Raw genomic sequence first — 131,099 nt, forward strand, 5'->3', positions numbered from 1 at the left:
TAAAAACTGGTATTGTATTTGCCTTCCTCAGCAATAACTGAACCTGCAGATTTATCTTTAGAGAATCCTGCTTGAGGAATCTGACATCCCTTTGCACCTCAGACTTCTGAATTTTCTTCCTATTTAGATAATAATCTGTGCTTTTATTCCTTTTACCAAAGTACAAAAAAAGAAATAGCAAATTATATTCATGGTGCTCAGAAATCTGATGGCGGAGGGAAAGAAGCTGTTTCTGAATCATTGAGTCAAGTCGGCAAGTCACTTTTATTGTCGTTTCGACCATAACTGCTATGTAAAAACCAGACCACTTTATTCAGGACCATGGTGTTACATGACACAGTACAAAAAGTAGACTGAACTACGTAAAAAACAACACAGAAAGAAAAAAAAAACTACACTAGACTACAGACCTACCCAGGACCACATAAAGTGCACAAAACAGTGCAGGCATTACAATAAATAATAAACAGGACAATAGGGCAGTAAGGTGTCAGTCCAGGCTCTGTGTATTGAGGAGTCTGATGGCTTGGGGGAAGAAACTGTTACGTAGTCTGGTTGTGAGAGCCCGAATGCTTTGGTGCCTTTTCCCAGATGGCAGGAGGGAGAAAAGTTTGTATGAAGGGTGTGTGGGGTCCTTCATAATGCTGTTTGCTTTGCGGATGCAGTGTGTAGTGTAAATGCCTGTAATGGCGGGAAGAGAGACCCTGATGATCTTCTCAGCTGACCTCACTATCCGTTGCAGGGTCTTGCGATCCGAGATGGTGCAATTTCCGAACCAGGCAGTGATGCAGCTGGTCAGGATGCTCTCAATACAACCCCTGTAGAATGTGATGAGGATGGGGGGTGGGAGATGGACTTTCCTCAGCCTTCGCAGAAAGTAGAGATGCTGCTGGGCTTTCTTTACTATGGAGCTGGTGTTGAGGGACCAGGTGAGATTCTCCGCCAGGTGAACACCAAGAAATTTGGTGCTCTTAACGACCTTTACTGAGGAGCCATTGATGTTCAGCGGGGTGTGGTCGCTCCGTGCCCTCCTGAAGTCAACAACCATCTCGTTTGTTTTGTTCACATTCAGAGACAGGTTGTTGGCTCTGCATCAGTCCGTTAGCCGCTGCACCTCCTCTCTGTATGGGTCTTTAGGATCCTGTACTTCTTCCCTGATGGTAGTAATGAGAAGAGACATGCCCTGGAAAGTGATGGTCCTTCATGATGTATGCCGGCTCCTTGTAGCTCTGCATCATGAAGATGTCCTCAATGATAATCATGAACATTCCTTTCTTAAAGTTAACGGAAAGTAATTCTGCATTTCCAGATGTGAAATTACATTTTCAACCATACTTGACCGAAGTGATTGTGATTTTGAGCCAGTTGAAAAAATTAGTTTTGGAGAAATCTTCAATGTAATCTTTTGTGGGACCATCTCTGACTAGTGAAACCAGGTCCATTTAACCATTTTAGTCTCACTCAGTTTTCTGAACATCAAAAACATTGCTGATGTACAAAACACAATAATTATGTTCATGGTTTTATGTCTAAGGCAAGATTAGTATGTCTGTTGCATGCAGTCTCAAAAGATCATTAGGATATTATCTCTTTTTTACCATTCCTGCAAAAATGAGCCTTAAAATAAGGAACATAGTTCACCCTGACTTGGATCAAATCTCAATTCCCTCAACTCTATTTTCAGTAAATACAGGTCCAATTTTAATTATTTAATTAAAACCCCCAAATTAAGTTAAAAGAAAGACATTCAGTCTAGTCATGGAGCATATGTTCGCAGTCTTCTGTTGCTATAGCCCATTCACCTCAAGGTTTGATGTGCTGTGTGTTCAGAGATGCTGTTCTGCACATTGCTTTTGTAACTGAAGCATAGCTATTTCAGTTACTGTTGCCTTTCTATGATTTGAACCAATCTGGCCATTCTCTTCTGACCTTCCTCATTAACAAGGCCTATTTGCCCATAGGACTGCTGCTCGTTACAATTCTCTGTAAACCCTACACTGTTGTGTATGAAAATCACAGGTAATCAGCACTTTCTGAGATAGTCAAACCACCCCATCTGGCACCAAAAATCATTCCATGGTCAAATTTATTTACATCACATTTCCTCCCCATTCTGATGTTTGGTCTGAACAACAATCGGACCTTTTGAGCATGTCTGCATGCCTTTAGGCACTGTGTGTGCTACATATCCTTGTACCAATATTCTTGCAGGCAGGTTTGCTAGAGTTATTGGGGAGGATTAAAATCATTTCATAGGGGGATGGGAACCAGAATGATAAAGCTGAGGACAGGGCAGTTGGTGTACAATCAGTTGCAGTGCATGGTGAATCTGTGAGGCAGGAAGGAAAATGATAGAGCAAAATTGCAGTCAGTGGGATGAGTTGCAGTGTAACATGGGGACAAAATCAAAAACAGTGACGAATACAGGACTGAAGGTGTTATATTTGAATGCATGCATTATATGGAATAAGGTAGATGATGTAGCACAGTTAGAGATGGCAGCTATGATGTTGTGGGTATCACTGAGTCATAGCTGAAATAAGATTATAGTTGGGAGCTTAACATTCAAAGATATACATCGTATTGAAAGGACAGGCAGGTTGACAGAGGGTATGGCATGGCTCTGTTGGTAAAAAAATGAAATAATATCTTAGAAAGGGAGGACATAGGATCAGAAAATGTAGAATTTTTATGGGTAGAGTTAGGAAACTGTAAGGGTAAAAAGACCCTGATGGGAGTTATATACAGGTCTCCGAACAGTAGCCAGGATGTGGGCTACAAATTACAATGAGAGATAGAAAGGGCATGTGAAAAGGACAATGTTATGACAGCCATGGGGGATTTCAATGTGCAAGTAGATTGGAAATATTGGGATGCTGATGGATCCTAAGAGAGAGGAGTTGTAGAATGCCTATGAGATGGCTTTTTAGAGCAGCATGTGGTTGAGCCCACTAGGACAAAGGCTATTCTGGATTGGGTGTTGTGTAATGAACTGGATTTGATTAGAGAGCTTAAGGTAAAAGAACTTCTAGGAGACAGTGATCATAATAAGTTAGAATTCACCCTGCAATTTGAGAGATCAAGTTAGATGTATTAGTATTACAGTGGAGTAAAGGGACTTATAGAGGCATGTGAAATGAATGGGCCAAAGTTGACTGGAAGGGGGCACTAGCATAGATGACTGCAGAACAGCATTGGCTGGATATTCTGGCAGCAATGCAGAAGGCACAGGATAGATACATCCTAAAGATGAAGAAGTACTCTAAAGGCAGGATAATGCAACCATGACTGACAAGAGAAGTCAAGGACAACATAAAAGCAAAAGAGAGGGCAGATAATAGAACAAAAATTAGTGGGAAGTTAGAGGATTGGGAAGTTTTAAAAAACACAACAAAATGCAACTGAAAAGCCATAAGGAGGGCAAAGGTTAAATATGAGGTTAAGCCAACCAATAATATCAAAGAGGATACTGTACCAAAATATATAAATGTATAAAGATTTATATATATATATATATAAAGATTAAAAGAGAGGTGAGGATAGGACCATTGGAAAATGATGCAAGAGAGGTAGTAATGGGGAACAAGGATGAACATCAGTCTTCACTTGGAATACATTAACAATAAACTGGAAGTTCAAGAATGCTAGGGGGCAGAATTGAGTGCAGTTGCACTAGGGAGAAGATGTTGGGAAGCTGAAAGGTCTGAAGATAGATTGGTCACCTGGACCAGATGAACTTTCCCCCAGGGTTCTGGAACAAGAGTCTGAAGAAATTGTGGCATCATTAGCAATGATTTTTCAAGAATATCTAGATTACAGCATGATACCGGAGGACTGGAAAATTGCAAATGTCACTGCACACTTCAAGAAGGGAGGGAGTCAGAAGAAAGGAAGCCATAGGCTAGTTAGCCGGACCTAAGTGGCTGGGAAAATGTTGGAGTTGATTGTTAAGGATAACATCTCAGAACACTTGGAGGCACATGATAAAACAGGCCAAAGTCAGCATGGTTTCTTTAAGGGAAAACCTTGCTTGACAAACCTGTTGGAATTCATTGAGGAAATAACAAGCAGTTATGTTGGGTCGATGTTGGGTACTTGGATTTTCAGAACTCCTTTGACAAAGTGCCACACATGAGTCTGTTTAACAAGATAAGAGCCAATGGTATTACAGGAAAGATACTAGCATGGACAGAGGATTGGCTGAATAGCAGGAGGCAGAGAGGGAATAAAAGGAGCATTTTTCTGGTTGGTTACAGGTGACTCGTGGTGTTCAGACTAATAGTTGCTTCAGGCGGCTGTGCAGGCGTTGTCATTGGGTGTTTTTAAGGTCCATGTTGGTTGGTGGGTTTTTGATTAATCGGGCTGTGAAAGGTTACGGAGGCAGAGGAAAGGAAGGAAACTGGGAACAGAGGGAAATTGATGAAATAGCGGAGCTGACTGAATGGGCCGAATGGCCTAATTCAGCGCCTTGTGGTCTTGGTCTTACATGATAGGCTAATTAGATATTTGCATAAATGAGGAGGTGTACCGGTGTACCTGTGCTGTAGGTGCATGATTCTATCCTGTTTATTCGCTGCGAATCCGCTAGTTTAAGTTTAGGTTCGTGCTGGCGCTTTCCGATGCGGCAGGAAAACAACTGACTGAATAGAAGCCGGGTCCACTTCTTGCGAGCGAAATCGAAGCCGCTCGCTGTCTGAAACCCAACCAGCCTATGCCTGGAGTGTAGTTCCTTTGCGTCCGTCATGAATGCGCGTGTGAGTGTGATGGTGTTGATTGATCTTCTGTCTCCTCCCCCACAATTTTCATTCATGAATGCTCTGATAATTTTTGCGTCACCAGCCAGGATGCAGTCGTGATGCATGAAGAGCTGATGAAGATATAAAAGAGGAAGAGCCAGACTATACCCCAAGTAACTTCTTATCACCCTGCAATCTCATCTGGAGGTCATTAGTATCTGGACTGCAGAGTAGTTCGGGTCTGCTCGATCCTGTTAGGTATTTTATTACTTATCCATTCACTTCGTTCCGTTCTTATATGTTGCTACTGGTCTTTGAAGGTATTTTAAAATAGTTCGCGATTGTGAATCTTACACTGTTTTAATATTATAATTCAATTACCGTGCATATCAGATCAGAGAACAACTCTTGAAGTGCTTTTTATCTGAAGCACTATTCAGATAACTTGATTGATGCCTTCTCTTAATTCTCTCATGTTCAGGGCAGCTTGTATTTTGATTCGGATTTCGAATATCCGGGGTATTTTGATTTAATTCTATGTCTTGCGACGTTTGTTTCACCAAGACTGGAGCACGCTGAACTGCAGATAGTCGTGTATTTGGAGATACATAGATTGTGTTTTGAGAGGCTTTAACTGCTTAAACTAATTTGTGAAAAGCACCGGGCTTTAGATATAAATCCAAACATGCTAAAATGCCTATTTCATTTTATTTTCTCTCGGACTTGCCAGTTCACTTGATGCACCGAAGTGTTTTCGCTTTATGGAGAGTTAATGGAGGCAGATGTTGGTAAGACCTGAGACAAAGTTGGGAATCAAAAGGTTGAGCATGGTGCGACTACTGTCCCGAGCTGCCTGTATTTCAATGCACGAGGTATCCTAGGAAAGGCAGATGATAGTGCTGAAGATGAAGTAACTGGTTTGCAAACAGAGGCAATGTGTTATGAGGAGAGGCTGCTGGTAGGGCAAAATTGTAATCAACAGCATGAGTTGCAACGTAAAAGGCGGACAAGATTGAAAAGGGTGGATACAGGACTGAAGGTGTTGTATCTGAATGCGCGCAGTATATAGAATAGGTAGGTGAGCTTGCAGCACAGTTGCCGATTGGCAGGTATGATGTGTAGGCATCATTGAATCGTTCTTAAAGAAGATTACAGTGATGAGCTTAATGTCCAAGAATACACAATGTACCGCCAGGCAGGAGGCAGAGTGGGTGGCGTGGCTCTGTTGGTAAAGAATGAAATTAAATCACTAGAAAGATCACATAGGGTCAGAAGGTGTTGAAGCATTATGGATAGAGGTAAGGAACTGCAAGGGTAAAAAAAGATGCTGATGGGAGTTATATACAGACCTCCAAACAGCAGTAAGGATGTGGTCTACAAATTACAACGGGAGATAAAAATGCATGCCAAAAGGGTAATGTTACAAGTCATGGGGTCTTCAATATGCAGGTAGATTGGGGAAATCATGCTGATGCTGGATTCCAGGAGGGAAAATTTCTATAGTGCCCACGAGATGGCTTTTTAGAGCATCTCGTGGTTGAGCCCACTGGGGGATCAACTATTCTGGAATGGGTGTTGTAAATGAAGCAGAATTGATTAGAGAGCTTAAGGTAAAAGAATCCTTCAGGGAAGTAATCATAATATGATCAAAATCACCATGAAATCTGTGAAGGGGAAGCTAAAGTCAGATGTATCAATATTACAGTGGTTGGCCAGAATTTATTGGAAAATAACATTGACAGGAATGACAATAGAGCAGCAATGGCTGGAATTTCTGGAAGCAATTCAGAAGGCACAGGATAATATACATCCTAAAGAGGAAGAAGTATTATAAAGGAAAAATGACACAACCATGGCCAACAAGAGAAGTCAAAGCCAACATATAAGAGGGGATATAATAGAGCAAAAGTTAGTGGGAAGTTTGAGGACTGCAAAGCTTTTAGAAACCAACACAGGGCAACTAAAAAGTCATAGAGAATGTAAAGACAGAATACGGAAGTAAGCTATACAATAATATTAAAGAGGATACCGAACATTTCTTCAGATACATAAAGTGTAAATGAGAGGCAAGTGTGGATATTGGACCTCTAGAAAATTATGTTGGAAAGGTAGAAAAGGAGGAACATCAAAATAGCTGGTGAACTGATTAATTATTTCGTGTCATTCTTCACTGTGGAAGATGCTAGCGGTATGGTGGAAATTCTAGGTGTCGGGGCATGAAATGTGTGAGGATATCATAAATAGAGAGAAGGTTCTTGGGAAACTGAAAAGTCTGAATGTAGATAAGTCACCTGGACCAGATGGTGTAACATCAGTTTTCTGAAAAAGGTGGCTGAAGAGATATTTTAGGCATTAGTAATGTTCTTTCCAGAATCATTAGATTCTGGAATGGTTCCAGAAGACTGGAAAATTGCAAATGAAACAGTATGCTTCAAGAAGGGAGAGAGGCAGAAGAAAGGAAATTATAGATCCGTTACTCTGACCTCTGTGGTTGGGAAGATGTTGGAGTCAATTATTTAGGATGCAATCTCAGGGTACCTGGAGGAACATGATAAAATACACTGCAGTCAGCATGATTTCCTCAAGGGAAAATATTGTCTGACAAATCTGTTGGAATTCTTTGAAGAAATAACAAGCAGGATAGAGAAAGGAGAATTGGTTGATGTTGTGTACTTGGATTTTCAGAAGGCCTTTGACAAGGTGCCACATGGGAGGCTGCTTGACAAGCTGCAATCTCATTGTATTACAGGAAAGATTCTAGCATGGATAGAGCAGTGGCTGATTGGCAGGAGGCAAAGGGTGGGAATAAAGGCTGCCTTTTCCGACTAGCAGCCAGTGACTAGTGGTTTTCCACAGGAGTCTGTGTTGGGACCAATTATTTGTACATTATATACCAATGATTTGGATGATGGAATTGATGGCATTGTTGAAAAGTTTGCAGATGATATTAAGATAGGTGGAGGGACTTGGGAGTCCTTGTGCAGGATTCTCTAAAGGTTCAGTTGCAGATTGAGGCTGTGGTGAGGAAGGCCAATGCAATGTCAGCATTCATTTCCAGAGGACTAGAATATAAAAGCAATAATGTAATATTAGTTTCTAAAGCACTGGTGAGCCCTCACTTGGAGTAGCATGAGCAGATTTGAGCCCTTATTTTTGATTTAAAGGAGATTCACTGAAATGATCCCAGGATCAAATGGCTTGTCATAGGAAGAGTGTTTGATGGCTCTGGGCCTGTATTCACTAGAATTCAGAAGAATGAGGGGTGACCCCATTGAAACCTATCGAATGGTAAAAGGCCTTGAGGATGTTTCCTACGGTGGGAGAGTCTAAGATCAGAGCACAGCCTCAGAATTGAAGGACGTCCTTTTGGAACAGAGATGAGGAGGAATTTCTTTTTTCCAGAGTGGTGAATCTGTGGAATTCCTTGCCACTGGCAGCTGTGGAGGCCAAGTTTTTATGGATATTTAAAGCAGAGGTTGATAGATTCTTGATCGGTTAGGGCAGGAAGAGTTGTAGGGAGAAGGCAGGAGATTGGGGTTGAGAGTCATGATCAAATGGTGGAGCAGACTTGATGGGTCAAATGGCCTAATACTGCTCCTATATATTATGGTCTGATTTATTATAACTTTAAACAACTAAAATAACTACTCAATCATTCCTCCAATCACTTCCACAAGTCATAGATATCAAGAAGTAAGATGCAATTTTCATATGATTTTATCTCTTGAATCCCAGCTCTGTGCCATGAAGATCTCCGTGTTGCTTTGCACTGCCGTCCTCCTGGTGGGGTTCGTACCCGGAGATGACTGTCGCGCCTTACAGAACTCTGTATCAACTAAACACGGCCCTGGTCAACAATCTGAACTCCAACGTTTAATTCCGCGAGGCTGGGTTCATTTAGATGAGGAATACATTAGGCCACAGGCCTATAATAATCCTTCAACTCTTGATCGAAATTTGGTTGAAATGTTTCCTGTCGACGCAGCTTCCAAAACGGCCCTGGCGCATGTCCAGCGCACCCTGCATGGAGCAGTTGGAGGCCTGAATGACGCCGACGGCAGACAAGAAGATTTAGTGGATGAGATGCTCGAACGGGCTAAAAGACGCGGCACGCCTTCCCTTTCCTCCCTCGATGTTCCTTTGCATGTTCTCAGCAAAATGATCGCGATAGCTAGAGTGGAGCAACTGGTCAGGCAAGCAGAAGAAAACAGGAAAATAATGGACGCAGTGGGGAAGTAGAATCGCACTGGTCAAGAGTCCGCTATCTGTCACACAAATATGGCGCTGTTCCTATCGTTCGCGTTTAGATTTCGGGCGTTAAAGTAAAAACGTTGCACACTTCCACTGAATTAACGTGCTTTTGACTGTCATTGTAGAATTGTAGATAATAAAACGCATATATACCCAATTATTTATCCTGTGCGAGAGAATGCCTAATTTTTATATTTCTAATAAAGCTGTACCGTGATGGCCTACTTGCTTTATTCCGGAGACAGTATTTATTTAATAAAAATCCAGTTTATATTCCGAGGTATCTGAGGGGATTGTCTATGAAAGCACAATGCACGTAAAGAACTGATTAAAGTTCGTGTTGCAGCGCGAACCGCTCCATTGATACGGTGTATTCTCCCGACGAGGGGGAACGCGATATGCGAATGAACTGAGAACGCGAAAGCCCAGCAACCCGCCTGCTGGCCCGATTGTAATCAGGAGGAAGCCCCGCGGAATTTGAAATATCAGAGCATACAGAACACTTATAATTGAAAATACAAGGCAGAACTCACTTCTGTTCAGCCTGAACAGAAACCTTCTCCCTCCACCCACTTCTCCCCATCACCTCACCAATCGCAGGTCCAAGAGAAGAGTTACCTGCTCCGGCCACAGTATTGGGTTCTTCAGTTACTGGAGAGGGAGGGGCCGGGTTGGGCGAGGAAGCCCCTCAATTATTATAGTAGTGACCCACCCGAGCGGGCTGCATTTGTGTCAACAGTCCTATTGGTTTTAAGGAATGCAAATGAACAGTACGGAAAGAATTGGGTATTTATTTAATAAGATTTAGCATGGAATTGGCCCTTCGAGCCACGCCGCGCAGCAATCCCCGATTTAATCCTAGCTTAATCACGGGACAATTTACAAAGATCAATTAACCTACCAACCGGTACGTCTTTGGATAGTGGGAGTAAACAGGGGTACCCGCGGTCACGGGAGAACGTACAGACAGCGGTGGGAAATGAACCGGAATCACTGGTACTGTAAAGCGTTGTGCTAAGCGCTACACTATCGTGCAAGAATGAGATTTCACGGTTTTTTCTTGAAGGTGAATTTCATTATGAATAAAGTTTATTTTGATATAAATAAAACAGTCCCGCGTCACACAGTACCTTCGAAATGATCGGCAACGTTACTCTCATCAGTCGGTCAAACTGTTTCGTGTCTTCGAGACCCAGCCATCCCTAACTCAATGGTCGACAGTGAAATTAGCTCAGCGTGGTTCATAAACAGGTGACCGTAAACAACAAGCATAAACCCAAATGAACTCCCTTAAATATTGAATGAATATTAATCTAATTTTACAATGACTGCTATTGCTCTGGATTTGATTTTTTTTCTTTTGCAATTTAGCCAGCGTGATTAACATGGAGGAGAAGACAAGGCGGATGAAGTGTCACCCTTTGCTTCGACTCCGCCGCCGTCTTCGCTTCCAGCTGAAGCCGAGTTTTCAGAACCGTTCAGAAAGAAGAGGGATAGACAGGCACTCAGTTTCATTCAGACTAACTAACGGCTTTCCTGGAGCATTGACCTGTTAGGAACTGCCGGCAAATCCACACAGGTGCAGGTTCATTTGGCACAGTTTGTACTCGCGATTTCGCATGGCACGAAAAAAAAGACACATCATGTACAGGGTGCTTTTGCATTTTTGACTCATACCTGCAAGTATCTGCCCGTCAGTGAAGAAAGACCTTGATTACTCTTTCTAAGTCAAAGTTGCCAACGTAACTTTGTAGCTAAAGCAGACACTTCCGAAGGTTCCTTTCAGCTACATCAAACCTTACCTGGCAGACTTCCTGCCCTTCTTCGTTACAAAAAGCCGTAAATGTTCCTTATCACGATTTTCACCCAGCTGAGCCCAAGTTAGTATTTATAAAGCTTCGGCTTAACTTCCTGACAGTTTTACTCTTATACTCCTGCTTCTAAAATCCACGATCCATTGCTTGCTTTGGTAATCTGCTCTGCCATTTTGAAAAATAATCTGCGCGAACACGCCAGTGTTTCACCTTGCAACATTTGTACAATTTAGCGTCATTATAATGTGACCATCTCACACCCCTTTTGTAGAATTTCAGGTGCTAAATCCAACAGGCAGTTTTGAAGTGCATAACTGCCGCAGTTAAAGTTTTTGTTACCTAAAGCTCTTTATGGCTGGACAACTCAAGGAAAAGTTATGTTAGCATATAGAGAAGAACAGGTGCTCTGGTACTGAATCTTGGAAATCTACACTCTCGTCCTTCCAAACAAAAAACACTCCCACTGTAATTGTTCCTACTAGTTGCGTTTACTCACAATGTTGGCTGCTATACTTTTCATCCCCTAGTTTTCAATAATCAACCTAACGTGTGATTCATCATCTAAATAGCTATATGAAACGCATTGTCTTCATCTAACGTCTCCGTTTCTTCATTGGAAAACTCCTGCAAGTTTATCAGTAATATTTAACTTTTTTGTCCATTGTGTATTCGTCATTCGCCCAACCCCATTCAAGCATTTTATCATTGTATCCTGGATTATTACTTCCAAGAGCATCTTCTTCACTGGCATTAAACTGCGTAAATACTTCGACGATTGTGGATTGGAATTAGCAGGATAAGAGTTTATATTCTGATGGTGATTTAAATGGAGAAAATACACCTCCCTTAAATTATAATTTTAGTTTAACTGAACATTGTTCCAGGTGTTTATTACACTCTTTAATAAATTCACTGGACCAATATTTACACATTATCTAAATTTATTCGACACGCTAAACTTTCCCAAGCAAACTACAATTATTTATTCTAGTAATATATTTCCATTCATTGCAGCATAGACAACATGCTGGAGGAACTCAGCTGGCCAGGCAGCAACTAAGATAATGAATAAACAGTCGATGTTTCGGGTCAAGAACTGGAAAGGGAAGGGGAAGACGCCAGTGTATGGGGGGGGGGGGGGGAAGAGGAGAAGGATAGCTGGAAAGTGATAGATGAAGCCAGTTGGATGGGAAAGGTAAAGGGCTGGAGAAGAAGGAATCAGATAGGAGAGGAAAGCGGAAGGGGAAGGGGAGGAGACCCGAGGGAAGGAAGGAGAGGGGAAGGGAAGGGAAGGGAAGGAGATATCGATATTCACGCCGTCAGGTTGGAGGCTACCTAGACGGAATATAAGCTGTTACTCTTTCATCCCGAGGGTGGCCTCATCATGGCACAGGAGGAGGCCATGGACCGACATGTCATAACGGAAATGGGAATCGGAATTAAAATGTTTGACCACCGACAAGTCCCGCTTTTGGCGATTGAAGCGGTGGTACTCGAGGAAGCCGTCCCCCAGTTTACAGTGGATCTCACCAATATACAGGAGCCCGCATCGGGACCACTGGACGCACTAAACGACCCCAGCATTTTCGCAGGCGAAGTGTTGCCTCACCTGGAAGGACTATTTGGGGCCCTGAATGGAGCTGAAGGAGGAAATGAATGGGCAGGTGTGGCATTTAGGCCGCTTGTAGGGAGATTAGTGGGGAGGGACGAAAGGACAAGGGACTCGCGGAGGGAGCGATCCCTGCAGAAAGTGGGGGGAGGGGGGAGGGAAGTAGAGGTATGTTCAGAAGTAGGATCTGTTTGGAGGTGGCGGGAGGATGCAATTAGGATGCGGAGGATCATGGTGTGGTAGGTAAGGCATTGATGTGTTAACAGTGTTATCACCGTTAAGGCGGCAGGAAGAGGGGGTGAGTGCGGATGTTCGGGAAATCGAGATGCGGATGAGGAAGGAAAACCGGTTCTCTGAAGAAGGAGGACATCTCCAAAAGAAAGCCGTATCCTGGGGACGGATGCGGCGCTGGCCAAGGAACTGAGAACTTGGAATAGCATTTTTACAGGAGACAGGTTGTGAAGAGGTATCGTCATGATAACCGTGGGAATCGGTAGTTTATAAACGATGCCGGTTGACAGTTTGTCTCCAGAGGTGGAGAAAAGGGAGGGAGGTGTCAGAAATGGACCAAGTGAATTTAAGGGCAGGGTGGAAGTTAGAGACAAATTTGATGAAATTGACGAGCTCAGCATTGGTGCCTGAAACGGCACTAATTCAGTCGTCGATGTAGCGCAGGAAGAGTAGGGGAGTATTACCGGGTAAGGCTTCCAACATGGACGATTCTACGTAGCCAGCTAAGCAGCAGGCGTAGCTGGGACCCATACGGATGCCCATGGTTACCCCTCGAGTCTGGAGAAAGTGGGAGGGGCCGAAGGAATATTTGCTGAGGGTGAGGACCGGTTCTGGCGGACGGAGAAGGGTGGTGGCGGAGGGGAATTGGTTGGTTCACAAACATGAGAAAATCAGCAGATGCTGGAAATCCAAAGCAACAGACGCAAAATGCTGGAGGAACTCAGCAGGTCAGGCAGCATCTATGGAAAAAAGTACACCTTTGAGTTTCGGGGCCGAAACCTATCTTCAGAACTGTGAAGAAAGTGAGAAACCTTCTCCTCTTCACTCTTCTCCTTTTCTCATCTTCCTCTCCAGTCCTGAAGAAGGGTCTCGCCCGAAGCGTTGACTGTTTACTCTTTTCCATTGATGCTGCCTGGCCTACTGAGTTCCTCCAGCATTTTGTATGTGTTGAATTGGTTGGTTTTTCTGTCAAGAAAGAAACGGAGAGCTTTGTGGCCTTCTTGATGGGGAATAGAAGTGAAAATGGACTGAACATCTATGGCGAAAATGAGGTGGCCGGGGCCAGGGAATTGATAGTTACTGAGGAAATCGAGAGTATGAGAAGTGTTGCGGATGTAGGTGGGAAGGGTCTGTACCAATGGGGATAAAATAGATTCGAGGTATGAGAACACAAGTTCAGTGGGGCAGGAGCAGGTGGAGACAATGGGCCTACCTGGACAGGCAGGCTTCTGGGTCTTGGGTAGGAGGTAGAAGCAAGCAGTTCGGGGTAAGGGTGCTATGAGTTCTCCCGAGTTGACGATGTTAGTGATGCTGTTGGAAATAATTTTCTGATAGTCCAGAGTGGGGATCCCTTCACGGGGTAGATATGAGGAGGTGTCTGAGATTTGTCGCCTGGCCTCGGCAAGGTAGAGGTCAGCTCACCACACTACAACAACACCTCCTTTGTCTGCGTGTTTGATGGTAAGGTTGGGATGATGCGGAGAGAGTGGATGGCAGTGCGTTCAGAACTGAGGTTCGAGGCGGAAGGAGGAGTGCTGAAGTCGAGACCGTTGCTGTCTCGTCGGCAATTCGAAATGAAATGATCCAGAGCTGGCAGAGGACCAGACCGGGCTGTCCAAAAAGGAGGAGGGGTGAAGGCGGGAAAAGATGTCATCAGTGCAGGGTGTGGAACTTTTGCCGGAGACAGAGGCGATGAGCGAAGAGCTCGACATCGTGGCGAGAGCGGAACTCACTGAGGTGCAGCCGAAGGGGTCCAGAACCTTCTGCCTCAGAGGGGGAGAGGTCGGAGGGAACGGCGAATGCCCGGCAAGGGTTAGAGATGGGATCAGTCGAGGGAAGAGAGCTGGTGGTTTTAGAGAGAAGAGGATGGTTGGGGTGTTCAGGGAATGTGGGTTGGGGAGATGGAGGCTCCGAGGACCCAAGAGGTGACGGTGGAGCCTGTGAGATACAAGGTTGGAGAGTGGTGGTGGGGGAAGGGAGCCTGGGGGCCCAGCGGCAGCGAGTAAATTCTTGGTCTGACGATCAAGTTCCAGGTTGAGCCGGAGTTAAAGGCTCCGTTCATTGTTTCCAGACTTCATCAGCAAAGATTTATTTTCTACCTGTGACTCAGATTTTTTTTTTCCGCAAGTCGCGTTCAGGCCTGGGATTGTGCTGTCTATTCTGCTTTCAAGCAATGGAGGCAATGTATTATTGAACCACTGGCCGCCGAGGTCTTGGAGAGAAAGATAAAACCATTTTTAAATATTCCTTGACCCCGTCCGTCTCTTTTTCACTATGTATGTCCAGTCCCATTCACCTCCATCCCCCATCCGGAGTATCTTAAAGCTCTCCGCTTCTTTCTGGACAACAGACCCAACAAGTTCTCCTGTACCTCCACTTTCTTCCGTCCGGCGGAACTGGTTCTCCTCACGCTCAATAATTTCACCCTCGGCTCCTCCCACTTCCTTCAAACCAAAGGAGTAGCCATGGGCACTCGCATGGGTCCGGGCTATGCCTGCCTTTTTGTCGGCTACGTGGAACAGTCCATGTGTCAAGCCTACACCGGGATCGCTCCTAACTCTTCCTGAGTTACATTGACAACTGAATTGGTGCTGCTTCTTGTACCTATGCTGAGCTCGTCACCTTCATCAACTTTGCCTCCAACTTCCACCTTGCCCTCAAATTTACCTGCTCCATTTCCGAGACCTCCCTCCCCTTTCTCGATTTCTTTGTCTCCATCTCTGGAGACAATTTACCTAGAAGATATCTTTTATAAACCTACTGACTCTCACAAACACCTGGACTGTACCTCTTCTCACCCCGCCATCTCTCTCTCTCTCTGCCGCATCTGCTCTCGGGATGAGGCAGTTAATTCCAGAACCACTGAGGTGACTTCCTTCTTCAAAGAAAAGGGCTTGTCTTCATCCATTATCAACGCAGCCCGAACCCGCATCTCTTCCATTTCGCGCAAATCTGCCTTCACCCTGTCTACCCGCGTAGCTTTGCGGTTATGCTTGGGGTCATTGTCTTGCTGGAAAACAAATCTCCCAAGTTACAATTCTCTTGCAGGCTACATCAGGTTTTCCTCCATATTTTGCTGCATTCATTTTACCCTCAAGCCTTCCAGGGTCTGCTGCAGTGAAACATCCCCACAGCATGATGCACACCACATGCTTCACGGTAGGGGTGGTGTGTTTTGATGAGGTGTGGTACTTGGCTTACGCCAAACATACTGTTTAGTCTGATGACTATAAAGCTCAATTTTGGTTTCATCAAAGAACCTTCTTTCAGCTGACTTCAGAGTCACCCACGTGCCTTCTGCCAAAGTTAGCCGAGATTCCATGTGAGATTTTCAACAGTGGCTTTCTCTTTTCCACTTTCCCACAAAGCTGCGACTGGTGAAGCACCCGGGCAACAGTTGTATGTGCTGTCTTTCCCATCTCAGCCGCTGAAGCTTGTAACCTTCAAAGTTGTCACAGTTCTCTTGGTGGCTTCTCTCACTAGTCTCCTCCTTGCACGGTCACTCAGTTTTAGAGGACGGTCTGGTCTAGGAATATTTACAGCTGTGCCATATTCTTTCCATTTCTTAATGATTGAATTAACCGTACTCCAAGGGATATTCAGTGACTTGGAACTGTTCTTGTATCTATCTCCTGACTTGTGCTTTTCAATAGCCTTTTCGCAGAGTTGCTTGGAGTGTTCTTGTGTCTTGATGGTGTAGTTTTTGCCGGGATACTGACTCACCAGCAGTTCGATATTCCACATACAGGTGTATTTTTACTGCAATCAATTGAAACACCTTGACTGCTCACGTTGATCTCCGTTATGAGAATTCTAAAACCAACTGGCGGCACCAGTGATGCTTTGGTGTGTCATATTAAAGGGTGTGAATACATATGCAATGAATTATTTTGCGTTTTATATTTGTAATTAAGTTAGATTACTTTGTAGAGTTCTGTTTTCACTTTGACAGTGTCAAAAAAGCTAAACAAAATGCATTGCGATTCAATGGTGTAAAACATGAACACTTCCAATGGAGGTGGGGGTGAATACTTTTTATAAGCACTGTAGATGTATATAATGTATATAGGCATATAATGCATATAGAAAGGAAACAACGTTTCTCCGAACCAGGGTGTAAAGCATAGTAGTACACATAACACGCGATAATGTATGAAGCTAAGAATAAAATCTACAGATGAATCGCGCTTAAATAACAAACCAAAGTGCATGAATATTAAATATTGTAAGGTATGGAACGGATTAACCAGTGACACTTTGAATACGTTGCGGCCGGGAGTTCAGAAGCCTTAATGGCCCGGGGGAAAGAAACTGTTTCTCATCCTGACCGTTCCTGTTTTTATGCATCATAGTCTCCTACCTGATGGTAGAAAGTCAAACAGGATGCTGGATGAACGGTGGGATCCTTAATAATACTAAGGGCCCTGCATACACAGCGCTCCTGATAAATGTCCCCGATGGATGGTAGCGAGACCCGTTTGATCATCTCAGCTGTTCTCACAGTCCTTTGTAAGGACTTCTGGGTCCGCTGACTGCTCCCATACCAGATGGAGACGCAACTTGCCAGGACGCTCTCAACGCTGCTCCGGATATTAGGGGACCAGGTGAGGTCATCCATGATGAGAACTCCCAGGAACTTGGTGCACTTAAATTTCTCTACGGAGGAACCATGTATTCGCAGAAGAGGATGGTTTGTCTGAAGTCCACAATGATTTCCTTGGTTTTCTCCCCGTTCAGGCGTAGGTTGTTCTTCTCACACCAATCCGCCAGTTGTTTCACTTCCTCTCGATACTCTGTTTGGTCATCGTTCTTGATCCGCAAACTTGATGACACGGTTTGAGCTGGATCCTTGGACGCAGTGCGTAGACTATGCGGCTGCTTTACAGAACACTTGTGAGCGGTTCACATCGACATCTTGAGCTTTCAGTTGTAGAAGAAAGTTGAAAGGGTTTCTACTACCCTTGCCATTACCCCGTCCAGCTGCCCGTCCTCAGCCTTACCCTCTGCCAGTGTATCGCCTTATGCACATTGTAACAAACAGTAGCTTGGTATTTGAAATATCACGGAGCCCTTGAAATTGAACATACTGTATAGCTCCCGCAGACTTGAATAGTCTACAGTCCAAAGGTGTGATTACTGAACGCCATGGTAAAATGTCCCTACTCCACCAGTGCCTTTAACCATAGAATCTTGTAGTTTTGTTTATCTTTTCCACCTTTGTCTCTTCATCGTTCCCCTTCTGTTTCCATTTTCCCATCACCCACATACTTGTCTGCCTGGATTTCTTCTCTCTTGTCTTTCTTTCCACCTCCATGCCTACTGGGCTCCATCTGCTCATTGTCCTTCTTTCATCGGTTCCACCTATCACCACCCTATCTCTGTCCCTCTCCCCATCTGCTTCCATGTGCCAATCACGGCCGAGATCTCACTGCTTCCAACCTCTAACTCATCCTCCGTCTTATTTCTAAATGCCGTATACATTGGCTATCTCCCCTCTTGCACTCTACATAAAACTCACACATAACACATAAAGTAATATTACCACAAATAAATTAACAAACAATAATGTGTATATAAGATACAAATTAAAAGGAAGCTGTATAACGCTAATGGCGCTTCATAGGTGATGACACTTGGGAGGCGGCAGGGAGTTCAGTAGCCTTATGGCAGTACCTCCTTCCTGATGGTAGGAGGTCAAAGAAATTGTTGGACGGATGAGAGGGTTCATTGACAACGCTAAGGACCCTGCGTACGCAGCATTCTTGATAAATAACACTAGTGGGTGGAAGAGAGCCCCCAATGCATTCCTCACAATCAATTGTAAGGACTTGAGGTCATTTGCCTTGCAATTTCCGTACCAGACGGTAATGCAGCTACTCAGGGCAATTTTGATGGTGCTCCTGTGAAAAAATGTTTTAAAATGGAGGTGGGAAGAAGAGGAGTCTCGCTCGCCTCAATCTCCTCAGAAAGTGGAGACGCTGCAGTGCTTTCTTGATCAAAAGGATGGTGTTGAGGGTTCAGGTGGGATCGTCCGTTCTGTGCTGTCCCAGGCGGAGCTGTATATACGCAGTGAGGAGTGGTCAGTCTGCACCTTCCAAAGATCCAGAATCGTCGCTTTGGTGGTCTTGTCCACGCTGAGATTCAAACAGTTGTCCTTCCACCATTCTACCAGCCGCTGAATCTCCTCTCGGTACTTCGATTCGTCATCGTTGTTGATGAGGCCTTGCACTGTTGTGTCATTAGCGAACTTGACTCGGTTTGAACTGCATCTTGCAGCGATCTGAGCACACCCCTGTGAAGCGCTGCGTTTAACCTATTACAGTAGAAAGGTAAACGGCTGAATTGATACGCCAGGGATTTGCAGGGATGGCAGGGATACTCCGGCGGGAAGATTCCTGTTGTGGACTACAAATATTTTCAAAGAATAAAAATACTGAAATGTTATTTTGTTATCGGATAAAGAGTAATGTCACGCTGGAACTTAACTCCTTTGAGTCTGTGGACTGGGCAATATTAGGGATTCATCTTCGAATCTGAATGAGTACGCCTCAGTTGTCACCAACTTCATCAAGGCCTGTGTAGATGAGTGTGTGCCTTCGAGAACATACCGGACGTACCCAAATCAAAATCCATGGAGATTCGTACTTTGCTGAGGATTAGATCAATGACTTTCGAGACGGGCGATCTAGAACTATCCTAGAAGTCCAGGTACGACCTACGGAGAGCTATTTTAAGAGAGAAAAAACAATTCCGAATGATGTTAGACAAGGAATCGGATGTTCGTCAGCTCTGGCCGGTTTCACAGACCATTACCTCCTGCAAGGCAAAACCTAACTTTATGAATGGCTGTGAAGCTTCACCCGCAGATGAGCTTAACGCCTTTACGCATGCTTTGAAAGGGAGAATAAAACTACACCTGTGCGAATCCCTGCTGTATCTGGTGACCCTGCGACCTCTGTCCCGGAGGCCGACTACAGAATATTATTCAAGAACATGAACCCTCGCAAGGCGTCAAGCCCTGATGGTATACCTGGTAGGGCTCTAAAAACCTGTGCCAACCAACTGGCGAGAGTGCTCAAGGACATCGTCAATCCCACTTGCTTCAAAAGGGCGACAATCATACCAGTACTCAACAAGAGAAGGCTATCGCTCAGGGTCTCTCACATCTAGAGTGATGAAGTGCTTTGAGAAGTTGGTCGCGGCTAGACTCAACTTCTGCCTAGGCAAGGAGCTGGATCCGCTGCAATTTGCCTATCGCTACAATAATGGATGCGATCCCATTGGCTCTTCACTCGGCCTTGGATCAGTTGGGTAGTAGTAGTATCTATTTCGGTCTGATGTTTATTGATTACAGCTCAGCGTTCAACACAATCATACGCTCAAGTCTAATTAACAATCTCCAGAACCTGGGCTTTTGTTTCCTCTGCAACGGGAGACAAAAGACTTCGCGGATCGGTAATAACAACCGCTTGCTGACAATCAGCACTGGCGCACCTCGAGGATACGTGCTTAGCCCACTGCTCTACTCTCTCTGCACCCACGACTGTGCGGCGCCGGCACAGCTCAAACGCCATCTAAAAAATTTGTGACTGCACAACTATTGTTAGCATAATCTCAGATGGTGACGACGAGGCGTGCAGGAGTGAGATAGATCAACTGGTTGAGTGGTGTCGCAACAGCCTTGAACTTGATGTCACTAAGATCAAGGAATTGACTGTGGACTTTAGGAAAGGGAAGTCGAGCGAACTCACACCAATCCTTATGAAGTGATCAGCAGTGGAAAAGGAGAGCAGTTTCAAGTTCTTGGGTGTCAACATCTCTGAAGATCTATTCTGGGTCCAATATATTCATGCTATTACAAAGAAGACACGACGGCTGCGATATTTTATTTGGAGTTTGAGGAGAATTGGAACGTCATCAAAGACACTCGTAAATTTCGTCAGATGTACTGTAGCCAGCATCTTATTTGGTTGCATGACCGTCTGGGAGGAGTGGGGGAGGTGGGGGAGCACTGCACATGATCTGAAAAAGCTGCAGAAAGTTGTAAACGCAGCCAGCTCCATCATGGTGTGCACTGGCCTCCCCAGCATTAAGGTCCCCTTCAAAAGGAGATGCCTCAAAAAGGTGGCATCCATTATTAAAGACAGCCATCATCTAGGACGCACGCACACACACACACAGTAAAATGTAAAAGCCTCAGACTTAGGTATATATATATATATATATATATATATATATATATATATATATATATATATATATACACACACTAGGATGCCTAGGAATTTTGCACAGTCGTGGGGCGATGAGCGAGCTTGTAAATTTGGCGGAAGCAAAGTATTTAGGGAATGGCGAGGGTGGAGCACCGCGGGAGGAATGTGTGGGACAGGTGCTCCAGGGGCGAGATGTAGCGGTGCTGCAGATACACCCAACTTTGTGACAACAGACAAGATCATTTTGTTCCGAACAATTGGTTCATTAATCATTATAGAATGTCTCTCTAGTGATTACTGCTCCATCCTTTCTCCCTTCCACTTTTCTCAACCAGGAAATTATTTTTGTTTGCGGCGGCGTTACAGTACACTACATAAAATTACTACAGTATTGTGCAAAGGTCGTAGTCACCCTAGCTACTTCTCTCTCTCCACACACCGAGGTTTTTTTGCTCAGTACTATATATAAATATATATGAAGTATATATATATATACACCTCTTATTGTAATTTATAGTGTTCTTTTATTATTATGCATTGCGACGTACTTCTGTCGCAAAGCAACTAAGTTCACGACGTATGTCTGTCACGGTCCCGACTGGAGGCGTCAGGCTCCAATTCTCTGGTGTATCGTGCGCTGCCGTTGCCCCTTTAAGACTCAGACTGCCAAGTATTGCCCGCCGCATTTCTTTTTGGAAAGTCTGTACTTACAGGTACTCGGTGCTCAGTAGCAGGAGTTCCATTTCTCGTACCACTGCTTGTGATTACGTATTTAGATTTCATTCGTGTCGTCTTGTTTATTTCGAGTCTGAGTTTGAGTTAATTCTAGACCTTGCTGTGCAGTTGGATTCACCGCCATCCACAGCTCTCTCGTTACAATGCTAGTGATATTAAACCTGATTCTGATTCTGAGCTCGCTGTTCTGAAATATGGTGATCCTGGGTGCTTTTCATGATACTGAATCCTCCTGGGCAAAGCTTTCTAATTCACCGCTTATTGCGTTCACTCCAGCATATCCTCAAGACTATGCCTTATTATCGACATAAGTATGGGCCTCGCTGTTTGTGTGTGTGTGTTTTGGTGTTGGGGAAGGAAAAGCGGGCTTTGGCCTCCTTCCCCTTACTTTACAGAACACATTTGAAGCACATTTCTTATGAAGTACTGTAATATTAATTGATTGACACCTTACGCTAATTCTCTTTTAGCGTGTTTGATGCGGTTTCATTTTTATTTTTAGATTTTAATTTAATTCCATGCCTCATGCGTCTGTCTTACCAAGATGGAACCTCATTGAACATATACGAGCGATATGGTCGTGTATCTGCAAGCGTGGTGAAATACTGCATAGATTGTGTATTTCCAGGTGTAACTGATAGGTTGTGAAAATGCTACGCTTCAGATGTATGCTCTAACAATTCCCAGTCTATCTGTGTGTATTTGTGTGCGTGCTTGCGTGCGTGTGTCTGTCTGTCTATGTGCGTCCTTTCATGTCTTCTTGGTTTGGTCCCCGGCATATAACTTAAGGCCATCGCCCCTACTGGGACTGGGCCAGTCTTTCATGTTGTCCCCAGGTGCAGTCCATCTTCAAAGATCCTTCCTCTCCCAAGGATGAGGTCTCTGTTGACAGTTCTGTAGCTCTGGGTTTTTACGGGATGAGGTTGTTAGCCCCATGCCCAACCCTCCTCCTTTAGCAGATGGGTTTGGGGCCGACCATGGCAGAGTTCAGCATATAACACGACGATACAAAGTTGTCACTGAAGCGTTAGACTTAAACTGATTTGATTATCAAATGTTAAACAGCCCAAGAACAACTGACGATGAATGTTTTTTTCCCGCTGGGTATCGAAAATTGAAGTGCCGGATTTCATTAATATGCTTCTGATTTACAAACAGTGCCTGCGGGGAGGATGTTCTGCTCGTGTACCTTTTAATTTATGATGTTTTAAAATAACTAAAACACCATTCAATCAGATGTTTTAATTGATTTTTATTTATAATTTGGCACTGCCATCCTCCTGTTGTGATTCGTACCCGGGGGTTACAGAACTCCGTATCACCTTAACGCGGCCCTGGTCAACAATCGGAACTTCAGCTCCAGCACCAATGTGGAAACGTGGTTAATAATTCGCTTAACCATGGAGCAAAGTGTACAATTATCCTTCTCCACTCGCTGAAAATTTTCTCGACGTGTTTCCCATCGACGGCGCTTGCAAAATGCCTCTAACCTAATTGAAGCGCATCCCGACCATTACTCACACAATGTTGGAAAAACATCCATCTGCATTTCGAGCGGAGACCTTTTATCAGAGCTGGCAAGGAAGCGGGCAGAAGCCAGAATAAAAAGCTAGTGGAAGTAGGATCATAAGATGGCGGGGAACAGGTGACGGTGAATGTAGGTGTGTGGGTGGGAGGGGGATGAGTAAGGGAATAACTTGAGAAGCTAGGAGCTAATAGATGGAATAAGAAAAGGGCTGAAAACGAAGGAATCGGACAGGAGACGACAACAGAGGAAGGAGATGGGGATGCGAGGTGAGGGGCAGATCCTTTGGGAGATTTGGATGACGTTTACGGCAGACATCGAAACATCATTAGGCACACATCCACAGCTAGTCCTGAAGAAGATTTACTCTTTTCCATAGATGCTGCCTGACTTGCTGAGTTCCTCCAGCATTTTGTGTGTGTTGCATCTGCAGACATTATCGTGTTTATATAAAACTGGGGTGTCTAAGACCTTTGCACTGTACTGTTTATTAGCGTGGAGCCGAGAGCCAGTTTGTAAATTTGGCGGGAGCAAAGGATGTTGGGAATGGCGAAGGCAGAGTGCAGCTGGAGGGGTGTGGGGCAGTTGGCAGGGAAGGCGTGCCAACCAGACAAGGTCATTTGATCCCAAATAGTTGATTCACTGATCTTAACAGAATGTTTCTCTGCTTCCCGCTCCCTCCTCTCACCCTTTTCCCTTTTCCCAGCTATGATTCTCCTCGCCCTTCTCCCTTCCCGTTCTCAGTCCACAACAGGGAACCATATCAGAATCGGGTTTATCATCGCTAACATATGTCAGGCAATCTGTTTTTTCTTGCGGCAGCAGTACAGTGCAATGCATAAAATTACTACTGTACAAAACTCATTAGCACCCTAACTGTTTCTCTCGCTCTGTGTGTGTGTGTGTGTGTGTGTGCGCGCGCGCGCGCGCCTAAGGTTGCACGGTACTGTATGTCGTGAAATTTGTTGTTTTGCGGCAGCAGTATATGGCAATACATCCTAAAATCTATAAATTACAAAAATATGTATTTTTAGAATTAAATGGAATTGCAAAAAGAAAGCAAGAAGTACACGGGTACAAGGGTTCACTGTCCATTTAGAAACCTAATAAGACTCCCAAGGCAGCGGTTTCCAAATCCACGGCCTCTATCAAGGACAGCAAAAGTGCAGGAACACCACCACATGACTTGGGAACATGTCGCCGTTCGTTTGCCCTTTCAGTATCTAAATCCTGGAACTCCACCCCCCCGCCCAGCAGCGTTGTGGCTATACTCGCACCTCAAGGACAGCAGCGGCTCAAGAAAGCAACTTTTTCAAACTCAACCAGACATGCTGGCTCCGTCTGGAAAGCCCATACACTTGAATGAATTAACAAAAAGCTGCCATTATACCTTGCAGGACATAGTTACCAAAATTTTCCATCTGTCCGACAAACTTTAGTGTTTTCCCGGTTCTGTCATCCGAACAAATCCATCAGTAGTGAATGCTGAATGAAAGTTAGTTGCTTTCACCATGACTGCTATTGCTCAGGGAAGCGTCTCGGGCCTTATCATGTATGACTGATGTTCCCTTTTATTCAACTTGTTGAACCGGGAGAACAAGAAGACGTGCGGGGGAGGGGGAAGGGGAGAGGGGAAAGGCTCGTGAGCCTTTGCTTCCCCTCCGCCGTGCTCTTCTATTGGGATTGGGGCCGAGTTTACGGAACCAGAGTGAAGGGAAATAGACAAATCCTCCTGCTTAAGCACAGATTGAATGCTTTCCATAACACCATAAGATGTAGGAGCAGAATTAGGCCATTTGGCCCATCGAGTCCGCTCCGCCATTTCCTCTCAGCCCCAATCTTCTGCCTTCTCCGGGAATTTCCTGGAACATTAGGATCGCTCACAATCCTCCTGTACCTAGTAACGTGGCCACCGAGTGCATGTTGCTGGTTTCTGCTGCTGTAGCTCTTCCAATTCAAGGTGCGTTCGGAGATGCTCTTCTGCACACCTCATACCGTTAGCAGAGATACCGTATCCCTCCTGTCAGCTTGAACCTCACTCACTAACAGGACATTTCTCTCACAGAACTGTCGCTCGCTGTTTTTTTTTGTTTGTACACCATTCTCTGTAAACCCCGTTGTGCGTGAAAATCCCAGGAGGACAGCAGCTTCGGAGATACTCAAACAAATCCTTCTGACACCAACAATCATTCCGCGGTCAAAGTTACTTAGATCACATTTCATCCCCAATCTGATGTTTGGTCCGAACAACCATGTTTGCACTCTTTCAGACTGTCGCATGATTGGCTGATTAGAGATTTGCATCAACGAGCAATAAAGTATCCAATAAAGTGGCCACTGAGGAGGAGGGCGGGGTCGGGAGAGACCCCGATGATGTTTTCAGCATTCCTCACTATCCGTTGTAGGGTTGTTCAGTTTCGACAAGCCCAACAAATGCGGATTCACTCGGCATGAAGCGCAGGTTTTGTATCACAGGGTTTGGATGCTCCTTCTACAGCAGGGCATATAGGGTGGCCCTGCATTTTTACCTCACACCTGCATGTGCCCCGCCCGTCAGTGAAGAAAGACCTCGATGATATGAGAAGTACTGTAAAGCGATATACATACCCAACTGTATCAAAAGCAGAGCTTTGCAAACATCCAACCATTTACATCAAACCGTGCCTGGCAGACTTACCCTTCTTCGTTACAATAAGCCCAAATAATTCCTTGCCACGGCATTCAACATGTACCCCAAGGGAACCCTAACTAATGTTTATATCATTTTAACATTTACTATCTGAATTTTTTACTCTCATGCTCTTGCTTCTAAAATCCATGATCGCACATTTGCTTTAGTGTTGCTGTATTAATCTGCCCTGGCCCTCGAAGATTACGAGGCGAAGGTTTCTCCTTTGTCACAGCCTTAGAAGAATTGTAATATTTAGCACAGAGTAGCACTCCTCATTCATTCTTCCTATTAAAATGATATAGCAATAAGAGCTATAGAGCTATATATCTAAGAGAATTACACGCAAAAAGCTGAAAAACTCAACGGGCCAGGCAGCATCTATGGGGAGTCAACAGTCGAGATGGAGTGTATACAAATCTGTAAAAAAGAATATTTTGCAAATGTATTAAAAGTGGAGGGACATGTGGGACTAATGTGCACATTTCTGCGACATCAGAAGAAAGGCACAAGGCTTCTGTTTTACATTGGATATAGTAATAGCGACCAGGTTCCTGGCTGGATCTTCTGCCATATTAGCTATTTTCATCTCTATCCCGGACATCAGAATCAGGTTAAATTTTACTGGCATATGTCGTGAAATATGTCGTGGCATATGTCTGCAGCAGCAGTATATTGCAATCCATAATTTAAAGGAAACTAATTTAAAAAAGCATAATTAAAAGCAAGCTACAATTAGAAATATATGAAAAATTAAATTAGCGCAAAAAGAGAGCAAAAGAGAAAAAATGCATTGAGGCGGTGTATTTGGTCTCATTGTCCATTCAGAAATCTAATCATTCTAATGAAGAAACTGTTCCTAAAACGTTGAGTGTGCGTCTTCAGGCTTCTGCTCCTCTTCCTTGATGGTAGCAATGAGAAGAGGGCATGTCCTTGGTGAGGGTGAGGGGGGTTCTTAAGGATGGATGCCGCGTTTTTGAGGCATCTCCTTTTGAAGATGCTCTCGATGCTGGGGAGGCTAGTGCTCACTTCAATGCACGCAAAAAATCCATTTTTTTTTGCTGCTTAGACCATCCAGTGCACGGGTTTGAGGAAATATAAAGATAACAGTCTAAATTGTTTTTCTTTTCTTGCAGTGAATGCACTAAAGTGGGAAGATTCCTTTTGCGGAGTACAGTAATAATATTTTCAAAGAATGGAACTACGAAATGTTCTAAACATATCGGAAAGGGGAGAATTTGCAGTTGGAGTTTAACTTATTTGCTCGCATTTCTGAAATCAAGTGATTATAGGTGCTTTTCATGTTACAGAAATGTCCTAAACTACTCTTTCCAATTCACACATAGGAGCAGAATTAGATCATTGAGCCCATTGACACTGCTCAGCCTTCCATCATGGCTGACTTATTATCCCTCTCAAACGATTCTCCTGCCTTTTTATCGTACCCTTTGATGCACTTAGTTATCAAGAACCCATGAATTTTAAATATACCCAATAACTTGGCCCCCACAGCAGTCTGTGGCAACCAATTGCAAAAATTCACCCCCCCTTACCCCTCCCCCCGGCTGAAGCTATTCTCTCTCATCTCTGTTGTAATTGGACGCACCTCTATTCTGGAGGCTGTGTAGGCAGGACTGGCCGAAGGGTCTCAACCTGAAACGTCGACTGTACTCTTTTCCATAGATGCTGCCTGGCCTGTTGAGTTCCTCCAGCATTTTGTGTGTGTTGCCTGGATTTCCAGCATCTGCAGATTTTCTCTTGTTTTTCATACATAAACCTTTTAATTTCCGGAATCAGTCACGCGATCCTCCTCTGGACACTCTCCAAAGTCAGAACATCTTAGCTAAGGGGCCCAAAACTGCTCACAGTACCCTTAATGCATTCTGACCAATGCTTTATAAAGCCCCAGCATTACAACCTTGCTTTCGTGTTCTAGTCTCCTCGAAATGAATCATAACAGTGCATTTGCCTTCCTTACCACTGACTCAACCTGCAAACTGACTTTTGCGCAAGCAGGACCAAATCCTTTTGCACCTCTGATTATTGAATTTTCTCCCCATTTAGAAAATAGGCTACACTTTTATTCCTTCTACGAAAGTGTATTACCATACACCATATTCCATCTGCCACTTCTTGCCCATTCTCCCAATTTGTCTAAGCCAAGTCCTCTACAGTCTTCTTTCTTCCTCAACACTCCCTGCCTCTCCACCACTCTTTGTATTGTCTGCAAACTTGACCACAAAGCAATCAATTCCATCATCCAAATCTTTGACATATAATGTCAATAGAAGCAGTCCCAATACTGACAGCTGTGGAACACCATTGGCCACTGATAGCCAATCAGAAAGGCTCCCTTTATTCCCACTCTTTGACCACTACCAGTAAGCCAATCTTCTATCCATGCTAGTACCTTGTAATACCATGGGATCTTACCTTGTTAAGCAACCACATGTGTGGTATCTTCCCAGAGGCCTTCTGAAAATCTGAGTAAGCAGCATCCACTGACTCTTCTTTTTCCATCCTTCCTGTTATTTCCTCAAAGAATTCAAATGGATTTGTCAGGCAGGATTTCTCCCTAAAGAAACCATGCTGACTTTGACCTACTTTATCAAGTGATTCCGAGTACCCCAGAACCCCATCCTTAATAATAGACTCCAACATCTTCCCAACTACAGAACTGAGGCTAACTGGCCTGCAATTTCCTTTCTTCCACCTTCCTCGCTCCATAAAGAGTGATAATAATTTTACAGTCCATGGGAACCACTCCAGAATCTGGTGATCATTACTAATGCCTACAGCCAGATCTTCAGCTACTTCTATCAGAACCTTGGGTGTGGTCCATCTGGTCCAGGTGACCTACTGTATCTACCTTCAGACTTTTCAGCTTCCCAAGCACTCTCTCCATAGTAATAGCAACTACATTCACTTCTGCTCCGTGTTACTCTTGAATTTCAGGCATACTGCTAGAATCTTCCGCGGTGAAAACTGACATAACATACTTATTAAGTTCATCTGCCATTTCATTTTTCCCCATTACAACCTCGCCATTGTCTTTTCCCAGCTGTCCAATATCCACTCTCGCCTCTCTTTTAATTCTTCATCTTTGGGATGCATCTATCCTGCCCCTTATGACTTGCTCCCAGAAACTTTGTCGATTACTATTCTGCCGTCATCCCTGTACGTGTTCCCTGTCCAACAACTCTGGCCAGCTCCTCCCTCACGCCTCTGCAATTCCCTTTAATTTAGTCTGGCTTTAGCTTCTTCTTCTCAAATTGCAGGGTGAATTCTATCATTTTATGATCTCTTCTTCTAAGGGTTCCTGTACCTTAAGGTCCCTAATCACATCTGGTTCATTACACAACACCTAATCCAGAATTGTCTTTCCCCTAGCGGGCTCAACCACAGACTGCTCTAAAAGGCCATTTGAGGGCATTCTTGGGATTTAGGATTAACCTGATCTTTCCAATCTACCTGCTTATCGAAATCCCCATGACTATGGTAATATTCATATTTTTACATGCCTTTTCTATTTCCTGTGATAATTCGCATCCTACATCCTAGCTATTGTTCAAAGACCAGTATAAAACTCCCATCAGGGTATTTTTACTTTTGTAGTTCCTTAATTCTACCCACAAGGATTCTACATCTTCCGATCTACAGTAATGTTACTACTTTCTAAGGGGTTGATTTCATTATTTTTTTACCGTTCTGGTTCCGTTCAGGTACATGCACATTTTACCCATTTCCCCCCTCCTCCCATATTGTCCTGGTTCTATCTGTTCTTCACCTCTCCCTCATTGGTTTCCACTGTTACCTTCCTTACCCGTCCAACACCGTTAGCTTTACGCTCCCCACGGATTGGTCCGGCGGCTGTAACAACCTTCACCCTCCCCACTCCCTTCCCGGCTCCATCTTTCTCCTTTTCTGTCCGCTTTCATGCATCATGTCTCCCAACTCCACACCTCCCCTACATGGTCCTATCTGCTCGTCATCCTTCCACTGCCCCCGCCGCATTTCCTCAGTCCGCCCATCACCTCAGTCCTCTGTCTCACCATTTGCCTCACCTCTTTATATTGGCTATCCTACTCTCGGTTTTGAAGTAGGGTTTCGACCTGGAACATTCCTCCCACCTCTCACCCGCCCCCACAGACGCTGCTCGGCCCACAGGGTTTCTCCCGCAGACTGACAGCTTAATTGTCGCTCCGGATTCCGGCACAGGAGACGATAAATACACTGTTAGAGAACTGCAATGGAATTTGAATTAACGTTAACATCTAATTTTGTGACAAGACATGCTAAACCTCATAAGCCCACCGTAATGAATCATTCCTGTCAATAGGATATACGACTGGTTTTTAATTGACCGGATAAATATTTTTGACAGTCTCTGCAAATACTTTCGGGATTTGGCAGTTTGATTACGTTTCTATGAATCTCTCGGGTATTTTGATGCATTTGGAAATGTAAGATTGAAAAATTAAAACAACGACATGAATATGCTAAGCTAGAGAATTTACAAAGAACGTCAATGTTGATCGACACTTATGACAAAAACAGTTGTCTTCTGAAATAAGAGCAAAATTGCCCTTCCGAGATTTATACCTGAAGTTCTTCATTTCATTACGCTGTTAACATTGTACTGTACGAGAGAAAAGACGATGGACTCTTAACAACAAAAAACCCAATTCCGCAACAATCGTATTATCCCATTACATCCGTTTTCATTAAACTCTGATGGCATTTTTGTTCATTAATTGAAAACCCTAAATCCCATTAGATAAGAGACATTCGGACCAGCACAACCTAAGTTGTTTTAATGCTGTTCGCTAGCCATGAATCAGCCAGTTTATCTTCAAGTTAGTGCTATCATTTTCCATGTATAATTGACAGGGAAACACCACATTCAACAGAGCTAGGTCCAAATCTTGCGAAGGGACTGGGTCAGCGTATTCCTTGAAGAGTAATGTGTGTGTGTGTGTGTGTGTGTGTGTGTGTGTGTGTGTGTGTGTGTGTGTGTGTGTGTGTGTGTGTGTGTGTGTGTGTGTGTGTGTGTGTGTGTGTGTGTGTGTGTGTGTGTGTGTGTGTGTGTGTGTGTTGGCCTCCTTCCCCTCACTTTTCATAATCTTTGCGTCACCACCCAGGATGCAGTCGTGACACACGGGTCGCAGATGGAGATATAAAACTGCAATAGCCAGACTTTACCCCCCAATTAACTCCTCTCCGTCTTGCAATCGCATCTGGACAGAACAAGACCATTGGGTAAATCACGTCCGTCCGATCTTCTGAAGGTAAATTCATTTTGTTATTACGCACGGGTAGTGGTAGTTAAAGATATTTTGAAATTGCTCGCGACTGTGAATCTCAACCTCTTTTTATGTTATAATTCAATTACCGTAGGGAACGACACCGAAGTACATTCATTACTGAGATAACTTTATTGACGTCTTATGTTAATTCTTTTTTTAGAGAGTTGGGGTTAGTTTCTATTTTATTTCAGTTTTTCCAATCTGCAGAGGATTTTGATTTAATTCTATGTTCGAGGCGATTGTTTCACCTAAATTGAATCCCTTTGATTACTAATGACTTTTTAAATAATTTTAAAATGAAAGAACGATTCCATAGGACATATTTTATTATTTCTCATTTACAATTCCACACATCGTAGATATGAAGAAGTAACGAATGCTTCTGTCTGCTTAAACCCTAGCTCTCTTCCATGAAGATCCCCGTGTGGCTTTGCCCTGCTATCCTCCTGGTGGGGTTCGTACCCGATGATGAGTGTCGAGCCTTACAGAACTCCGTATCAGCTAAACTCGGTCCCGGTCAGCATTCAGACTTCCAGCACTTAGTCCCACTAGGGGGATTTCGCTTCGACGAGGAATACCTTAAACCACGGGTCAAAGCGTACGATAATCCATCACATCCTGGTCGAAAGCTAATTGAAATCTTTCCTTTCGACGGAGCTTCCAAAATGCCACTGGCACAGTTCCAGCGCATCCCACCTGGTACAGTTGGAGGCTCGGATGACGTGTACGGCAGACACCAAGATTCAGTGGATGAGGCGATAGAGCGAGGAAAAAGACGGGGCATTCCTCTTCTTTCCTCTAGTGTACCTTTGCATGTTCTGAATAAACTGCTCGCGATAGCTAGGGTGCAGCAAATGGCCAAGCAAGCAGAGGAAAACAAGAAAGTAATGGATTCAGTCGGGAAATAGACTGGCGTCCGCTGTCTGCCACACCAGTATAGCGCTGCTAACGTTTGTTTGCTCGTTAATATGCTGCACATTTCCGTCACATAAGCGTGCATTTGAAGTTTATTGTCGAATTCTAGTTACCTGCAATAAACGTATATACTTTATCATTTATCCTGCGCGAGAGAATCTTCTTGCGTTATGCTTTCTCGTGGAGGTGCGTAGGTTACAAAAAAAAAACATTTCATTTTCCAGGATATCTGAAGGAATTGTCTATGAAAGCACAGAACACGCAAGAAACGAATAAAGTTCATGTTGCTGCGCGAACCCTTCCTTGTGTATTCTACCAAGGCAACGGGAACAGGTTGTGCGAATGAACTGAGATCGCGACAAGCCCGCAAACCTCCCAGTGTGAAGGAGTTAAAATGTAAAGGCACACAGAACAGGTTTAATTGGAAAAACAAGACAGCACTTGTACATTACGCCCGAACAGAACTCCAACTACCCCCCCCCCCACCTGCTCCTACATTTCCCCGTCACCTCGCCAATGGCGGGTCCGAGATAAGGGTTAATATGAAACCAGTTTACAGATTAGCCCACCGCTGTTGCCGTGAAATGATCGGCAATGTTACCAGAGAATCCTTTCAGTCCATCAAACTGTTTAGTGTCTTTGCGGCCCCGCCACCCCTAATTCAGTGGTCAACAGTGAAATTAACCCAGGGGATTTGGTAAAGTATCCCATCCTCAAATTCACAAGCATAAATCGAAATCAACAGGCTCAAATGCTGAGTGAACGTTAGGTTATTTTTTATAATGACTACTAGGTTTTATCACGTATGCTTGATTTTTCTATTTAGCTGGTGAGTTTAGCCAGGAGAACGAGAAGACGTGGCGGGGTGTCTCGTCGCCCTTTGCTTCGCCTCCGCCGTGCTCTTCACTTTGGACTGGAGCCGAATTTTCAGAACCAGTCTGAAAGAAGAGGAGTAAACAGAAGCTTAGTTTGTTTTATGTACAGACTGTTTCATGTAAAGGCTTTCTTGGAACATTAGGTACTTACAGGTCCAAAAATTAATTTCAAATATAGACCTTATTCTTGTATATCAATACTTGTGTAGAGACAGACACACACACACACACACACACACACACACACACACACACACACACACACACACACACACACACACACACACACACACACACACACACACACACACACACACACACACACACACAAATGCAAAACCTGGTCTCAGCCCTCCATTTTCGGAAGGAATGACACGATACAGGAGGCTATATGGTAGCGTGGTAATCAAAGTAACTTTTTACAACGCCATCGAACACCGACAGGAGTTCAATTTACATCGCTGTCTACAAGGAGTTTGTACGTTCTTGTGTGACCACGTGGGTTTCCTCCACCAGTCCAAGGGCTAGTAAATTATGGACATGCTATGTTGGCGCCAGAAGTATGAGGGCATTTGCCGGCTGACCCCAGCACATTCTTAAACTGGGCCGGTGATTGATGCAAAAGGCACATTGCTCTATGTTTCCATGTACCTGTGACAAATAAAACTATTCTCTAAATCTTTAAAATCTTCCCCACAGAGCCTTTTCAGTGGCTGCACCAAGTTTCAGTGCTTCTCTCAGCAGGTACTCCTGCAGTCTGGAATGTGCCAATCGGCATCAAATCTGTTGGAATTCTTTGAAGAAATAACAAGCCCGATAGACAAAAGAGCATCGGTTGATGTATAATTTGTACTTTCAGAAGGCTTTTGACAAAGTGCTACAGATACGGCTGTTAACACATTAAGAGCCTATGGTATTAAAGGAAAGATTTCAGCATGGATAAAGCAGTAATTGATAAGCAGGAGGCAAAGAGTGGGAATAAAGGGAGCCTTTTCTGGTTGGCTGCTGGTGACGAGTGGTGTTCCAAAGGGGCTGTGTTGGGATCACTTATTTTTACTTTATATGTCAATGACTTAGGTGATGGAATTGATGGCTTTGTTGCAAAATTTGCAGATGATATGAAGATAGGTAGAGGGGCAGGTAGTTTTGAGGAAGTAGAGAGGCTACAGAAGGACTTCGACAGATTAGGAGAATGGGCAAGGAAGTCGCAGATGGGATACAGTGTCGGGAATTGTATGGTCATGCACTTTGGTAGAAGAAAATAAAAGGTTGCCTACTTTCTAAATGGAGAGAAAATTCAAAATCTGAGGTGCAAAGGGACCTGGGAGTCCTTGTGCAGGATGCCCTAAAGGTTAATTTGCATGTTGAGTCAGTGGTGAAGAGGGAAAATGCAACATTACTGTTCATTTCAAGGGGACTAGAATATAAAAGCAAGGATGTAAAATAGAGGCTTTATAAAGAACTGATGAAGCCTCACATGTAGTATTGTGAGCAGTTTTGGGGCCTTTATGTTAGAGAGGATGTGCTGACACTGGACAGAGTTCAAAAGAAGCTCACGAAAATGATTTCAGGATTGAACAGCTTGTCATATGAAGACCGTTTGATGGCTCTGTGCCTGTATTCACTAGAATTCAGAAGAATGAGTGGTGACCTAATTGAAACCTATTGAATGTTGAAATGCTTCAGTAGAATGGATGTAGAGAGAATGTTTCCTATGGTGAGAGAGTCTAGGAACAGAGTACACAGCCTCAGAATAGAGGGGCGTCCTTTTAGAAAGAAAATGAGGAATTTCTTTAGCTAGGGAGTGAGGAATCTGTCAAATTCATTGCCACAGGCAGCAGTGGTGGGCAAGTCTTTACGTATATTTAAGGCAGAGTTTGATTGATCAGGGCATGAAGGGATAGGGCAGGAGATTGAGGCTGAGAGGAAAAATGGATCAGCCATGATGAAATGGTGGAGTAGACTTGATGGGCCAAATGGCCTAGTTCTCCACTTATATCCTGTGATCTTATGGTCTTTACATTCCATGTGCTGGAAGACCAACAAGTTCTGGGCAGACCACAGGGCATCTACATGGAGTTGCTACAGGACTTAATATTGGGGTCTGCATGTGATCCTGGGGCAGACCTTAGATCAGAGTTAAAGAGCTCTGGAAATGAACAAAATCATCCTTGCATCCTTCTCCACCACCTCTGAGAAAATTCACTGTCTTCTAAGAGGTGGACGATTGTCCCGTTCCTAACATGTCTACTCTGAGAGTAGATTGCAACTGGGATGAAATCTTATCTGCACAGAAAAGGATTGTGATGGCTCCCTCTCACCACCAGCCAGGAGACACCTTGGTGCTCCTTGGTGAGTTTTGATAATGAGGCATTCTGCCAAATGAAATTTGTGGATGATACTAAGCTTGGGGCTGAAGTGGACAGGCTATCTAAGCTTGCAGAGGGATCTGAGCCAGCTGGAAAAAAATGGGCTGAAAATGGCAGATGGAATTCAATGCAAACAAGTGTGAGCAGTTGCACTTTGGGAGGGCAGACCAGGGTAGGGCTTACACAGTGAACAGTAGGGTGCTGCAGAGTGTGGGAGAACTGAGGGACCTAGATGTACAGTCCATAATTCCTTGAAAGTGGTGTCATAAATAGATAGTGTTGTAAAAAGAATTTTTGACACATTGGCTTTCATAAATCATAGTACTGAATACAGGATTTAGGATGTTATGTTGACATTTTGTAAGATGTTGGTGAGGCCTGATTTGGAGTACCGTGCACAGTTCTGGTCACCTAGCTACAGGAAAGATGTAAATAGGATTGAAAGAGTGCAGAGAAAATTTATGAGGATGTTGCTGGGACTTGAAGACCTGAGTTATAGGGAAAGGCTGAGTAGGTTAGGACTTTATTCTCTGGACATAGGAGAATGAGGGGAGATTTGATAGTGGTATACAAAATCATGAAGGGTGTAAATAGGGTAAATGCAAGTTGGCTTTTCCTAATGAGATTGTGTGAGATTGGAACTGGAGGTCATGGGTTAAGGATGAAGGGTGAAATGTTTAAGAGGAACATGAGGAGGATTTTCTTCAGTCAGAAGGCGGTGCAAGTGGAGAATGAGCTGCCAGTGGAAGTGGTGGATACAGGTTCAATTCCAGCTTTTATAAGAAACTTGGATAAGTACATTGATGGGAGGGTGTGAAGGGCCATGGTCCAGGTGCAGGTCAGTGGGACCTAGGCAGAATAACAGTTCAACATGGACTAGATGGGTCAAATGGCCTGTGCCTGTGCTGTATTGCTCTATGATTCGGATGGTGTGCTTAAGGTACTACCTCACCGTATCCATAAAGTCCCTCTCCCACAGTCTAGGCAGGATGCTCTATGCTGACCGCTATCTGATTGACCTGTGGTCAAAGGTGTTTTCTTGGAAGAAAAAGTGATGTCCAGCTGAGAGGAACATTGCACAGAAATGGGGACAAACCTATCCCCGGAACACCCAAGGACTGGTAGAACCTCAGCACATAGCGAAAACTGGTGGTTCATTAAGGATGTCATGGCCAGGAGAGGTATAGGGGATAAGCTCCCACTACCTATTAAGTGCTCCAATGGTACACATCTCAAGTAGCCTCTGACAACCAAGTTCAGCTCCTGGCCTTCACGTGTGGCCCGGAACTACTAAATCTAGCAGAACAGTTTCTACTGACAGGAGAGGAGGCAAGGGCAGGTCCAGTCACTTCAGGCAGATGGAGTTCATCAGGAGAAATTCCTGAGGAAAAGTGCGGAGCTGGAGACCCTAGAGCAGTTCAATGTTAAGTTCAATGCTGACTGGCAACTCCTGCAAAGCCACTGATGCCAAACTGGATCAGTGTCTGCTGTTCCTTTGAATTTATCAGCTGCTTGGCAAGGTGGAACCTGCTGCATGGGCAACAGCTTGTTCTCCATGTCATAAGACCATGAGACCATAACACATAGGAGCAGAATTAGGCCATTCAGCCCATCGAGTCAGCTCCAGCATTCCATCATGGCTGATCCTTGATCCCACTCAACCCCATACACCTGTCTTCCTGCTATATCCTTTGATGCCCCGACCAATCAGGAAACTAGCAACTTCCACTTTAAATATACGCAAGGACTTGGGCTCCATCACAATCTGTGGCAGAGTATTCCATAGATTCACTACTCTCTGGCTAAAAAAATTCTTCCTTAGCTCTGTTCTAAAAGGTTGCCCCTCAACTTTGAGGCCATGGTGTCTAGTTCTGAATACCCCCACCATAGGAAACATCCTCTCCACATCCACTCTCTCTAGACCTTTCAACATTCGATAGGTTTCAATGAGATCCCTCTGTATTCTTCTAAATTCCAGTAAGTACAGGCCCAAAGTTGCCAAGTGCTCCTCATATGTGAACCCCAGTCATTCCCAGTATCATCCTCATGAACTTCCCCTGGACTCCCTCCAATTTTTTCCAATTTGTCTAAGCCCTGCTGCAATTGCGTTGCTTCCTCAGAACTTCCTACCCCTCCACCAATCTTTAAATCATCCACAAACTTTGCCACAAAGCCATCAATTCCATTATCTAAATGGAATTGGACAAACAACATGAAAAGCAGTGGTCCTAATACTGACCCCTGAGGAACACCAATGGTCACCGGAAGCCAAAGAGAAAAGGCCCCTTTCATTCCCACTTTCTGCCTGTCACCCATTCCACTATCCATGTCAGTATCTTTCCTGTAATGACATGGGATTTTATCATTTTAAGCAGCCTCATGTGGAGCACCTTATCAAACACCTTCTGAAAATCCAAGTAAATTACATCCACTGCCTCTCCTTTGTCCACCCTGCTCGTTACTTCCTCAAAGGTCTCTAACAGATTTGTCAGGCAAGATTTCCCTTTACAAAAACCATGCGGACTTTCACTTATTTTATCATTAGTCTCCAAGTACAGCTTTGGCTTATGTATTGGCTTGCATATTACATAGACAGCTAGGGTGCAATATCCATGGTCAATCCCAACCAACAGAGGGGTGCCTTGGTGCTTTGGATCCATGCTCAGCCTGATACAACCACGTACAAAGGTGGTCATCAGGATGTGCTGTACCTGGCAGGAAAATCTCTGATAGCCTTGTGCTGCCATTGCCAAGATTAGGACAAAGGGGTGGATACCTGCCTGGTCATCTTGGATGAGGAGAAGGCCTTTGACAGGACATTACTCATGTACATGATGGCCAAGCTCTCTAAAATGGACTTTGGGGAGGGATTGATAGCCATAGTTCATTCCAAATCAATGGGTGGGAGACCATCCTATCACGTCTGGAGCCAGTCAGTGTTGTCCACTCTCTTGTCTTTTTTGTGTACTGCATAGAACCCTTTGCCAAATAGATTAGGAAGGTTGAGAGCATAAGAGTGGTGACATTGTCAGGCAATGGAGTCACTAACTTCAAAACCTTACTGTACACAGATGATGACACCACCGTCTTCTCAGATCCATGGCCGGTTTGCAGATTGATCAGCAGCTGTGATCATTCTGAGTTGGCATTGGGAACCAGAGTCAATCGAAGGAAGAGCGAGGCCATGCTTTCTCAGACACTGGCCCAACAATTCCAGTATCCCCTACTCTGCCATGTCTGGCTACCTTACTGTGCTGGGAATCTGGTTCAGAGGAGCTGAGGCATGTAACAAGAATTTGCTGGGGCAGATTGAGAAGGTCACACCAAAATTGACTGTGTGAAAACAACAGTCTCTGTCATTAACTGGGAAGAACTTGGTCATCAGTGTGATGTGCTCTCAGGGCTGCTGTACTTGGAGCTCGTGTGGCCTATTCCCCACTCTTTCTGGTCTGATAAACCCCAAAATGCAAACTTAGTCAACACAAAACATAGTGCATATAGTAGGATTTCACTCTCACAAAACCCTGCTGACTATCCTTACACAGTCTATCTTCCAAGTGTACATTGATCTTGTCTCAATAATTATCTTCAATAATTTCCCTATCACAGATGAGAGCTCACTAGCAGGTAGTTACCTGATTATCACTTTTCTTAAATAAAAGAATGTTATGTATCATTCAGTGTTCTAGTACCTTACTTGTGATTAATGAATTGACATAAACCTTGGTCAGGGCTTCAGCAATTTCCTGTTTTGTTGAACATACCATTCTGACACGTTTTACTCCCCTGCTGCTTGGGAAATCAGGCGCAGGGTTTTAAGATAATATTCAGATAAAAACAAAATTTTATCTGAATTATTTTCTCCCCTAGCAGGGACTTCTCAGTTTTGGGTACCTTCATAGAAAGAGAGACTGAAACGTTTTCAAGATATTATGTAAGAAGTAAATTGCAAGTGGAAATTCATTTTGATATTTGCTCACAATTCTGAAATCAGATGATCATGGTTTTTCATAATAATACAGACCTTTCCTAGACAAAACTTCCTAACCCATCTTTTGCTTTGTCTCTAGTATATCCTGGCACTATATCTTAGTAATGGACACATATATGCAAAATAATTAATTTATCCAGCAGTCTGATTATTTGTGAGCAGAACCTACATAGTTACAAATGCAACAAATGTTTGGCAGAAATAAAAAGAAGCAATGGAAGGATAAATAATTGGATTAGACCATTAAAGTGGACACAAACGCACAAAGAGAAATTTAAGCTCCTTATGATGAAGGTAGTTTTTTTTTTACAATAATGTGCATTGACCTGGATGTAATACCATTAAATGGGATGAAAAGTCATATATCATGGAATTACATATTCATGCTAAAGACAGTTAGTGAGCTGTCACTCAATTTGGATTAATGTTGCATTCTATTTTTGTGACTATGCATGCTGTTATCAAATCACACATTCCTGCTGTAATTAACATCATCCCTGTCAAAGTATATCTCAGAACAAAGGTTATTATTTCCTTGATAATTATTTTTGACAGTCTTTGAAAAATGTTATAGATTTATCAACTTGAAAATGTTGCTGTGAATTTCTCATTATTTTGATACATTTGGAAATGCCAAAATGAAATTTTCATCTTCATCCTGGTTATATTCCCTATGATAGGGAATTTACAAAGAATGTCAATATACTTTTGTATATTGATATTCAATATACAAAAGAATGTTAATATACTTTGACAAAAACATTGTTATATGAAATAGGGATAAAATGCACCTTCCAATAATTTTGCCAAAGTTTTTCTTTCACGATGTTGTTATAATTGCATGACAGAAAACAAAGCACAACAACTCATGAAGCAATCAGTCAGAAACATTACTATCATAGCTGTATATCCAAAAATTCCAAAGTCCTAAAGGCTTTACGGATAAGGAAAATGGTTTTCTTTATTGGTATGTTCTCTATTAAAATTAGCGACTAAATCTAAAAATTTAACTAATAGTGTAGGTCACGTATTTGTGACATCCTGCATGTGACTTATAAAGAAGTGTCAGTCTGAAGGTAGATTCAACAGGAAGTGAAGAATTATTGTTGGGTACATTGATATAAGGTACTCAAAACTGATGTAAAACAATTTTATTTTGCAAGGGCACTAGGCTTATGCTCATTAAGAGTTAGAAGTCATGTGAAGATGACAGTAGATCAGTGGGGGAATAAAACTGGCTTTCACTCTGCAGTTTGAGATAAAGTCAGATGCACTGTATCAGCATTCCGGTGGAGTGAAGGGAATTACTGAGGCATGAGAGAGGAGCTGAGCAAAGTTGATTGGAAGGGGACACAATCAGGGATGATGGCAGAAGAGCAATGGCTGGAGTGTCTGAGGGCAAATTGGAAGAATTGCAGATGAGGAAGTATTCCAAAAGGGAGAATGAGGCAACCATGGCTGACAAAGAAAGTCAAAGACAGAATAAAAACCAAAGAGAGGGCATACAATATTGCAAAAATTAGTGGGAATTTTATAGATAAATAGATAGATAGATAAATTTGGGAAACTTTTGAAAACCAATAGAAGGTAACAAAAAAACATGAGAAAAAATGAAATATGAAATATCAGTAATATCAAAGAGGATACCAAAAGTTTTTCAGATAGATAATAAAAGGAGCAGAAGAGAGCCAAGAGTGGAAATCAGACTGCAAAAAAAAATGACACTGGAGAGATAGTAAGGGCGACAAAGGATTGGTGGATGAATTTAATAAGTATTTTGTGTCAGTGTTTACTATGGAAGATGTGAGCAGTTTGCTGGAAATTTGAGTGTCAGGGGGTAGAAGTGAGTGTAGTTGCTATTATTAAGGAGAAGGTGCCTAGGAAGCTGAAAAGACTGAAGGTTGATAAGTCACCTGGACCAGATATACCCCAGGGTTCATAAATGGGAGCTGAAGAGATTGTGGAGGCGTTAGTATTGATCTTTCAGGAATAACTAGATTTTGACATGGTTCCAGAGGACTGGAAAATTGCAAATGTCACTCCACTTTTTAAGAAAGGAGGGAGGCAGAAGAAAGGAAATTATAGGCTAGTTAGCCTGACTTCAGTGGTTAGGAAGATATTGGAGTCCATTATTATGGAAAAGGATTTGGGGTACCTGGAGGTGCATAATAAAATAGACCAAAGTCAGCATGGTTCCCTTAAGGGGATATTTTGCCTCGCAAATCTGTTGTAATTATTTCAGAAAATAACATACAGGGTAAACAAAGTAAGTGGATGTTGTTTACTTGGTGTTTCAGAAGGCCTTTTACAAGGTGTTGTATATGAGGCTGCTTAACATGGTAAGACCCATGATACTACAGGAGAGATACTTATAGATGGACAGAAGATTGGCTGACTGGCAGGAAGAAGAAAGTGGGAATAAAGGGGGCATTTTCTGGTAGGCTGCCACCGTACTGCAGGGGTTGGTATTGGGACTGTTTCTTTTCACATTATATGTCAATGTTTTGGATTGATGGCTTTGTGGGCGAGCTTACGGATGATACAAAGATAGGTAGAGTGGCAGGTAGGGTAGAGAAAGAAGGAAGTCTGCAGAAGGACTTGCCTTAGACAGATTAGGAGAATAGGTAAAGAAGCGGCAGTTGGAATATAGCATAGGGAAGTGTATGGTAATGCGCTTCCTTAGAAGGAATAAGGATGTAGACCATTTTCTAAATGAGGTGAACATTCAAAAATTGGAGTTGCAAGGGGACTTGGGAGTCCTTGTGCAGGATATTTCCTAAAGGTTAACTTGCAGGTTGAGATGGTGGTAAGGAAGGCAAATGCAATTTGAGAGAACTAGAATATAAGAGCAAGAGCGTGATGCTGAGGCTTTAAATGGCACAGGTCAGACCACATTAGAGTATTTATAAGAAAAGACATGTTAACATTGGAGAGAGTTCAGAGGAGTTTCTTGAGAATTATTTTGGAAATAAAATGGTTAACATATGAGGAGTGTTTGATGGCTCTGGGCCTGTACTCGCTAGAGTCTGGAGTTTAGAAGAATTGGGGGAATCAGACTGAAACCTATCGAATATTGAAAGGCGTAGATAAAGTGGATCTGGAGAGGATGTTTCTTATAGTGGGCATGTCTAAGGTCAGAGGACACGGAGTCCATTTAGAACAGAGATGAGGAGGAATTTCTTTAGTCAGAGGGTGGTGAATCTGTGGAATTCATTGCTGCAGATGGCTGTGGAGGCCAAGTTATTGAGTGTATTTAAAGTGGAGGCTAATATATTCTTGGTTAGTCTAGTCAGGGCTTTGAAATGTACAGAGAGAAGGCAGGAGAATGAGGTTGAGAGGGATAATAAATCAGACATAAAGGAATGGCAGAGCAGTCTCAATGGGCCAAATGGCTTAATTCTGTTCATTTGTCTTTACCTTAAGCTTATATCTAATTCCAAACCATATTAGCATATCTATGATGTGCATTTCACCAATTTACCCTGCCTTTACCTATAATAATGTGAGGGATTGATCTGGATTGTAAACAGAAATTGGTGCTGGGTTTACAGTGTCGATTAACCTAATTCTGTTCTAGTTGGGCAGGAACTCATTCCGAATGCGCACTAATTTGATTCTTTAACATAACATCATAGCATCGAGTGTCAGGAGTGGCTCTCACCATTTCGGGTTAGCCAGCTTATACATCTTGAACTGGTGATCTCTGCACCATAAGAAAAATGGAGGGAAAGGTTCAATTGATAGTAGAGTATGCTAAAAGGTTAGCACATCATTGTGGGCTGAAGGGCCTGTATTGTACTGAACTGTTCTATGTTCTACTGCATCAATCACTCATCTACATCTGTCACTCAGGACATGAAGCTCATATTCTATGCTGCATCATACCCTCATGTATTTACTACTATTCCAAGTACAAATTGTCTAGCCAACTCATTCCAGATGTCTTTGTAGTCTGCTGAAACTAACTGCTGTCTGTCAGTGAGAGCAGGCATCCTCACATCCTGCAACAGCACTGCAAGCCATTGTGAGTGGGGAGAGAGGGTTGTTGACTGTAGGGGACAATACCAATGTAACTTAGGGAGGAGAGAATAGTCAAGAACCCGAGGCATAGAGGCAGAACTGCAGGATGTTCATTAATCCAATGTATTATTGCTGCTGTCACACAGCTCCAGTAACCCATTTGCAATCCTGACCTCCAATCCTGTCTGTGTGGAGTGCTCAGTCCCTTCATGATTCTGCGGGTTTCTCCCAAGTGCTTTGGTCTCCTCCCATGTCTGAAAGTTGTGCTGGTAGGCTAACTGGCAAATGTAGACGATCTTGGTTTCAGTGAATCAGAAGTTGTGAGTGAGATGAAGTTATGGGGAATAAGAGAGGGAATGAGATTAATGGGATTGCTCTGCTGGGAATCTGCATGGATCCAATGTGATAGCCTGCTGTGTCATCCAAGTAAATGATAAAGTTCAGTGTATGGCCCTCCTTTATCAACTGTCCCAATAGCCTCATACATTGCTCAATATATACTATCCCCATCACTCACCTATATGTGTCCATCAGTTGCTAATATTCTATGCTTCACTGTACCATCATATATTCCAAGTGTATCTCTGCTATCCAGTTTAGAGCTTTATTCCCGTTATCCCATCACAATGAACCATGTCATGCTTATCTATATTAAAATTAATTTGTAATTAACCCTCCATTCTACATTTATTGATAATCTCTTGTAATTTGAAGCATTTATTTCCCAGTGTTAACTATTATTTCAATTTGTTATCTGTAAACTTTTAAATTTCAATTTAAAATTCGGAGTTTAAATTAATAATGTAGATGTGAGCAACAGCAGTTCCTGTATCAATTTTCATTAAGCATCACATCTTTGTTTGCCAGTATGAATGGTTATCATTCATACTATTTCCAGCTTTTTGTTTTGTATTATTGCTGTCTACTCTTTTAAGTGACATAAGCTGTTCTAACCTTAGATATAAGTCAGCTATGTGATGCTCTATCAAAGGCTATTAGAAAATTCAACTACTATACATCTGCTCTTTCAATAAATCACTTAAACTTGGTCAAACATGTATGTTCTTCCTTATAGAAATCTGAGTTTGCATTATATGTCTACATGGTTTCAATTATATTACATTATGTATGGATTTAATTATATTTTGTATCACTGACATTACAGTGCCTAAGTATGTTCTACCTCTCTGTCTAAACTAACTGGTTGTCAGTCCTCTCCTTTTATTTATTTTTCCAATGTATAGAGTGGTGAATCTGTGGAGTTCTCTGCCACAGGAAACAGTTGAGGCCGGTTCATTGGCTATATTTAAGAGGAAGTTAGATATGGCCCTTGTGGCTAAAGGGATCAGGGGGAATGGAGAGAAAGCAGGTACAGGGTTCTGAGTTGGATGATCAGCCATGATCATACTGAATGGCAGTGCAGGCTCAAAGGGCCAAATGGCCTACTCCTGCACCTATTTTCTATGTTTCTATAATAGTGTCTCTGTTACTCCAGCCTACTTCTAAAGTTATTTAAAATAAAAATGGGTCACACTTGTAAAAGAACTTGGAACATCTTAAGCAAATAAAATGGGATACTTATTTCCTTACTCACTTTGACTCTAGTGAAAACATAGGCAGTAGTGATTAAAGACGGGAATAAAATAAGGGAAGGGATATTCTAAAATAGTTGTAAAGTGGTTACCTATAGAAAGATTTCAAAGTGTAAGGAGCAAGAATGTAGAACCACAGTTAACCTTCACCCTTCAGTGCCCAGTGTGTTTTCCTGATGACCAGCTTATAATTAAGCATGTAACTTTTAAAAAATTGACATTTATCAACATTAATAGACAAATTAATGACTCATTCTCATGTGAGAAAATTCCAAAGTCAAGTGAAGTTCACAAGACACACTCATTATAAAAGGATTCATTCCTGAAAAAGAAAACATTTTTCATCCAGGAAAGATCTTTAGGGCATCAATCCACCACTCACTCAATAATTTCTGGGATTGCTTTATATGCCACATAAAAGTAGTTTCTCACTCTCTCAAATGGATATGATCATCATCGTGGTATAAGGATGGCAGCAAAATCTGGCTAATTCGCGAGGAAACTAAATTGTCTAAATGTTATCAATTATTCATCAGGATGCACTTTTAAAAGTTTCAAAATGTGTCATAGATTGGCAAATATGGAAATACAACTGTTTAGCATGAAATTAAAATGCAACAGTTGTTGGCTAATGGTAACATAATCATCATGTTTTTGAAATTACTGTTGCTATTCATCAGTTTTGAAGTGTAAGTGATGGAGAATTGGGTTTGTAATCCGAACAGGTGTAAATTATCTCTCATCTCATAATTTCAAGAATGAGAAGGAAGAACTGGTCGGAGCCTATGACACAAATATACTATCAGTCTATGGTCAGCCAACGTTGAACAATGTTAACATGAACATAACAAAATAGTAGCCAGGATAACCTAATTTCAAAGTTGGAACAAGTGTGCCTCAGGCTGGGTGGTGGATGAAACTATTTCACTCTAAATATTTATATTAAAAAGCAATTGACATACTTTTCCTTAAGCAGGAAGAGAGTGTGAGTAACTACTTTGTGTTTTAAAGACACCATATTTAAAAATATTCTTCCTACCCAGAAAAGAAAAAATCATGTACTGAATCTGATTCCAAAGGTGGCGAAGTGCGATCATCAGAACCAAAACTGAAATGAAGAACGCTAGACCCTATGGGAAATAAGATACACTAGGTCTGCACTTTTGTTGACAACTAGTTCTTTAAAAACTTTAGTAAATGCAAAACTCTGCAGAATGGTGAGAAGGCATTCACTAAACAATGCAGTCACTGTTATTCGTGGAGAAGCATTTTGTTCGGGTACATTAGATTCCATGTAGTAGAGTGCAGTTGTTCTCCTGAAGGGAACAGAATTTCTCCTTACTGATCTATTTTGTTGATCTCTTTTTGGGTCTCATTAAGGGAGGATTAGCAAGGGGATTTCACTTCCTGTCTGTGTCCCATCAATTCTTTTCCCTCTTAGCAGCGATTCTTGTTGCTAAGAGGACATGTGAAGCCCTCCAGTTCCCAAGTGTATTTTTCCCCTTTGGGAGTTTAGAGAAAATCATCTGGATCTAGTCTTATTTCCTAGCCAGCATTACTTTAATATCGATGATAATGCACTTATCAACGCTTGAGACAAAAAAGGGCAGGGCTTCATTTTCAAAAGCTTATTTATCCACGAGGACTGTCAAATCCCAGTCTGGCCTCGGCCTCGGCCCCGGCTGGGCACGTTTTAGCCCGAGTCAGCAGCTGGCTTCCAGGACCCGCAGCAGCAGCTGGCCTCTCGACTTCCCAGTACTGCAACCTGAATGACATGAGCTAATTCAGTGCAAAGCAGAAGGTCAACCAGAGGACTTCCTTTTTTGGATTGCTCAGCGCCACACTGTGTTGAGGTTATCCTTTGAGCTTTTGGGAAACACTAATGTATTCCCTCTTGTTAAAAAGACACAACTGCAGTCTACTTCTCGATGCACGAATCTTACTTAGATACATGAATGAGTATGACAGTAGGGTACATTATGTTAAAACTGCCCCACAACATGTGCAGAACTTGTTGTGCAAACAATTAACCCCTCACTAACCTGTGATTGAGCAGCAGCTGAACTAGCTTCATTAGTTTCCACTTCCCGTGCAGATGAACTGCTATCTACTTCCAGCTTCTTTACATCATTCTCAACTGGAATTCTTGACCCAATTTGAATGTTATTATCCCCTGAGCTCTTGTTCACTGGATTCAAGTTAGGGCTGGTCTTGTCCAAAGAACGAGCTTTATGCCATGCAGGGTAAAACAAAGGTTCTGCTGCTGCTGAAGCTGTTGGCAACTGAGTTCCAGACTCCAATGCAGTCATCTCAGTGACGGCCTTCATTAAACAGGATAAAATAAGTAGACACTAACTATTCTTTTATCTCTGTACACTAATAAGACAAGCATTTAAACAATACTGTGTTGTTTTAAGGATATATCAGTGTAAAGTTCTTGCTCCTTGGCGAGATCTGTTTTAACAAGAAAAACTAATACCCGGTATTTCCCACGGGTAAAGTGGATAGCGAGCTGGTCTTCCCAAATTCTGATAGTGAATTAGGATGAGGACTCTCCAAAGTTAACAGAAACAAAATAACAAAAAGAAATGGCTTGATAACATTACCAATCATCATTATTAAATAGAGTCCCATCAGTCTTTTAAGTAGCAGGTCAGAACAGTGCAGCTATTCTAACCATAACTTTCCAAAACTCTTTTGATTTGAGTACTGAAGGGAACTTATTTTCATTTGAATCCAGGGTATGTGCTAATGACAGCCTGGTATCTTTGAATGTAATGATGGCAAAATGGGTCCCTTTCCTCTCCATTCCATCACCAGCACAGACTTTAGTAACAATTCCGCTCTCACACATTGCTGATCTCGAGCTCAATAAGACCAACACCCTTCTTTCTAATGCTGATGGTGAAAACATCAAGCGTGTTTCGATTGGCTAAAAAGAGGCGTTTGGAGTTGTGTCACAGCTGAGTTGCCCGTGTCATTTTCTGTAGAGTTTATTGTGCAGTAATAGTCCTTACCACTTAAAATCTGAAGCTATATAAAAAGAAATATATATTTGACATGTGCTAATCAAATAAAAAAGTTCCATGAAGGTTGAACAGATTTATCATCATCCATCCAATTTTGAATTGGTGGAGTAAAAAGGCACAGGTAATTTATATGGAAATATACGAACTCACCTCTGAATGCTAACTCAACTATTATGTGTCGCCCTCAAAGTTCAAAGTACATTTATTATTGATGTATGTATATGTTATACAACCTTTAGGTTCATCTTCTTGCAGGCAGCCACAAGACAAAGAGGTAGCACATAGACGTGGTTACATAATTAAGCCATTCGGCCCATTGATCTGCTGATTTATTATCCCTCTCAACCCTGTTCTCCTTCCTTCTCCTACTAACCTTTGACACCTTTACTAATCAAGAACCTACCAACCTCCACTTTAAATATACCCAATGACTTTATTCCACACAGCCATCTGAGACAATGAATTCGACAGATTCATCACTCTCTGACCTGAAATCTTCTTGCCTGGTACTCCAATATTCTTCTCAAGTTAGTGAAAAGTTAGAGGTTGTGGTCACAATCCATGATTTATTTTTCCCTGAAGCCATGGGCTATGTCTTTTTTAGAGAGCATACGCTATGCTGCCAGTGATTGCATTCAATAGTAGTTGTTAGGGTGATGGATTGGGTTAACAGGTAAAAGAAACAAGTATTATCTATTAAATGAGGCTTTTGATCAGTTCAATTCATAGATGTGTACAATGTCCTGTGTATGTTACTCAAAATGGGTTTTTTTTGGTTTGTTAAGAGTAGGAATGCTTCTTTGTCTGATAAGTGTTTCTCTCGCAGTTGTTTTGCTTTATACTTGCTGATATGGTAATTGTATTCATTTGTTAACCAATGGGGAATGTTATTTTGTCTTGTGAGGCTGGGCACGTGGGGAAGGGGTTTTCGTGGGCTTTTGGTGGGGAGTCGGGAGGAAGACGCCGAGGAAGGTGGACGTGTGCTGCACTGCTCGGAAGACCACTGGGGGGTCCTAGGTGCGAAGACGTGGAGGTCGGAGGCAAGCGACGAGGGGTCGGATGGTTCAATGGTTGAGCTCCAACGATGTGCACTAAACTGACTGAACTTTGATAAGTTGGCGCCTTTTGTTTTTTTTCCTTGCATATATATTGTATTGCCTAATACTCTTTTAATTTTAGTAAACCCTTTAAAGTGTATTTCATAACGGTATTTGTTGTGGGTTTGATACTGTGGGCGGCGGGTGCGAGGCATAAACTCGATTCTCACAGCACCTGCATGTACGGGAGGCGGGGTTGGTGTGTGGCTGGATCTCCTTTTCCCCTAGACATATACCAGCCTGTTGGCTAAGCGTTACAGATGTTTGTGAGAGGACTGCAATACAACCCACATATTAATACCAAGCTGACAGACTGTTCAGGATAATTTCCATTTACCATGGCCTGTTGAAGTAGTCAGGCTCCTTTCTGTCTATATTGGCCAAGGTATAAGCAATGTTCTAGTTAGTCCCACACTAGGTTCTAAGTCAGATGGTTGTGGGTTCAAGCATAGAGACTTTTCAAAGATCTATGCTGACACTCCAATGCTGAATTGGTTTCACATAGTCAAGGTGTTGCCTTTTAGATGAGGATAATTTTAGGACTTTGCTGCTGTCTTAAGTAGATCCCAAGGCAGTATATTCTGGAAGAGCAATGGAAGTATCCTTGGTGTCACAGTCACTATATACCTCAGTCAGCTAGGTCACTATCACGTTGCTTTATATGGGAGTTTGCACTCTGCAAAGTGGCTGCATTTCTCACATTATAAAAGTAACCACACTTCAAAGCTATTTAACACTTTGAAACATCCAGAGACTAGTAAAATCTGTTTATTAATTTTAAATCTATTTTTCTTTCCCTGCATAGTATGGTGGTTTGATACTTATATTCCCAGAACTATTGAAATTGGGGCATGGGACTTGGGTGGAGCTCTGGATGTTTAATAGAATATAGGTCTCTATAGCACAGTACAGGTCCTTCAGCCTAATGCTGAAGTTCCTCAGTTAATGGTAGTTGTCCATGACATAAAAAAAGTTGGGAACCCCTGACCTATAGTGCTATGCTGACCTTTTAACCTACTCTAAGATCAATCTAACCCTTCACGCTTCATAGTCCTCCGTTTTTCTGTAATCCATGTGCCTATCTATGAGTTTCTTAAATTTCCCTAATTTATTTACCTCCTCCACTAACTCTGGCAGTGTGTTCCATGCACCCACCACTCTCTGGGTTAGCCACTTCTACCTGGGAAAATGTCTCTGGCTATCCACTCAATCTATGCCTCTGATCATCTTGTACACCTCTATCAAGTTGCATCTCATCATCCTTTGCTCTAGAGAGAACAGTCCAAGCTTGCTCAACCTGTCTTCCCTCATAAGACATGATCACCAATCAAGGCAGCATCCTCTGCACCCTCTCTAAAGCCTTCCCCCCTCCACCTCACCATTCAGCATTACTTGGGTCTAATACACATCTAGAGTCAATTGTGAAAAGCTGAGGGCTCAGTGCCTTATCATAAGCCTCTGATGCATCATGCCAAAGTTTCCTTCACACTAGAAACATTTCTAGTTTTAAGCAGCTGCTGACATTGAAAAGCTGAAGCAACTTCTTTTCCATTTCTGTAATGTTGGGCTCCTAAACAGAGCTGATAGAACTAATGGCAACACCGAGACACAATACTTAAATGGTACCAGCAAAGTATTGCGATTGCGGTAGGTAAAAATTCATATCCATCATATTTTCAGCAGTAATTTCATCAGAGAGGCAAATCCAGATTTGATAAGTGTAATCTGAAACAGGTGGAATAATAGCTTTGGCCATGTCTCAACCAAACCTTAGGCATGCACTCTTTCCAGGCAAGACCTATAATTTAGAGCGTTAATTTAGTACCCTGATCCCAGGGATACTGAGGCCATGTGTGTTCGCTAACATATGGCTCTGTTGATCTGAGTTGGGTTAGCATGGATATGGGATTAGAGAGGCTGGAATTTGAAGCAACAAAATAATCTGCTGGAGGAACGCAGTGGGTCAGGCAGCGTCTGTGAGGATAAAAGAACTGGTGGTATTCCAGATTGACGTCCTGCATCAGGGCTGAAAGTGGAGAGGGAAGATAACAATAATAATGAGGAGAAGGAGTGTTAGACAGGGGCCAGGAGGTGATAGGTGGAGTGAGGAGGGGTAAAGAGCCAGGTGAGGTGAGGGGAAGGTAGACGTGAACACAGGGACTGGTGGGTGATAAGTTGGGACACATGGGCTGCAGGTGTTGGAATTTGCCCCATCCTCCACTTGCTCACCATCCCTCAACATTTCTCAATCCACCTATCACCTACTAGTCCATGTATTACCTCCGCACTCCCCCACTACTCCTTTTCCTAGCTATCTTCCCTTTCCCTTCCAAATGGGCTCTGCTTGGCTTGTATAAACTTCGAACAGTTTATGCACTGAAACCCAAGGAATGGACAGACTTTTTGCTCTTGATGGAATACAAAAGTAGGCAAAGCAATGCATAGAAGCTGAGGGTCACTGGCCTGAAATTCACGGTTTCTGTTTGAAAATTTAAAACTAAAAACTGTTTCATTTATATTAAAATTTGAAACGATTGTTAATGAACCAATTAAAAACACAGACCCATAATTGAAATACAATATATAGATCCACCTGGGCAATTCCTTTCCCAGCCCTGGACAAATGATACAAGCGGGGAAGGAACTCAGAGCAGAAGCCTGATATTATATGTGATTTCATTTTTCAATCATGAATGAGCTTTGAGGTGATGCAGAACATTAGCCTTTTCAGACTGGCTCTTGAGAGAATAAAACCAGGACTTTACATTCCTGATAGCAATTCTGTGACTTTTATCATAATTCTTTTCTCATCCATCTCTAAAATAAAATCCTTCCTAGCAAAATGAGGCTGCACTTTCTGGGAGTTTTGAAATGCTGCCACTAATTGTTAGCGTCAATGCTTGAACGTCTGGGTTACCTGCTGAACAGCATCTGCTGGCAATGAATCATTTTCCACTTCTGCCGCCAATGCAGCTGTGCTTGTGGGTACCGGCTCTGCTGGAGACGAGGGCAATGGCATAGCTTCAGCAGGTTCTTCTTGTCGTTGGGACCGCTCCACTTCAGTGCGAATCTCTCCGGTTCCTTCTGCTGCTGCTTCTTCCCCCTCTCCTTCCAGTTCCTCAGTCTCCTCTTCAGCTGTGGGTTTAAAGTGTGTTAGTTCACATGTGTGAGTGCTCCTTTGGCGCTGTCAGCTTCTGATATAGGAATGTCCGGTAAATGGCAGTAGTATCATCACCAAGCTGTTGTACGCTTAGGTGATGGGTGTGAGCTGGGAGGAGGGTACGAGCTCAGTGTGATCATTGATTGGCATTGGCCAGTGCAGGGACACTAATATCACCAGCAACATCAGCACTTTAGAAATAAGTAAAAAAATCAACAAAAAAAGACAAAGATGCTGGAAACTGGAACAAAACCAGAGCACTGGAAGAGCTCAGCAGGCGAAGGAGCATCAGTGATTGCAAAGAAAGCTTACCAACACCTCCACTTCCTCAGGAAGCTAAAGGAATCCGTCATGTCCCCATCCGCCCCCATCAATTTTTATCAATGCGCCATAGAGCACATCCTATCTGGATGACCGACAACTCAGTGGGGCGACTGCTTTGCCCATGACCTCAAGAAACCGTAGATACTGTTGCTGTAGACACAGCTCAGCACGTCATGGAAAATAGCCTCCCCTCCTGAGACCACGTCCACTCTTTTCACTGCCTCAGTGAAGCAGCCAGCATACTCAAAGACCCCACCCACCCCAGAAATTGTCTTTTCTCCCTCTTCCATTAGGCAGAAGATAAAAAAAACCCTGAAAGCACATACCTCCAAGCTTAAGGACAGCTTGTACCCTACTGTTATAAGATTATTAAATGGTTCCACAGTACAATAAGGTGGATTCATGACATCACAATCCACCTTACCATGACACAACACTTCATTGTCTACCTGCACTGCACTTACTCTGCAGTCGTTACACTTTGTTCCGCATTACCTTGGCAACCTCACTGCACTGTGTAATGATTAGATCTGTACGAGCAGCATGCTGACAAGTTTTTCACTGTGCCTCAGTACATGGGACAATAATAAACCAATTCCAATCCCAGAAGGTACAGATTGGCAAAGGGTCTCTGATGCTATGTGCCTGTGATATTGCTGCACTGTAAATTTTAAAGTGTCAGCTGAGATTCATACATTTGAAGCAGTTCGGTTTTTAACTTGTTGGATTTCTACTTCTTAGTGTTATTTTATTTCTGACAAGTTTCTGTTGATGATTTCTCTCACTGTATTTATTATTAAAAGAATACGGGGAACTTCTCACTGGCCACGGGAGTAGTACTAGAAGAAGAAGAATGTTATTTTTTTTGTTCAATAAAGGTAGTGAGGATAACCCTGCAAATTGTAGAGCAGTAAATATGACATCAGCAGTGAGCAAAACATTGGAGAGGATTCTTAGAGACAGGATTTACAAGCATTTGGAGACTCACAGGCTGATTAGGCATAGCATGACTTTGTGAGGGGCAGGTTGTCATGCCTCACGAGCCTGATGAAATTCTTCAAGGAAGTGACAAAGTAAAATAGTGAAGGTAGAGCAGTAGATGTGGTGTGGATAGTGTGGAGGGTTGTTGTAGGTTGCAACGGGACATTGACAGGATGTAGGACTGAGCTGCAAAATGGCAGATAGAATTCAACCTAGACAAGTGTGAAGTGATACTGTTTGGAAGGTCAAAGGTGAAGGTAGAGTACAGGGTTAATGGCAGGGTTCTTAGCGGAGAGGAGGATCAGGGTGATCTTGGGGTCCCTGTTCATAGATCCATCATAACTTCCATGCAAGGTGATAAGGTGGTGAAGAAGGCACATTGCGTGTTGGCCTTTATTAGTCGGGGGATTGAGTTCAAGAGTCACAAGGTAATGTTGTAGCTCCATAACTCTCTGGTTAGACCATAAATGGAATATTGTGTTCAGTTTTGGCTGTCTCATTATAGGAAGAATGTGGAAGCTTTAGAGAGAGTACAGAAGATATTTACCAGGATGCTGCCTGGATTGGAGAGCATGTCTTATGAGGACTGCTTGAGCAAGCTGGGGCTATTCTCTTTGGAGTGAAGGTGGATAAGTTGTGACTTGATCAAGGTGTATAATATGACAAAAGGCACAGACAGAGTGGACAACTAAAACTCTTCCCTGGGATTGGCATGGCTTATACAAGAGGGCATAGTTTTAAGGTGACTGGAGGAAAGAGTAGGAGGAGATGTTAGAGGAATGTTTTTTTACAGTGAGTGGTAAGTGCTAGTGGTGGTGGTAACGGCAGATACAATAGGAAGATTTAAGGCAGTCTCAGTTAGGCACCTTGATGAAAGAAAAATGGAGGTCTATGTGGAGAGAAGGGTTAGATTGATCTTGGAGTAGGGTAAAATGCCGATATAACATCGCGGCTGAAGGGCCTGTACTGAGCTATACTGTTCCATATACTCTGTGAAACATAATGGAGACACAAGAGGCTGCAGATGCTGGGATCTGGTGCAATGAACTATTTTCTGCAGGAACTGAGTGAGCTGTGCAGTGTCTGTGGAAGGAAAGTGGTAGTTGATGCTTAAGGCTGAGACCCTGATGCAGGACCCTTTGCCTCCATAGATGCTGCCTGACTCACTGAGTCCCTCCAGCATCTCGTTGCTTGCATAAGCAACATAACTTCCTCATTAAAGTTGAGACAATATCATCATTAATTCGCCCCACCCATAAAAAAATATAAAAGGATCGGCATGAGAAATTGAAAATGTGGTTACATTTTAGCTGGCTGTATTGGATTTGAAAAACAATTTTAAAATTCACTGTGCCTAAAAAGAGCCCTCTCTCAAAAGCCATGCCATAAAATTAAAAGAAAATGTGTAATTGTAACTTTAAGAGTTCAGCTGATCTCAACACATTGCTGTATGTGAAGAAGCAGAAGGTGGGGAATTGAGATCTTTTTGTCTTTGTGATTGGCTCATCATGTTTGATATCTTCGGCAATTATTTTGAATGAATGAATAAATCAGCATCTGAAAGATGGGTGAAAATTATAGTATTTGCCTGATATTACTCCAATAACTTCATTAAAGAAGGCATCTATTTTGCCAGACTACTGACATGTGGTGATATAAATATCATGGGTGCTGCTAAATATTTTGTGACCTAATCAGCCAAGCGTTTTCTAATTTTATTTCACAGGTGAAATTTTCTAATTTTAATTTTCCTCCTTGTTATTCATAAGTTTCTTGATTATTTCAGGTAGCCACATTGTAATGAGCACAACATTCACTTTGGAATTGCTTTCTAACCTTTAGCTTGCTGCTTATTACAAAACGTAAATGCTAAAACATATTAGTGGAAAATCTGCTTACATTTCTGAAAGTCAATCTCCCTGAGCACCATTTCTTCCTTTGTAAATTCAGCTGAAAAATGATCCATGTTCTCAAAGCCACGTTCTATCTTTTCCAGGTGTGATATCTTTGATGCTTCTGAAATCCTAAGAAGTTTTACAATATTTATAAATGGATTGTATGGTGCCACATCATATCCTATGAAATACCAACAAAATAAATCTATTCTGCTTGGTACTCACTTTTTAATGAGAGGTTTTGTATTCTGTAAGAGAAATAAACATCTTTATTAAACATTCAAAACAATCATTGCAAAAAATGCTGTATTTGACAGATTATTTAAAAGAATGCTACTTAAATTATGTGATTGGTAATTGAATAACATCTGTCTGAAACCCCACCTCTGCTCTTACATTGATAACATTAACCACCGCCAAAATAATGAACTTAATGGATCCATGCACATCTGTTAGAATGCCTAAAGTTCAAGTTCAATACAAATTACCATTTGTATGTTTTTAAAGAATAATTTATTGGGTGGATCAGATATGTTTGGTTCAAATCGTGATATATCATTTGGAGGCCAGTTGAAAGAGAAAAATGTGGATCTTCTCCTTGAATCCATTACTTTCTTTCTCTCCCCCAATGTTGCGCAACAGAAGTTAGTCCACAACCTATGACTAACTTTCAAGGATTCTCAAACTCATGTTCTCAGGGTTATTTATTATTATTATTTTATTTGCACAGTTTGCCTTCTTTTGCACATTGGTTTCTTTTCAGACTTTGTAGTTTTTCATTGTCTGTTATATTTTCTAGGTGCTACTAGCAATGCCTGCAAGAAAATGAATCTCAAGATAGTATATGGTGACACATATGTAATTTGATAATAATTTTCTTAGAGCTTGCAGTGTTTTCTCCCACCCATCATGGTAGAGAGCAGGAAACATTGTCTTTCTCTCTCTACTATTGTTCATCAGGGCTCTCTAATTACTCATTCATTCTCTATTTCATTTGATGGGGTTTCTGTTTCTCACATTTAAAAAAAAATCTCTGTATTCCTGGTTCAAGGTTAGACACTCATGAACAATGTTTAGCACAACCAGTACTGATCTGGGATAGCAAGATAAAGCGTAAATATCAGTCTATCCTATTCAAGATCAAGCTTTAGGAGAGTATTCTTTCTTGTGCCATGCGCTTTCCACATGAACTACCTTTGGCATCTTTATATCAAATTCCCAATTCACGTTAAGTTAGAAACAGTGATATAATTTCAAGAGTACTGGTAATTGAGCATAGACTTCCCAAGATCAAGTATTACTTACAAGACGTTGTATACCACACCCACCAGAGACTTTAATAATTCAGTAAACTGAATCTCAGAGATGGAAAGCCAGTCTTTCAGTTAGATCGCCTTGTGTGCTCTATCTTACATGCTTCTGTAACAGGTTTCGATTACTTCCTTAATGCTACTGCATATAAAAACTTGGATCATGTCACTATTCCAGTGATCGTAAGAAGAGTGTTGGAGAGGCTGATGTTCCATAGACGTAGGTCAGGGATATTAAATTCTCCACGCCAACTTGTTCAATGGACTCCATAGAGAGAATCCCACAGGAATGGAGCATTTTGATAAGGGTCCCCATAGCAGGCTCATAGAGGAAGTCTGGTGGCATAGGATCTAGGGAAACTTGGCTGTATGGATACAAAATTGGCTTGCCCATAGAAGGCAGAGGATGGTAGCGGATGGCCTGGAGGTCAGTGACCAGTGATGTTCCATAGGGATCTGTTCTGGGACCCCTGCTCTTTGTAATTTTTATACACCTTTGTACATGACTTGGATGTGAAGAGTGGGTTAATAAGTTTGCAGATGACACAGAAGTTGGCAGAGTTGTGGATAGTGCGGAGGGCTGCTGCAGTTTGCAATGGGACATTGACAGGATGCTGAGCTGGGCTGAGAAGTGGTAAGTGGAGTTCAACCTGGAGAACTGCGAATTGATTCATTTTGGAAAGTCAACATTGAAGGCAGAATACAGGGTTAATGGCAACATTCTTGGAAATGTGGAGGGACAGAGGGATTTTGGGGTCCATGTCCTTCGAGCATCAAAGATGCTGTGCAAGTTGATAGGATGGCTAAAAGGCATATGATGTTTTGGTCTTCATTAGTTGGGGAATTATGATCAAGAGGTGTGAGGTAATGTTACAGCTCTGTAAAACCCTCATTAGACCATATTGTGAATATTGAAATATAGAGTTACCCTATTCTCCAACCTAATAGTTAAAACCTGACGAAGTTCCACAGAAAGCAAGTTCTAGAATCACATTAAACAACACACAAGGTTGCAAGTACACCATCACTTTTGCCTGATTGTGCTTCATAAATTGTTTCCTACACTTTCATATCAGAATCCACTTTTATACTGATACGATTGTCCAAAATATCTATCAAAAGCATGCACAGACATCTTAAGATTGCAATATTTTTGTCAGTAAATAACAACCACAAATCTCACAAACAATAGTAATAAAAAACACTGAATATGTTTCAGTAAACAGATGAACAGTATTGAATAATTGGACCAAAATCTTGTATTGTAATACATTATGGTACTCTTAAGATATACACATTTCCAGAAAACTTTAGCCACAAAAGACCAGGTGAGTACCTGTAGAAAGACCGCTATTTCAGGCTCCTCCATGCACTGTAATCCAGTCTCGATAACCTTGGAAACTGTCTCCAGATGTTCTCCATATTTTCTCATCAATGAGCGAACATGCTGTGTTTTTTCTTCCTGTTCCACAGTAATGATTTGCAACATGTCTTTTTTCCTTTCCTCGAGCATGGCATACAGGCCATCAAATTTTTCACACATCAGTTCCTTCTGACAGGAACCATTACTCTGTAAAAATTAGGAAATGGTTATTTTCATATAAACTAAATCTCAAATGTTTGAATGTCAACATTGGTGACTTTAGGGATGAGATTATTTTTTACTATATTAATATACTATATCTGCCACAAAGGGAATAAAATCATGTATAGAAATTAATTTTGTGTGACATGTTAAATATCTGTTGGTAACTGGATCACTTATACGCCTGCCTGTGGTAGGTGCCAACTTGTTTGCTTGAACACACAAACTCCTTGACCTCTTTTGGTCAAATTCTAGGGACTTAGCAAGTTCAGAACAACATAATCAGGGACCTGGTAGCAGTCGTCAGAGCGAGGCCAAGGCATGTTTGAGACGGAGTTGGAGCGAGCAGAGCGGAGGAGTTTCGGAGTCTGTCCACCTACACCGAGAGGGAGGTTTGATCAATCTAAGCACCGGGCCAATTTGGCAAATTCAGGTATGGACCTGAACGTGGAGGAGGGGTCCAGGCCCAGAGCGTATTAATGTGACAGGGCCCGGTCTTAGACCCGATGTTTGGACGATTTAAACGCCAGGCCAGAGGGATTGAAAAGGCAGTGTCTCGGGACCGAAGGTCAGTTCTGATCGCTGCTCCGAGACCTTTGCTCCACTCTCTGCTGTGTGGACTCAGAGGCTGAGGGCCTGCTCTGGCTGCTTCAGGCTTCCTGTCTTTGGATTCACTTTCATTCTGAATGCTCTCGCTTGCTTTTATTGTTTGCATAATTTGTTTTCTCTCTCTCTGCGCATTGGGTGTTTGCTGGATTTTTAAAATTGGCTTTCTGTTTAGGTTTCTTATCTGTGACTGCCTGTAAGGAGGTGAATTTCAAGATTGTATAATGTATACGTACTTTGATAATAAATGTACTTTGAACTTTGAACAGTCTTTGGGAATGCCTCATTTTAGTCAAGGATACTGGGGCAAAAGTAAAATATAAAATTAAACGAATGCAAATTGAAAATACACCTTTGTGAAAATACTTCTGTAGCAGAGTGAAGGGGGGACACTGGCATCAAGAATGCAAATTACCTCAATATTTCTGCATGTCTCTTCCATCTGAGTGACTACAGACTGAATTCGGTCATTGCTCGCTACCAGCATTGAAATCCCATCACTGAGTTCAGACTGCATACAAAAGCAAACAAAACATTCTGAATAATCCAAGCAATAATTAGATGGAATTCTGTTTCATATTATAAAGATTGGAATGAAATTCTTAAGTTCAATACGATCATTCCTCACAGGTTGGCGGGTAAGCTATCCTTGTTGGGGCTCACCACCTCCCTCTGTAACCGGATCTCGGACTTCTTCATGGACCTCAAACAGTCCATGAGGGCAGCAGCATCTCTAGCTCCATCACGATGAGCACCGGTGCCCCCAGGGTTATGTGCTCAGCCCACTGCTGCTCACATTGATGATGCACCACTGTACTGCTAGATCCATCTCTAACCACAACGTTAAGTTCACTGACAACATGACTGTGGTTGGCCTCATCAGCAACACAGGTGAGTCAGAGAGGAGGCAGAGCGGTTTGTGGACTCTAATGAATGCAGCAACTTCATTCTCAACCTGGGCAAGACTAAAGAGTTGATTGCGGAATTCAGGAAGGCTCATGCTGACCACTCCCTACTGCACATCAGTGGCTCCTCCATGGAGAGTCAGGAGCTTCAAGTTTCCTGGGGTGTGCATCATGAATGATCTCATTGATGCACCATCAATAACTCTCTGAGACGTGAGGCCAGATATCGGTTTTTATTGACTGGAAGAAAGAACAAGCAGTAGTTGACCACCATACGACATCCTGGAGAATGAGGGCCGGGCTCAGGCCTCAATTGCCTTTATACCGGGGTCTGTGGGAGGAGCCACGGTCAGTGGGAGGGGCCACAGGAGCAGCCAGCAGGGGGCGTGTCCAGACAGGTATATGTAGTTCACCACATTCACCCCCCCCCCTTTGTTTTAAAAGAGAGTCCCCATGGGGCGAAGTTTCTTATAAGTATATGGCAAAGGGGAACCGCGAGTACTCGTCGATAATGTTGAGAAAGTAGACATTGCGGTCGATGGAGGGAAGGGGGCCCTTAAAGTCAACACTCAGTCGCTCAAAGGGGCGGGTGTCCTTGATAAGTTGCACCTTTTCTGGACGGTAGAAGTGCGGTTTGCACTCAGCGCAGACTTGGCAGTCCCTGGTCATCATCCTGATTTCCTCAAAGGAGTACGGCAGGTTCCGGGCTTTCACGAAATGGTAAAATCGGGTGACCCCCGGGTGGCAAAGATCTGCATGGAGGGCGTATAGCTGGTCGAGCTGTGTGCTGGCACACGCTCCCCGGGATAGGGCATCAGGGGGCTCATTGAGCCTTTCAGGCCAGTACAAGATATCATAGTTGTAGGTGGAGAGTTCTATTCTCCACCGCAAAATTTTATCATTTTTGATTTTGCCCCGCTGTTGGTTGCTGATCATGAACGCAACTGAGCGCTGGTCGGTCAGCAAGGTGAACCTTTTGCCGGCGAGATAGTACCTCCAGTGCCTAATAGCTTCCACTATGGCCTGGGCTTCTTTCTCCACCGCGGAGTGCCGAATTTCAGGGCCTTGAAGGGTACGAAAGAAGAATGCTACTGGCCTGCCTGCCTGATTGAGGGTAGCAGCCAGCGCGAAATCGGAGGCGTCACTCTCTACTTGGAAGGGAATGGTCTCGTCCACCGCATGCATCGTTGCTTTGGCAATGTCCCCTTTAATGCAGCCGAAGGCCGCGCAGGCCTTGGCTGAAGGGGAAAGGTGGTAGACTTGACCGGGGGCGGGCCTTGTCTGCGTAATGGGGGACCCATTGGGCGTAATAGGAAAAGAAGCCCAGGCACCGTCTGAGGGCTTTGAGGGTGGTGGGAAGAGGGAGTTCTAACAGGGAGTACATACGGTTGGGATCAGGGCCAATGACCCCGTTTTCCACGACATATCCAAGGATAGCGAGTCGGGTGGTTCTGAACACACACTTGTCCCTGTTATAAGTAAGGATCAAGGCTTTGGCCACTTGGAAAAATCGTTGGAGGTTGGCGTTGTGATCCGGCCAGTCGTAACCACAGATGGTGATGTTATCCAGATAGGGAAATGTGGCCTTCAGTTGGCACTGGTCCACCATCCGGTCCCTTTCCCTCTGGAAGACCGAGGCACCATTCGTGACACCGAATGGGATGCGCAGGAAGTGATAGAGCCTGCCGCCCGCCTCGAAGGCAGTGTAGGGGCGGTCCTCTGGGCGGATGGGGAGCTGGTGATAAGCGGATTTCAGATCTATTGTCGAGGACACCTTGTACTGAGCTATCTGGTTGACCATATCCGCGATGCGGGGTAGGGGGTACGCGTCAAGCTGCGTGAACCTATTGATGGTTTGACTATAGTCCACGACCATCCTATTTTTCTGCCCGGTCCGAACAACAACCACCTGGGCCCTCCAAGGGCTTGTGCTTGGCTCAATGATCCCCTTCCTGAGCAGCCGCTACACCTCTGACTGAATGAAGGCCCTGTCCCCTGCGCTGTACCTCCTGCTTTTAGTTGCCACAGGTTTACAGTCGGGGGTCAGGTTGGTGAACAGCGGTGGGGGAGGGATCTTGAGGGTGGAGAGGATGCAAGTGGTGTCGGTAGTGCAGCTGTCGGCATGGTGCTGGGTGGGATGTGCGGGTCGGTGTGTGTATGTGGTCAGTAGCGGGGTATATGGCGAAGTCCCACAAAGCTGAGGATTCCTGACAGTGAGCGGTGGGAGGGGCCCATCATATGCCATAGTCACACTTTCGAGGTGGCTCTGGAAGTCCAGCCCCAATAGCACAGGCGCGCACAGTTGAGGCATGACCAGTAGCGCAAAGTCCCGATATTCTGTGCCCTGCACCACCAATGTCGCTACACAACCCACCCGGATGTCTGTGGAATGCGACCCAGAAGCCATGGTGACCCTCTGGCTTACCGGCCGTGTCACGAGTCCGCAGCATTGCACTGTGTCCGGGTCAATAAAACTCTCAGTGCTGCCCGTGTCAAACAGGCAGCTAGTCCTGTGCCCCTCCACCAGGATGGTCCATCATTGACCTTGCAAGCTGGTGTGGGGCGCTTTGGTTGAGGGTTACGGAGGCCAGAGTTGAACTGCCGTCTTGGTGCCCGGTAAGCACCGGTGGGTAGGGGGCGGGGCATGTTGGCGCCGACAAAGATGGCCGCCCCCATCCGGGCATGCAAGATGGCGGCCCCCATGGCTCGCACGAGGCGGGCAGGCAAGATGGCGGCAACCAAGATGGCAGCCCCCATGCCTCACACGCAGCGCTGCCCGACCCCGCTCGTGGTTTAGACTTACAGACCTTGGCGAAATGGCCCTTCTTCCCGCGGCTGGAACAGGTCGTTTCTCGGGCCGGGCAGCGTTTTCGGGGGTGCTTTTCGAGTCCGCAGAAGTAATACTGCATGGGCTTGCGACTGGCAGCAGCTGTGGTCGGGTTCGGGGAGTTTGTGGAATTGCGACTGGCAGTGGCGTTGGCGAATTCGCTCGCGGGAACCGGCGGCGGCGGGGTCTGAGGTGTCCACAGAACCGGCGGGGGATCGCACGGCTGGACAGCATCAGCATTGTGCAGAGCAGCCTCCAGCGTGTCGGCCGTCTCGATCGCCGAGCGTAAGGTAAGATCAGCATTTTCCAGCAGCCACTGGCGCACGTACACTTACCTGATCCCTGTAACAAAGGCGTCTCGTACGAGGAGCTCCGCATGCTGTTCCGCCGTGAGAGTTTTGCAGTCACAAGTTCGCACGAGTGTCTGTAGGACTCGGAGAAACTCGGCGCTCGACTCTCCAGGCCGCTGTCGTCGCGTAGCTAAGTGATGTCTTGCGTAGACGGTGTTCACCGGCCGCAGGTACTGTCTTTTGAGGGCGTCCAGTGCCCCTTGGTAGGTCGGCAGGTCCCTGATAAGTGAGTAAACTTTCGGGGTGACCCTCGAGAGGAGAATTCTGTGCATAACAGCGGGTTCAGTTGCACTAACCTCCTCCAAGTATGATTGGAAGCATGCAAGCCAGAGTTCAAAGGCAAGAGCTGCTTCAGGGGCTTGGGGGTCCAAATCCAATTTTTCCGGACGTAAAATACTTTCCATGTTTTAAAACTTCCAGTCAATAAAATTGATGCACCATCAATAACTCTCTGAGACGTGAGGCGAGATATTGGCTTTTATTGACTGGAAGAAAGAACAAGCAGTAGTTGACCACCATACTACATCCTGGAGACTGAGGGCCGGGCTCAGGCCCCAATCGCCTTTATACCGGGGTCTGTGGGAGGGGCCACAGGAGCAGTCAGCAGAGGGCGTGTCCAGACAGGTATATGTGGTTCACCACACTCACCTGACCCCTCAACATGTTAGTCCAGAAAGCACAGCAACACCACCACTTCCTGAGGAGATTAGGGTGAGGGGGCTCTCCACCCCCATTCTAAACACATTCTACAGGAGCACCATCGAGAGTGGCCTGATCAGGTGCATCACCCACTGTTTTGGGAATTGAGAGGCATCTGACCGCAAGACCCTGCAAAGTATTTTGAAGACTGCTGAGAGAGTCAGTGGGGTCTCTCTGACAAACCCCCCCCCCCCGCACCCATCCAGAACATATACCAGAACCGCAGCATTCGCAGGGCCCTCAGCATTGTCAAGGACCACTGCCATCCATCCCACAATCACGCTGATCTCCTACCATCAGGCAGACAATACCACAGTGTAAAAACAAGAACTGGTAGGCTGGGAAACAGCTTCTTTCCTCAGGCACTGAGACTTCGGAATACTCCAGGAGCAGCATATTGTTGCATATTAAACAATGTGCTTTACATGCATCTTAGGGCAACTTGTACATCTACAGAACATATATTTCATCCATTAATATTATTATGTTAATATTATTTTATGTACTGAGATATCAGAGATGTCATCCTTCTTCTAAGAATGGGGTTTCCCTTCCTCTCTCACCCGCATCTCCTCCATTTCCCTGACATCCACCCTTGTCCCATCTCCCCACCACTTTAACAGGGATGGAGTTCCTCTTGTCCTCTGTTACATACCAGCAGCAATGGATCACAAATGAGTCAGGTTTTAATGTTAAAACCACTCTATTTATTAGTATCTACTCAAAAAGATAGAAAATTAAATGAAATAACCATAAGTTAACAGTGTTATGTGTGTTGGCTCCCAAACTGTCAAGCTTAGGAACAGTTCTTAAAGTCTTAAGATGGCAAACTAGAAAGGTCCAGTAATCCATGGAATAAGTGAGGGGAGGGGACTGGTAAATCCACGTTAAAATGTAGAGGGGGCGATCACAAAGAATTCCACAGGTTCCACGCTGGGAAAACAAAGTAACAGTCGCCAAAGATCTTATCCGTCAAGTTGTCCTGAAATCCACGTAGAAATATCACAAGGTGACATTCAGAAAATATACCCTAGCACAAGTGGTTACCACATAACATACCCGGAACCAGGTAAGGGTTAACGAAAGTGGTGGCCACAGGATACTCCAACAAAATCCACATATGGATCATAAAAAATGACAGTCGCACATCCAATGTGCACGGTGTGCCATTAATCAACCCAATCCTTTGGGCATGGGAAAGTGTCAGACTTTACCCATTGTTGCAGCAGGCTCCTGCCCGCAGCTTGCAGTCCAAAACTATAACTATAACTCTCTCTCTCTCTCTCTCTCTCCCCCCCCTGAAATTCCCAACGGTTTGTCGCAGCTTGTTATACTGACGTCATAGTCCTGCCTCATCCAGGCGTTTTAAAGAAACACCCACAGTAAACAAAACCATGGTCACGTAACTTATTTACCACCCAAATGTGCTTTTGCATCCAGCACATCATCCTCCACAGCGTCCGCCATCTTCAATGGGATCCACCACCAAACTCGTCTTTACCTTCCTGCCACTCTGCTTTCTGTGGGGATTTCTCCCTCTGTGATTCCCTTGTCCATTTGTCCCTTTCCACTGATCTCACCTCCATTCAGTGCCTTACACAGTCCTTCCAGGTGAGGAAACACTTCACCTGTGAATCTGTTGGGGATGTCTACTGTATACGGTGCTCCCTATTCAGCCTCCTCTACATTGCTGAGACTGAACGTAGACTGCTTTGGCAAGCACCTTCACTCTATCTGCAAAATGCAGAACTTCCCGGCAGGCAACCATGTTAATTCCAATCCCCATTCCAATTCTGACATGTTGTTTGATAGCTCGCAGGTTAGAGGAGCAACACCTCATATTCCATCTAGGTAGCCTCCAACTTGATGGCATGACCATTGATTTCTCTAAATTCTGGTAACTTTTCCTCCTCCCCCTTCCCTCTTTTTCCATTCTCTACTCTGGATCCCTTCTTATCTCTTCTCACCTCACCTGACCATCTCTTTCCCCGGTGCCCCTCCTCCTCTCCTTATTCCCTTGAGTCACTCTCCTGTCCTATCAGATTCCTTCCTGTTACCTTTTCCACCTATCACCTCCCAGCTTCTTACTTCAACCCCTCCCCCACCTACCTGACTTCAGCTATCACCTTATAGCTTGTACCCCCTCCTCCATCTTCTTCACCCTCCATTTTCAGTCCTGAAGAAGGGTCACAGCCCAAATCATTGACTGTTTATTAATTTTCATAGATGCTGCCTGACCTGCTTTATTCCTCCAGCATTATGTTTGCTTTATCCTTGATTACCAGCATCTGCAGAATCTCGTGTATTAATATTTTATGTGCTGTATGTGTTATAAGGACTGTGATTTGCTCCTTGTCCCTGAGGAATGTTGTTTCATTTAGCTTTATACACGTGTACAGTTGGACGACAGTAAACCTGAACTTGAACTTGAAAATTGGATGGTGCTTTGGCTAAAATTACCAAACCGAGATGATCTTAGCTCAGGATTGACAATATGGTTTGTTTCACACTGCTACGGGACATTTGGAACATTAAAGAATAAACTTGTCTTATTTTATTATTTCTACAAATACTGACAATTAAGTTGTCATATAAATAATTGTAGGCTGATACCAGAAAATATATTTTAAGGATATAACCAGTATACATTGTTACGCCTGTGCCCCAACTCTGAGGGGCCGAAGGGTCCAAAGTAGCCCCCTCCTTTTTGAGAATTGCAAGATCGCTATTAATTCAGGTCAGGAGACCCAGGAAATGAGAGAGAGACGTTTGGAATGTACTGGCCCTCAGCGATACAAAGCCACGGGAAACGGCCATTGTCTCTTGGAGACGGAATTGTGTATTGAGTACTGTACTCCATGGAAGCCCTCAGGGAATGATCAGAGGGGGTTGGTTCAGGGATTGCATCATCCCGACCTGATTGACATCTGAGACCCCGTGAGTAAGGATAAAAGAGGGTCTGGGGAACAACCCCTTTAGACGCACCAGAAGAAACGCTAGAAATCCCGTAATAGCGTAATAGCGACAGCCGGTGGAAAGCCCACGTGCGTCCTTTTCCATTTGCCTCGGAATTGGTGGGCCTTGCCACGGAAGAACGGCTTTAGCTAAAACAAAGGAGAAATCAGCTCCAACGACTCTCGAAGGATTGACATCATAAAAGGAATGGGCAAGTTTTAAACTCTCTCTCTCTTGACTCCAACCAAAGGCTGCAGCCTGCATGAACTTGAGTGACTTTTATATTTCCATCGGACAATACATTATCCCCTAGACAACGATAGAGCTATTTCTTAGTGATTATTATTATACCCACGCTTTTAGACTTAGTAGTGACGACGTATATTATCTATATGTTTGCATTGATATTATTTTTGTGTATTTTTATCAATAAATACTGTTAAAAATAGTACCATCAGACTTCAACGGACCTCTCTATCTTTGCTGGTAAGTGACCCAGTTACGGGGTAAGTAACAACATATATAGATATATAAAATATTTAATAGAGATACTAAGGTTAGGAGTTAATGACGAAGAAAAATGTTATTAAGCAAGAGTCTTAATAATGATTATTGTTTAAATTTATCCATTCTGTGCATGAATGTAACTTATGCATCAAAGTGATGGAAAGGTTTTGGAGTTCCACCTGTCAGATAGGTAGCACATACGTAAGTCTGCACATCGTGCCCACTGGAAGCTGTTCTGCTGGCATAAACACTGAACAAGCTGAATACTTCAGCAGTTTCACAATTCATCAATCCAGTGATTCATTCATGCAAGCACAAGAAAAAATACTGCAGTGTTTGTAACTTCTGACCAACTGCTTCTAATTTGTCACTACACACAATAAACAAGCGAGTGGATGCTTTGATCCTTTTATTAGTTTAATCTGTTCTGCCCTTTTAATAAAAGCTTACACTATAAAAGAAATAGCTCATCATAGCCATTCTCAACTGTGGAGGAACACAACTTGAGAAATAGGACTGCTGAACGAGGAGTGCATGCCTTAATTTTATAATTAATGTGGCAGATTTATTATAAAAAGGTAACAAAGTGCATCTTAATCTTTGTTAGTTACAATAAATTTTGCAAATGCAAGTCTCTTCCAGATTATGTAGAGTTTGATTCTGTTAACTTTTGAAGTTTTTTTTCTGATGCTTTGGAACTTTTTTATCTATTATTGTCAGATCATATAGTGTAGAGGACCTAATCACTGTTAAAAACCATTGCTGTTAAAATTAGATATACACATTTGTATCTAATCAATAACTTTAAGCAGAACAGAGCAAAACAGAGCAGGTTGACTCTGTGGTTAAAAAGGCATATGGTGCATTGGCCTTCATCAATCATGGGATTGAGTTTAAAAGCCGAGAGGTAATGTTGCAGCTATAGAGGACCCTGGTCAGACCCCACTTGGAGTACTGTGTTCAGTTCTGGTCGCCTCACTATAGAAGGATGTGAAAACCATAGAAAGGGTGCAGATGAGATTTACAAGGATGTTGCCTGGATTGAGGAGCATGCCTTATGAGAATAGGTTGAATGAACTCGACCTTTTCTCCTTGGAGTGATGGAGAATGAGAGATGACTTGTTAGAGGTGTACAAGATAATGAGAGGCATTGATTGTGTGGATAGTCAGAGACTTCTCCCCAGGGCTGAATTGGCGAGCACGAAAAAGCATAGTTTTAAGGTGCTTGGAAGTAGGAACAGAGGAGATGTCAGGTGTAAGTTTTTTACACAGAGAGTGGTGAGTGCGTGGAATGGGCTGCCAGAGGCAGCGGTGGAGGTGGAAACGATAGGGTCTTTTAAGAGACTCCTGGATGGCTACATGGAGCTTAAAAAAATAGAGGGCTATGGGTAAAGCCTAGGTAGTTCTAAGGTAGGGACATGTTCGGCACAGCTTTGTCGGCTGAAGGGCCTGTATTGTGCTGTAGGTTTTCTATGCTTCTATGTTTCTAAAACAGTTGTTGTTGGTCAAGCAAACAATAACTTGACTGAGGCATTAGTACAGATACACTTCAGTGGCCTATTCTCAAGTTTTGTATATTTGTTTGTCTCTTGAGTTTCAGGTAAAGCTACTAAATAGGTGAGTAACTACAACTGATAGTACAGTGGGAATAGAAAATGAGAATCTCAATCCTTAATGAAAAGCCTAATATTTGAGGGTGAGTGGGTTATGCCCTTAATATATTAAATGAAAACAGTACTTCAAACATTCATCTCATATTGATTATTTCCTTTAAAAAGAACCCAGAAAGTACCAGAGATATCAAGTTCAATTTCAAGTTTATTGTCATTCAACTGTACACATGTATACAGCAAAATGAAACAGTTCTTCAGGGACCAAGGTGCAAATTGCAATACAGCACATAAAATAATATTAACACAGTTATATTGATAGATAATAAATGAGAAGTATTCTGTAGATGGACAAGTTGACATAAAGTGCAGACACGACATATAGTTAAATATGCAACAGAATAATGCTACTGGCTTATTCATAAATAATTTGTATGGGGCGGTAGCCAGGTATCACAGCCTTTGTGAAGAAGTTGTTAACCAGCCTAACAATCCTTGTTCTTATACAGTGGTACCTTCTGCCTGATAGTAGGAGGCAAAAGCGACTGTGGGATGGAAGGGAAGGTTCCTTGACAATCCTGAGGGCTCTGCAAATGATTTGTTATAGACCAAAAGTACAAAGCATGGTCTTGCGACTATCCTTTGAAGTACAAGCATTTGAAAAGTACAAGTACGTACAAGGAATGTCAGATTGCCTTCATACTAATACAAGTATATTAAAAGAGTCCTGGAATAAATCAGTTTTTGCCTTTTGAAATGAAGTGGTTTTGTGCTGTTCAGAGAGGAGAAAGGGCAAGCCTTATAATAATTTAGGTGAAAAATAAGACCCACCTTTTGTCTTTTGTAAATATTACTGAGTGGAGCCACCTCGCAGTCTTTATGAGCACCAAATACTTTACACATAGAGCATGTTGGTACTTCACACGTCATGCAATAAATGTTGATTCGCTCATCATCGTGTTCTTCACACATGGGTTGTTCAGTCTTCTTCTCAGGTCTGCGAACAAAACTGAATGAATGCAAATTCATGATACATCATGATATCCAGTCAATACAAAGGAATTCCAAGATGACATGAACTGACATTTCATTCCACTGTCTGGGGTTTCTAACCTTGTTCTCACTTTTTTAGGAAACTGCCCCACTTTTCCAATCACAGAAACATAGAGCGAACATAGCACAGAAACAGAGGAGAAAATAGAATATATCAAAAAAAAGTATCTAACCACTATTTATTAATAGGTAACTTTACAACCGTATCTGCGCTTCGTACTTCGACCTCAGAAGTCATATGCGTGCCCACAGACGTTGACTGCGCAACACATTTGTCTTCCTCGGACTTTGAGAGACTACTACTAACTTTACAAATCCACACTGTTTGCAGGAAATCTCCGGGTGCACATTGAAGTCAAAAGGTAAAAGATCCCAAGTGATTTACCAATGGCACTCAGCCGTAACTTAATATCATTTGAAGGTTTGAACTGTACCTAATGACAGAGTTCCCAGTTTTTTTTTGGGGGGGTGCAAGGTGTTAGAGTATATTCTAGAATTAGGGTATATAGTAAATATTAACCAGCAACTGACTTCAGCAATCTTTAGACCTGAATGTGGATTGTAGATTAATTTTAAAATGCAGTCCTGGACAATAGTTTCCTGAAGCTGTGGACAGCGTTTAATTGAAAAAAAAACAGACAATGCTAATTAACTAACAATGCTGAGTTCCTCCAGCATTTTGTGTGTGGAAATACTGATTAACATTCACTTTGGGTCTCTGAAGTGTGGGTGTGAAGAAAGAGGTGTGAAAATGATACGTAATTGAAAGGAAGCATTGTGGATGCATTGTAAATATATTGTAGAATCTTCCTTGATCTTTAGCATATAAATACCATGAAATATTGTGTTGAGCCAGCCTCTTCCGTTGAAAGGATCTCAGTATGATGCCTGTTGCTCATTTTTGTTGAATAAGTACGTCTATATCCACTAGCTTCAGTGTCTCTCCAGTAACTTTGTTCACATTAAAACAAGGCACAATTTCTAAGTTGGCAGATGAGATGAAACTTGTCATTATTGTGAACTATAAAACTGTAGCAGGTGCTGGAATGAGCAAATATGTAGAAAATGATCTTTCCTGCGAGGTGTTACATTTGGTAGGATGAATGAAGAGACGCAATATAGAGCAAAGGCAGCTGTTCTAAAAGGAACGCTGAGACCTGTGGATATTAATCCACCAGGCCTGTACTCACTGGAATTTAGAAGAATGCACGGGGATCTCATTGAAACCTACCAAATGTTTAAAGGACTAGATAAAGTGGATGAGGAGAAGATGTTGCTTCTGGTGGGGGTATCCAGAACTGGAGGGCACAGCCTCAAAAATGAGGGGCAACCTTTTAGAACAGAGGTAATGAGGAATTCTTTTGGCCGAAGAGTGGTGAATCTGTGGAATGCTCTACCACAGACTATGGGTACATTCAAAGTGGAAGTTGATAGATTCCTGATTGGTTGGGGCACCAAGGGATATGGTGAGAGGGTAGGTGTATAGGGTTGAATGGGGTCTGGGATCAGCCATGATGTAATGGTGGAGCAGACTCAATGGGCTGAATGGCCTAATTCTGCTCCTATGTCTTATGGACTTAATCATAGAAAGTGCCAGGGTAGGTTGAGGTAATGCAATCTCAGTTTTGTACTTTATAAATAAAGGCATGGGCATAAAAGCAGTGAAGTCAAGCTGAACTTTATAAATCTCTAGCCTAGTTTCAACTAGAGTAGAGCTAATTTCTGATCACCATGTTGAACAAGGTTGCGATGGCATGAGAGAGGATCAAGAAAAGTTTTAATAGAATGATTGCTGAGATGAGAGACCATTGTAATGTGTAGATTAGAGAAGCTGTGTCTTTGTACATTAAAGAAAAGGCTGAGATGAGATTTGATAGAAAGATACTGTATAAATAATGAAGGGTCTCAACAGAGTTGGTATTAGGAGGCTGCTACTTTTGCTGAAAGGGTCACAGACTATGTCACGGGTATAAAATAAAGGGAAGGAGGATTAAGAATGAAGTAAGGAAACACCTTAACACCGTGTGTGGTTGGAATCTAAAGAGCACTACACGCAGATGTAATGTGGGCAGGTTCCCTTGCAGCCTTTAAGAAGGAATGGGTAAATGTATGGTGAAGGAGCCAGTGGAGAAAGGGCACTGGCACAAGACAAATAATATCCTTTTATTCAGTAACCATTCAATTACTGTTAAAGGAGAACATGGTGCTAAACCAGGACTGACAGCTGTATTCTCTCACAGACACGATATCTTTTCCTCCTGTGGAGAAAATGTGGAGACAACCACCAGTGCTTAAACTGTGCTCTGTGAAGATATGAACTGAAATTGGAGTACATTTTCACTTGTAATTCCCTCTCTCCCTTCAGCTGATACTCACATCAACCTTTCCTTATCGACAGATATTTCACAGAAAACCTGGGCATATGTGCAGCATTTTCAATGTCGATGTAGACAAAAGTGAAATACATGACTATAGACTGTCACAAAATCATCCCCCACAGAATTTGGGCCTGACGTTCTCTTAAGGAAACCTGACACCCGGGTTATCTCCTGCTGCAAACTGGGCATGTGTAATGAAATGCTTGGTGAAATAGCCGCCTTGCTGGTATGACTGCAGAGCCAAGAAGTGTGAGGAGTCTAACACAGGGCTTGGAGCCCAAACACTTCCTGTGTAGAAGTGGTGGCTACAAAGATCTGCTGGAGGAACTCAGCGTGTCATGAGGAATCTGTGGGGAAGGGGGTTGTGGGGAGTAATCATCGATGTTTTGGTGGCTAGCTTCATTTCCATTAGACCATAAGATATAGGAGCAGAATTAGGCCATTTGGCCCATTGAGTCTGCTCTGCCATTTCATCATGGCCAATCCAATTTTCCTCTCAGTCGCAATCTCTTGCCTTCTCCCCACATCCCTTCATATCCTTACCAATCAAGAAACTTTCAACTTCTGCTTTAAACATACATAAAGACTTGACCTGTACAGCTGCCTGTGGCAAAGAATTCCACAGATTTACCACCCTCTGGCTAAAGAAATTCCTCCTCATCTCCATTCTATAGGAACGTCTCTCTATTCTGAGGTCCTCTGATCTTAGACTCTCCCACCATAGGAAACATCCTCTCCACATCCACTCTGTCAAGGCCTTTCACCATTCGATAGGTTTCAAAGAGGTCACCCCTCATTCTTCTGAATTCTAGTGAATACAGGCAATTTCAGAGAAGGCACAACAGCAGGAGTTTGAAGAGACTTGGCATGACACCAAATACTCTTGCAGATGTCTACAAATGTACCATGGAGAGCAGTCTAACTGGTTACATCACAGTCTGGTATGGGGGCGGGGTGGTCACTGCACATGATCAGAAAAAGCTGCAGAAAGTTATAAACCCAGTCAGCTCCATCATGGGCATTAGCCTCCCCAGCACCAAGAAAATTTTCAAAAGGCAATGCCTCAAAAAGGCAGCATCCATCAAGGACCCCCATCATCCAGGACATGCCCTCTTCCCATTGCTACTATCAAGGAGGAGGGAAGGAGCCTGAAGACCCTACACTCAGTGTTTTTGGAACAGCTTCTTCCCCTCCATCATATTTTTGTTAATGTGTATTGCAATGTACTGGTGCAGACAGACAACAAATTTCACAGCACATGCCAGTGATATTAAACCTGATTGTGATTCAGATTTATTGCAAAAACTCTCAGTGCCACCATTTTATTGAAGTAATCACTAAACAGGAATATAACTGGATTATAAATACACAGTATTTATGGTAGCGTAGTGGTTAGTGTAATGCCTTACAGATTGGGGTTTATTTTCTCCACTATAAGGAATTTGTACATTCAACCTATGACTGTATACCTATATACAGTAAACCTATGGCTTACTTTGAATGCTCTGGTTTCCTACCACATTTCATATAAGATGTATGAGTTAGGGTCAGTAAATTTGGGCATAATATGATGCCACTGGAAGGTTGGAGATAGGACATCTGTCATGTGGCCTGTCCAAGGACATCTTAGACTGCGTTGGTCATTGCCGCAAAACAACACATTTCACTGTATTCTTCGATGTACGTGTGACAAATAGATCTAGTATTTTTAAAATCTTTACTATTGTTGCAGGAGACATTCAGAGGCAGGGAATCCTGTAATGAGTGAGTGTGCTGCTTAACATCATTCCATCATGCACGAGGTGTTTGCACGGCTGAACATTGCTCTAAAAGCACTCAAGGCCAACTAACCACCCCCTATCCGGTGCCCTCTTGTTTTCACTGATAGACTGTGGCTGTAGCTTGCACTGTCTACAACACAAGACACCGCAACTATTTTTCAAGGCTCCTTTAACACCCATGATCACTGTCATCTTGAATCAAAAGTAAACTCTGCAGGTACACAGGAACACCGCCACCTGCAGGTTCCCCTTCAAGTTTCTGCTGAATTTAAATGTGGGAAAATCCTGCGAGAGTTTCTTCATCAAAAGACCACAGCAGTTCAGAAAGGTTACAGCACCTCTGCAAGGCAAATAGAAATGGGCTATGAAAGTTCTCAACAGTGACATTTAAAGCTTCCTGTAACTTGGAACCATTCATACATTAAGAATGGAAAATCTCCCCCTGCACGCGGCTCATGGGCTCCTTGTTGATAAGCTATTCATAGCTTGCTATTAAAGATGCGCAGGCCCAGAATTTTGTCTGTACAACACCCCAAGCAACTGGTGTTGGAAACCACATTAATAGGGGGTCAAACAAACTTACCTGTTTCAGAATGAGTTGGCACCAATCATAAATATAATATCAACGGTTCTAGGCATTACGGCATCTGCAGTCTCTTGTCTGTCTCCAAGTTATTCCTGACATAAGGAGCAGTCACAGGCCAAGTACTGTGCAACTCTGTGCAAAACAAACCTCACATAGGCTAACCCAAAATGGAATCACAGTCACCACACTCACAGGCAGTTATAGAATCATAGGTTCACAGACAAACAGAGGAATACAGCACAGAAACGGGCCCCTCAACCCATCTAGTTCATGGCAAGACTGTTTAAGTTGCCTACTCCCATCAATCTGCATCAGAACCATAGCCCTCTATATCCCTGCTATCCAGGTATCTATCCAAGCTTCTCCTAAACATTGAAATCGAGCTTGCATGCACCACTTGTGCTGATAGCTCATTCCATACTCTCACAACCCTCTGAGTGAAGAAGTTTCCTGTCATGTTCCCCTTAAACTTCTCACCTTTCACCCTTAGCCCATGACCTCTTGGTATAGTTCACCCAACCTCAGTGGAAAAAGCCTGCTTGCATTTACCCTATCTATACCACTCATAATTTTGTATACTTCTATCAAATCTCACCTCAGTATTCTATGTTCCAAGGAATAAAGTCCTAACCTATTCATTCCTTTCTTATAACTCAGGTCCTTCAGACCCAGTAACATCCTTGTCAATTTTCTCTGTACTCTTTCAACCTTGCTTACATTTTTCCTGTAGGTAGGTGACCAAAACTGCACACAATACTCCAAATTAGGCCTTAGCAATGTCTTATATATCTTCAAAATAATATCCCATCTCCTGTACTCAATACATTGATTTATGAAGGCCAATGTACCAAAAGCTTTCTTTACGATGCTATCTACCTATGACACCACTTTCAATGAACTATGGACCAGTGTTCCTAGATCCCTTTGTTTTACCACACGCCTCAGTGTCCTACCATTCACTGTGTATGACCTACCCTGGTTGGTCCCACCAAAGTGAAAAACCTCGCATTTTCTGCATTAAATTCCAACTGCCATTTTTCAGCCCATTTTTCCAACTGATGCAGATCCCTCTGCAAGCCATGATAGCCTTCCTCACTGTCTACTACACCCTCAATTTATTTACTGATCCAGTTAACCACATTATCATCCAGATCATTGAGATAGATGACAAACAACAAAGCTTCAACAGAGTCCTCTTCAATAGCAGCTGGCCAGAAGAAATCTTGCAGGGACAACTTAGAAAATATCATTGTACTTTCCAAGATACCAACATCTGGCCAGTCACTCAGTCTTGAACAAAACATTTTACTTTCAATAGATTGAGACACTTGGTGAATTGGAAAAATACACCCAACAGAAGGACTCACAGCAGATATTAGACGGAGGGGTGGCCTTTACATATATCTGCAATGCAGTAAAATGCCCCTTCAGTTGTGAATGCAAAAATTGAATTGATCAAAAAAGGACGGCCCCTATTTGGCGAATGGATTTTCTTAACTCACATTAGCAGTGAGCACCACAGTGGAAAGGCTCAGCAGGGTTTCTGGGATTGAGAGCAGTGCGGTCACTTGGGTTTGCTTGCTATAGAGGTTGATGCATATATCAGGATGGTGTTCATTGACTATAACTGTACGTTATTCCCTCAAAACTATTCAATAAGCTCCAAGACCTAGGCCTCCTTGTGCAACCGGATTCTTGATTTCCTCACTTGCAGACCTCTGTCAGTTTGCATTGGCAACGACAGTTTTCCTCCTCAATCTCCATCGGTAAAGATGCACCACAAGGCTGTGTGCTTAGCCCCCTGCTCTACTCGCTTTACACTTATGACCATGAGGCTAAGCACAGCTCCAATGCCATATTTAAGTTTGCTGACGACACCATCAGGGAGAGATACAGGAGCTCACGTCCCACACAGTCAGGTTCAGCAATAGTTATTACCCCTTGACCATGCTTTCGAATCAGAGGGGATAATTTCAATCACCATAACACTGAAATAATTCCACAACCCATGGACTCACTTTTAAGGACTCTGCATCTCATTTTCCCAATATGTATTGCTTATTTATTATTATCAATATTAATATTATTTCTTTTTGCATTTGCACGATTTGTTGTCTATTGCACATTGGTTGTTTGTTCTTCTTTGTTGTCTGCAGTTTTCCATTGATTCTGTTGTGTTTCTTTATATTTACTGTGAATGCCTGCAAGAAAATGAATCTCAGGGTTGTATACGATGGCATATATGTACCTTGATAATAAATTTACTTTGAACTTTTCTAGCAACTCAACAAAACCTCTTTAAACTTACTCCCTGAGGTCAGAGTTATGACAAAAATTGTTTCCACTGGTAGGTGAGACTAGAACCAGGGGTCATAGACTTAAGATTTGGGGAGTAGATTTAGGACAGAGATGAGGAGGAACTGCTCTTCCCATAGAATGGTGAATCTGTGGAATTCTCTGCCCAATGAAGCAGTGGAGGCTACATCAGTAAATATATTTAAGACAATTTTTGCATAGAAGGGGAATTAAGGGTTACGGGGAAAGGCAGGTGGGTGGAAATGAGTCCATCATCTTATTGAATGGTGGAGCAGGCTCGACAGGCCAGATGGCCTACTCCTGCTCCTATTTCTTATGTTCTTAAATGGTGCTAGTCCTACTAGTGCTATCTTGATGTTGGTGCAAATGAATTTCACCATTTCTTTAGAGCTTTTTGAAGCAGTGATTGCTAATGCTGTTCAAATGTGAAAAAATTACACAGATGAATTTCTAGTCCTTGGTGTTTCAGTGAAAACTGCCTAATGGGAAAAAGCATCTGCCTTCCCCTCCTGGTGATCACCTTCCAAAATACATGAGACGTAAGTGCTTGTTCTGGCAAACTCATCTTCTATACAGGCTGACTGATTGGCAAATGTTCATGTCTTGGAAAGTACAGTGGAGTGAAACATCAGTGATTGAGTTATCTTTCCAAATAGACATGAGGTTGGGCCAGAGATATATGTAATTAAGAAAATAGGGCCAGGGGTAGGGCATCTAGCTACTTAAGGCTGTCCCACCATTCAGTAAGATCATAGCCGATCCATATTTCCCCAGCCCTCAACTTCAATTCCTCTTCAGGACGAAGTAATGGGACTTCATGGAGGCAACAATGTTTAGCTGAACCATCTAAATGAACTGAACTGAAAGAAGGACGATTTAACATGTCCTGGTAGGTTTATCTTGCACTGAATAACTGAGGACTGGTCAAGGATGAGTGGGTGCTAATAGTCTCAGGTGCAGTCACACCTATTCTTCTCCTCTTCACTGAACACTTCCTAACCCACTTGTGCCATGGCTCAATCTAAATAAATTCAAGCTGTGCAGTTTGATTGCTGAATGAAATGGTAATGTTGAGTTAAAATGGTATTAGAATAGTCTGAGGATCATTGACTTAGCAATTATAAAGCAGATGCAATTAAATCTTATATGAATCAGAACAAAATAAGGGGAAGATAACTTTGTAACTATTTCAATAAATTTTATTGTTTATTATCTACACTTTTGTGTGTTTTTGATAAACAAAAGTTAGTATAGTTTTTAAAATCTATATGTTTTATAATAGTTACTTTGATAACTTTCAAAATTACTAAGGTAATCAGAGACATGTTAAAAACTTTAAATCAGTGCCAAATTTTACAGCTGCCCTTGGATTTTCTGACTGTCACAGGCTACCAGAGCAGTTTTGGAGGTTGGGTTTCCTCATGGCCAGTTGTCATCTGGTACACACCATTGGATCTAGGGTGCTGCGAGCCAACTATCTGGGTCCTGTGTATATGACCAAGTTAATTGTGACTGTGGGTGGTAAGAGGTACTGTGTCAGGATGACTTGACCCATTATGGTTTACATAGAGATTCAGCAGCCTGTTGCCTGGGGTGGAGTATGTAGTTGTTAGATTAGGTGAACTGCAGGAAATTTATCCTCATAACAGAGGTAGATAAAACTAGAGGGCATAGATTATGGTAAAGTAAAGAGATTAGAGGGAATATAAGGGGACCTTCTTTACTGGAGAGTGGTAATTACTTGAATACACTGCCTGAGAGAATGATTGAAGCTGGGTTGCAGTATGACATGTCTAGATGAACACTTAAAATTTCAGACATAGAGAGCAGTGGATGAAATGCTGGGAGATGGGGTCATTATGAAAGGTGCCCACTTATTTGTGTGGATAATTTGGGCTAAGTGACCTGTTTTCATGCTATACAAATTCTGTGACTCGAAATTTGACAGTGAGTGGCAAGATGGCCTGTGTTAGGGTGACCTGGCCACTCTGCCCCACATGGTTAACGCTGCCCCATTCAGTTCTGGTCTCTCTCCAGGGTTGTATTCATCCTATCCACCTCCCCCCACCTCCCAACCACATGCATCCTATTGTTGCTAGGAAGCTCTTAGAAACAACATTCAAACATTGGAAGTCTCTTTAACAACTATGGAACCCTGCACAACTTTGTGAATATTTAACAAATTCTGCATTTTGCTGATGTAACAGAGAACATTGATAAGGACAATTTAGATGATATGGTGTATTGAGCCTCCAAAAGGCACATGAGAAAGTCGTCTTCCATCATGAAGTGGATCAGCTGATGAGAGTAAAACAAAATGAATGGCCACTGAAACAGAATGGAGCTAACTTTATTGATTTAGCAAAAACTTGGAATAACCGGTCCTTTTCCGTTAACATTCATGTCCAAAAGTGGGCATGTATGCAGATGTGATTATGTGTGTGTGTGTGTGTGTGTGTGTGTGTGTGTGTGTGTGTGTGTGTGTGTGTGTGTGTGTGTGTGTGTGTGTGTGTGTGTGTGTGTGTGTGTGTGTGTGTGTGTGAGATGTGTGTGAATGTGGTGTGTGTGCACGCGTGAACCCAGCGATATAATTGTTTGTCCTTTATGTCTTTTTTTATGATTGCAAGACACTGCTGTATATTAAGAACATCAAGTACTACAGGTCTACCCCATCAGCTGCTCGACAGCGATGGAGCTGGGCCTACTGTGCACCGCTGTTGTGTTGTTGCCTGGACTTGTTGTCGTGCCGCAGAGGCACGAGTGATTATCTTGGATTTTTTTTGGTGATTGCAAGATCCTGTTGGACATTGATAATGTAGAATGCTGCAAGTTTGGTTCACTGGTGAGACTGTGTTGAGACTGTGGAGCTGCGTTGTCTTGGTTGTTGGTGGACAAGGCCTTCATGCCGCCTTATTACCTGTTGCAGCTGCCCAGGAAAGGACGCTAAGGTGGTGTGAGAGAGAGTAGAAGTCTGTTCAGGTCTGCTGGAATCCATACTGGGTTGGGGGCGGCCCCTCCTGTCAGAGTTGCTCTCCAGTGTTTGCTCGGTGCTGTCCTCTAGTGTTCACTTGGTGGAAGATCAAGCTAGACCAGGACAACATCCCAAGAACAAGCCAGTCCGAATAGGGAATTGGAGAATAATTTTTTTTTGTGAATGTATTTATCTGCTATTATAACCTTATGTGCTGTTGGAATTGGTTTGAACTAATATGGCAGGGGGATGGGAATCAGTATGATAGAGCTGAGGATGGGCCAGCAGGTTTACAAGATGATGGATGTAACATGAATGTAAGGAAGGACAAGCCAATGACTGGGTATAAATGCAGACAGAGCAAAGAGTTAAGTCGTACCACAGAAACAAAATGTCAAAGGGTGAATAATGCAGGCCTGGAGGTGTTGTATTTAAATGTGCGTAGCATTCGGAATAAGCTGGATGAAATTGTGGTGCAATTAGAGATTGATTGGCATGACGTTGTGGGCCTCACAGAGTCATGGCAGAAAGAAGGTCATAATTGGGAGCTTAACATCAAAGGATATACTTTGTATTGAAAGGACAGGCAGGAAGGCATAGGCGGTGGTGTGGCTCTGTGGGTAAGAGATGGAATTGCATCTTTAGAAAGAGATGACATGGGGTCAGAGAATGTCGAATCTTTGTGGGTGGAGTTAGGAAACTGCAAGGGTAAAAAAACCATTATGGGAATCATATATAGACCTCCAAATAGTAGCCAAGATGTGGGGTTGAGATTGCAAAGGAAGTTGGAAAAGGCATGTAATAAGGGTCATGTCACAATTGTAATGGGGGACTTCAACGTGCAAGGAGATTGGGAAATCAGGTTGGTGGCAGTGATCGTAATATGATTGAATTCATACTGCAATTTGAGAGGGAGAAGCATAACTCACATGTATCTGTATCACAATGGAATAAAGAGAATTACAGAGACATGAGAGAGGAGCTTGCCCAGGTAGATTGGAGGAGGATAATGGTGGCTGAAGTTTCTGTGAATAGTTCACAAGGCGCAGAATAGATATGCCCCACAGACAAATAAGTTCTCAAATGGCGTGGCTGATAAGGGAAGTTAAGGACTGCATAAAAGCCAAGGAAAGGACATATAATGCAGCAAAAGTGAGTGGGAAGTTGAACGATTGGGAAGTTTTAAAAATCCAACAAAAGGTAACTAAAAAAGCCATAAGAAGGGAAAAGGTGAAATATGAGGGCAAACTAACCAATAATATAAAGCAGAATAGTATAAGATTTTTCAGTTATATAAAGAGTAAAAAGGTGAGAGTTGATATTGGACCACTGGAAAATGATGCTGGTGAGGTAGTAATGGGGGACAAAGAAATGGTGGATGAAGTTATTAAGTGCTTTGCATCAATCTTCACTGTGGAAGACACTAACAGTGTGCCAGACATCCTTGACTGTCAGGGTGCAGTGAGTGCCATTGCTATTCCAACGGAAAAAGTGCTAGGCAAACTCAAAGGTCTTAAGGTGGATAAGTCACCTGGACCAAATGGACTACATCCCAGAGTCCTGCAAGAGGTTGCTGAAGAGATAGCACATGTATTGGTCATGATCTTTAAAGAATCACTTGATTCTGGCCTGGTTCCAGAAGACTGGAAAACTGCAAATGTCACTCCACTCTTTAAGAAGCGAGGAAAGCAAAAGAAAGGAAATTATAGGCAAGTTAGCCTAACCTCAGTGGCTGGAAAGGTTTTGGAGTCCACTATTAAAGACAATGTTTCAGGATACTTGGAGACTAATGATAAAATAAGTCAAAGTCAGCATGGTTTCTTTAAGGGGAAACCTTACCTGACAAATCTGTTAGGGTTCTTCGAGGAAGTAACAAGCAGGGTGGACAAAGGGGAGGCAGTGGATGTCATTTACTTGGATTTTCAGAAGGCACTTGATAAGGTGCCACACATGGGGCTACTTAAGAAGATAAAATCCCATGGGATTACAGGAAAGGTACTGGCATGGATCGAGGAATAGTTGACAGGCAGAAAGCAGTGAGAGGGAATAAAGGCGGCCTTTTCTGGTTGGCTGTCAATGATTAGTGGTGTTCCTTCGGGGTCAGTATTGGGACCACACATTGTTTGTCAATGATTTAGATGGAACTGATGGCTTTGTGGCAAAGTTTGCTGATGATACGAAGGTAGTGCTAAGGAAACAATGGGATTGCAGAAGGACTTAGACAAATTGGAAGAATGGGCAGATGGAATACAGTGTTGGGAAAAGTACGATAATGCATTTTGGTAAAAGGAAAAAAAGTACAGTCTATTATCTAAACGAGGAGAAAATTCAAACTTAAGAGGTGCAAAGGGACTTAGGAGTTCTCATGCAAGACTCCCAAAAGTTTAATTCACAGGTTGAGTTTGTGGTAAAGAAGGCAAATGTAATGTTGGCATTTATTTCAAGGGAATCAAATATAAAAGCAAGGAGTAATGCTGAGGCTTTATAAGATACTACGCTGGCCACACTTACAGTATTGTCAAAAGTTTTGGGCTGTATATCTCAGAAAGGATGTGTTGTCAATGGGGAGAGTCCGGAGGAGGTTCTGGGAATGAAGGGGTTAACATATAAGGAGTCTTTAGCAGCTTTGGGCCTGTACAGTACTCACTGGAACTTAGAAGAATGCGTGGGGATCTCATTGAAACCTACCGAATGTTGAAAGGACTAGATAAGGTGGATGTAGAGAGGATGTTTCCTATGGTGGGCGTGTCCAGAACTAGAAAGCACTGCCTCAAAATTGAGATGTGACCCTTTAGAACAGAGGTAAGGAGGAATTTTTTTAGCCAGGGGATAGTGAATCTGTGGACTGCTGTGCCGCAGATAGCTGTGGAGGCTAAGGCAGTGAGAAGATTTAAAGTGAAAATTAGTGTTTCCTGATTGGTCGAGGCATCAAAGGATATGGCAAGAAGGCAGGCGTATGGGGTTGAGTGGGATCTAGAATCAGCCATGATGGAATGGTGGATCAGACTCGATGGGCTGAATGGCCTAATTCTGCTCCTATGTTTTATGGTCTTCTGGCTGAATTAAGCATTCTGACAAATGCCCAAATAAAAACTTTGATTTACATGTATTTGAATGTCATACACGTCCTGCTGATGATAAATGCTAGCTGTAACATATAAAAACAGATCCTAATAGCAAGACAATTATTTTTAGTACATTTCTCACATGATTGACTTGACAATGTCGTAAGCTTGAGTTCATGCTAATTTGTGGCATTCATTTCTGAGGTAAGTTGGTTTTAAATAAACTTACTGTTTATAATTCTGAAACCATTAGTCAAAGGAATTTGCTTGTGCAGTGCTGGACTCCACTGGGTGGAGGAGGAAGAGAAAATCTGTTGTTTTACCTTCTTCTCAAGCAGTTCAATTCAAGAACTTTAAACCAACCAATCAGATGACGTAATCTGAGAATGCATTTTGTGCTACAGGATCCTATTCACAGTCAATATAAAAGTTTCTTTAAAACAGAGCTCCAACTGTGATGTCTGAAATCACATTCAAAATGGGCTGAATAAAAAAAAATGTAATTGCTGGAAATGTGAAATGAAAGCAGAAAGTGCTAGAAACACACGGCAAATCAGACCACACTTGGATTATTGTGTTCATTTCTGGTTGTCTCGTTATATGAAGGATGTGAAAGCTTTAGAGAGGGTGCCGAGGAGAGTTACCAGGATGCTGCCTGGATTAGAGAACATGTCTTACGAGGAAAAGTTGAGTGATTTACGATCTTCCTCTTTGGAGCAAAGGGGGATGAGAGGCAACTTGATAGAGGTGGATAAGACTATGAGAAGCACAGATGAGTATACAGTCATTGCCTTTCATCTGGGGCAGCAATGGCCAATATCAGAGGACATGCAGTCAAGGTTAAGGAGAGATGTCAGAGGTAGGGTTTTTTATAACAAACAGAATGGTAGCTGCCTGGAACACAGCGTCTGAGGTGGTGGTAGAGACTGATATAATAGGTATATTTCAGGACGTAAGAAAACTGGAGGGTTATGGATTGTGTAGGACAGAAGGGTTAGTCCGATTATGGAGCATTCTGTTTTTTACGTTCTATGTTCTTTCACATCCTAGACCCTTTGTGAGCACTGGGTGAGAAAAATTTAGTAGGGTATATTTCAGTGCTATCTCTCTATGAGGAAAAACTGGTTCAAGAAATAAGACTATAAGACACGGGAGTTAGTTATTCCTCTCTGCACTCTGGGCAGCAACTTTACTGTGCCATTAGCTTTCTGTCAGCCAACTCGCTAGCTCAACACTCAAAGGAGCCAGCCAGATTCAAACCCAGGACCAGTTGTCTCAAAGTCTGGTGCAGATGCCACTGCACCACCAGGTAACCTGGACATGGGAGCAGAATTAGGCTATACTGCTCTTCTATTCGATCATGACTGGTTTATTTTCCTTTTCGGCCCCATTCTTCTGTCTTCTCCCCATAACCTCTGACACCCTTAAAGTAGCGAAAGTCTGCAGATGCTGAAATCCAAAGCAATGCACACAAAATGCTGGAAGAACTCAGCAGGTTAGACAGCATCTATGGAAATGAATAAACAATCGAAGATTCAGGCTGATACCCTTCTTCAGGATTGAGAAAGAAGGGGGAAGATGCCAGAATAAAAAAGTGGGGGGAGGAGAAAGAGGCCACTGAAAGGCGATAGGTGAAGCTAGGTGGGTGGGAAAGGTCAAGGGTTGGAGAAGAAAGAAGCTGATAGGAGAGGAGAGTAGACCAGAGGAGAAAGGGAAGGAGGAGGGGACCCAGAGGGAAGTGATAGGCAGGTGTGAAGAAGTAAAAGGTCAGTGTGGGGAATGGAGGGAGTGGGTGGAATTTGTTTACTAGAAGGAGAAATCGATATTCATGCCATAGGAAGCCAAAGAACTGATGATTGAAACCGTGGATCTGGCGAAGAATAAAATATCAGAGAGGTCCATGACAGGCAGTGGAGAGAGAGAGGTCCAGAGCTGTGGAAGCTACTGAGACAGGGCTCTGCATGGTGGAAAGGGCGGTGTGTCGAATGCGGAGGGAGAAGCAGTTAACTGAACAAGAGTACCTGGGATCCTTGGTGGGTTCAAACTGAGAGATCTGAGAACAGAGCTGGAAGTCATGTGTCATGGGATGGCAGCGAAGACAAGCTCCCAGGAAGAATACATGGTTGCGGTAGTGGGTCTCAGTGAGCAATTGGTCAAAGAGTTGGAGGGCAGCAGACATCACAGAGGGGGAGCAAACAGAGAGGGTGTCACTGAACTCCTGTCAAAGAGACGATTTAAACTTCTTCAGGGTACCTATAATCCTCTGCTTTAAATATACCCAATACATTTGGCCTCCACAGCCACCTGTGGTAATGAGTTCCACAGATTTACCACCCTCTGGCTGAAGAAATGCCTCTTCATCTCTGTTCGAAATAGATACCTTCACTTCCGAGACTGTGTCACCTGGTCCTAGACTCTCCCACTATTTGAAGCGTTCTCTGCATGCCCACTCCATCTAGACCTTTCAATATTCGGTAGGTTTCAGTGAGATCCCCACTCATTCTTCTAAATGTCAGCATATTTAGGTCCAGAGCTCCACATAGCTTAACCCTTTCATTTCCGGGATAATTTTAGCCAGTTCTTATACAGACAGAAAGGAATAAGACCGTAAGACATGGGAACAGAATTAGGGAATTTGGCCCATTGTGTCTGCTCTGCCATTCCATCATGGGTGATTTATTATCCCTCTCAGCCCCATTCTCCTGCCTTCTCCCCATAACCTTTGATGCCCTGATTAATCAAGAACTTATCAACTTCCACCTTAAATATACCCAATGATGTGGCCTGCACAGCTGTCTGTGGCAATGAATTCCACAGATTTACACCTTCTGGCTAAATATATATTTTTTCACATCTCTGTTCTGAACGAACGTCCCCCTCTTCTGAGATTGTGCCCTCTGGACCTAGACTCCCACACTATAGGAAGCATCCTCACACACTTCCATTTTATCTAGGAGTTTTAGTATGTAGTATGTTTTAATGAGGTCCCCTCTCATTCTTCTAAACTCCAGTGGTTACAGGTCCAGAGCCATCAAATGCTCCTCAGCTGTTATCTGATTCATTCCTGAGATCAATCTTATGAACCTCCTCTGGATCCTTTCCAATGCTAGCACATCCTTTGGATAAGGAGCACAAAACAGCTCCTGATACTCCAAGTGTGGTCGAACCAGTACCTTATGAAACCTCAGGATATCATCCTTGCTTTTGTACTCTAGTCCTCTTAAAATGAATGCTAACATTGCATTTACATTCCTTACCACTGACTCAAACTCAAAGTTCAAAGTAAACTTACTATCTAAGTACCTAAGTGTCACCTTGCAAAACTCTGAGATTCATTTTCCTGTGGGCAGACTCTGGAAATCTATAGATTAGTAACTATAAACAGGATCAATGAAAGATCAACTCACTGAAGACAACAAAGTGTGCAGATGCAAATATAAATAAATAGTAATAAATAACAAGAACATGAAACAATAAGGTAAAGAGTTCTTAAAGTGAGATCATTGGTTGTAGGAGCACCTCAATGATGAGGCAAGTGAGTGTAGTTATCTGGTTTGTTCAAGAGCCTGAACAAGGTAACTTTTAAGGTGGGCTCTGCGTCTCTGATTTTTGAAGTTTCTTCCCATTTAGAAAATGTCCACACCTTTATACCTTCTGCCACAGTGTATGACCCTGCATCTAATTGTAAGGACTATTAGATTCCCTCCAATCTAATAGTCTGAGATTCAAAGCTGAAGTCTGGAAGGCTACTATGTGACCGGATGGAAGATGAGGTATTGTTCCTCAAGCTTGCAGTGGTGGTTTCTGCCTGCGCCTGGTAGAAATTGTGAAGGATGATCCACTGCAGATGCTTCTGAGCACCTTATCATTGGAGCGAATTTAATGGAGAAGGAGGAACTGGGAAAATGAGAAAAATCTTTACAGGAGGCTGGATGGGAGGAAGTATAGATGAGCTAGCCATGGGAGTCAGTGAGCATATATAACCATATAACAATTACAGCATGGAAACATGGCCCTTCTAGTCTGTGCTGAACGCTTACTCTCACCTAGTCCCACCGACATGCACTCAGCCCATAACCCTCCATTCCTTTTCTGTCCATATACCTATCCAATTTTTTTTTAATGACAATATCAAACCTGCCTCTACCACTTCTACTGGAAGCTCGTTCCACACAGCTACCACTCTCTGAGTAAAGAAGATCCCCCTTGTGTTACCCCTAAACTTTTGCCCCCTAACTCTCAACTCATGTCTTCTTGTTTGAATCTCCCCTACTCTCAATGGAAAAAGCCTATCCACGTCAACTCTATCTATCCCCCTCATAATTTTAAATACCTCTATCGTCCCCCCTCAACCTTCTACACTCCAAAGAATAAAGACCTAACTTGTTCAACCTTTCTCTGTAACTTAGGTGCTGAAACCCAGGTAACATTCTAGTAAATCTCCTCTGTATTTTGTTGACATCTTTCCTATAATTCGGTGACCAGAACTGTACACAATACTCCAAATTTGGCCTCACCAATGCCTTGTACAATTTTAACATTACATCCCAACTCCTATACTCAATGCTCTGATTTATAAAGGCTAGTATACCAAAAGCTTTCTTCACCACCTTATCTACATGAGATCCCACCTTCAAGGAACTAGGCACCATTATTCCTAGATCGTTCTGTTCTACTGCATTTCTCAATGCCCTACCATTTACCATGTATGTCCTATTTTGATTACTCCTACCAAAATGTAGCACCTCATACTTATTAGCATTAAACTCCATCTGCCAATTTTCTGCCCACTCTTCTAACTGGCCTAAATCTCTCTGCAAGCTTTGAAAACCTACTTCATTATCCACAACACCACCTACCTTAGTATCATCTGCATACTTACTAATCCAATTTACCACCCCATCATCCAGATCATTAATGTAGATGACAAACAACATTGGACCCAATACAGATCCCTGAGGCACACCACTAGTCACCGGCCTCCAACCTGACAAACAGTTATCCACCACTACTCTCTGGCATCTCCTATCCAGCCACTGTTGAATCCATTTTACTACTTCAATATTAATACCTAATAAAGTGCATTAATATAATGAGTAGTTGTTCCTCAAAATGGTACTCATAACTTGAAAGTTTCATCTCTTTTTCTGACAGTGGATGGCCAAAGACATTGATAATAAGGATTGTGAGTGAACACCAACTGAACTAATTAATAACAGTCGCAGCTACAAGATGTCAGATGCCTTAGATCCTATTGTAATGAAACTGGTAAGGTTAGTCTCCTTTTAACTAATGCCAAAACAGACTTCAATTCTCCAGTAAAAGTCTGTAGCAGTGAATGATCACAGTTTCGAATGAGCAAAACAAACAATGCTATTATACTGAAATGTGCACTGCACATTGCTTTATGCTACTCCACGTGTTCAAAGATTTTAGTGCATATTCATATTGAACTATTCCAACTATTCATGGGAGCATCATCAACAACATTTTACATTGAATCCTGTAAAACGATTGGATCACAAACCTGATTCAAGGTTAAGAAAGGCAGATGGAGGGGGATGGAGGAAAGAGGGAGGGGAGAAGAGTACAGATGGAAAGGGAGAGGGGAAAGAAGGATAGAGAAGGGTAAAAGAATGTCTAATAGCAATGTTACCTTGTTCAAAGTTCATTAAACTTATTTACAAGATCAAATATTAAAACTTCATGCTGATTACTAGAGGTACCTGATTGACTCTTGCTTGTATAAGTCAATGATGTTTTCAACAAGTAGGTTTCTTTGAAGACCATAAACTCCATGTCTGTCCAGAACCACTTCATGTCGACAGGAAGGACAACGGAATCGACCCCCTGATCCTACTGTGGAACTGCCACGGGTTGACCAGTATGGATTGGATGCCTGATTATAATCGAAAATACATAATTAGTTAATTATATATAGCTTTATAAACATTTTTATTTTATGTTTTTGAATTTGTATTTCACTTTTAGTAGATTACTAAAGTAAGAATACCAAAACAACAGTATTTTGGCTGTCCATTTTTATTAGTAGCTTTAATACTGCAATCCAGTGTGTTCATCTTGACTCTGATATGTAACCACAAATTTCTGTCTTTGCAAAGACTGTAGTTTTATTGCAAGAATATCATGCTTGTTTGTTTTTTTTTACCGTCTTTCCCCTTTATGTCTGTGCACTTACAATGCTCTCCTATTGATCAGACCAACACTTAATCATCCTAATAATAGTAGCTCTGAAATTTCCTCTTTAAGTCTTCTGCTTCACTACATTTTTTCTTTCTTAAAGCCTCTCTTTAAAGTCCATCTTTTTAGGCAAGTTTATGTTATCTTCTCAGCTCACATGGCTGTGGTCAAATTTGTCAAAAGTGTGGAGCACTTCTGGTTATTTTAAAGTGTTCAACATGCCATTTAATATCAAGTTATATGTGTCAAAGCAAAATTGTAGTCAGCTGAAGTGTTTAAAACCACGTGTATTACTCTTACAAACTCTATGCACCCACCTGCACCCCCCCCCCTTCATTCTGTCTGTTATAAAGTGGAGAAATGGAGCTTCTGAAAGATACAAGAGATGGTGCCAGCCGAAGGATGGGTATGAAGGAATGAAATGTAAACTCAATAGGAGAGGAGAGAGGAAAGAAACAAATGCCTGACAAGGTAAGATACAAGTCTGGAATGACTTCTGAAATCAAACTCATTGCTGAGTCTGCAAAGCTGTCAGAATATGAGGTACTGTTCTTTGAGCTTTGTCCAAATGAACACAGGGATTGCCCGGGTACGGTAGGCCACAGACTCTGTACTGGAAGGTGGGACTAACACAGATGTGTGCTCACCAGTCAGCATGAGTGGACTGAAAGCCTTGTTTCTATGCTGTAGGAATCTATTATTCAGTGATGAAGAACTCAGAGTGGGAGTGAAATGGAGAATTAATCTGTTAGTGAAGTTCTGAAGTTAGAGATAAGTTGTAAGATGGTGGTGATCTCAGACAGTGGCCACTCTGGTTCCAATCAAAGGTGTATTTGTTTGTTTTGTAAGTCTTTTTTATGAACAGAGGTCACTGCTGGATATTAAGAACATCGAGTACCCCTGGGACTATCCCATCAGCAAGTTGCTCATTAGCGATGGAGCTGGACTTACTACGTACCGTTGTGTTGCCTGGATTTGCTGTTTACCATTAGATGGGCCACAGTGTGAGTGATTGTCTTGGATGTTTTTATTATGATTGTTGGACATTGGTTACATAGAATACTGCAGGTCCAGTTCACTGGTTCGTTGGAAAGACTGACGGCAGGGAAGCTGCATTGCCCTGGTTGTGGCAAAGTCTAGGCCCAAGTTGTTTCGGTTGAATAGAGAAGGAGTTGCCAAGATGGTGAAGGGGAGCCTCTGTGGGGCATGCTGGAATCCATACTTGGGTTACTGTCTACCCCTCTCATCAGTGCTGATCTCCAGAGTTTGATCAGTGATGCCTTCCAGTGCTCGTCCGCTGGAAGAACGAGCTGGATCAGTACAAATTACCATCAATTCTACAGTCATGCCACCTAGGGACTTGGGCTTATATTCTATTTCTTTGTGACTGTATGTTTTTATGAAATCATAACCATAAGTGCTATTTGTGTCATGTGCTGTGTGGTGTTGGTAATGTGTTTTGCACCTTGGCCTTGGAGGAACACAGTTCCATTTGGCCATATTCATGTATGGGTGCTTGATAATTAAACTTGACCTTGAACTTAACACTGGGCCTGGTGACTTCCAGTTGCAGAAGGCTCGCATTTCCACTGTTCAGAGGTCAAGAAAGCACTTTGCTCTTCAGTGATAACAGTTTGCCCTAATCATCCACAAGCAAGGAACTGGGTTATGGCAAGATGAGAGAGAGAAAAGTTTCAGTATTCAGAGTTGGTTGTCTCAGGAGAAAAATTATTAGCAGCAAACTACTGTAAAAAACGAAGTTGCTAGCATTTGTCATCCAACAGGAGGAAATCACTCACCACAGCCAAGTCAAATGATCTCTTTTGCAGTGTTTGACATCAACCCTACATACCTCACTGAAGCAGCAATTCCATGAAACTGAAAATTAGCATAGAGACAACAGACATCTAACTTTGTGCAAATGAAAGTATTAGGAAATCAAACATTGAAACACAAGGACTAAAGGAGAGAGTTTGCACCTTGTTTTAAATTCCATTTTGATCACAGATCTCCTGCATTCACCAGTGGAGTGAAGACAGGAGGTTTCAGCCAACATGTTGTTATGGGGAATGGAGTGGTTATGGTAACACAGTAAGCATGCCTTTAATTAAATGCTTGGTCAATCAACCCTAATCATACCAACCATCCACTAAGGCAGGTATGGTGTTTTATTTGTTGTCTGTTTCTCTGGAGAAATTAACAAATGGCATGTTAATCTCCTTTTGGATCACATGCTAAAAATATGAAAGCTGTTATTTTTATCAATGTCTTTGCTCCTGTGGAGATCTAAATGCTTGTGGGTAATAGATGAAAGGACCTCTCCAATTCCTATATTCAATGCCTAGACCGATGAAGACCATGGTGAAAACATTTTTCTCCATCTTGTTTACCTGTGACACCATCTTCAATGAACTATGCACTTCTTCTCCATTGTGATCTCTATGCCCTACCATAAATAGTGTAATTCCTACATTGGTTTGACTTTGAAAAATGTATCACCTCACACTTATACTGAAATCCATTTGCCACTTCTCAGCCCACTTCCATAACTGTTCAATATCCTCCCAGAAATCTGTAATAACCTTCTTCAGCACCAACAACACCTCCTAATTTCTTAACATCTGAAAACTTGCCGGTCAAGCCTTGAGCATTCCCATCAAAATTATTTATAAAATAATGAAAAACAAGGGTCCCAACACTGACCCACGGCACATGACTAATCACTGGTCTCCATTTCAAGAAACAACTTTCAACCACCTACCTGCTTCCTACTTCTGAGGCAATTTTCAATCCATCTAACTAGCTCACTTTGGATACCATGGAATTTAACCTTCCAGACTAACCTGCAATATAGGAATTGTCAAAAGCCTTGCTAAGGTCCAGTGAACAACGTACACTGCCTGACCCTCATCTACCCTTTTGGTTAGGTTTTCAAACAACTCTAAAAGATTCATCATACATCCTCCAATGCACAATGTCTCTGCAAAGACACAAAGTCACTACAAATTACAAAATAAATAGCTCAAAACAAAGGAATAAGATAGAGTGTTCACAGTTTAATGGACCATTCTGAAAACTGAATGCGTAGGGGAAGAAACTGTTTCTGAATTGTTGAGTGTGTGTCAGGAGTTATAGAGGAGACTTGACACAACCAAAGAGTAACAGAGATTACTTATCAGTGAGCAATAACTTTAAAAAAGAAACTGCAAAATAACAAGACAATAAAGGCCACAAAACAAGAGGGACCAGATACTAACCACAACAAAGCAACACCATAAATAAAAGCTAGGAGCAATTGGTTGATGCTGGCTAGTTTGATGGGTGAGCAAGGACTGTGGATGACAGCTGGGTTTAAATAGGCTGCAGGGGATGAGTTGGAAATGAGCGGCAGGTGACTCCTGTTAGCTGGGTAGAGACTGGGAGGTGCCTGCCTTTGCAGGCCTGTATGGTACTACCTCCTATGACTGGAACCCAATGGCCCAGGATGATCCGGATGGGTCTAATAGAACTCCTCCATGAGTGACAGATCCAAGATGAAACTGAACGACACCCAGGAACTTCCTTCTGGATGTAGTCTTCCCAGTCAACAACGTACACCCTGTCCACAATGAGATGAATCCATCCACTGAAGAACCGTGTACACTAGACCACTTCCCACCATCCTAGGTTCCAGCGGTGCAGACTCAAGTGGGTTGAGCGGTTCATAGAAATTGGGCTTGAGGCAGGACACGTGGAAGATAGATGCGATCCTAGGGGACTATGCCAGCAGGAGGTGGTAGGTGGTTGGATTGACGTGATGGATAATCTTGAAGGGACCAATGAAGCAGGGCAAAAACTTGTGGGAGTTGGTTTGCAGGGGCAGATTTCGCTGAATAGCCAGACACAAGTCTCCAAGCAGGAGTAGTCGGGTGAGGTGCTGTTGGTAGTTGGCCTGGCATCAGTAGGCACAGTTGGCAGCTAGGATGGCCCTCCATACCCTTCTCCAGGCATTATGGCAGCGGAAAACCAAAGCTCTGGGAGTTGGGACCTTCACCATTGACTCCTCCATGGGGAACAATGGGGGTTGGTAACCATGAAGCACTTCAAAGGGTAACGTAGCCATAGCAGAAAAGGTGTGTAGATTGTGAGAACGTAATTGTGCCCAAAGCAGATACTTCTTCCATGTGGAAGAGTCAGAGGTGGTAAAGCATTCTAGGATCTTCTCACCTTCTAGTTGGCTCTTCCTGACTGACCGTTGGTCAGTGGATGATAGCCAGGAGCAAACTCACAGAGGAGTGGGGGATGGAGCAGAAGGTTCACTAGAAGTGGGGGATGGATTGTAGGCCCTGGTCTGACACAATATCCTGAGGAAAACTGTGGAAGTGAACTACATGCTGGAGAACCAGGTCTGCCATCTCAGCAGCTGATGGATGTTCGAGGAGGGTGATGAAGTGGGCCGCCTTGGAGAACCGATCCACCTCTGTCATGATCACCGTGACCCTATAGGAAAGTGGCAAAGCTGTGATGAAATCCATGGCGACAGGAGTCAGGGAACCAGTAGAGGCTGCAGGACCTCAGAGGCCAGTGGTTGGAGGAATTGGACTGGACGCATTGAGGGCAAGCAGTGATGATCTGAAATACACCTGTGATCACGGTGAGCCACCAGAACTGGTGCTGCAGAAAATCCAGAGTCTGTCGTGCACCTGGATGGCCAGAGAAGGGTGAGGAGTGGGCCCACTGGAGTGCCTCGGAGTGCACGTACATGCAGTCCTCAGTGTGTCGGCTGGAGCAAGCTTGTGCTGTAGGGCCCGGCAGGTCTACTTCTCAAGATACCAGGTGACTGGAGCGAGGTTCGGTGGGGATAGAATGATAAACTGAGGGTTGATCTCCATTTCAGCTGGGTCGAACTGTTGTGGCAGGACATCCTCCTTTACGTTCTCAGAGCTGGGTCGGTAGGGGATGGTGAAGTTGAATTGCTTGAAGAAGAGAGCTCAGCGACCCTGAAATGGGTCGAGTTGGTGAGTCAGTTGTATGGATATGTGGTTCTGGTGGTCAGTCCAGATCTGGGAGGGCTCGGTGTTCGCCTCAGCAAATGTCTCCATTCCCCCATTTAACGGCAAATAGCTCCCTGTCTCCAACTCCACAGTGGTGCTGCGTGGAACTTACGTGAGAAGGAGGCACGAGGGTCCCTGCAGTGAGAGGTTGGTACTGGCACCACGTCAGATGTATCACCTCTACCACAGGAGGTCTGGAAACATGGTCGACATCAGCAGACCAGTTTATCTGTGAGGTGGCTGATTTGGTGAGGGAGGTGAGAGGAGCAGTGACTTGGCTGTAGTTCCTGATGAAATGGCGGTAGAAGTTGGAGAAGCCCAAGAAGCACCCTAGCTGTTTGAAAGAATGCAGTCAGGGCCATTTAATGATGGTAAGCATTTTCTCTGGGTCTGAGGTTTTGTCCTGGGAGCAAAAGGACATAACCCAGGAATTATGTAGAACTAGCATTTCTCTAACTTGCAGTACAGCTGGTTTTCAAGGAGAAGCTGAAAGACAGAATGGACATGACAGACATGGTCTTAGGGGTTCTTGGAGAAGATGAGAATGTCATCAAGATAGACGAACACATACTTATCTGTGTAGCATGTCTTAGAGGATCTCATGAATGAATGTTTGGAAAATCGCTGGACTGTTGGAAAGACCAAAAGGCTGTACATGCAAAGTGTAGTCTAGAAAGCTGCCTGTTGCACCAGTATCCACCAGGGCATCCTGTGTGTGCACACAGCCCTCGGGGTGTGGAGGTGTACAGAGAGAGTGGGTCATGCTATGTCGCTGGAACGAGAGGTCAGGCGATGCTTACCAGATAGACACAATGGACATTTGATGTGTTGGTGGTCAGCTGCTCTGCAGCAAGAGTACAGGTTGTTTCTCCATGGACGCTCACGTTCTGGGGGTAAGTGTGGTTAAGAGCGCTCGCCCTAACTGCATGGTTCTGGAAGCATTGATGATGAGGTTCTGCAGTCTGAAATGATTCTATGATGTAAATCGGCTGATGATCTGGGCGGGCGGGGGGTTGTTTCATAAGATGCTTGTCAATTTGGAAGGCCAGAGTGATGAAGCTTTTAAGGTCAGTGGGCATCTCCTGAGTAGACAGCTTGTTTTCCAGCACTCTGAGAGGCATAATGGCAATGGACCAGCAGTGATTTTGCTTTCCTGCTGCACTCCGCCACGACAGTCCTGACTTCCGCAGTGTAATCCAGCACCAAGTGTGAGCCTTGACACAGGTGACATATGTGATCGGCTGCCCCCTCTTCCACTTCGCAGGTGTTTGAAAACCTGGCACATCTCAGTGGTGAATTCCTCATATTTAATGAAGATGGTGGTTTAATTGTCTCAGTTCGCAGCAGACCAGCTCAAAGCTCGCTCAGTCAAGAGAGAGATGATGAAGGTGATCTTTGCTTGGTCCACAAAGTACAGAGATGCCTGGAACTGAAAATCTAAGACACACTGGGAGAGGAAGTTGTGGCATCATATTGGGGACCCAGCAAATGGTTTGGCACTGGAATCCGAAGCTCTGAGGGTGGAGGCTGACTGGCGCTGGGTTGAGGATCGAGATGGTTGAGAGCGGCGAGCAGATGGTCAATGGTGTCCTGCTGCTTCTGGATAATGTATTCATGTCAATAGGCAACTTCCTTTCGGTCAGTCGCTGGTTCAGCCATCCTGTCAGGAACTGTAGTGGAGGCATGACCCAAACACAGACTAGCGAAAACTTTAATAATAAACTGCAAAATGACAATCCATGAGGGGCCACAACAAAAGAGAAAACAGATACTAACCACAACAAGGCAACATGGTTACTGGAGGCTAGGAGCAACTGCTTGAAGCTTGATGGGTGAAAATGGTCAGTGGATGAGAACTGGGTTTAATAGGCTCAGGGTGATGAGTTGGAAACAAGTGCCAGGTGACTCCTGTTAGCTGGGTGGAGACTGGGAGTTGCCTGCCTGACAGTGGGGGTCTTCGGGCTCCTGTATTTCTTTCTTGATGGTAGAAATAAGAAGATATGTCCCAAATTATGAGGGTCCTTGCTGATGGTTGCCACCTTCTTGAGGCTGCCTCTTGAAGATTTCCTCAATGGTGGGGAGGGTTGTGCCTTTGATGGAGCTGGCTGACACTGCAGCTTCTTATGATCCCATGCATTGGATACTCCATCCCAGCTGTGACGCACTGGATACTCCATCCCAGCTGTGACGCACTGGGTGCTCCATCCCAGCTGTGACTCACCGGGTGCTCCATCCCAGCTGTGACTCACCGGGTGCTCCATCCCAGCTGTGACTCACTGGGTGCTCTATCCCAGCTGTGACTCACCGGGTGCTCCATCCCAGCTGTGACGAACCGGGTGCTCCTGTGACGCACCGGGTGCTCCATCCCAGCTGTGACTCACCGGGTGCTCCATCCCAGCTGTGATGAACCGGGTGCTCCTGTGACTCACCGGGTGCTCCATCCCAGCTGTGACGCACCGGGTGCTCCATCCCAGCTGTGACTCACCGGGTGCTCCATCCCAGCTGTGACGCACCGGGTGCTCCATCCCAGCTGTGACTCACCAGGTGCTCCATCCCAGCTGTGACACACCGGGTGCTCCATCCCAGCTGTGACTCACCGGGTGCTCCTGTGACTCACCGGGTGCTCCATCCCAGCTGTGACGCACCAGGTGCTCCTGTGACGCACCGGGTGCTCCATCCCAGCTGTGACACACCGGGTGCTCCATCCCAGCTGTGACTCACCGGGTGCTCCTGTGACTCACCGGGTGCTCCATCCCAGCTGTGACGCACCAGGTGCTCCTGTGACGCACCGGGTGCTCCATCCCAGCTGTGACTCACCGGGTGCTCCATCCCAGCTGTGACACACCGGGTGCTCCATCCCAGCTGTGACTCACCGGGTGCTCCATCCCAGCTGTGACACACCGGGTGCTACTGTGACTCACCGGGTGCTCCATCCCAGCTGTGACACACCGGGTGCTCCTGTGACGCACCGGGTGCTCCATCCAGCTGTGACGCACCGGGTGCTCCATCCCAGCTGTGACTCACCGGGTGCTCCATCCCAGCTGTGACGAACCGGGTGCTCCTGTGACGCACCGGGTGCTCCATCCCAGCTGTGACTCACCGGGTGCTCCATCCCAGCTGTGACGAACCGGGTGCTCCTGTGACTCACCGGGTGCTCCATCCCAGCTGTGACGGCTCCATCCCAGCTGTGACTCACCGGGTGCTCCATCCCAGCTGTGACGCACCGGGTGCTCCATCCCAGCTGTGACTCACCGGGTGCTCCATCCCAGCTGTGACTCACCGGGTGCTCCATCCCAGCTGTGACGCACCGGGTGCTCCTGTGACGCACCGGGTGCTCCATCCCAGCTGTGACTCACCGGGTGCTCCTGTGACTCACCGGGTGCTCCATCCCAGCTGTGACGCACCGGGTGCTCCTGTGACGCACCGGGTGCTCCATCCCAGCTGTGACGCACCGGGTGCTCCATCCCAGCTGTGACTCACCGGGTGCTCCATCCCAGCTGTGACGAACCGGGTGCTCCTGTGACTCACCGGGTGCTCCATCCCAGCTGTGACGGCTCCATCCCAGCTGTGACTCACCGGGTGCTCCATCCCAGCTGTGACGCACCGGGTGCTCCATCCCAGCTGTGACTCACCGGGTGCTCCATCCCAGCTGTGACGCACCGGGTGCTCCATCCCAGCTGTGACTCACCGGGTGCTCCATCCCAGCTGTGACACACCGGGTGCTCCATCCCAGCTGTGACTCACCGGGTGCTCCATCCCAGCTGTGACACACCGGGTGCTACTGTGACTCACCGGGTGCTCCATCCCAGCTGTGACTCACCGGGTGCTCCTGTGACGCACCAGGTGCTCCTGTGACACACCGGGTGCTCCATCCCAGCTGTGGCTCACCGGGTGCTCCATCTCAGCTGTGACGAACTGGGTGCTCCTGTGACTCACCGGGTGCTCCATCCAGCTGTGATGCACCGGGTGCTCCATCCCAGCTGTGACACACCGGGTGCTCCATCCCAGCTGTGATGAACCGGGTGCTCCTGTGACTCACTGGGTGCTCCATCCCAGCTGTGACTCACCGGGTGCTCCATCCCAGCTGTGACTCACCGGGTGCTCCATCCAGCTGTGACGCACCGGGTGCTCCATCCCAGCTGTGACGAACCGGGTGCTCCTGTGACTCACCGGGTGCTCCATCCCAACTGTGACGCACCGGGTGCTCCATCCCAGCTGTGACACAACCAGTCAGAACACTCTCTACTCTATTTTAAGTCCCACATAAAGGAAGTGACTTGAGCAGCATTTCTACACTTTAAAAGTATCGCAAAGGTATGGCCATTTCTGTCACATAATGATGCTGAAAAACTAGTTCACGCTTTTACTTTGAATAGACTAAATTACTGCAATACACTTTTTATTGACCTTCCAAAGCAACCTATTGATGAACTTCAACTGATTCAGAACACTGCTGCTGGACCTTTAACCAAGGAACATGTCACTCCCAGACTAGCTACTCTTCATTGTCTTCCTGTATCTTTTAGAATTGGCTTTAAAGTTCTCTTACTTGTTTTTTAAGGCTCCTAATCATCTGAGACCGGAGTACACAGAATCATTTTCATTTTATAATCCAGCTCGAACTCTCAGGTTTTCTTCTTCCGCTCTCTTAAATTTAAACAATCTCCCTCAAAACATAATTGGCAAATCTGCTTTTTTGAACTATGCTCATAAACAGTGGAACTCAATACCTAAATCTATAAGGGATGCAGACTCAGTTGACACTTAGAACTGCCATTTATTTATTTAACCTTGCTTTTAACTAATATCTTAATGTCTTTTCTTTTTGTATTTATTTTTATTTTATTATCATGGTTGTACTTTTATCCCATTGTAAAGCACATGAAATTACATCATCTGTATGCAAAGTGATCTACAAATAGTTATTATTATACCTACAGAAAATCTCCTCAAACTCCTAATGAAGAAGAGCCACTGGCCTGCCTTCTTTGTGATTGCATCGATGTGTTAGGCCCTATACTGATAGATCTAGTCCTTCAGAATACACTCCAGTAACTTCCCTAGCACTGATGTCCAGCTGACCTGTCTGTAGCTTCCAGGCTAATACTTTCTACCCTTCTTAAACAATTTTAACCACTTTCCAGTCTTCAAAAACTTCACCAGTGGTTTACAAAGAAGCAAATGACTCTGCAAGGTCCTCTGTATTTTCTTCTTCAGCCTGACATTGAATGTGAAGCTGGTCTTGGCCATGCATTGGGGATTTATCCACCTTAATGCACTGCAAAGCTGCAAACCTCCCTGGTCATATGAATGTTCTCCAAAACATCTCCACTTATTTCCCTTCTCACTTGAGCAAACATTATTTTATCCTCAGTAAACACTGAGGAGAAATATTCATTAAAAATCTTGCCCACTTCCCTCAGCTTGAGACATAAGCAGGACTGCTGAGCTCTCAAGGGAACTACCTTCTTGCTAGCCACCCATTTACTCTTAGTATAGAATATCTTGGGGATTTCCTTAACCTTATCTGCCTGCTTCATCTCATACCTTCTCTTTGCCTGATTTCCCTCTGTGTATTTTTAATTTTTCTATTGTCATTGAGAAATTCACCTGCCCTCCCCCAACCTCATAAACCCAATGTATGCTTCCTTCTTTTTCTTGATCAGAGCCTCAATATCTCTTGATCCAGGTTTCCCTAAACTTACCAAGTTTACTGTTCGCCGTAACAGGAATATGCTGCCTTGAGGATCTTGATATCTTGAAAGCCCCCCACTTGCCAGCCGTTCTTTTTCCTTCAAGCTGCCTCTTCTAATTGATCACTGCCAGATTCTGCCTAATTCTCTCAAAATTGGCCCTGCCCCACTTTATGACCTTAATCCTGTTCTTTTCCATTACCATCTCAAAACCAATAGAATTATGGTCACTAGAATCAAAGTCCTTCCTGACGGTCATTTCAATAACCTGCCCTGTCTCATTTCTCAAGAGAAGGTCCAGTATAGCACTCTCCTAAGTAGGTCCCTCTATACATTGACTCAGGAAACTTTCCTGGACATATTTCAGAAATTCAACCTTGTTTAGGCTCTTAACACTCTGTGTGGGCCCAATCAATACTGCGGCATTTAAAGTCTCCCACGAGTACAACTCTGTTCTAAGAATAACTATGAGCAATTCCTCTACACACCTGCTCATCAAGTTTCCACTGCCTATTGGAGATTCAATGATACAGCCCTACTAGAAGTGGTGCTCCCCCTCTTGTCCCAGGTGGTGAGGGTCTTTAGTGATAGATGCTGCCTTCTTGAGACATTGCCTCTTGAAGATGGCCTCTTGAAGGTGAAGAAGGTTGTGTCAGCTGATCTGTCTCACTGCTGTATGTCTTCTTATCACCATCTTCATTTGGTTCCTTAATGACCTTCTCTTTATGATAATCTCACCACTGGGAACACTTGGCAATGATTGCACACTGTTTAGTTCTGCTATTCAGGTAATGAAACAGTTTCTGCCCATCTGCAGCAAGACCTGGATGACATTCAACATACAACCATTTTAGCTGGTGTAGTCAGCCTGCACAGTAGTCGGGCAGAGTGAGACACATGGGACTGAATCTCTGCCAACTATCCCCATGGAATGAGCTGTCAGGGAAGTACAGGTCACGCTGCAGGGAGCAGAGATGTGCAGCTGCAGCTTCCTGTGCTGGCTCATGTTAAAAAAAAGCTTTCTGTCCTGGTGCAGACTTTGAAGCACATTTCCCAGTTATGGGAACATCTAAATTATAAACTTTTTTTAAAAATAGAAGGTAAAGAGCTTAATTTTCTGTACATACTATTGACATGAGAATGAGTATGATCCAGATACTACTGCAAGCAACTACTTTTAGGTAGTTTAGTTCCTATGGAGGCTGTAGAGAATAAATACAAATCTATCAGAATCATTAACAAAAATGGACTATGAACAAAAATGGCTGCAAACAACTTACTTACATAAGTACATTTAAAGTCCCCTCCTCTGTAATTTCATCCCTACTTTCTTCTATTTATTTTAGATACTTTGATCCTTCCAATAAAATAGTGGGAAGGAAATTGATACAGGAACTTTGGACATTCATTTGACAACATTGTCAACAATAAAGATTGTTACAAGGATTTCAGAGATAATTCATTGCCCACCGTGCTGTTTATTGCCTTATGGCTTTGTGGGGTCTGGTTCATGACTGGCTAGCACTGTCAAGTTGGGTGTACTAACGGAGTGTTAAAGGCTGAAGTAAAATGCATCCTATCAATCCTTACATTGCGGGAAGTGCTAGCGAAACACAGGTTACTGCAAGCACCTAGATTTGCAAACACAAGGTAGGGAGTAGGGCAGAAGTCCTCCATATACTGGGTAGATAAAAGACATCCATGTATCGGCTCCTCAAAAGGCAAAGTTGTGCATGGGCTCTGCTGTTGAAAATTACATATATTTTTGATGTGCCTGTCAAAGCTGATGGACATATATAAGAAACACTTAGTTTATTGACATGTCTGCTGAAAAGGAGCACGGAGAAATCATAGCCACCTCCATTTATATTTTTGCCATTTGTATCCTCACGCAATATCTAATTCTCAACGTATCAGCTTGTTTGGCAAAGCAATCTGTTTAGAGTCTGAGTGGTGTGGTTTCTACTCAGTTGGTGCATGCGGTCTGCCACACCAGCTCAAATTACTCTCATGGAGGTTAATTGTAAACCATTCAAGATCAGACTACAACCATAATGGCTGTGGTAGCAGAGTCTGAAAGGGCTTTGTGGGTGCACAGAACAACAGCAGCCCATCCTTTAAGACATTACCAGGGGTTGTGAAGTACAAACCTGGGCTAAGAATGGCTTGGCAAAATGTAAGTACTGACATTCCTCAGGCTGGTCTTTGCACTGTTATTTTTAAGTACTTTGGTGTGTCAGTCATTCAGAGTCACTGGGTACGGTCCAAAGCCAGGGCAGCACTCCTCGAGGACATCCTCCAAAGTCATTAACAGTCAGCAACCTGCTGCTATCTATGTAGCAGCCATCGAGAAGCTTAGCACAGGAGCTCAAGTGCAGCAACAAGTCCATAAAGGAAGTACACATTGCAAGGAATGCTTTCTAAGAGCAAAAGCAACAGGAGCAGAGTGGACCAATTAGTCCATTGGGTCTGACCATTGATCCATACGTGGCCTGAATACCACTTCCCCAATCCCTCCCCAAGACCCTGTCAACCTCTGCAACTCTCTGGAGTGGTCAATCCAAAGAATCACCAACATTTAGAAGAAGAAATTCCTCCTCAGCTCCTCCTTAAATGGGTGATCCCTTATTCTGTAACTACTTCCTCCCCCACACCCCCCATATCTCCGGACAACACCCACCAGAAGAGATATTTCCTCTATACCTACCCCGTCAGCTCCCACTCCAAATCAATAAGGTCACTTCACATTCTTCTAAGTTCATACAAGTTTAAGCAGAACTTAATTTGTTTTTATATATCCACCACTTCATCCCAAGAATCTGTTTAGTGGACATTCCCTGTGCTGCATCTAATGCAGGTATGGTTTCCCTTAAATATAGACAAAAATTATATGCAATATTCCAGTAGAAATCCCACCAGTACCCTGAAAATTGCACAAAAAAACCTCCTTAATGTTATATTTCATGCCTCTAATAAACTTCAAAGTTCAAAGTAAACTTATAATTGAAGTACATATTTGGTATCACATGCAACCCTGAGATTTGTTTTCTTGTAGGCATGCTCAGAAAGTCAAAAAACACAGCAGGATCAATCCTGCACCAACAGGATGGACAAACAACCAATGTCAAAAGACAGCAAACTGAGTAAGTACAGAAGAAAAAAGAAAGAATATAAATAAATAAATAAATAAATAAATAAATAAATAAATAAATAAATAAATAAATAAGCAATAAATATTGATAACATGAGATGAAGAATCCTTGAAAGTGAGCGATAGGTTGTGGGAACAGTTCAGTGATGGGGGAGTGAAGTTGAATGAAGTTATACCCATTGGTTTAAGGGGCTTATGCTTGAGGGATAATAACTGATCCTGAACCTGATGGTGAAGGCCCTGAGGCTTCTCTACCTTCTTCCTGATGGCAGCAGTGAGAGGTAGTGCAGGTCCTTGAAGTTGGATGCTGCTTTCCTGCGACAGGACACGTCTCAATGGTGGGGAGAGCTTTACCTGTGATATACTGGGCCATATCCACTACTTTTTGTAGGATTTTCTGTACAAGGGCATTGGTGCTTCAATACCAGGCCATGATGCAACCAGTCAGTATGCTCCCCATCACACACCTATAGAAGTTTGTCAAAGTTTTAGATGCCATGCTGAATCTTTGCAAACCTCTAAGGAAGTGGCGGTGTCACCGTGCTTTCTTTGTAATTGCTCTAGACCCAGGACAGTTCCTAAGAAATGGTAACACAGAGGAGTTTAAAGTTTCTGACCCTCTCCAACTCTGATCTCCTGGTAAGGACGGACTCATAGACCTCCGATTTCCTTCTCCTGGTCAATAATCAGCTCCTTGTCAACATTCCATTTGCCTTCCTCAATACTTTCTGCACTTGAATGCCAGCTTTATGTGTTGCATGCTCTAGGATCATTTGGTCTGCCAACATTTTGCGGTTTTGCTCTATTTAAATATTAATTTACACAAGGACAATCAGTTGACATTGATGGGCTTTGTGAGTAAATGTGCTCTGGGATGCTGATTTGGTGCTCTCTATCATTCTGTCTCTGTGGTCAAGTGGACACTGTGATGGTCAGAAACAGATGGAAGGGTTAATGGAGATTGTAAATGGAGTGAAAGACTGGAATTCTTCGAAAGGAAAATCTGGTTTGTTGTTCACTGATTACCAGATCAAAGACAAATCCTGCTTTATATTCTCTTTTCCTCCGTCTCCTCTCTATTCTGATGAGCAGGTGCTGGCAAATCCAGGTAGTTCGGCAGATTGTAGAATAAAACAAACTCGGTGACTTGCTCTGCTGTATGATGCAAGGTTGTTGTACAGCAGCCAGGATAATGTTTGAGGATACCTCAATCAGGCTGTAGTTGGTTGCATGACTCACCCTGTGTAGTTGCTTCTTGCCAGCAACATTGTGTTCTCAAGTGTGTTGATCTCAAGCAGGGTTTGGGTGCTGACAGGATAGTCCTTACGTTCAGCTACATAGGACCCTGGTCAGACCCCACTTGGAGTATTGTGCTCAGTTCTGGTTGCCTCAATACAGGAAGGATGTGGAAGCCATAGAAAGGGTGCAGAGATTTACAAGGATGTTGCCTGGATTGGGGAGCATGCCTTATGACAATTGGTTGAGTGAACTCGGCCTTTTCTCCTTGGAGCGACGGAGGGTGAGAGGTGACCTGATAGATGTGAATAAGATGATGAGAGGCACTGATCATGTGGATAGTCAGGGGCTTTTTCCCAGGGCTGAAATGGTTGCCACAAGAGGACACAGGTTTAAGGTGCTGGAGAGTAGGTACAGAGGAGATGTCAGGGGTAGGATTTTTACTCAGAGAGTGGTGAGTGCGTGGAATGGGCTGCTGGCAATAGTGGTGGAGGTGGATATGATGGGTCATGGAGCTTAGAAGAATAGAGGGCTATGGGTAAGCCTAGTAATTTCTAAGGTAGGGACATGTTCGGCACTAATTTGTGGGCCGAAGGGCCTCTATTGTGCTATAGGTTTTCTATGTTTCTATGTTTCAAGTTTTCTTTGAGGGTGATGAAGGGCAGAATGTACTGATACAAAATAAAATCACAAACAAGAGAAAATCTGCAGATGCTGGACATCCAAGCAACACACAGCATCTATGAAAAAAGTACAGTCAGTGTTCTGGGCGAGTTCTTACAGCAGTCCTGCTGAGGGGTCTCATTCAGAAATGCCAGTTGTACTTTTTTCCATAGATGCTGTCTGGCCTGCTGAGCTCCTCCAGCATTTTGTGTGTGGTTCAAAATAAAAGCCCCATTTGCTGCCACTTGGATCTTCAAAAATTTTCATTATTATGGTTTCAAACCAATTATACATTCAGATGGTCTTGTAATCTCTTTTGCAATGTTGCAGCCTCAATACACGAGTCATTGAAATCCTGCATCACCATATGCCCACTATCATCGATATCCATCTTCATGAGGCCGTCCCTCAGAAAGGTGGCATCTATCACTCAGAACCAGTAGCATCTGGGCCATGTCTCTTCTTGTTACTGCCATCCAAAAGGAGATGCAGGAGTCAGAAACAGCTTCTTCCCTTCTGCCATCAGATTTCTGAATCGTTCACTATTGGTTTTGCAATATTTATTTATTTATTATAATTGATAGTAATTTTAAGTCTTTGTATTGTTGTGCTGCTCAAAACAATAAATTTCATGTCCATGAGCCCATAAGACATAGGAACAGAACTAGGCCATTTGGCCCATTGAGTCTGTCCGCCATTTCATTCTGGGTGATATATTATCCCTCTCAATCCCATTCTCCTGCCTTCTCCCTGTAACCTTTGATGCCCAGGTTATTTTTAAAAAACTATAAACATCTGACTTAAATATGCCCAATGACTTGGCCTGCACAGCCATTAGTGGCAATGAAATCCACAGATTCACCACCCTCTGGCTAAAGAAATGTTTCCTCATCTCTATTCTGAGTCTATCCCCTTTGTTCTAGACTCCCTACCAAAGGAAACATCCACGCTATCCTACACACCTTTATTTCTTCTATCAAAGATTTCTTCTACCTTCCACCCCCCCATTCCATTGCCCATTCCCTCGATCTGTCTAAGTTCCATTGCCTCGATCTGTCTAAGTCTTTCTGCAGGCACTGCTTTCTCAACACTACCTGCTCCTTCACCTATCTTTGTGCCATTCACAAATTTGGCCACAAAGCCATCAATTCCTTCATCCAAATCATTGACATGTAATGTGAAAAGAAGACTCCTGCGGCACATCACTAGTCAACGGCAGCCAACCAGAAAATGCCACCTTTATTCCCACTCTTTCCACTAGTCAGTCAGACAATCTTATATCTATGCTAGTATCTTTCCTGTAATACCATGGGCTCTTACCTTGTTAAGCAACATCATGTGTGGCACCTTGCCTTCCAAAAATCCAAATAAACAACATCCACTGACTCTCCTTTGTCTATCCTGCTTGTTAGTTTCTCAGCGAATTCTATCAGTTTCGTCAGACAAGATTTCCCCTGAAGGAAACTTGCTGACTTTGGCCTATTTTGTCATGTGCTTCCAAGTACCCCAAAACCTCTTCTTTAATAATAGACTCCAACATTTTTCCAACTATTGAAGTCAAACTAAATGGCCTATAATTTCCTTTCTTCTGCCTCCCTCCTTTCTTAGAGAGTGGAGTGACATTTACAATTTTCCAGTCCTATGATACCATTCCAGAATTTAATGATTCTTGAAAGATCATTACTAATGCCTCCACAATCTCTTCAGTTCCCTCTTTCAGAATGCTGGGGTGTAGTCCATCTGGTCCAGGTGACTTATCTATCTTCAGACTATTCTGCCTCCCAAGCACCTTCTCCTTAGTAATAAGCAACAACACTCACTTCTACCCCTTGACACTCTCATATATCTGGCATTCTGCTAGTGTCTTCCACAGTAAAGACTGAATAATTACTTATCAAGTTTGTCTGCTATTTCTTTGTCTCCCATTACTAACTCTCCAGCATCATTTTCCAGTAACATGATATCCACTCAGATTTCTCTTTTACTCTTTATATATCTGAAAATGCTTTCTGTATCTTCTTTTATATTATTAGCTAACTTACTTCATCTTTTCTCTCTTTATGCCTTTTAATTGCTTTTTAAAGGCTTCTCAATTCTCTATTTTCCCACTAATTTTTCTCTATTATATGCCCTCTTTTTTTCTCTTATGCTGTCTTTGACATCCCTTGTTATTCACAGTTGCCTCATCCTCCCTTTAGAATACTTCTTCATCTTTGGGAAGTATCTTTCCTGTGCCTTCTGATTTGTTCCCAGAGACTCCAGCTATTGCTGTTCTGCCATCATCCCTGCTAGTGTCCCCTTCCATTCATCTTTGACCTGCTCCTCTCTCATGCCTCTGTAATCCCCTTTCCCCCACAGTAATACTGATACATCTGATGTTAGCATCTCCTTCTCAAACTGCAATTCTATCATATCATGATCACTACCTCATAAGGGTTCCTTTACCTTAAGCTTCCTAACAAATATGGGTAATTTCATAACACCCAATCCAGAATTGACATTCATCCCTGACATATTTAGTTGTTTGCCTGTTCTCCATCTCCCTCTGGTGCTCCCACCCCCCCCCCCCCCCCCACTTTCGTTCTCCTGAAGCCTCCCGTCCCATGATCCTTTCCCTTCTCCAGCTCTGTATCACTTTCACCAATCACCTTTCCAGCTCTTAGCTTCATCCCACCCCCTCCGGTCTTCTCCTACCATTTCACACTTCCCCCTCCCCCCACTACTTTCAAATCTCTTACTACCTTTCCTTTCGGTTAGTCCTGACGAAGGGTCTCGGCCCGAAACGTCGACAGCGCTTCTCCCTATAGATGCTGCCTAGCCTGCTGTGTTCTACCAGCATTTTGTGTGTGTTGTTGTTTGAATTTCCAGCATCTGCAGATTTCCTCGTGTTTGCTCTTGACATTCCCTTCGTGGGCTCGACCACAAGCTGCTCTAAAAAGCCATCTTGTAGACATTCTACAAATTCCCTCTCTTGGGATCTAGCCCAACCTGATTTGTGTGGCCCTTGTGTTTACTCTACTATACAATAAAGTAATGGCTGGACAATTACCTCAGTGCTACTTCCCTGCAGTAACGCTATACCATTCCTGGTAGGTAACAATTTCTAAAGATTCATCATCCTCCAAGAAAGGCTTCCTCAGGAATGGCTAACCTTGAACCCATAATCTCAATATCTACCCTGTCAACCCCTGGAAGGAATTTTTAATGTTGCAATGAAATCAGGTCTCATTTGTCAGAGCTCAAGAGGCATCAAATCAACAGTGCTGATGTCACAACTGTTCACAATTACCGCACAATCTCAAACCATTACATTTCTGCATGTACACATATCTTCCACCATGATGGAACAATTCTCCACCATCACCGTCCATTACCTGGCTATACTTATTCTCCCATTTCACAACTAGCCTTTGACTACACCCATTTCCTCCAAAGTCTTTCTTGCACCCCATCCTGCTACCGATACTTGTTTTATTCTCTCCACTTCTTTCATGTTTGATTTCTAGCTTTTCTCACTTCTGATGATACTGTTCATCAACCTGAACAGTTGATGAACTGTTTCTCTCTGCACAGGTGTTGTCTGACCTGCGGAGTATTTTCCATTTTCTCTGGTTTTATTTAATTATTGCTGGAATATTGGGGCGGTACACTAGCCTTGGAGTTAGTGCAACCCTATCACAGCACCAGCGACTATCATTCAATTCTGTCGCTGTCTGTAAGGAGTTTGTATGTGCTCCCTGTGACTATGTTGGTTTCTTCTGGGTGCTCTGGCTTCCTCCCACATTCTTAAGGTGTATGGGTTCGTAGTTTAATTGGTCACGAGTGCAATTGGGTGGTGGGGTGGAGATACATCTTTACCAAAGGATGAGTAAGGCACCCCTCCTCTCCGCTGGGCTGCAGGTCACCCTTGGGCAGGATGTAGTACCTGTTTATCCACCCTGCCCTCCCCCCACCCAATCAGGGTCATGTAAAGGCATGGAAGCAGATGGTGGATGGTTGTATGAGCACCTGGTGCACAACACAAGTTTTGGTTATGTGATCACTGACATATGTAACCAGGCAGACAATCTCTGAAGTGTATTGATAATGGCTGGTTTCACCTATCTTTTCAAGACTCTGCCCAGAAGAAGGCAATGGCAAACGACTTCTGTAGAAAAGTTTGCCAAGAACAATCATGATTATGGAAAGGCAATGATCGCCGACATCGTATTACACGGCACATGATGATGATGATGCTGATGGTGATGATGGTGATGATGATGATGATGGTGGTAGTGGTGATGCTGGCCTTGTAGGACTGGAAGGTCTTGTTACGTGCTGTATTACTAAATAAAAATAACAACAATGTGATTGCTTCATATTAAATGTATGAACTAATATAAAACTGCTAGACTCAGGGGTATAACAATTTCAGCTCTAGCTCCAGAAATGGATTTGCCATTGCACTTAGTGAGATGGCAAAGCCCAGGAGATCTCAATGACAGCTCAGTTCCCCCTCGGCTCCGTTGCATTTTTATTACAGTTGCAGTGGGAGTCTGCTGGGCAATTTACATTATTCAAGACGAACCTCTCTTGGAAGACTTAAGAGATATAAAAGGAATCCCTATATTAATATTCCCATTCCTTTGACTCATTTGATATTTTAAAGACAAGTATGTTAACAGAAGCAGGCATATGTTTCATTCTACCATTCAATAAGATCATGGTCAATTCATTACCTCAGTGCCATATTCTAGCATTGGGCCTATATGTCTTGATTCCCCTAATTCCTGAAATCTCTGGTTTGAGACAGGCTTTGTATGGGGGTTTAGCAGGCTGAGAGTGAATCCTACAGCAATGTGGTCTGGATTGCTTCCCTTTCACAAAAGTGGAGTTGAGGTTAGCCCGTTTCTTTTAATACTTCAGGCATTGTTGGCATGCCCAGCTTTTGTTGCCCTTCTCCCACTGTCTCTGAACAACAGAGCCTATTGCAGAGGACATACTCAGAGTCAATATCAGGGATGGAGTCACATCGAGACCAGATCAGTCAAGGAGACACAGAGACTGCAGATGATGGGATCTGGAGCAGAAAACAAAGTACCACAGGTCAGAGGAGGGAAATGGACCATCAATGTTCTGGGTTGAGATCCTTCATCTGGATTGAATGATAGAAAGAAGATGGACACTAGAAAGAGGTGTGGGGAAGGGATAGAACAGAAGTTGACAAGGGGTTGATAGATCCAGGGTAGAGGAGAGATGGCGAAGGGTGATAAACAAATGGGGGAGGAAGAGTGACAAGGCAACAGGTGATAGCTGGAGCGACCAGACTGCTATAGATGATGGAATCTGATAGGAAAGGAAGGTGGAACAAGGAACCAAATCAGAGGTAGGGTGAGCAGATGTGAACAGTGGGAGGAGTATGGATAGGCAGATGGATTGGATAGCCCAAGGCAAAGGAACAGGATGAAGGTGGTTGGGGTGAGGAACTACAGGTGATCAGGGGGTGAAAGGAGAAGTGTACAGGGGGAGCAGGTTGAACTGGAGAATTTAGGAAAAGACACCAAATTTCTCTCCTTTCAGGGCATTTTTAATAACATGATGTTCATCACTTCTCAGACTATTTTTTATACTCTCAATATGAATTTAATTTTGACAGCTACTATGATGGGGTTTGAACAAAATTTTCTGTATTTAGGCTTCTGGATAACTAGTCCAGCAATCTAATCACTGCACCATCATCACACCTAGTGGTGGACAATAGTGGCATTTGGATCCACAGAGGTGGATATACTTGGAAGCACAAATGCCCAGGAATAAAGCAGTCTATAAAGAGTGGTGAATAGAGCCCAGTCCATCATTGGCAAAGCCCTCCCCACCATTAAGCGCACTTACATGGAGCACTGCCACAACAAAATGGCATCCATCATCAAGGACCCCATCGTTCAGGCCACGCTCTCTTCACACTACTACCATTGAGCAGGAGATATAGGAGCCTTAGGTCCTACACCACCAGGTTCAGACACAATTATTATCCTACAGCAATCAGGCTCCTGAACTGGTGTGGATAACTTCACTCTCCAGAGCTCAGAACTGATTCTACAATCTATAGACCCATTTTTAACGACTCTACAACTCATGTTCTCAGGTTTTTTTTTTATTATTTGCACAACTTGTCTCCTTTTGCATATTGGTTGTCTGTCGGTCTTTACTCATGTATAATTCTTCATAAATATTATTTTATTTCTTTATTTTCCTGCAAGGGCCTGCAAGAAAATGAATCTCAATGCAGTATACGGCAATATGTATGTACGCACTTTGACTTTTCTAATAGCTTTTATGCTTCCCAGTGACATATGAAAGCGAGAATACAGATTTAAATTTGAGCTAGTAGCTAATGTGAGACAGCATATATAGAGTTAATTTTGAATAATAGGCTTTATACTGATTGAATATTTTGAAGAACAGGAAAATGGAAGTTAGCTAGGAGCATGGTGGAATAACTATCTCTACTCTTAAGGCAGGTTTAATTTACTGCCTCCACCATTCATCAATTTCATTTCCTTTACGAAACTTTCATTAAGCACATGCAGAACAGAGCAGCCTTCCAAAAAAGTTCACGGGAAAAGGTTCTGAAGTGAAACCTTCACAGAACACTCTGCGCATCCCCTCTCCAGTTGGAGCAACGGTACCCCAATGCCCTATTGAACAATCTCAAAATGGATTCACTCCTTCACACCCACAGTAAGACCTCACACTGTGATGTTAATGTTACAAATTAATTAAGTTGCCACTTTCTCCTTTCAGTGGCCACACATCCCGACCATCAGTAACTTACCTGGAACATATCATTTGCACACTTCCGACACAGGTTATGCTGACATGGAAGAATAACAACTGGTTTGGAGAATAATTCTAAACAGATTGGGCAGATCAGCTGCTTTTCCAGGTTGTCCATGGTTTGACGATCATTGGATAAAAGGTTATAATCCATGGAAGCTGTCATGTCAGAAAACTTTAGCGGTTTGATCTAACTTCTACAATTACTTTCAGAAATTAAACTGTGTCCAGCTTCTCTTCCTTACTTGCCCTGAGGCTGTGGCCTGATTGACTAGAGCACTTCTTGATGTTTCTGCATTGTCTTTGATTGGGTTGGTGGGATTGAGGTTGTTTTTAGCATCACAACGTCAGCGGTTGCTATGCTTGCTTACTTTGCTGTGTCCTTATATGAAACTGACACTGACTGACGTTGACTTCCAGAGCTGCTGTCTGCCCTCTCTCTGTCCCTCCAATCTTACACCTGTCAGCGCTCAGATCCAAAACAGCTGTTTCTCTGAACACTGACATACAAAAAAAAATGTTCTTGTACCAGAATTAATCAAAACAATCTGAAGGAGAACTGCAAATAACAACTTCCCAAATTCACGGCCCCAACAGTGTTGTTCTAAGGTGTAAATTTTGCTTTATTAAAATATTTTGATGTCAGGACCATGACCACTGACAATCTTGACAGTTCTGCACAGACTCACTTGATCCTGGAATGAAGCCAGAGTTTTAAATAGCACAGAGATACTGTACACAGTGTGTCCTTATTGTACTGAATAAGCAGACTTCACCATTGCAATCTGTTTAACTGTAAAGAGGTGAAAGTTTTCAGACTAATAAAATCTTTATGCATATAGTTTGACATAGAAAGTGGCTATGCCAATGTATAATGTTTTCAACATAGAAATATTCTGATTAATGAAATGCAAATTCAAATCATAAATAAGTTTTATTATTATGTTTATAATGTTACTAACTTGAAGATTCCAGTATTACACATCTTCAATTGATTTTATTTCATATTCTCCAAGTCGACTTTCTCTCTTATAGGATTCCTTTTGTACTCTTGCCTTACTGAATTTTGGTTTTCAGGGTCAAGGACCCTGAACAACATAGAGCCCTGACCTTCCAACACAGAACAGAGAGCAGTACAGTACAGAAACAGGACCACTAAGTCTTTGCAAATACAACACTAATTTAACTAATCCCATCTGATCTTGGGAAAGTCCTATACAATGCCTGTAGCCTATAGCAATCAGAAACAGTGAATTGTTTTTTTTCAAATTGTCAGCAATCGTTCATCCCTGTGCTTAGAGGGGAGAACTGGGCCCAGCCTGAGTGCCAACAAGCTCAATTTGGCTGATTAGCTGGGATCCCACAGTAAGTTAGTCATCTCCTGACACCCAGGATCTTTCTGATCGCACTCACATGGGTCCCAGCTGTGCCTACCTTTTTGTTGGGCTACGTGGAACAGTCTACACTGGTGACTGCCCCCCGCTTTTCCTACATTACATTGACGACTGCATTGGTGCTGCTTCCTGCACCCTTGCGGAACACGTCAATTTCATTAACTTGGCCTCCAACTTCCACCATGACCTCAAATTTATCTGGTCCATTTCCGACACCTCCCTCCCCTTTCTCAGTCTCTATCTGGAGACAGTTTATCTACTGACGTCTATTACAAATCCACAGACTCTACAGCCACCTGGACTATACCACTTCCCACCCTGTTACTTGTAAAATTGTCACCCCTTTCTCTCAATTCCTCCATTTCTGCCACATCTGTTCTCAGGATGAGGGTTTTCATTTCAGAATGAAGGAGATGTCCACCTCCTTCAAAGAAAGGGGCTTCCCTTCCTCCACCTCAATGGTATCTCTTCCATATCACACACATCTGCTCTACCCCATCCTCCCGCTACCCCAGCATGGATAGGGTTCTTCTTGTACTCACCTACCACCCCACCAGCCTCCACATCCAGCTTCCCCCCAGCACCCAGGGCATGCCTTTTTCTCATTGTTACCATCAGGTAGGAGGTACAGAAGCCTGAAGGCTCACACTCAGCAATTCAGGAACAGCTTCTTCCCCTCTGCCATCCAATTCCTAAATGGACATTGAACCTGTGAATACTACCTCACTTTTTAAATGTATATTATTTCTGTTTATACACAATTTTTAAACTATTCAATATACATATTCTGTAATTGATTGAATGAGTTATTAGTATTATTTTTTCTTCTATATTATAGAATAGTACAGCACATTACAGGCCCTTTGGCCCACAATGCTGTGCCGACCCTCAAACCCTGCCTCCCATATAACCCCCCACCTTAAATTCCTCCATATACCTGTCTAGTAGTCTCTTAAGTTTCACTAGTGTATCTGCCTCCATCACTGACTCAGGCAGTGCATTCCACACACCAATCACTCTCTGTGAAAAACCTTCCTCTAATATCCCCCTTGAACTTCCCTCCCCTTACCTTAAAGCCATGTCCTCTTGTACTGAGCAGTGGTGCCCTGGGGAAGAGGCGCTGGCTGTCCACTCTGTCTATTCCTCTTAATATCTTGTACACCTCTATCATGTCTCCCCTCATCCTCCTTCTCTCCAAAGAGTAAAGCCCTAGCTCCCTTAATCTCTGATCGTAATCCATACTCTCTAAACCAGGCAACATCCTGGTAAATCGCCTCTGTACCCTTTCCAATGCTTCCACATCCTTCCTATACTGAGGCGACCAGAACTGATCACAGTACTGGCCTATGTGTGGCCTAACTAGAGTTTTATAGAGCTGCATCATTACATCGCTTCTCTTAAACTCTATCCCTCGACTTATGAAAGCTAACACCCCATAAGCTTTCTTGACTACTCTATCTAGCTGTGAGGCAACTTTCAGGGATCTGTGGACATGTACCCCCAGATCCCTCTGCTCCTCCACACTACCAAGTATCCTGCCATTTACTTTGTACTCTGCCTTGGAGTTTGTCCTTCCAAAGTGTACCATCTCATACTTCTCCAGGTTGAACTCCATCTGCCACTTCTCAGCCCACTTCTGCATCCTATCAATGTCTCTCTGCAATCTTCGACAATCCTCTACACTATCTACAACACCACCAACCTTTGTGTCGTCTGCAAACTTGCCAACCCACCCTTCTACCCCCACATCCAGGTTGTTAATAAAAATCATAAAAAGTAGAGGTCCCAGAACAGATCCTTGTGGGATACCACTAGTCACAACCCTCCAATCTGAATGTACTCCCTCCACCACGACCCTCTGCCTTCTGCAGGCAAGCCAATTCTGAATTCACCTGGCCAAACTTCCCTGGATCCCATGCCTTCTGACTTTCTGAATAAGCCTACCATGTGGAACCTTGTCAAATGCCTTACTAAAATCCATGTAGATCACATCCACTGCACTACCCTCACCTATATGCCTGGTCACCTCCTCAAAGAACTCTATCAGGCTTGTTAGGCATGATCTGCCCTTCACAAAGCCATACTGACTGTCCCTGATCACACCATTATTCTCTAAATGCCCATAGATCCTATCTCTAAGAATCTTTTCCAACAGCTTTCCCACCACAGACGTAAGGCTCACTGGTCTATAATTACCTGAACTATCCCTACTACCTTTTTTGAACAAAGGGACAACATTCGCCTCCCTCCAGTCCTCTGGTACCAATCCTGTGGACAACGAGGACATAAAGATCCTAGCCAGAGGCTCAGCAATCTCTTCCCTTGCCTCGTGGAGCAGCCTGAGGAATATTCCATCAGGCCCTGGGGACTTATCCATCCTAATGTATTTTAACAACTCCAGCACTTCCTCTCCCTTAATATCAACATGCTCCAGAACATCAACCTCACTCATATTGTCCTCACCGTCAACAAATTCCCTCTCAGTGGTGAATACCGAAGAGAAGTATTCATTGAGGACCTCGCTCACTTCCACAGCCTCCAGGCACATCTTCCCACTTTTATCTCTAATTGGTCCTACCTTCACTCCTGTCATCCTTTTGTTCTTCACATAATTGAAGAATGCCTTGGGGTTTTCCTTTACCCTACTCGCCAAGGCCTTCTCATGCCCCCTTCTTGCTCTTCTCAGCCCCTTCTTAAGCTCCTTTCTTGCTACCTTATATTCCTCAATAGACCCATCTGATCCTTGCTTCCTAAATCTCATGTATGCTGCCTTCTTCCACCTGACTAGATTTTCCACCTCTTGTACCAGGATGTCATGCACCCGGTCAGAAACATCTCGGACCCTGGCACCCGGGAGGCTACAAACCATACGAGTTTCCTTCTCATGTCCACAAAATCTCCTGTCTGCTCCCCCGACTATAGAGTCTCCAATGATGACAGCTCTCCTCTTCTCCGTCCCATCCTTCTGCACCACAGGGTCAGACTCAGTGCCAGATGCCCTGTCACCGTGGCTCACACCTGGTCGGTCGTCCTCACCAACAGTATCCAGGACGGTAAACTTATTATTGAGGGGAATGGCTACAGGGGTGCTCTGCACTTTCTGTCTACTCTCCTTCGCTTTCCCCCCTCAGACTGTCACCCAACGACCTGCTTCCGGCAGCCTAGGTGTGACTACCTCCCTGTAGCTCTCATCTATGACTGCGTCATTCTCCCTTATGAGTCGAAGGTCATCCAGCTGCTGCTCCAGATTCCTCACACGGTCTTCCAGATCGCCCAGCCGCAAGCACTTCTGGCAGATGTAACTCTGTGGGAGAGGGGAGTTCCCTCAAGACTGCCACATCTCACAGGAGAGGCACATCACCATCTCAGGAGACATTGTAAAGACTAACTGGGAACAAGCTCATCCTCCGCCTCTTCTCGTCAAAGCCTCAAATTTCCACTCCTTCACTGGCCACTTTCCACACGCTGCTCTGCTTGAGGTAACCCTCTATTTATTTGTTTGAGCTTTTCCAAACTGCTGGGTCACCTGACCTCAATTGCCCAATCAGCTGCTTTCTGCTGAGTCTGAGCTATTCAAATCTTGATTGTCTAATCAACGGCTTTCTGCTGAGCTATTCAAATCTTGATTGACTTGATTGCACAGTCCAACTGCCAAAACTGCGAGAATCTCTCGAGTCAAAGCCTCAAATCTCCACTCCTTCACTGGCCCACTCATTCACTGACGATAGTCATTGAGCCAGCTCACCCTGCTCTTCTTGGGCACCATTATGATCACTGACCTTTTGAAGCAGGTGGGGACCTCCCAGTGCAGCAGTGAGAGATTGAAGATGTCCTTGAACACTCCCGCCAGTCGGTTGGCACAGTGCCCTCCGAGATACACCATCAGGGCCTAACGGTTTGTGAGGGTTCACCCTCAGGAAAGATGTTCTGATGTTGGCCTCTAAGACAGAGATTTCAAGGATTTGCACAGGTGTAGTTTTATCCTCCTTTCAAAGCACACTTAAAAGGTGCTGAGATAATCTGGGAGTTCATCACAACCATTCATGATGTTAGGTTTTGCCTTATAGAAAATAATGGCCTACAAACCCTGCTAGAGCTGACATGCATCCAATTCCACCTCTAGTTTCAATCAGAACTGTTTTTTCCACTCTTAAAATAGCCTTCTGTGGGTTGTACCTGTATAGTTCTGGATCACTAGTTTTGATTGCCACAGATCCAACTCTCAGCAGACTATGAATCTCCTTGTTCACCTACAGCCTTTGATTTCGGTATGTCCAGTATGCTCTCAAAGGCACACACTCACCCACAGAGATCTTGATGACGTCGATGAAAATTGTTGCATATTCATTCAGATTCAAAGATGAGTCCCTGAATATTGTCCAGTCCACCGACTCAAAGCAGACCTGTAAGTGCTCCTCCTTCTTCCTTGATCACACCTTCTTGACCTTCATCACTGCTGCTGCAGTCTTTAGTCTCTGCCCGTTCGCTGGGAGTAGAAGTACAACCAGGTGATCAGACTTTTCTCAAGTATGGGCAAAGGATGGCACAGTAAGCATTTCTGATGGTGGTGCAACAATGGTCAAGTGTGTTGACTCCTCTAGTTCCACAGATGACATTTTGGTGGTAGTTGTTCAGAGACTTCTTCAAGCTGGCCTGGTTGAAATCCCTGCAACGATAGGGAAGGCATCTGGGAGCACAGTTTTGTGACTGCTTAATACAATGCTAATCCTCTCCAGTGCCTACCTGACATTGGCCTGAGGTGGAATGTTATCAGGATGATGGCAGAAGGCTCCCTTAGCATATAAAATGGATGACACTTGACTGCTAGATGTTCCAGGTCGGGTGAGCAGGATTGAGACAGAACCACCACATATGTGCACCACAATGAGTTAATCATAAAGCAATTTCCACTTACTAAGGAGAAGGTACTTGGGAATCTGAAATGTCTGAAGGTAGATAGGTCACCTGGTCCAGATGGACTACACCCCAGGGTTCTGAAAGAGGTAGCTGAAGAGATTATGGAGGCATTAGTAATAATCTTTTATGAATCACTATATTCTGTAATAGTTCCAGAGGACTGGAAGTATTACTCCACTCTTCAAGAAGGGAGGGAGGCAGAAGAAAATAAATTGTAGGCCAGTTAGCCTGACCTCAGTGTTGGGGGAAATGTTGGAGTTGATTGTTAAAGATGTGGTTTCAGCTGAAGGCACATTATAATATAGGCCAAAATCAGTATAAGGGAAAACCTTGCCTTACAAATCTGTTGGAACTCTTTGAAGAAATAACAAGCAGGATAGACAAAGGAGAATCAGTGGATGTTGTGTACTTGGATTTTAGAAGGCCTTTAACAAGGTGATGGACATGAGGCTACATGATAAAAGCCTGTGGTATTGTAGGAAAGATACTAGCATAGATAGAGCATTGGCTGACTGGCAGGAGGCCAAAAGTGGTAATAAAGGGAGCCCTTTCTGATTGGCTGCCTGTGATTAGTGGTGTTCCACAGGGGTTGATATTGGGGCCACTTTTTATGTTGTATACCAATGATTTGGGTGATACAATTGATGGCTTTGTGACTAAGTTTGCAGACAATACGAAGATAGCTGGAGGGGCAGGTAGTATTGAGGAAGCAAGGTGGCTGAAGAAGGACTTGGATGGATTAGGAGAATGGCCAAAGAAGTGGCAAAGGTCGGGAAGTGTATAGTCATGTGCTTTGGTAGCAGGAATAAAAGCATAAACTATTCTCTAAACAGGGATAAAATACAAAGATCTGGGGTGCATGGGGACCTGGGATCCCTAATGAAGGTTTCCCTAAAGGTTAACTTGCAGGTGGAGTCAGTCGTGAGGAAGGCAAATGTAATGTTAACATTCATTTTGAGAGGACTAGAATATAAAAGATGTAATGCTGAGGGTTTATAAGGCACTGGTGAGGCCTCACTTGGAGTATTGTGAGTAATTTAAGAAAAGAAGAGCTGACATTGGAGAGGAGGCTCATGAGAATGATTCCGTGAACGAAAGGCTTATCAGATGAGGAGCAATTGATGGTTCTGGGCTTTACTCGGTGGAATTTAGAAGAATGAGTTGGGAATTTCATTGAAACCTACCGAATTTTGAAAGGCTTAGATAGAGTAAATTTAGAGAGGATGTTTCCTATGGTGGAGGAGTCTAGGACCAGAGGGAACAGCTTCAGAATAGAGGGATGTCCCTTTAGAACGGAGATGAGGAGGAATTTCTTTAGCTAAGAGGCTGGGGAATCTGTGGAGTTCATTGCCATAGGTGGCTGTGGAGGCCAGGTCATTGGGTGTATTTAAGGTGGAGGTTCGTAGGTTCTTGATTACTCAGCATGTGAAAGGTTACTGGGAGAAGGCAGGAGAACGGGTGGGGTTGAGAGGGAAATGGAGTGCAGCATTCGAAATGTCAAAGGTTAACCACGTTTCCATAAAGCAAAGTACGCCGCAGTCCTTGATGTCCCTCTAGTACTACAATCTTGTTCCGAGGCTTTCAATTTCATTTCCCAGAGTTTGTGCATTCACTAGGAGGATAGTGGGGAGCGAGGATCTAAAGCTCCTGCATTTCATTCGTATCTGTAAACTGGCTTGGTTTCCTTGCTTCAATTTTCTATAGAAGCTCGTTAAAGTTTTAGATATCATGCTGTATCTCCGCAAACTCCTAAGGAAGTAGAGGTGCTGCTGTGCTGGACCCAGAAGAGGTCCTCTGAAATAATAACACTGAGGAATTTAAAGTTGCTGACCCTTTCCACCTGTGATCCTCCGATGAGGACTGACTCATGGACCTCTGCTTTCTTTCTAGTGAAGCCAATAATCGGTTCCTTAGTCTTGCTGACACTCAGTAAGTGGTCGTTGTTAAGGCACCACTTAGCCAGATTTTCAATCTCCCTCCAATATGCTGATTCATTATCACCTTTGACTTGGTCTAGGACATTAATGTCATCAGCAAACTTGAATGTGGCATTGGAACTGTGCTAGCCACACAGTCATAAATGTAAAGCGAGTAGAGCAGGGGGCTAAGCACACAACCATGTGGTGCATCTGTGCTGATGGAGATCGTGGACGAGATGTTGTTGCCAATCCAAACTAACTGGATACACCTTAAATACACCCAAACTAACTGCAAGTGAGGATCCAATGGCAGAAGGGGGTATTGAGGCTGAGGTCTTGCAGCTTATTGATTAGAGTAGAGGGGATGATAGTATTGAATGCTGAGCTGTAGTCGATAAAGAGAATGCTGATATATGCATCTTTGCTATCCAGGGTTGGGTTGCGTGAAGGCCAAGGAGTTGGCTGTTATACATTTCTGTAAGTGCGCTGTGGAGAGCATTCTAATTTGCATCACCATCTGTTATGGAGGGGAGACGACATAGGACTGGAAAAGCTGCATAAGGTTTTCAACTCAGCCATGGGCACTAGCCTTCCCAGCATTGAGGGCACCTTCAAATGGTGATGCCTCAAAAAGCTGGTATCCACCATTACTAAGACCCCCATCAGCCAGGATGTGCCCTTTTCTCATTGCTACCATCAAGGAGGAGGTACAGGAGTTTGAATACACATAGTCAGTGTTTCAGGAAAAGCTTCTTCTCCTCTGCCATCAGATTTCTTAACGGGTAATAAACCCATGAACACCAACTCACTATTTTTTGCTCTCTTTTTGTACTGCTTAATTAATTTCATTATATATATAATGAAATTAACTGGGATCTGCAAGTGAGGATCCAATGGCAGAAGGAGGTATTGAGGCTGAGGTCTCAATAATATATATTATATATATATAATATACACACACTGCAAATGTACATTTCTTATTGTAATTGTAATATATAGTTTTTTAATGGTTTTGCATGGCAATGTAGTGCTGTTTATAAAGAACAAATTTCACAACATCTGCCATGACATGAAACTGATTCTGATAGGTGCTGAATTGGGCCAAAATGTACTGGTCCCAATGTGTTCCAATTAACCAGAATCTACTGTAACCTTTCATTGACTCTGGATTTAAATCCCTTAATTCCCTGCAAAACTGCATTGTGGGAGTGCATTAGCCAAAAACTCCACAGCTCACCTTTAACTTCAATTGGGAAGTTGTACAAGTGGATATTTCTGACACCTCCCTCCCCTTTCTCGATCTCTTTGTATCTGTCTCTGGAGGCAGCTTATCTACTGATGTCAATTATAAACGCACTGATTCTCACAGCTACCTGGACTATACCTCTTCCCACCCTGTTACTTGTAGAAATGCCATCCCCTTCTCTCAATTCCTCCATCTCTGCTGCATCTGCTCTCAGAATGAAGCTTTTCATTCCGGAATGAAGGAGGTGTCCTTCTTCTTCAAAGAAAGAGGCCTCCCTTCCTCCACCATCAATGCTGCCCTCAACTGCATCTCTTACATTTTGCGCACACCTGCCCTCACCCCATCCTCCTACCACCTTACCAAGGATAGGGTTCTGCTTGTCCTCAACTACCACCCCCTCAGCCTCCGCATCCAGCTCATGATTCTCTGCAGCCTCCAAGGGGATAAGACCACCAAGTGCATCTTTCCCTCTCTCCAACTTTTTGTTTTCCGCTGCAATTGCTCCCCACATGACTCACTTGTCCATTTGTCCCTCCTCACTGATCTCCCTCCCGGCACTTCTCCTTGCAAGCGGAACAAGTGCTACATCTGCCCCTACACCTCCTCCCTCACTACCATTCAGGGCCCCAAACAGTTCTTCCACGTGAGGCAACATTTCACCTGTGAGTCTGTTGGGGTCATCTCCTCTATCCGGTGCTCCCAGAGTGGCCTCCTGTATATCAGAGAGACCTGATGGAGATTGGGAGATGGTTTCACCGAGCCCCTGCACTCCGTCTGCCAGAAAAAGCAGGATTTCCCAGTGGCTACCCATTTAAATTCCACTTCCCATTCCCATTCTGACACGTCAGTCCATGGCTTCCTCTACTGTCACGATAAGGCCACACTCAGGTTTGAGGAGTGTTACGCCCCTGGCCCCCTCCTTTTTGAGAATGGCAGGATCACTATTGATTCGAGTCAGGAGACCCAGGAAATGAGAGAAAGACATGCAGAATCCACAAAGAGTTTGGAATGTGTCCTGGCCTCCAAAAGGCGGAACCATTGATAACGGCTATTGTCTCTTGGAGACTGGATTGTGTATTGAATCCTGTACGATGCATCGACACCCCAGGCAATGAACCGAGGGGGGGTTGGTGGAGGGATTGCATCATCCCACCCTGATTGACATCTGAGACCCTGTGAGTCAGGATAAAAGAGGGTCTGAGGAACAGTCCCTCAGACGCACCAGAAGAAACGCTAGCGATCCCGTAATAGCAAAAACCGGTGGAAAGGCCACGTGCGTCCTTTTCCATTTGCCCCGGAATCGGTGGGCCCTTTTCCACGGAAGAACGGTTTTTAGCTAACAACGGGGAAATCAACTCCCAACAACTCTCGAAGGATTGACATCATAAAAGGAATGGGCAAGTTTTAACCCGTCTTTCTCTCCAACCAAAAAGTTGCAGCTTGAATGAACTACAGTGACTTTTATATTTCCATCGGACAATACATTATCCCCTAGACAACGATAGAGCTATTTCTTATTGATTATTATTATACCCGCGCTTTTAGATTTAGTATTGATGACGTATATTATCTGTATGTTTGCATTGATATTATTTTGTGTATTTTTATCAATAAATACTGTTAAAAATAGTACCATCAGACTTCAACGGACCTCTCTATCTTTGCTGGTAAGTGACCCAGTTACGGGGTACGTAACAGGAGCAATACCTCATATTCCATCTGGGTAGCCTCCAACCTGATGGCATGAACATCAATTTCTCCAACTTCTGGAAATGCCCTTCCTCCTCCTTCAGCATCCCCCTTTCCTATTTCCCTCTCTCACCTTATCTTCTTACCTATCACCTCCCTCTGGTGCTCCTCCCCTTTTCCTTTCTTCCATGGCCTTCTGTCCTCTCCTATCAGGTTCCCCCTTCTCCAGTCTGGTATCTCTTTCACCAACCAACTTCCCAGCTCTTTACTTCGCCCCTCCCCCCATTCACCTATCGCTTTGTGTTTCTTCCCCCCCTTCCCCACCCTCTTATCAATGGAGGGTCTCAGCCTAATATATAAATTGTAGTCTGTTTCACAGATGCTGGCTGGCTGGCCTGCTGAATTCCTCCAGCATTTTGTGTGTATTACCAAGCTAAAAAGGAGAGCTTAAGATATGATGACCAAATATTTAATCAATAAAGTGCACTTGAATGAGAATTTTCAGGGAAAAGAGAAAACTGAAGAAAAATAAAATATGATCTCCACGCATGAAGCCGGGAGAGTTGGGGATTGAGGAGATCGAATTCCAGAAGAAATGGAAATCCGTCAAGGGTTGCCACAACTTCCCAAGCCGATTCAACTCGGTACCGGACAATCCACGCTCATCTAAAATTGGTTGAGGGCAGGAGACTACATTGTTTCGCAAACACAAGAAAATCCGCAGATGCTGGAGACCCGAAGTAACAGACACAACATGAGGAAATCTGCAGATGCTGGAAATTCAAACAACAACACACACAAAATGCTGGTAGAACACAGCATGCCAGGCAGCATCTATAGGGAGAAGCGCTGTCCAAGTTTCAGGCCGAGACCCTTTGTCAGGACTAACCGAAAGGAAAGATAGTAAGAGATTTGAAAGTAGTGGGGGGAGGGGGAAATGCGAAATGATAGGAGAAGACCGGAGGGGGTGGGATGAAGCTAAGAGCTGGAAAGGTGATTGGCGAAAGTGATACAGAGCTGGAGAAGAGAAAGGATCATGGGACGGGAGGCCTCAGGAGAAAGAAAGAGGGGGGGGAGCACCAGAGGGAGATGGAGAACAGGCAACTAAATATGTCAGGGATGGGTTAAGAAGGGGAGGAGGGGCATTAACGGAAGTTAGAGAAGTCAATGTTCATGCCATTAGGTTGGAGGCTACCCAGCCGGCATATAAGGTGTTGTTCCTCCAACCTGAGTTTGGATTCATTTTGACAGAAGAGGCGGCCATGGATAGACGTATCAGAATGGGAACGGGACGTGGAATTAAAATGTGTGGCCACTGGGAGATCCTGCTTTCTCCCGTCCCATGATCGTTTCCCTTCTCCAGCTCTGTATCACTTTCGCCAATCACCTTTCCAGCTCTTAGCTTCATCCCACCCCCTCCGGTCTTCTGCTATCATTTCACACTTCCCCCTCCTCCCACTACTTTCAAATCTCTTACTATCTTTCCTTTCGGTTAGTCCTGACGAAGGGTCTCGGCCCGAAACATTGACAGTGCTTCTCCCTATAGATGCTGCCTGGCCTGCTGTGTTCCACCAGCATTTTGTGTGTGTTGTAACAGACACAAGATGCTCGAGGAACTCAGCAGGCCGTGCAGGTTGAGGAAAAAAAGTCGGTATTTTCGGATCGAGACCCTCCTTCAGGACTTTTTTTTTTGTTTAAAGCATTCCTCACGTTGTTCTAAACTTAGAAATAGCGTTTTCAATATAAATTAAACTTGAGCTTCAGCAAAGCCCACGGAACACAACGTGCACAACTCGGGAAACATTATGTACAGACATAGCGTACAGAGTTTGATCCCGCATGAACAGGCTGTGCCCTAGGCCAGAGGTTGAGTGTGTCCATGTGCAGACTGCGCTGCCGACACCACCCGCCGCCAGGGAGTCTGGCTGGGCTCGGGCACGGACACTTCCGGCTGCGTTGACATTACGCTACGTTGCGGTAAGTAATTGTAGCGCCGGAGCGCGTCATCGAACGTGTTCCTTCGATAGCTCAGCTGGTAGAGCGGAGGACTGTAGTGGGTCAACTCCTAGTCATCCTTAGGTCGCTGGTTCGATTCCGGCTCGAAGGACGATCTTTTGTTTCATTCAATAATTTGTCTGCAAGGCTTTGCAGACGGAAATAACTATAGTAGGTATCATTTTTACCACAATATTCACTTATATTTCTGAATTAACATCCTTTTGTTGACGTGGGCCGCGCACGGTCTGTACACGCGAAGGAACACGTTCGGTGACGCGCTCCGGCGCTACAATTACTTACCGCAACGTAGCGTAATGTCAACGCAGCCGGAAGTGCCCGAGCCCAGCCAGACTCCCTGGCGGCGGGTGGTGTCGGCAGCGCAGTCTGCACATGGACACACTCAACCTCTGGTCTAGGGCACAGCTTGTTCATGCGGGATCAAACTCTGTTTCAGCGTGCAAGACGTTAATCTGTAGCATTCCAGCAGTCCATCGGACTGTACCGGTTCAATCACAAACCGTTTAATCATTGCCCACGTCTTCTTGTGCTACGTTCAAAAATTCTGAACATTTGTCCAGAATAAGTCTGCGGCGCCGAGACATTTGGATAAGATCATAGATGTCCGTCAGACCATCTTTACCCATCAATCAGCCTGAAACCATCAGGTCTTTACTTAAATGTAAACCAGTTAGTCCGTACGTACTTTAAACAAATGATTATTTGTTGTGCTGTGATCGCTGTAATCTATTCAGGGGCTCCTGTTCTTGAAACAGTTAAGAGATATCTGTTAAAAGCTGACTCACTAGTCAGCCAGAGTGGCTGGCTTCAGAAGATTATTGACACTGGCGTACATAACCAGACACATTACAGATGAAGTGTACCTTGCAACACAAAATGCTGGAGGAACTCAGCAGGTCAGGCAGCGTCTATGGAAAAGACGTTTCGGGCCGAGACCCTTCGGCGGGACTGGACCCCCCGCCCGCCAACTTCACCGTTACCTTGATTCATTTTGAAAGAAAGAATGATGAAAGACAAGAGATGTGTCCAACACCAGAACAGAGTTGAATAAAACTTCTATATGTTTAGAATTAGGGTAAAAGGGTTTGAGGGGATCTGAGGAAGTTTGTTTTACGCCCAAAGGATTTTGGGATCCGGAATAGAAGATGGGGAGGCGGGAAATCTCACAACATTCAACTACAGTAGTTTCCAGAGTCTAGGCCAACTTGAATCACCAAGGATTAGAAAATCCGGATCATGAGCTGGTAAACGGGGTTAACAAAGCTGAATATTTGGTGGCTGCTTGGATATAGTGGACAAAGGATGTGTTTCTGTGGTGCATGATTCAATGACTCTGTGATGATAAAAAATTTAAATGGTACCTTTAAAGTGGATACGGGAGCAGAGTCAAGCATGAGTTTAAGCACACAAGCCTTGAAGGCTGACAATATTGAGAAAGCTGTGAAAAAGTATAGGAAGTTGTTATTAGAGTTAAGGGATAGAGTACAAAAATCTTTTATGCTCAATCTGTGGAATGCACTGCTACAGACTGCGGTGGAGGCCCAGTCCATGTGTATATTTAAGGCATAAGTTGATTGTTACCTGTTTGGTCAGGGCATCAAAAGATATGGCGAGAAGGCAGGTGTATGGGGTTGAGTGGGATCCAGAATCAGCCATGATGGAATGGCAGAGGAGATTCGATGGGCTGAATGGCCTAATTCTGCACCAATGTCTTATGGTCTTAAAACATTACTTATGCCACGGTTTGAGTATTGTGATCAATTCTGGATATTACACTCTGGGAAGGATGTAGGGTCATAGAAGGAAACATTCATTCACAAGGATTTAATCTGTGTGTCAAAAGAAACTGCGATTGTTGCTCAGAATAAAGAAAGTTGAAAGTATATTTTATGGAGCTGCTCAGCATCATGAACAGGAGAAAATGATACTGCCTTGGAAGGGTCTCAATGTAAAGTAAATGGTAAAAGAGCAACAGACAATTTGAAGAATTTTTTTTTTACATCACACGCTATCAGATTTGGGCTGGATAAAGGTGGTGAAAAGTGATGATTTAATAATATGCCTTGTTACGTACCCCGTAACTGGGTCACTTACCAGCAAAGATAGAGAGGTCCGTTGAAATCTGATGGTACTATTTTTAAACAGTATTTATTGATAAAAATACACAAAAATAATATCAATGCAAACACACAGATAATATACGTCATCAATACTAAATCTAAAAGTGCGGGTATAATAATAATCAATAAGAAATAGCTCTATCGTTGTCTAGGGGATAATGTATTGTCCGATGGAAATATAAAAGTCACTTTAGTTCAGTCAAGCTGTAGGCTGCAGCCTTTGGTTGGAGAGAAAGACAGAGGTTTAACTTGCCCATTCCTTGTATGATGTCAATCCTTCGAGAGTCGTTGGGGGACTGATTTCCCCTTCAAGGTTAGCTAAAGCCGTGCTTCCGTGGCAAGACCCACCAATTCCGAGGCAAATGGAAAAGGACGCACGTGGGCTGGTTCCACTGGCTTTCGCTGTTACGCTGTTACAGGAGTTCTAGCATTTCTTCTGGTGCGTCTGAAGGGGCTGTTCCTCAGACCCTCTTTTATCCTGACTCACAGGGTCTCAGATGTCAATCAGGGTGGGATGATGCAATCCCTCCACCAACCCCCCCCCCCACCAGTTCATTGCCTGGGGGCTTCGATGCATCGTACAGGATTCAATACACAAGTCCGTCTCCAAGAGACAATAGCCATTATCAATGGTTACGCCTTTCGGAGGCCAGGACACATTCCAAACTCTTTGTGGATTCTGCATGTCTTTCTCTCATTTCCTGGGTCTCCTGACTCGAATCAATAGCGATCCTGCCATTCTCAAAAAGGAGGGGGCCACGGGCGTAACAGCCTTTAAAGCGATTTCGATAATTACTTGAGGTGGAGGGTGGAGCAAATGGGACTACGTGAAAATAGCTGGGAAGAGAAATTAAATTAAAAGCCTTTTCAGAAGGGTGATGCAGGATTTAACAGGCCAAATGGTCTCTGGCATTCAGTTCCATGATTGTGTGACTCAGGCAGGGTTTGTACTGAGGAAGTATCAGACCAGTTCCATGTTGGATTCTGGCTGTCAGTGTAGACTATCCCTGCATGAACCAAGTGGCCCAAAGGGTCTGTTTCATGATTTAATGACTCTGTGAAGTAAAATTTAAACGCTACCTTTGTAAAGTGGACGCGGGAGCAGACTGAAGCTCAGGATAATGAACATTCATGTACTGCATGAATTCATTGTCAATAACAGGTCTGAGTAGTGAGGAAGACTTGTTAAAGACTTGTACCTGGGGATAATGCTGTCAATGGGCTGGATAATCCAAATGGAAATAATAAACCTAACTCATCTTTAGATCTTTATTCTGTCCAGAGAATGACATGACCATTGGATTCCATGGCAGGCAAGTGAGTACATCTCACCATTCACTCACTGGAGAAGCCAGTCCCTAAGCGTTCAACATGGAACTGTCATCTCCTGATCTTCGCACAAGTTTGACTTGTTATATGGTGCTGAGATGTAGTAGTGCACAAGACTTAGACAAGAATTAGAAACTTAGAAATCTATGGCACATTACAGGCCCTTCAGCCCACAATGTTGTAACCATATAACCTACACTAGAAACTTAACCTACTGCATAGCACTTTATTTTTCTAAGCCCCATGTACCTATCTAGGAGTCTCTTAAAAAACCCTATTGTACCTGCTTCCAAGCATCTTAAAACTATGCCCCCTCGTGTTAGCCATTTCAGCCCTGGGAAAAAGCCTCTGGATATCTACACTATCAAAGCCTCTCATCATCTTTTTGACCTCTCTCAGGTCACCTCTCATCCTCCGTCACTCAAAGGAAAAAAGGTCAAGTTCACTCAACCTATAAGGCATGGTCTCCAATCTAGGCAACATCCTTGTAAATTTCCTCTGCACTTTCTCTGTAGTATCCATTTGTTATGGTAAAATAGAATATAAAAGCAAAGTTGTAATTTTGAGACTTCAGAAAGCACTGGTGAGGCCTCACTTGGATTATTGTGTGCAGTTTTGGGCCCTTTATCTTAGAAAGGATGTGCTGAAACTGGAGAGGGTTTAAAGGAGGTTCACAAAAATGATTCCAAGATTGAATAGCTTGTCATATGAAGAGTGTTTGATGGCTCTGGGCCTGTATTCACTAGAATTCAGAAGAACGAGGGGTGACCTAATTGAAACCTATCAAATGGTGAAAGGCCTTGATAGAGTGGATGTGGAGAGGATGTTTCCTGTGGTGGGAGAGTCTGAGCCCAGACAACACAGCCTCAGAATCGAGAGGTGTTCTTTTAGAAGGGAGACGAGGGGGAATTTCTTTAGCTGGAGAGTGGTGAGTGTGTGGAATTCTTTGTCACAAGCGGCTGTGGAGGCCAAGTCTTTATGTATATTTAAGGCAGAGGTTGAAAGATTCTTGATTGGCCAGGGCATGAAGCAATATGGGAAGAAGGCAGGAGCAGCTTTAGGCCATTCAGCCCATCAAGTACGCTCCACCATTCCATCATGGTTGATCCCAGATCCCATTCAACCCCATTCACCTGCCCTCTCACGATATCCATTGATGCCCTGACTAATCAGGAATCTATAAACTCCCACTTTGAATATACCCACGGACTTGGCCTCCACTGCAATCTGTGGCAGAGCTTTCCACAGATTCACTACTCTTTGGTTAAAAAAAATTCCTCTTTACTTCTGTTCTAAAAAGTCATCCCCCAATCTTGAGGCTGTACCCTCTAGCTCTGGATACCCCCACTAGAGGAAGCATACTCTCCACATCCATCCTATCTAATCCTTTCAACATTCAGTAGGTTTCAATAAGATTCCCCCACATTCTTCTAAATTCCAGTGAGTACAGGCCCAAAGCTGCCAAACACTCCTCATATGTTAACCCTTCATTCCCAGAATCATCCTTGTGAACCTCCTCTGGACCCTCTCCAATGACAACACATCCTTTCTGAGATATGGGGCCCAAAACTGTTGACAATTCTCCAAGTGCAGCCTGACTAGTGTCTTATAAAGACTCAGCATTATCTCCTTGCTTTTACATTCTATTTCCCTTGAAATAAATGCCAACATTGCATTTGCCTTCTTCACCACAGACTCAATCTGTAGATTAACATTCTGGGAGTATAATTTTCTACTTAGTTTTGCTATACAGAAATTTGCAATTGTTTTATTATTGCGACCTGTAACGAGATTCAATGTAAAACCTGACCTTTAGGCAGCACTTTTTCCCTAATGGCTGTACACTTTCTGAATGATATCATTGTAGCTCTTTTCTAAATTCTGGTTCCAGCCTAATTAAGCTTTAGGCATTAACTTTAGGTCTTAGCTTAGTTTGTCACACCCAGCAAAAGATGTATGAACTTTCAAATGTGTGCCTTTTTGCATTCTCCTGGGATTGACGATCAAGGGATAAACAGTAACAGGCCCCTTACTAGTCTCTCTTTGGGCCAACTTGCCTGTCTTCAGGGAGCACATCTTTAACTCTGGTATCATCAGTATGCAGAAGGTCCAGTTGTGATCACTGAAGTGGGTGGGCTGTGTAGATCCAGTCAGTGAGTCGGCAGCAAAACATGGGCGGAGTAATCCAGCCCATTAACTGAGGATGTGTTCATATGGTGCGAGTTGCAAGGACAGCACCTTAGCCAAGAACAACAACTTCTTCTATTTTAATACCACCTTTAATATAGCACTGGGACCCAAATTACTTCACTTAATGTTGCCAAGTTTTATAAGAAGATGTGCAAGGTGAGGCTTGATAGAGGGACAGGCAGATTTTTTAAAAATGAGAATTCCATGCCTCCCCATTGCAGAGTTACTGAATTTGGGATTGATTAAAAGATCAGAATTTGGGGTAGTTCAGATTCTCAGTGTGTTGTTGAGTGACAGAGAATAAAACAGCTGCTCATATCAAAATAGAGTCTAACCCATCAAGTTCAGTAACCTGTACTGCAAAGGGTATTGGAATGTTAATTCTGCTTCTGTTGCTATTGTATTCTGCATTAGCGAAACAAAATTGCTTTAATGTTAGCCCATACTTTGACAACACTCTAAAACTTCGGGAATCTATTCAAGTGCTTCTTCCAAAGTTTACAATGGCAGGTCAAGACTTTCAGCTTCATTTGGGGAATAAAACAAGTGGCATTGCGTGTGAATTTTCTTCGCATTGAAGCCAATGTAGAACAGACCCTTAAGAGCACAGAGGATTTGGAATTCAGTTCAGCATGTGTCTATCAGC

The 131,099-nt window shown here is 43.6% G+C and overlaps 2 protein-coding genes across 6 annotated transcripts; one reads left to right on the forward strand and one right to left on the reverse strand.

The window, feature by feature from the left end:
- The first annotated feature begins 4,880 nt into the window (after positions 1 to 4,880).
- Positions 4,881 to 32,080, forward strand: crha (corticotropin releasing hormone a). 2 transcript variants are annotated; one of them, XM_073041475.1, is made up of 3 exons: positions 4,904 to 4,994; positions 30,924 to 31,070; positions 31,490 to 32,080. In XM_073041475.1, the coding sequence occupies exon 3, from the start codon at positions 31,499 to 31,501 to the stop codon at positions 31,994 to 31,996; it is 498 nt and encodes a 165-aa protein (XP_072897576.1). In that variant the 5' UTR covers positions 4,904 to 4,994; positions 30,924 to 31,070; positions 31,490 to 31,498; the 3' UTR covers positions 31,997 to 32,080. The 2 variants fall into 2 exon arrangements, with proteins under 2 accessions (XP_072897585.1, XP_072897576.1); XM_073041484.1 differs by lacking the exons at positions 30,924 to 31,070; positions 31,490 to 32,080 and adding an exon at positions 8,472 to 9,163 and having other exon boundaries at positions 4,881 to 4,994.
- A 675-nt stretch (positions 32,081 to 32,755) lies between these two features.
- On the reverse strand, positions 32,756 to 111,940 carry trim55a (tripartite motif containing 55a). 4 transcript variants are annotated; one of them, XM_073041452.1, is made up of 11 exons: positions 111,632 to 111,940; positions 88,567 to 88,739; positions 69,522 to 69,699; positions 59,253 to 59,348; positions 57,983 to 58,216; positions 55,562 to 55,584; positions 55,341 to 55,465; positions 51,894 to 52,111; positions 46,893 to 47,171; positions 45,890 to 45,980; positions 32,756 to 32,941 (listed from the first exon to the last, which is right to left on the reverse strand). In XM_073041452.1, exons 1-11 carry the CDS (start codon positions 111,797 to 111,799, stop codon positions 32,931 to 32,933), a joined length of 1,596 nt encoding a protein of 531 aa, XP_072897553.1. In that variant the 5' UTR covers positions 111,800 to 111,940; the 3' UTR covers positions 32,756 to 32,930. The 4 variants fall into 4 exon arrangements, with proteins under 4 accessions (XP_072897553.1, XP_072897545.1, XP_072897535.1 ...); XM_073041444.1 differs by lacking the exon at positions 45,890 to 45,980 and having other exon boundaries at positions 69,522 to 69,687; XM_073041434.1 differs by lacking the exon at positions 45,890 to 45,980.
- Positions 111,941 to 131,099: the final 19,159 nt, after the last annotated feature.

Source organism: Hemitrygon akajei, chromosome 1, assembly GCF_048418815.1.
Source record: "Hemitrygon akajei chromosome 1, sHemAka1.3, whole genome shotgun sequence".
Lineage (NCBI taxonomy): Eukaryota > Metazoa > Chordata > Chondrichthyes > Myliobatiformes > Dasyatidae > Hemitrygon > Hemitrygon akajei.

Bases quoted from the DNA above. Each gene is read 5' to 3' on its own strand.
- crha (XM_073041475.1), top strand. From the start codon at position 31,499: ATGAAGATCCCCGTGTGGCTTTGCCCTGCTATCCTCCTGGTGGGGTTC.
- trim55a (XM_073041434.1), bottom strand. From the start codon at position 111,799: ATGACAGCTTCCATGGATTATAACCTTTTATCCAATGATCGTCAAACC. The intron at 58,217-59,252 runs GTAATTTGCATT...TAATTTTTACAG, and splicing joins AGACATGCAGAAATATTGAG to AGTAATGGTTCCTGTCAGAA. The intron at 32,942-46,892 runs GTTAGTGAGGGG...CTCTTCTTTCAG, and splicing joins CAGCTGCTGCTCAATCACAG to ACTGGTTCTGAAAATTCGGC.